Raw genomic sequence first — 144,179 nt, forward strand, 5'->3', positions numbered from 1 at the left:
TTCTCAAATCAGTGGGGTTGCACAACTGCAATGAAAACAGTATTTTGCTTAGTTATGCAACTGATCTGGCATTTGGACTTCTTTCTCTTTGTCCATCCATATGTAAAAGAGGAATAATGATTTTTTTCCTAAATAAAAAATGAAGGTATGAGGACTTCACGTTATTTTGTTATGAGAACAATTACAGAAGCCAAATAGTAAGAATTAGTAAGAAGTAAGTTGCATTAATTTGAAAGTTTGCCCATAAAGACATTTATGCATCAAATGAAGTAAGAGCAGTAGCTCAGGCATCCAAAGTGTAGCCTGAAAACAGGAGCTAATGCAGTGTTCCTTTGTTTTCTATATCACTTTATATTTCCAGTGCTCTTTTTACACAGTTGCATGTACTATTTCAGAACTTTTGAAAGTCAGTAAAGATATATCAGCAATGGAAAAAAGCAATAATCCTTGAAATCTTAAATGTGAAACAAGGCTTATGATATCTGTTGTATCTGATGTGTTCCTTCTGTTAAGGTAAGTACATTTATATTTGCTATGCATACAAAGATACTGTCCTGTATATGCCACAAATCTGCTACATGTAAAAAATGGCTAGGTAATTCTGGATATCCAATATTCTGTGAAATGCTTTTTTGCAATCCCAGGCACAATTTCTCCCAACTTTCAATCCTATTAGTGGAAACTTATAGGATATATAGGATATATAGCTTAAAGAAGACAGAGGTTCTCCATCAACCTGCACCTCAGGAAGTCCCCCATCATCCCCACATCACCATTGGCCAATCTGAGCTCAAATCAGTCCAGCAGTTTAATTACCTAGGTAGCCTCATCTCCTCGGATGGTAAGATTGACGGGGAGATAGACAACAGGTTAGCAAAGGCATACAGTGCTTTTGGAAAACTCCACAAAAGAGTATGGCATAATAAACACCTGAAGAAAAGTACCAAGATCAGTGTTTACAGAGCCATAGTGTTGTCTACTCTCTTGTATGGTTCCGAATCATGGGTCATCTACCGCCACCACCTGCGACTCCTAGAACGCTTCCATCAACGCTGCCTCCATACAATCCTAAACATCCACTGCTCAGATTTTGTGACCAATACATCTGTTCTAGAACAAGCAGCAGTCACAAGTATTGAGGCCATGTTGCTGAGAACACAGCTGTGATGGGCAGGGCACGTCTCCAGGATGAAGGACCACCGCCTCCCTAAGATCTTGCTTTATGGTGAACTTGCCACTGGCTGCTGCATGAGAGGAGCCCCGAAGAAAAGATACAAGGACTCCCTGAAACAACATCTCAGCCTTGGCCATATTGATCACCATAACTGGTCTACTCTGGCCTCAAATCGGGAGGCCTGGAGACACACCATCTATAACGCAGCTGTCTCCTTTGAGAACACACGCAGGATCACTCTCGAGGAGAAAAGGCAACGCAGAAAGAACCGTGTCTTGCAGAATACACCATCTAAGGAGTCTTTCTGCTGTGCCTTTTGCAACCGGATATGTCTGTCTCGTATTGGCCTCATGAGCCACCAGCGTGTCTGTAACAAATGTGGATAGAGCCTTCCCAAATCTTCGTTCGCGAAGCCTAGCCATGATTATCCCACACTCATAGTTAGATATGTTCAAATTGTGAAAAGTCCTCAAATGTTCTGGAAATAGATCAGGTTCTGGCAAAAAGAAGTAATCCCTAGAGACTGAATTTTCACGCGTAGTACACATAGTCCATTAAATTTCTTCATTGTCTGTGCAAAGAAGCTTGACAATGGCAGAATTGTTTTATGAAGAACATACCACATGTTAAGTACATAACCATGGAAGTGTCAGAACCAGGACAACAAGTCTAGGATTACCACAGTCCTTGCCAGTTATACGCATGTACGATGTTTTTTGTGCATGGATGGAATGAAGAATCTCAGGGTCCAGTTCTTTCCCTGGGCACTACCTGCATTTACTTGCTTCCAGATTGTTGAAGATGGACTGTGGTCTTACTTGAGTAGTTTGTATTCATATATGTGCAATTTTTCAGTCATCCCCCACCCACCCCCTGCATAATGCTAATAACTGGTGCTGTTCAATATATTAACAGACAGTGTAACCCGACTCAGCAAAAACAAACACCGTAACATGCAAAATTTATTGATAACAAAAAATCATCTCCAGACCAAAAAAAACCCCATTGGGAACATCTTTTTATTTAATCTCTAGCCATCTTTAGTACAACCAGCTTATTTGATTGAGGAGGTAAGTTTCATGGCACTCTGTTGTATTAAAACTAACCTGGTATAAACAGTCTGATATAAATGTATGTAATTCTTCAGCACTAAAGAATGTATGTAGCTTGACATAATTAATCTTGTTTGCCAGCTTAAATGCATAGGAATTAAAATTCTCTCCCCAGATGATAAGATCATACCATCTTAACACCTTGTTAAGAAGATGGTGTTCAACAGAAGAATTTCATTACTTCAACACTCTTCAAAGATGCAACCTTAATTTTCAATTTCAGGTGTCAAGAGCTAAGACAGGGTGAGCAGATTTGTTATTTGAGGGTGCACCATTATTTCATTCTGTCCTTTGTGGTTTTATTTATTCAATGCTACCTAAATATACAATATTTTAGTGCTATGGTTGGTGGCTCTTTCTGATGTGAGCTTATATATCAGCATAAAGGAGATGCTGTAGGCAATCATCATAGCCATGATGACCATAACCTCTGCTGATCCCATACACTTGTAGATGGCTTTTTCTAGAAAGGAGTCTAAAATCAAGAAAAACCATGAAGGTGAGTAGGATAGGAAAAAAGGGAAGGGAAGGTTTGGGAAGGGAAGGTGAAAATAAAGAAAAAAAGAAAAAAGAAAAGAAGAAAAAAAAAGAAAATAAAAGAAAATCATTACCTTGTTACTCTATCTCAGTGTCTTACCTTCATGCTTTTTGCATTCGGATATTTAATCTTTTTTCTTCGTCTGTCTGATAACTTCTTTCTCAGGGACCTGCAGACATTTAAAAGAGACCCACAATTTATTTCTTTTGTAATGCAGCACCAAAGCAACCTTGTTCTCCTGAATCAAGTTACACTACAGTACCTTTCCCTCCTGGGAGAGGTCCTATTACAGGCTGCTTGGACGCGGCAGCAGTACCTGATGGGTCCCAGCTGCCTACAGCAGCAGGGTCTCAGCTCATGCTCCACTCACAGTGTGGGAGGTGAAGGTAACAACATGCCACTCTGACAGCAATTGAATAAACCTGGCCTGAAGGCTGGCTGCAATGGTATGTAACTGATAAATCAAATTTTGATCTATGCAGGGCTGAATGGAAAAAGGGAGAAAAATGTTGAACTTTTTACCTCACTAAAGGTAAAGGAGCCGAGGAAGGAGCCGATCTACATCTCAGATTCATCTGCTCTACAAAATGTAAAGCAAAACAGTTACCTTGCAGGACCTCATCCCTATCTAAAATTGAGAAGTGATGCTCACATATGTGAATGTATCAGAGATGAAACTCTGTGTTTTAACAGTAAGATACTTGTTAGCCCATACCTCTATCACACACAGCCTCACTTCACAGTTTTCTCCTGCTGTGAATGTTGTCGGTGTCCACCCACGCGGGCCTAGAAACAGCTTCGCAGCTCATTATTGGGTCCCTGGGCTCATCAATGGAAAAATACAGAAACCTCCTGAGCAGTTGAATAGAGCAGGGCTCTGCAGAAGACCTTGGCACTCTACAGCCCCTTTATGGCTGTAGGGTCAGGGTCCTGGCCAGGGCCAGGGATGTGCCAGTAGGGAAAAGGCATCTTGGCACCTGTGAGCAGGGAGGAGTGACAGCAACAAGCCCCCCACAGTGCAGAGACCATTCAGACATGTTTGAGATGTGGTCACAAGCAAAGCAGGTGATCGAACCTCAGAAAGCTCAGTGTGTGGTTTTTTCCAGTCCAAAGTACAAACTTAAATCCCCAAAAGAATGTGGATTTTTGATAACCAGTTTTTGAGTCCAGAGGACAAATGAGACAGATTGTCTCCCATATCTGTAAATACGGAAATAAAAAATTAAATTGTTTACCCTTCTCCTGTTTTGAGATCTCAGAATAGCGCAGCATCCTTTCCTAATAATACAGCAACCCCCCTCCTTCCAATCAAAATATCCAGAGGTGGAAACAACTGGCAGCTTCTCCCTTCCCTTCATTATTATAGCTCATTCACTTCCTCTGGGAAACACAAAAGATAAATGTTTTGCTAGAATTGTGTAAAAGGGAGTTCCAGCTTGCTTTATGTGGGTCGGGGGGGTCATCTTGCCCCTCAGGAATAGCAGAGGTCGGGGGAAGTTGGTGTGTGGTGAAACACTGTGCTGAAGAGTTGGTTACTGGGGGCAAAGATGTAAAATTTTGCACTGATACTCTACAACAAATCTGTGCAAGTTGTTGGAATCAGAAAGAGGTAAACTAGTAGAAGCACATAATGATGGTCCAGAAGAACTGAAGGAGGTAAAAGCAGGCAGGTAAGTTAAAGGGTCAGTCTGGGAAAAAGGAGTATAATAGGGAAGTAAATGAGCTGAGCAATTTCTGGTAAGCAGGGGGGCAGAAACACAAAAAAAGAATTTCTGCTGACTAGCGGAATTTATACATTCATGTAAAGAAAAAATAAAAATTCACTAAAAAATTATGTCTGGAGGACAGGCCTTCTCAAAAAAAGGCTGCAGGTAGCTGAGACAAAACAAACAAGAGATGGAAGGTGGAATTCGAGAAGTTTTATATATGATAGTGAGTAAACTTCACTTATTTTCTTTCCCCATATCTTTTCTCTCATATATCTGCTCTTTCCAATATGCAAGCAACATTTAGGTCTTAGGGGAGTACAACCTTCAAATTCTGCTGAATCCTTTCAAGAAGTTGATGTCTAATATCCAGAGAATCCTTTGAAAATCCAGGACACCATTTGTGATACATGGTACTATCCCATTGAAGAGCAGGGTTCACTCTATAATAAGTCATAAATGCTTTTCTATCCCTCCCCTTATGATTTATGTCTTGAACAGTACATTATGCCAGAATTCACCGGTCTACAATTGTCCTGGAGTAATACACTTGGCAACAGTTTAATACTTCTTACTCTTAGGCTATCATCTTACTTTGAGGTTCTGACTTTTCAGAAAATAAAGAACATGCAGGAACAACATTTGATCTCTATCCCTCTCATCTCATAAATCACCCATTCTTCTTAGAGGCAGGCTGTTTGTATTATATTTGTATTATATTTGACCCTTAAATTTTACAGATCATGAATGTGAAGATGCTGCATTATAGAGATCCTCAGTGACTTAACAAGGTCTTAGTGACTAAGAGCTTCAGTATGAGTTTAAATTTGTCACAGAATAACAGAATCACAAAATATGCAGAGTTGGAAGGGACCTGCAAGGATCACCGAGTCCAGCTCCTGACCCTGCACAGGACAGCCCCAAGAATCACAGCCTGTACCCAAATATTCTCCAAATACTTCTTGAACTATGTTAGACTTGGCGCTGTGATCACTTCCCTGGGGAGCCTGTTCCAGTGCCCAACCAAACTCTGGGTGAAGAACCTCATCCTAATATCCAACCTAAACCTCCCCTGACACAACTTCAGGCCATTCCCTCTGGTCCTGTCTCTGGTCACCACAGAGAAGAGATCAGTGCCTGACTCTTCTTCCGCTCACAAGGAAGTTGTAACTGCAATGAGGTGTCTCCTCAGTCTCCTTTTCTCCAGGCTGAACAGACCAAGTGACCTCAGCCACTCCTCACACGGCTTCCCCTCAAGGCCCTTCGCCATCTTCATTGCCCTCCTTTGGATACTCTCTAACAGCTTAATATCTTTCTTGTATTGAAGTGACCAAAACTGCATACAATATTCAAGGTGAGGACACATCATTAACTTCATGCTTTAAATTTTTCTTAAATGTGGACAAAAATAATAAATATGGAAAATTTAATACCCTCTTTGACCATCTCACACTGTCAAAGGAGTAGCAGTTTAAAACTGATATATACTCCAAGTATGAATCATAGCATAACAGTACGTATTAGTCCCTAAATAAACTCTTCTTTGTCTCCAGGATTCTCCAGAAAGGCAAAGGCAGCCAAAGATTGTTCTGTTCTGCAAAGCAGTTGGTCGAACACAGAGATAAAGAAATAACCAGAAGAAAGAAAGGCAGCTTTCAGCTAAAGAATTATTTTTTTGCATAGAAAAAAGGGAAGAAATGTAAAAGTGAAAGATTCAAGCTCTTTTTAATAGGAGTCACATTGTGACTCCAGTAAATACCCCATGATCTTACTTAAGAAATAATAATTGATATAAATTGGTATTTTTAATCCTTCCACTTTGCCTAAGAAATATAAAGAAATATTTCTTCTAAATATAAGAATTTTGAGAATTCAAAATCTGCACAGGATATCCCAAATGGAAAAAGGAAAAAGAAAAAAATATCCGGTATCTGAATTCTTGTGGCTTATATTAGAAATTTGCTATTATACCTTTAAATTTCTCACATGAAACCAATAAAAAATGTGAAGGTAATCAGGAATCTTAATCTATACAGATAGGTTTTTGGGCCCAGTGGAATCATAGCATCAATATACATATGGATTGAACATCTGCCCAAGTATGCAAGTATCTATATATACATATATATAGATATTATAATTCGAAATGGTGTACTGGCTAAAACAAACTCTTTCCACTCAGAATTTCAGGGTTCTGCTGTTTCTAGCACTAACAAATGACTCAATCTTACAGGATGCTCTGTATTGTCAATTATTATTCAACTGGGATTAATATGTGGATAAAGAGAAGGGGTGGAGGTGGAAATTATGTATGGAACTTCTGCCAAAGAAACAAGATAACTTTTCTAAATGTTATTTTTATTGTGATTCCTGCTGACATTGTATCTATTAAAAGTAGTTAGCTTAGTGACTGAACAGAATATTTTACTCAAAAATCCTAGACCTCTCGTGAAAAACCAACTCCAGTGAAAGTATTTGTGATGCATCGTAACTTCAAGCACAGCTTCAGCAGGAAAGATTCCTTGCTGAAGTCAAATGGCCTTCTCTCAAAATGCACCTATTTGAAAAGACAAAGCAGACTACTTTTATATTTTCATAATTCTAAAAACTAATGCTGAACACATTGCATTTTATCCAGAAGTAATTCGGAAAAACCATCTTTCATGAAGTGAGGTTGTCACTTAGTGCACGTGTGCACAACCATGTGAACGGAAATAAATGAGATAGAAAGGAAAACCTAATCACAAGAAAACCATTTATTCACAAATTTTGCAAATAAATTTCATGAGAAATATGAAGTCACATTCACTTACGTACAAGTGGAATGTGTTTTAAGATTTTCCCCTGGGAAATTTTTCTGAGGTGTATGGTGGCCCCTAGTGGCCCCTGTCTTCAGACCAAAATATGATAGCTGCCATACTTTAAAAAATATTTCTTGGGATTGTCTATTTCAAATCTATTTTTTTAGTCTAAATGACATATTTACTATCTCTGTATATTTGCAACTGCATGTAAGTGCCAGATGTTGTTAATCTTCTGGAAGGAAACCTGCCAATAATAGAAATATATATGTATAGTAAGATACATATAAATCAAAGATAGGCTTGAATCCAATCACTTAATTTAAATATCCTTGTAAAAAGTAGAATATTTGGTTTGTCTCCAAAAAGTCTTAGCTCCAGAATATCTACACTGCAAATAGCCATATGATATTTCTTCATCTGAGCTTATTGCAATATAAAGAGTTGTTGCATAGGAAATATTGCTGGTGATGTTCCTCCCAGTCCGAAGTATAAGTCCTCAAAATTTTTGTTTTGGTTTCATCTCATTCTAGAGGTGCATAAAGCTTGTGGGAGCTTTACATCCTTTAATATTACACATCTTAAAGGTCTTTACGAATTCCATTCAAAGCAACCCCACAGTCACCTGTGTCCTGTGGTGCTGAGTAGTAAAAGAGTATCACATATTGAGTCAGGACATATAAATAAGATATGTTTTTGCCTTGCTTCCCTGAAGGGAAAGGAGTGTTTTTCACAAAGCACACTTTCCAAGATGGCCTTGATGCAACAGGCAGTGGGAACTAGCTCTTTACTTACAATTTCCTCCTTTTACTACTTAATGCAATTGTACAGTCTTAACAAAAGTAAACTCCTTAGTAATTCTGGGAAGTCAAAGATGCAGGTAGGGCCGCCTTCCCCCTCAGCCTGAAAGCATTCAGACTGTTCTCTCAGATCCCATGAGTCACTAAAAATCCAGACTATCTCCTGTGGGAGTGCAGAGTATTCCTTGTCTTTTCTGATGAATCTGATAGTTGCTGAAAATCACCTTGGATGACAAAAATTATGTTAGAAAACACAGTATCATTAGCATTTTTAGTATTACTGGAATAAAAATGCTCCCCTAAAATTGGGATAAAATCTTACTCTTCTAAGATGACATTTATTTTGGCCCATTTAAGATATCTACAGAAGAATCCTTAGAGTGGAGCCAGACTCTTGGGGAACCCATGGGCATAAACAGAGGGGATTGGGTTCTCCTAGGGAAGGGTTCATTTGGCCAGCTAGAGAGAACTTTTTAGGGATAAAATGAACAGTACATTAGTGAGTGCTCAATTAATTTGATTATTATTCAGTAATTTTCATCATTCACAAGCAAACAGGACTTGAACGCTACAGGAGCAGACTATTGAGGCAGTTAATCTGTGGACATATTAGTAAATGCCCACAAACCTATTATTTGCATGAAGAGGACACTCAGGTATGCTGAAAAATTGGTATATATAGCTAATGAAAACCAAGTAATTGATATGAAATGAAGTTGTTCCTGGCTGTAGATTATTCATTCTTTTTAAATTTGAGAATAATGAACTATACAACATTCTCCTTTACCTCCTCTGCCACCTTAAGTAGCATTTTATGCTGTTCTGTCTGAATAAGCACTACTGGAAATGTTTTAGCCCATTTTCTCAGATGGAGATTTTTGTCTCAAGAGCAGAGGCAACAAAAACTGTCTTTCTCGTCCCTTCTAGTTCTCAGCACTATAAATGATGAATGCTCTCTTTCAATCATGCTATCGTTTTGGCTGCACCTCTCTGTCTACAACACAGGTCTTTCACATTTTTTTGCACTCTGGACTAGAAAAAAATAAATCATAGAATAACTTTTAGAGCTACAAGGCATGACACAGGGCTGAGATGAGACTGGGGCCAAGTCATAGGGAGACAACTCTCTACTGCAATAGCAGAGTGCCTAGCAGTGCCCTCTGCAACATTATGTTGGGCAGTGAACTCTCTTGCTGGAGATAAGCATGAGGATTTAAACTGTGCTTTGATCTGGTGATAACTTTGCTCTGCAGAAATCCACCCTCATTTCCTCTCATCTCCTATAGTGTTAAATCCTTCATGTGTCTGAGATTCTCATAAGAAGACCAGATTACAGATCTGTAATAATAGATCTTGCAGATTATATTACAAGATCTCTCATTTTTTGTTTGTTTGTTTTATGATGACTGACAAGTATTTTTGGTTTAAAAGTTCTTGAGAGGTTCCCAAGAAGATAATAAACAACATAACTGAACTGTATGAACATTATAATGCTGGGCATTAAAACAGTGAAACAAATAGAGTTGGCTGAACTATGGGAACATTTTTATCCAAAGTGGATCCTTTTGTTGAACATTATTATTTTCATATAAGAAATTGAAAATGTTTCCTGGGCTTTAAAAAACATTATTGCTTCCTGCAGCCTGATGAAAACCAAGTAATGCTCTGAAAATAATGAGATATGTTCTGAACCGGCAGAGTTCCAGTATTTTCTAAGTAAGTAGGCACTTAATATATTCAGAAAAAATAATAATTTTTCTAAAATACTGGTGGTTTTGTAATTGTATCTAAAATTGGTTGGTGTATGCTGTGCTATCTCTTCAAAAAGCATTCTTACTGAATATTAGGCAGGTAAAATCATCTTTGGCTATCTTGCTAGTTCCAATAACCATTACACCAACTTCAGAGTGACAGCATGAAAATAACTAAAAATTTAATTCCATGGGTGGCCATGGCAATGTCCTGCCAGGCATCTGCTGTGTTTGCTGCTGGTCTGAGTGTTTGGCCTCACACAGAGGAGGTCTGCTGCCATATCTCTCCTGACACTCCCTGCTCTCCCTCCCACCTTCTACTTGCAGAAGTGGGTGAACAGTTCTTGAATTTTTTTTTGAGAAGTCTGTTTACATCTGCCTGTAAGTTACATTACTTATAAGATCAAATCTCTTCCTATCTGAGATTTGTTTGGCATATATAACATCAGTTATCATTGTAGGTTAATATCCTCATAGAATCAGCCCTAACATATGTCCATATTCTCTATCATTTTCTCCATAAAGTCATCTTCCCAAAGAAACTCACTGTCAAACTCCTAAGCCCTGAACACTCCACAATGATCATCAGTTCTCTGTTATAACAGAGAAATTCAACAGTTATTCTTAAATATATGCCTTTTCTGGATATAAACATCCTTCAGATTAATACATATACTCACTCACCCTTGTACCAGATGAATATATACACTGTGTCACCTTATCCCACATCAGAAGGAAAGTCAGTAAATTATGTAACACTTTCAAAAAAATAATGCACCTTGCATGAAGTTAACACCAGTTATTGCATTACAACTTCATATCTTCCAAATAAAAGATGGAAACTGACACTCAGGAAAAGTTCATATTCAGAAACTTACTGATAGAAGAGATTTCTAGTGCATGCTGAGCCATATAACTCAGAAAATCTCTTACACTATCTAGGAAATGTGAAAAACATTTCTGGCATCCTGGAATGGAAATGCAATCATTTCTAGTAAGGTTGCTCAGGAAAAATATCTTGGTCTGACATGTCTGGGTGTGCCTGCTCATACATGAAGTCTATATTTGCAAATGTCCAAATTTAAGTGTTCAATAACACAGACTTATAAATCCTGAAACACTGAAGACCTCTATGCAAATTTAGTTTCCAGTCTCGAGTTTAAAAATATAAAATTTAGAAAGTACTTATCAAAAAGCTTTGGGTTTTGACCAATTTACCCAGTTTCTGAGGCCAAACGCATGACCAGGCTTTGCTACTTCAGAACCTGCTGTCTGTAACTATTGCTTGTCCTACATCTAGAAAATACAAACTCGGTTAAAAGCAGGGGAAAAAGATAAATATAACTTAAACAAGCATATACATTGAGGTTCTGGTAGTTTATATCTATTCTAGAGGAGAAGCTTTGGGTTAGGTTTTTTCATTGAAAATACTGTTAAGTCTTCCATAACACTAGTAAATAAAAGCACAAAGCCTGTTTCTTCCCTGTTTTCCACATCATGGTACTGTGACGTAAAACGATCAAGCAGATGGTGTCAGACATCACTTAATCATGAAGGGAGCACAGTGAACTTCCTACTGAGTGGGGCAATGACTATTCCATGTGGGCATTCATATAGAATCATATAAACATCAGTTCACCACGTTTATTTGAAATATCTCTGGAGGGATTCTCTATTAGCTATTGCTTTGTCATTTTCTCCAAGTATCATTAGCACCTATGCTGTACTAGAGTACAGTTTATACATATAAATTTTTATCAGGCACATTAAGAGAGCTGGTGTCAGGCAACTTTCTGGGACAACACCATTTCCACTACTTTTAAGACGAGGGTATTGCCTCAAATAGCAGTAGCCCATGACCCACTCAGTTAGCACCAAATCACAGTTCGTGTCAAATGATTTGTAATACAAAGGGTGCTAAGAAGAAAATTTTAATTACTATTGTTCCCCACAAGTTGGAGTGTAAAGAAAATCCCATGCAGCCCATTCTCTGCTGGGCACATCACCTTCACAGTTACTGAAGTATTAAAATGGACTACTGTTACACATCATGAGCTTCATCAGTTCTGAAAACCATGTGCTGGCCAAGATCACAATGGCAGCTACCACAGATAAGCAACTTTAATGGCAAGCAATTCCTGTGCATCGCTGTACATCTCGGCTAAAGATTGCACTTCATAAACAGTCATCCCCCCAAAAACATATTTCATAGAAAATGCTTCTGCAGAATTACCAGTGTTGGCTTGGGAAGATTGTGCTGATGAAAATTCAAATTCAGCATGCTTAGAATGAAACTGGAATTTCAGAATTTTACTTCAAGAGAAACTGATTTGTCATTATTTAATTTGAATTCAGTAAAATCCAATTTGAGAAGAAGAGACTTAGGTTATATTTTTAGACAGGCATATACATATGAATGAAAATTAAAATATATATAATTTTTTATATATATAAAATTACATTAAGTCAACATCTTCCTCTGCTATAAAAAATTCACACAGTTGGGGATTCATATACGATGAAAGAAAAAAATACGTTTCACTACGTGGCTTAACTACTCAAAATTTATCTATGTTTTAACTCTGTGTTCATCATTATGCAACCAAAGCAACTGCATTTTTCATTTACATATGACATTTTGAGCAATAGTGTTGAGAACAACAGAAAAAAAAATGTTTATTTCTTCTCAAAATACTTTTTCTGGCCTTTAGGGGTCATAGGTCCTTTTCTTATTCTCTTCCCTAGCTCTTAGCAGTGTACAGTTTCTTAAAAAAACAAAACAAAACCAAATTCTCTCCTGAGATATTAGAGCCTGCAAGCTACAAATGATTTTATGAGCCTTGTGCATTGATATTCCACAACTGGTGCTGCACAACACCTCCAGAGAGTAGTAATGACTTCTTTGTGTCACTCTGTGGGAGGATGAAAAGGAGAACAATGAAGATCACTTTTGTCTTCTCAAAAACACCACAAAATATTTCTCAAAGGTAATCTCGTTATTCCTGTTTAGTCAATTTTCTTTGCACATTCTGTAAGGTGTAATATGCCAAATAGATAATATGGTCCTATAACAACACAGATGATGTTTGAATACAGAAGTCAGTTCTGAAGAAGTGACACCATCTTTCTGAGCTTTCTTCTAGGTTAAATCTCACCTAAGCACTTCCTAGGCCTAATCTAGCATAAATCCTGAGTTTGTACAATGTGCAGTTCTGGCTTTTCCTGACAGATACCTTATCTGTAGGGAACTGGAATTCCTAGGGTCTGCTTACAGGTTTTTTGTTAAATTTAACCCAGGTTCACCAAGATCACCACTTCACGAACTGACAGACTATCTTAAAAATATGCTTTGTCCTTCTTGCAGAAGCCAGTCTTCAATATATCCAGATGTATCATGAAAGAATAATAGGCAGTGCTGGAGAGAGCTTTGAGTGATACTGTGATCAGTCTGCCTCCTCAAGCTGCTCCTACTTTACTCTTACCATGTACTCATATCTTAACTCTTTAGCTCCCTCAGTTAAATATTCCAGTGCTCCAAAAGATCACTATATTATTCATGTAACCTGTGGGGGCACCGGAGTGATCTGAAATAATCATTGGCAGAAGTTAAAAGTAGAAGGGAAACTGAGATGGAGGCATGGCCAGGAGTTTGACAGTAGCACACACAAGGCTTGGAAATGGCACAACTATTCCCAGAGCCGCTCCCTTGCCTTTCCATATAGACACAGTCAAAAAAGCCAGCTGGAACAGCTTAAGGTTTTATGCAAAGGATCATCTTACAAAATACAGTTCTGTCATATTTCTGCCAACAGGGCAGACCTCTGCTGGGTCCCCCCCATTCCAAAACATCATCACGTAACAGACTTCTGAGAAAATTGAGTTTGTTAGAAGTAAATGCACTTTACTTCTTTCCGGGAAGACTCTGAATAAAAATAATGAAATAATTAATTATTATTCACTTCCAGAGTCTGAGGCAAAACTAACTTAAGGCTCCTGAAATAGAAAATAGAAACAACAACCAGAAAGTCCATAAATAAGGCAAGACTTGTGTGTGTGTTTTTCTAATGGAGTTAAGTAATCTATTTGTTCCTTTGAAACAATTAACCCTGCACTTACAGCTGCTACTGTACCTACTACAGGGAGAAGAAGGGACAAGGAGTGATCACAAATAAAAAGGAGGAATGAGAAATAAAACATAATGAACAACTACTGCTGCTGCAATATTCCTCAATCCAGACACTGAATCCAAATCTGAATCCAGACTGGAAAACAAATCAGTAAGCCAATACATCATTAAAACAGAGGGAAGAGACTTTAAATTTGTGCTTATTAGAGGTTTACTGTAATTGCCTCACATTCACACCAGATACAGTTTGAGCTGAAAAGGTAACCCTGTTGGTTACAGATGGGGATCTGAAACGATCAATGCTGCAAAGGATGTTTAATGAACAATTTCAGCAGATTTGGGCTTTGTCCTGAGACTGAAAGAGTATTGGAAAAGACAGTGTGACTGCTGGTTTCTCATATTCTCCTTTCCTTTTCTTCTATTTCATTCTTTTGCAAAATATGGAAGAATGTCTCAGTTTTTCTACCTTTCCTGTTTATGCCTATGAAGTTTCTATTCAGAAATTTAGTAAAGGGACAGCATTTGCCTGAAAAAAACCATTCTCTGCTCTAAGACTTTTTATCTTTCCCCCCCTTCTGCTTTTTGTGTTTTTTTTCAATAAAGAAATAAACTCTATAGTTTATCCCTGGGGAAAAAAAAAAATCACTCATAATTCCGTAATCTTACCTCCTTTTTTCTCCCAAAATTAAAACCTGAAACATGTTTACAGTCCTAAAATCAAATTATCCTCTATTTTTTTTCCAAGAATTCAGTTCACATCATTGCCTCGGTCATAGAAATGGGCCTGAGTTGCAAACATAAGTAAAGATCCTCAATTTCTGAAAGTGTTTTTTTTTTCTGAAATTTTGTTTTACCTCTGTTTTCATGTAGATGTCAAATTCATATGGAAATCTTTCCAGAAATTTGTCTTTAAATGCAAAGCTGTCTAATTCATTCAGCTCTTTGCTATGTTTTGGATGTTAGTGATGTCTTCACTTGCTACAGGAGAACCCAAGAATCCTACCCTCAAATCTAAGCCAAGAAAAAGACAAAAATATCACTTTAATAAAATGTCTTCCACTTTTAGTTCACATTTCACATCTGTAGATTCAGTTATGTGAATATATGTTTAAAAACCTCTTCCATTTCTATATTTTGCTTTTCAGTAAAAATATTAGAAGAAGAAGAAAGATTTTGTAGGAAAAAAAAGTGGGAAAACTAACTATAAAATTATAAAAGAAACAGGAAAATTACTAGAAAGATGTGGTGCATCTAATAAGACTTTGGCGTCAGCACTGGTGGTACGATAAGACAGTCAGTTTATGTCTTACTTCCCAGACAGTTCCCTGGAAGTGCATGGTCACAAAAAGAACTGTTGAAACAGGGCGTTCTCACTAAGAAAAGAGTTCTCTGTATTTTTATGGGAGAGTTTGGTGTGAGCACATGATTTTCCTCTATGAGCTGTGTATACAGATAGTTCCCGTAGTTTAAAGCTCAACCTACTTGGCAAAACTTGAAGTAAATATATAAGTGGGTGGTGCCATTTCTCCATATTTAGTGAACTATTTCATATGAAAATATTCATAACTATAAAAAGAAAGACTGCTTAATTTTTATAAGAATGAATAGTGATATCTTTTCCAGGCAGATAATTCACCAGTGAGCCTAAGTCTTCCAGGAAAATTTATATTGTCCAGTATAAGATCAAACCAGCTGCCTTGAGTTTGTCCAGAAGTTTCAGGATGTTTAAAAACACCTTTTCAAGAAGCAGTACATCCTCTACTTTCACTGCACTGACTGTATTTGTCAAAAAACAATGTATAGTAGTCAGGCATTTGCACAGTACAGGAAAATAGACAAAAGGCAGTCGACGTATTAGACAGGAGAAGATGATACCATATTAAAAGAGGTTAAAACTGTGATTTGGCAATGAAAGATTTATTTGTTCAAACACTAACACAAGCAAACAACCAAGTTGTGTGGAAACCAAGAAGGTTTAGAAATATACAGCTGTAGAAAGTTTGCTTCCACATTCTCAATAAAATATTTAAGTCTAAAGATCTTTTTAATAAAATAATTCCTATAAGTTTTAAACATGTCTTAAAGATTTTATCTGATGTGTCTGTAATACTGCACATAGCTCTACCCAAAATAGATGAAAACAGATAACTTTTAGACTGCTCAAATGTACAAAACAGTTCTAGGATGAGAAGAGGTGTTTTATTTTTATAGCCTCAATTTTTAGGGAAGGAAGACTGCTGAAATCCAATTATGTAGAGCTCAGTTCCTGGGATGAATGCCAACCAATGGTTCTGTCTCATATATTCTCCTTTGACTTTTAGGTCTTTGGAATTTTGCCTGTGAAGAATTAGTAAGAAACCCAATGATATCACTTGTATGCTTTAACCTAGCCTTCTATTTATTTTCTCTCCAAAATGTGGCCTTTGAATCATACCTGTTTTCTCACACTGCTATGGTGGTCCTGGGCTTGAAAAAAAATTGGTAAGCTCTGTTCTCATTTTATTTTGGTCTACTTCCCTAATCCTAGCAATAAGTTACGCAAAAACTCCAACATCCGTGTAATTTATCTTTTCTCCCATGTACTTTTTGAGATATTGATCCTTTCAAAAACAATAAAACAGAAAATAAAAACCCCAGTTAAAATCAGAAAACCATTTCTGCCTCCTTTAATAATAGTTTGAATTAAAAAAATTTATTTCTACTGAAGAAATTCAGTGCATAAACATCCTAAGAAGATTGTAAAACAAGATATTATGTTCATTGAACATCACTCTCACTAAAAATAATTTTAAACACAGGCAGTACCAAATGGCAAAGCTGTCATAAAATCTGTCTAGCTACACTTTTAACCTGGAATACAAACCTTCAGTTTCCCCCAAAGAATAAAAACATCAGTACAATTTTATTTAATCAAATATCAGTAGAGGTGCTGTTGGTCCCTAACCACACACATAGTAAGAATATCTGAAACTGCGATGCAGCTTTGCAAAGAAAAACACTAGTGTTTCTGTGTTTCTATGAACATCTACCCTGAGCCCTACCAAATGTAGTTTGAGTGAGTTTACCTGGGAGCACTTCAGTGTCTTCACTGAAGTTCAGCACATTTGCAAGAGCAGAGAACTTAGTCACCAAATGCAGATCAGCTCTTGTGCAAATGCGAAATAGTCTTCACTGATTTTTTTTTTTTTAAATATAGCAGCCTTTCCCACCCCTTATTTATGTATCTGTAACAATTCACAAAGAATAATTTTTCTAAGGCTAAGACAAGTAGAAAATAAAAAGTCCTTTTCCAGAAAGATGGTCACAAATGAAGGAGAATTATTTCAGCATGACAGTTCAGAGATCCTGGGTGGAAGCCATTACAGCAAATACCCAGGGAACCCTCTGAGAAAATCAACACTGATCCTCAGAGGCAACTGTATGAAAATTGCTGGATTTTAAAGGCTGTAAAGGTTTTCACTCCATTTGTTATTCTTTTGAAGCCCTTGTTTGGTCTCTTTCTCATCTCCAAGTTTCAATGAAGGGACATCAGAAGGTGAAGCAGTAGAGGGCATTCTATTAAAATATTGCTTTCTGGAAGGCTTCATATAAAACAGGCAAGAAGTTATTGTTAGCAACAATATCCTAACAACAGACTCTGTTATACTCTCATTTCCCCAGTTCTCCCCTTTGTGTAGCCATGTTCATTTGCCAAACAGCTACTCAAAGGGAAAAATTCATTAGAATATACTTTATAGTGCATCCCCTGTGATCACATTCATTACTATTCTTGGTAGCTATTTTGGCAATATAAAGCAGGCATCATGCTGACTTACCCTACTCCATTATGCTTGGGGGTCTATTGTATTATTAAGGCAGTGGAATGTAGTAAAACCACACCTATTTTAATGTTCATATAAAATAGTCATCTCTGTTGGATAAAGGTTTTCATTTTTAATGCATTCCATAACATTCCTAACTTTAGTGGCAGAGGTTACAATTCAGGTTGTTTGAATTTATTTATATTTTTCACATGAAAAAAGATTTTCTCTTTGGTTTCTCTAATAACAAGCAAAATTATTGAGATGTCTACAGCTTCCATGCTCAGTTAAGAGTCAAAATGTTCATTTAATAACAAATACAGTTTTCATTTCTTAACCAGTATATTAGAAGCACAGTTCTCAGTTCTCAGGTATAGGGAGGTATCTTAGGTCTATTCTGGAAAAAGATACAGCTGTGCACCATTTCCCAAGAGCCTGATTTCTGCAGGAAGGTACATCAACATCTCCAAAAGATCCCCAGAATCAGGATACCAAGCCTATGCAGCATGCTAATAGCCTCACTCAAGTATAATTCTCATAAAATGTATATCCTGGAGCTGGGAGACTTCAGTCACTCTTTCTGACACTTTTTCCTTCTCTGATTTTTGTGACATTTTTCCTTTTCACATTTGATCTTTGATTTAGATCTGGTACCTGATATAGGTTAAGGACAGATCTCTTTAAAAAAAGGTAAAGGCCGGAAAAGGGAAGGGAAATGTCATATATTTGATGAAAATAGAAATTTAGCTCTCAGTCAGGGCCAGAGCCCAGCTTTTCTGAGCATTATGCAAGCACCTAGGTAAGAAGCCTTTCCCTCTATTTGCTTGCAGTTGAGGGCACCTGTACTGCTTGCTTCTCTCACATAGCTTAAGAATGGAATGAGTTAAATAATCTCATTTGGCAACTGGACCATAGATGCATGCAATCTAGTGAAGGCAATGATACAATTCCTCACACTGTGAAGTATGTGCTCCTTGCAACTTATTCCCTAAATCCTGAACCAGATTTTGGAGCCTTTATGCGTTACAGGCTCCCTTCAGCCAATATCAGACAAACATCAGGAATCAAATTATAAAATTGTTAAAATGAATTACTGGTTTGTAACCTGTGATTGAGTCTACCAATAACAGATAATGATAAGCAAGGACTTAAAGCTAATGGTCATGGAGAATTGGCCTCCTCTGGTATTCTGTTTGTTTTCTCCACTAGATTTTCCATATTTATGTTCTCCCTTTGTGTGTTTTTCTCATCTGTGCTCCATGAGTGTAGGCTGTGGACCTTCTGAAGTGAGGCTAGCTTAACATGAAACTTAGCAGAGTAGGATCTAGCCAGGATTTGTAGCTGTACTGCCAGGAAAGTAAACATGATTAATAAAAGGATTTAATTTTATTGAAATTTACAACTTAAGAACCAAGAAAATTATTTCATAGGCTATTCTGTTTACCAAATGTACTATAACCACAAACAGATTTTTTTTTTTACCTCTGACAAGTATATTTCTGCATATGCTGGGATTCTGGAAATATTATGATAAAGGACAGGTTTCTTTTGATTTCTTCACGTTATTTAATGTGTTCAACCCAACGAGATAAAAGGAATTCTTAAATCCCGCAATATATGTCTGGTTCTTTACATAAAACTAAACATCATACAACTGCATCTAAGGAATTTACAAGGTAAGAGGGAGTTTCAGAAACTTGTTCTGAGATAAAGCTGTCATGTTAGAAGAGAAAGATAGTTCAGTGCACACACATGTGGTGGAAATGTGGCAGTGTATCTGGAATATGTCCTCATAAATACCACTTCTGTATTGACTAGGTGAAAAGCCCTAAAACATCAAAGTATGCTTTGGGAGAACATCATTATTTCTTGGAAAGAATAACTTACTGAATGTGGAGTTTAGGTCCCAGAAAAAAAAGTCAAGATGAGAAAGGAAATTCATGATACCTTGTAATGTACTCAGATCATCTTAACATTCCTTCTGTTCAAAACCAATGCCTTTGAATAGGTTGGATTTGTCAATATTAACTACCTTTATTCCTTTTCACCATATATTCATCATAGTGATCAGTTCTATCTTTTAAAAAAACTGACATGCAAGAGTCTGGTAACAATATGCTTAATTTGTATTTCATATTTTTTTACAGTGCCCTTCTTGCAGAACAGGATTTTGAAAAAGAGGTTGGTGGAGAGCAAGCCAAAAGCTGTGTGACAGGCCTGAGCCACTCTAGTGCAATGGGGTCTCCTTGGGGGTGATAGTAATATAAATAATAATAAAATGCTAACAGTTGTGCCTGCCAGGCTTCCTTCTTCAGGATATTACTGTAACCCATCTGAATGCGCTTTGACCTGCCCAATGACTTTTGATTCCCTATGCTTGGAACTATTTATTCCTTCATTCACATTTCTAACTTTCCATTAAAAGAGACATTAAATGATTGAACAGATTTAACCCTATTTTTGGTCACCAAAAGTAAATGATTGCTGAAGATTTCTTTTTAATTCTTGGTTTCATGGAAGCTTCAAATCTGTCAAGATAAAATCCTATATGAAATTTTTCCTCTGTAATCTGGGAAAGCTATACCTTTAGTCATTTAAGCAAGTACCATCCAGATGCAGCTGTAAAATTTATAACCAGAATTACTCTAATTAAAACCTTACTGCAACAACAGAGAAACAGTGGGCTTTTCCACCCAGACAAGTGGAATCTGCACATTCTGTTTTATAATTCAATTTTTGCAGTGCCCTTTCCAGAGGAGACTCTCTTCCCTTTCCTATCTGTCTTCAATTATTGCTGGGCTGGTGCCACTATCACGGTCTGTGCGCCGCAAGACCAAATCTGAGTTTACACAACACAAAAGAGCTGGTCCAGCTCTTCAGTCACTCCAGACTTGCATCTGACAGCACTCTGGAAGCACAGACCTTGCACAAACTGCCAATAAAAGCCAACCTTCCCGACTGCATTCCTTTAAAAGCCACTATTGTTCTCATTCATGACTGAACAGCTCAGCCTTCATTTCAAATGAAAAAAAAATAGAAGTCCAGGCTGCATTGAACAACTTCCAGACATTTCCTCCACCCTCAGAGCATTTCAATCCTATTGTAAGGCTTTTGTGTGTAGTGCTCCTGAAATGGGGATGGTTGTCATTATTTTCTCGGATAGGACAAAATCTCTCTGATTAATGCCAGCACAATATTTCTTTAATCTTTTAAAAGATTAATTCTGTAGGTATTAACATGCAGAATTGGAAAAGCAGAGCAGTAAATGCATGAAAGGCACAATTATACTGGCAGACAAATAGATGATGGATTAAATCTGGTGTTACTTCAACTTCTTCAGTAATGAGCCATTTTCATTGTGATCCCAAATTGTTTTTCTAAGTCACATTCTGGGCTTCAAGACAATGCAAGTGGTTATAAATTATTTTCATTTTGCTCAGTGTTATGCTAGAAAAACAATGAGCTCCAGGAAGATGTCATGAATGGAAGTGTTTTTAAGATAAAGACATCTAGATAGCCCTTTTCACCTATTTCTTGATTATGTTTCTTAATTTATCCCTTTACCAGAACTACTACCTAGAAACAAGCTACCAACTTCCAGTGTGCTAGAAACCAAAAGGAGGGCATGGTTCCTATCCAGGAGACATAATATTCTAAAATACAAAGCAACTGGTTTATAGTGAGCTATAAAACAAACATCTGTATACTTTTAATGTCTATTTATTTTTAAAAAGGTGTAATTTGCCTAAGCTTCTTTGATTTTTTGACACAGGAAAAGAAAAATAGGGATAGAGATTATTTATATCACACACAGAGAATCACAGAAGGTGTAAGGTCAGAAAGGACATTTAGTTCCTGTTCAAGCAGGGTCCTCCTACAGAACACATAACTCAGGATTGTGTGCAGATGACTTTTGAATATGTATAGTGAGGGAGACTCCACAACCTCTCTGGGTAACGTGTTCCAGTGCTCAGTCACCTACACAGCAAAGAAGTTCTTCCTCATATTCAGATGGAACTTCCTGGGCATCGGTTTCTGCCCATTGACTCCTGTCCTATTGCTTGGCACCATCGAGAAGAGCCTGGCTCAATCCTCTTGTCATCCTTCCTTCAGATACTTCTAGACATTGCTGAGGTCCCCTCTCATTGTTTCTTCTTGAGGCCCAGCTCCTTCAGCCTTTACTCGTGAGATGATCCAGTCCCTCAATTACCTTTGTTGCCCTCTGTTGGACCTGTTCCAGGTTCTCCATGTCTCTCTTGTACTGAGGAGCCCAGAACTGGACACAGCACTCCAGATGTGGCCTTACCAGGGCTAAGTAGAGGGGCAGGTTCACTTTCCTTGACCTGCTGGCAATTCGCTTCCTAATGCATCTCAGGATACCATTGGCCTTCTCGGCCCCATGCTGCTGTCTCATGGACAGCTTGTAGCCTGATATTAATTTAGATTTGGTATGTATTAAAAAACCCCAACAAACTGGTTTCTCTGTGGTGAACCAACAGAGGTAGAAATGCCCAATATCTATGTGCAGGTCAGACAGACTTCGGTGCTTTGCTTCCTAGTGAAACAGGTAGCAAAGTACTGATGCCTCCCTTCAGTGTGCAAGGGAAAAATTAGGTAGATTAAAATATAATTTTTTTAAAAAAACAACCCAGTGAGTAAGCAAGTATTTACAAGAAAACACTCAAGTAGGAGGAGTCTTCAGTCCTGCATTCTGGTGCTTAAGTGCCTTTTACTATGAGGAAAACCTCCTTAAAAAACAGATGCCTCTGCTAGAGGTCCAAGCACAGTTTTTTCATTAAGAATGGCCCATGGAAGATATTCTGTTGAGCACACTCCTGTACAGAATTATTCCCTTGGTGCTGGAGCACTGAAAGGCTCCTTCCATTTGGAGAGATACAGACCCAGAGTTCCCATGAAGCTGGGGTGGGAGCATTCCTCTAATACCCCAATGAAGTTGTGTGTGAAAGTCACTTAAAGCTCACTCTAAGAGGAAGCACATAGAGATATAGTGAAGGTGTGAATATACAGCACACTGATTAGGACACTCAACTGGGAGGCAGGAGAGTTGATTGATTGATTTACTTTTTATACCAGGTTGCAAAGTCCAATCCATACTCCCAGCAAAGAGCACTCCTAGGAAAAGCAGAAACACCTAAGCAGGAGATCCATACAGCCCTGTGTTGAGCTAATTGAGCTATCCAGAAGTAAATGCCAGCACTAAGGAGTTGTCCCATGTTATTGGCATATGATGTTGTCCCAAGCAAGTAATGTTTGTCCCAATGAATAGGGCACCTGTCCCAGCTATCTCTAGGATCCCCCTCCTTTTCTTTTTGTTTTGTTTTGTTGGTTTTTTGTTGTTTGTTGTTGTTGCTGTTGTTTTTTAACTAGCTGCTTGAAATAACTCCTTTTATACAAAATGAAACAACTAGGATCTCTTATATCTAATGGTTTAGTCATTCGGCATTTACATAAGTTATAAAGAAGGATACCCTTATGGACCAGCTTTCATCCATAAAAGTAGATAAGCTGGGTTACGTTCCCCATTTGCTTGAGTATTAAAGAATTTTATACATAGTATAAGTAGCATAAATTAGTGAGCAGGAAAGGACTTTCCTCATTGGTACATCTGCAGGAGAGGAGGTGATGTTTTTTCACATTTGACAAGAAGAGAAGAAATTGAACTAGATCCTGCAAAAATTGGATGAATTTTCTCTCTACTGAAATACTGGAAAAGCCAGGACCCATTACTTTGGGCAGTCTTATTTAGTCTAGATACTCAGAATATATCTGTAAAACCAAGTCCTTGGACAACATTAGCAAAACATACTGATTACTATGTCCTGCCAGGACAGTGGTGGACTAAATGTACCTATGCTGTTTTGGCAGTGGAAGTTACATGCCTACAAGATAAAGTGGCAGCTGAAGGAAAGTTTTGTGCATCTGATGAGCACATGATGCTGATGTAAATTCCTTCATTGTAAGGAGGTGCAAGTTGGCTGGGGAAATCTGTACATAATGGGATGAATAAGATCTGCTATCCTAATCTCTCCAGATGAATAACATAGTAAAACATTGTCTATATCTAAATTTAACATGAGGGGTCTTTATTGTTTTTATTTGGTGGATTAACAGTGACCTTATCCAAACATCCTCTTCCCTCTCAATGTTTCCTTCCCTATTGCCTGTTCCTCCTCTACAGCTGGGAGGAAGCACCCCTTGATCCCACAGGACTGTCCACCGGGTCAAATTGCATTTGACCAGGGCCCCTCACTCCAACTGAAGCTGAATACACATATCTTAGAGGTTTTAGAAGGCTAAAATATATGGCCAATGGTAAATAAAGATTAGGCACCGGGAAGCAGGCAAAGTATGTAATAAAATTTCTTTCCTCCCACCCATGCCCAGCTCTTCTCTAGGTGCTAAAAGAAAATTAAGCCCCTCTTTCTCTTTCTTGTTCTTTCTCCTTCTCTTTCTCCTTCCTTTTTTTCTTTTTCTCATTCTCTTTCTCTCTTCCTTCCTGCTTCCCTTCCTACCTGGACAGATGTTTCCTGGCCACTCTGCCAGTGGAGCACCCTTCAGCAGATCCCAGGACTGATGCTCCCAGGTCACTAGCATGTGTGAGGGAGGGACTGGCCTGTTTCAGAAAATCCTGGTGACATGGGGCCAGCTATTCTGCACATAAAACCCTGGAAGTTCCTAATGTGTTCAGCATGTGCAAGCTGATTAAGTTCTGACTACAGGGAAATATAATTGTCTGCATATAGTTGGAGGTAGTAAGAGGAGAAGTTATTAAACATGGTATGAGGGAGTTTATTAGCGGTAATAGGATGGAATTGAGAAAGCAAACACTTAAACATATGGAAAAACTGCCTGACAATGAGATCAACTCTAAGTACGAAAGGCTAGTGTAAGGAAGTAGAGGAAACCACATTTAAAATTAGACTTAACACTAGAAAATGTGCTGCGGGGAACACGCCTGCCTGGCAGAGAGATGTGCAAACCAATCAAATCTTTCTTTCTGCATCTAGCGTCCCTGGATCTGGAAACAGGTCCAATCACAGCAGCAGATCCAGAGTCTCCAGTTTGAGGCTTCATGCCATCTCTGCTATGATCAGGAGAAAAATCTTTTTAATATATATTATGGGCTACTGGAAACTGTAGCTGAGCTGGTAGTCACCGAGAAGATGGGAAAACCAAACAAGGGATATGAGGCCATCTTTGTACTGACAAAGGCCAAAGAGCATCTTACAGGACTGTAATATTTATTTTAAGCCATCATCTGTGGCTTTGTCTAAAGTTTTTGTTATGCATCTATTATTTTCTGAGTGGAGAGGGGGTACAAGGAAACTAGAGATGTGTGATATTAACAAAGAAAGTCTTTAAAATTATGTCCAGGGTGTGGAAACTGCAAGCAATATATTTTGCCTTTCTTCCTTTCAGTGTAAGGGAAAGAGATCTGTCGGGAAAGTCTGGCTTTGTTAGTTTTACAGCTACATGACTATTGCTAAACACAGCTTGTAGACACCACTGACTGGAAACACCCACCCACCAACTATGCATTTATTGTGAAACCAAGGCAATAGCAAAAGGCACCAGGGCTGCTGTTATCAAGTCAGCTGGGAACACCAGCAGTTCACATGTCCTCTCAACAGCCAGGCGATTCTGCAGCTCCAGCTTGGCAGCAGAATCCTGCTTCTCAGCTGATACGACAGTGCATATATGGAACTAAGAAGGCTTGAATTAACTGTCAGACATTGCCTCAGGATACAAAGATGCATAGATTTTTCCATTCTCCTTTTATTTGCAATCTCTCTGCCTAATCCCACACAGCAGTTTCAGTGAAACCCAATAGGTCAGTGGTGGGTTGCTTCCTACAGCTCCTGTTTTCTTCCTCTGCAGACAGTCTCAAATGGAGTAGCTAAGATGGGTTTAACTGTCTGACACACAAATACCAGAAAAGAGCAGAGGTTTATGTGGATATATTAATGGGTGTATTGCTTTCCATGACTTAACAGTGCTTTCTAGGAGATAAACATGGAAATGGCTACAGTTATTGTTGCCATTGGTATTTTTGGAGGGTATTCTGGTTTTAGAACTAGAGATCTGTATTTTTGAAAAAATATGCCTGTGGCTCTATTTTATGCTACGTTGCAGTTTTACACCCTCATATATGGACTCTAGGGGTGCCTTTGGCCTCTTGCACAATTTTAATATAGAAATCAAGAGTATTTCACTGTGTAAACACACAGCCAAAGGAGTCAACTTGAACTATTTCTGTTTCCAACCAGCTGTTCTATCTCAGAGTCCCTCCAAAGCAATTATACAGTTGAACATAATGTCTTTGATGCATTTTCATTACAAAATCTTGGCTAAGATATTCTAAGTTTATATTTATCATCATTATTGTTACAGACTTTGGCAGCACTACATTAGGAAATCAAATAAGGTCATTTTCATTATTTCATCCAAATGATAAACATTTTCATCATGTGGCTTGTAGAAAATACTTTAAATACAAAGCTATGGGGAGTTGATGGAATACTTACTAATCACTATATCCAAAAACCAATTGCAGGTGGATATTAAAAAAAATTCAGAAAATGGTCTAAAGAATTATGAAGCTATGTAACTTCACTGTTATTGAAAAAAAAGCCAATAGTATATGCATTAAACTCAAACATTTTTCTCGATAATACTTCTACTCAAATGCATAGTCTAAAGAAAGTTAAGAAATACTATAAGCTTGTATTTGTTCTTCTGTAAGTGAGAAAAAAGGTCAGTGTGTGTTCACTTCAATCTTCTGAGTTATGTTTTCAGACAGCCTGCAAGTGCAATGAATTTGTCTTTGTTTCCATACAATCTGAAATACTGTTACTGCTGCAAAGCATGTTCTTAGAAGGCTGTCTTAGAAGAGTTACTTCAGTTGTCCTGAAGTCTCTGTTAACTCCACTCCATCATATTTCTTTCTTTTCATTTTGACATGGATGGACATAAACAGAAGCTACACAGGGCCTGTTTTTTCTGCTGTGCTCCTGCCTCATACAGTATTACCAAAGGATCGGTTAGAGAAGAAACAGGCTTTGGAGGTCAGGAGTCTTGGATGGCAGGCTGAATTTCACCATTTAATTAAGTGACTCTCAGTAAGTTATTTCATTCTGCACATCAGTTTTCCCTTATGGCTGTCATTTGCAATATCCAGGACACTGAGAGTTCTGGGTGGGTGGAGGCACTGTTATTATTTGCATGACTCACATCCAAGTAAACTCATCTGCACTGAACACAGCAAGAAACTGACAAACACATATACACATTGTAAAATCCTGCATTAGGGACAGAATAACAACAATCCACAAAGCAAACAACATTAACATTAGCTGTCTTTCATGACTCTTGCAATAGGAAACCCTCAAGGAAGCAGAGCTTTAAACATGAGACAAATTGATGAAACATCCACTAAAAATTACTTAGTCACAACAAGTTCCCTGCTTACCAGCAGATTGTTTTGAGAAGCTGCTATCTGGAATATTTGAGGCAAAGCAGCTGTTTCCAGCCACCTCTCTCCATGAGCTCTGCATGGAAAGCGTACAGTGAGAATATGTGGAGGCAGTGAGTGCCTACATGATGTCACTCTGAAGCGATCAAACATCTGAGTTTTGTTTTATTTCATAAGGCTTTTTTCATTAAGAAAGCCAAATGTCATATTCTGTTATCCTAGTCCTTCTCACAAAAGGATTATAGCTGTCTAGTTTATCAGAGTTCATTTTTTCCCTAACAATGCCCACATTTCCTTCTCTTTACAGTATGATAAGACATTAATCTTCATGTTTCTACTAATCAGTCCAAGGGTTTTAACACTTAATACTTTATGCACAGAAAGTAAAAGAACTGTTAGCATGATATAATTAAATTCTCTCTCACTGACCCTTAACCTGTTTAACATCACCTCTTGCAGAGACATAATTACAGTAAATTGGAAGAAGAGCTTCCAAATTCAGTCAGATCTCCCGAACAGTAACTGCATTCTTCATTCCTGAACCCACAGCTGTTAGCATTGCTGTTGAGACGTATTTAAAGAACCTTCAAAGAGTAATAATGACATACCCATAACAATATTAGGTAGAAAATCCTACTTACAACATTGATGATTTGTTAGATATCTGCAAAATGCTTGATTTTCTATTTAGAGCACAGTATCCAGGACTTAATCAAAATAATTTAGTAGATGTCTCTCTGCTCTACTTTCTCAATAACCAAATGTATACAAACAGATATCAATTACAAACATTTCTGATTAGAGATCCTTAGGGGAGTATCAATGTCCCAGGCCCTGGGCTTCAGAAAAATGAATACCAGGTCTGGTCATTTAGAGGTAAGATTCAGGAACAGATATAGAAAAAAATTAATTATCAAAGCAAGCTTTAAGCCTGTTTGTCATTCTCACAGACAAAGTAAGCCAGAGTATCGATTGCCTTGGGTCTTGGGAGAGTCCACCCTTGAAGTTTGAGAGAGGGCCACCTCATGGGACTGTCACAGATACCCTAAATCAAGATTCTTCTTTTTGCTATTAGCTTAATGTAACTTACTCTCAGTTTTAATCCCTATATGTATAGGATTGCACAGACAATTCCGAACTTAAGAAAACAAGTGTTTTGTTTACTCAAATGTTCTCTTTCACAATGCAAAACTTCCATGCAGTGACAGCTGAAATCACTGTACACACCAAAAAAACCTCTTCCAATATCATCATCAAAAATAACTCCAAGAAGATACTGGTTTGCCATCTGCATCCTCTGCATCCACTTCCTGACTATTGATCTATCAGAATTTCCTTCCCTCTCTGAGCAGAACTGACCATGTACAGTTAATTCATTGACCAAGTGAAAGAGAAGACAAGCATTTCAAGGGACCTCACAGCTGAGCGAGTGCAGCCACCCTTCTGATTCACACCAGCACATCTCTGTTCTCCATAAAGAACTTCCTTAGACTGTTCCTGCTGATCAAAGTATTGCCCAGTGATAACATGGAGCAGAAATGGAGGTTTCTTGGTGGCTGGAGGCAGACATGATAGAGCTCACGGTTAACAGATGTTTCTGCTTTATCAGAAAATGATCTCAGTTTCCACCCCCTAAATTTCTCATGCTAGGGGAAAATCAGACAAAATCAATGTAGCAGATAGATATTAGAGGTGTGAGAGGAGAGCTGTGTTTCCTTTAACCTAAGAACCAGCAAGAGCTCCAGCCAGCTCTGGCACATCCGTTTCCCCTTACTGCGGTGAGCTTTTAGGATGGGCAAAAGCCATTTTCCTCTCTGTCTTGCTACACAGAGTGTTCAGGGCAGATTTCAAGGCTGTTATATGCTTCCCTAGCCAGACCTAGCAGCTGGGCCTGGGGCCAGGAGTCTGGCTCATTGTCCAGAAATGTGATTCTGATTTGGACTTTGTGATGGGTGAGGGAGCTGTGCTGAGTTTCCTTGGGGAAGAAAGGAGTTTGGCCAAAGCTTTGTAACACAATACAAGTACAAACCCCAGGGCTGGAGAATGCATTGTGATAGAAGGAGCTCTGGCCAGCCTCATTTATATCACTTGCAGCACTCCAGGACTTGCAGCTGTACCGAAACTGTATTGCATGTTAGTGTTAAGAGATCATCACTGTGTTCACAACCATGAAAGGGCACAGGAACTCTTCAACATGTGACCTAGAGCAAATGATTCAAGCTCTCCTTACAGCTGTTTGCTCCTACTTTGGAACAGCATTAAAAATACATGGAGAGCAAGGAAACAGGCTTTGTGCTGGTATCCTGCTTGTGAATAGTCCTTCCCCTTTGAAACTGTTAAGTGTGGAAGGGCACAGAGGCAGGCAAGATCACCTTCCCTGAGCACAAAATTGGTGGGATCTTAGGTGGACACAGCTTTAATTATTTGAGCTGTTTGCATTTTGTTTATTTTCTTCATTGTTATATGATTACATAAGTAATCTGTTTTTCATTATTTATTCCTTATCCTTTCAATTTCCTCAGGAAAGAAATGAACAAAAGAAATTTAATAAGCAAAGAAAAGGACCCACAATATTTCCAAGGTCTTCCATCCTACAGGCTCAGGACTAGAAAGAAAGTTCCCAAGTGCATAACTACAAACTATGACTACTACAAAAGTAGGTAGGGTGCTGAGAAAGCAGGGATGTGTGCTTCCCAGTTAGACTGGTTTACCTTGCTCAGCAATAATCTCTGGTGCAGGGATGGAACACAAGATTCCCTACCAGTCTGCAAAACCCTGAGCTTTGACTCTCTTTCTCCCCCATTCATATTTGATCCTTGCCCTTATAACATCACCTAACTTCAAGAAAAAACGTGGTCAGAGCTAAGAAAGTAAACGGTGGCCTCTGAACTTCTGTTTTCTTTTTTCTATTTTTTAAGTAATCACTATTTTACAAAAGATGACTCAACTGGGAGATTGTGCTTTCACAGTTACCTGTGCCAATCTGTAAGAGAGGAGTTGAGGCTTTCACTCAGACTGAGACATCTTGTTTCTGTGTCTGCTTACCTGCTCAAGAAAGGAGAGGAAGTTCATCTCCACTGCTCCATTTTAAAATTTATGCTATTTCACATGTAACTACAGTAATAGGTAAGCTTATTTAAGTTACCCACAATATAACAGGATAGTATTCACTAAAAGCAAAAAAGAGAGAGAGGACTGCAAGGATAGAACAAACAACTGCACATTTACAGCCTTCAGAGCCAAAGAAGCCAGGTGTTCCCAGCAGGGCAATCAGCTTTGCTACATGATAGCAGCAGCCCCCAGCAGCAGGAGCCCTGCCTGTTCAGTGAACAGGACTGCAGGGCTGCAAAGCTGGGTGAGGTGAGACAGGTCTGTTCTCACTCCCCAGCTCCTCTTGGGAGAAGAGAATTTTTCTGCAGACAGACCTATGCCGTAAGAACAAGCTTACTCCTAGGCTCCCCAGAATCTCTCCATTCTCTCCTTTCAGTCTCATTCTTTTTTAATTAATTTTGGCTTTGTGACAGCTTCCCTTTCCTGCCCTGTTGCTCTTTCAAGTCTCACCTCTTCCCTCCACTAGCTGTCAGTGCTCTGCTTTCACTCTCTGGCTGCTATTTAACTTCTTGGTGCAAACCCCAGACCACAGGGTCTACCCCACAAGTCTCTTTTTCCTTTCTCCCCCTTGGACTGTGCTTATAGACTCTCATCTTACTAAAATACAGTGGAAAAAGACCTCTCCTTATTTTGGCTCCCGTATTTATGCTACCATTATAGAAACAGTCTGTCGAGAAGCAGAACAGCCGTGTGGGTGTTTGGATTTGCACGTTGCACAGTAGGATGCTTTGACACTTCCACCATGCTCATCAAGATAAAGGTATCAAAGAATTTAAAGTACTAATTGTATTAATTTAAATACTAATTTGACTCCAGAAGGTCATTTACAGTGACTAAGCTGGATAACCACCCAGAAGGTACTAAGCCTTGACTCAGGCTGAAACAGGTGACTCAGGGTGCCGGGCTCCCTTCACTGATGTCTGACCACATGCAAAAATCCAACGTACTGCAGGCCTTCCAAGAATTTTTCTCACTACTCAGATATTAACTATAGGACACTGCGGAAAGATCAGACTGAAAAAGCTCTGCAGAAGCTCTTTACTGGATCATGGCACTGTTGTTGTACGTGAACATGACACATTTTTAGCCTGTCGAATCACACTTTTTTAATGACTACATATGGGACCTGGATCCAAAAATATTTTAGTGTATTAGTAAAGCTTTTTCTTTTCTTTGAAATCATGTGTTGAAGCGTTTCTATGAATCACATCACTTGATGCCCCAAGTGAGCAGAGACACAGCCCCTCAAGATATCTATGGAATCTCCTTTTGTCTACATCTTGAAGCTCCTTGGCCATTTGCTTAAATTCTTGGGGAAGAGTCTCCATCTCCTGACTCAGTTATAATATCACTCGTTTTTGAATCAGGACCATTGGGAGGAATCAGAGCACTTAGTGTGTGACAACTGATGTCCCTGTTATCTCACTGTGCTTTGCTGTGCTTTTATTGCTATGTGTTATACTTCCAACATTTGTGATCAGCGGTATTAGATGGCAATGCTTAACATATTCAAAACACAGAGAGCCAAAAGTGGAATCACTTCTGTATCCAATAGTACAAAACCATTGAAATACTTTCAATTGTGCTGTGGCTCATTTTTAAAGAAAAAAATAACGTTTTTACAACACGCACTGGATTATAAATTCACGCTTTGCATGTGAGGACATTCTGTGATCCTTCACTAAAAGGCAGTTAGTTCATTGGGGACCAACACATGCCAAATTAACTAAAGAAGAGCCTAAATTCTCATCAATTCAAACAGGAAATGAGAGAGGAAGAGCGTTTTGTTTTCCTACACATCATTTCAAGATCAATTCCTCTAACACCAAATTTAGAACTGCTTGGAACTAAGCCTGGTTGAAACAATTGAATGATTTACTATTGTTTAAAAATAAACATGACTCTGGAGTATAGTCTAAAACTATTTCTGTGGTTATTTTATTCCTTTTTATTTTTTTTTTAATTTTTTCTCTTTTTTTATGTAGAGGGAGAACAATTCTTCTTCTATCCTGCTTTCAACAAAAGGACAAATAATAACTCAGGCTCTGTTAATTAACAGTGGTAAAATGTTTCTTGACTTTGGAATGATTTTTTTAAAAATTATTATATTGTATTTCAAAAGAGGGGCATTAAAAATATATATATGGTATTATTACTGTATGTACATAAACTGATTGCTAACTAAATGAGGAATATATCACAAGAAAGGCATGACTTGGAAATGGCATCAGTCTCCCTCTGTTTTCAATTATACATATTCCAGGCCAATTCCCACAGTTTGTAGTGGAAGAAGAAAGAAGATGTACTCTCTGTATTACTAAAAGCCAAAATATTAAAGGGAATTCTTTGTTGACATGAGGCATCCTACATGAGCTTATATATTTGGGGTGCCTGAATAAAGCTACGGGGGTGCAGGCAGGTTTGTGTCTTTAGGCCTATTGCACAACTCTTGGCAGCCAGTCCCCAGGAACAGGGGAGAGCTGCTCCAGCCTTTGCCTTGAACGCCTTCCCTGACCAAGGCAACATCTTCTTTTGAGAGGTCTTGCTGTGCTTTGTTCCCATCTGTCTGTGATGAAAGCGTTGGCTGGCAAGCCCAACATGATCATGCTGGGGCTCATGGTTCCTGTACGGGCTTTTTGTTGTGATACATTCTCTTTCCACCCTCCAGTGATCCGTAGAGGAGGTCCTCAGCATTTATTAACCATCCAGACTATGTCTGGTGGAAATGCAAGCACAATGTTACAAGACTTCATTATTTGTCAGCTTGTCAAATCACCACTGAAAGAACTGGGTGTAAGTTAGTTTCTGGTGAAAATTCTTTATCTGAAGAGGTACGTTTTGTGCAGTATCCAGTGCTCCTTGGATTCAGTGCATATCCAGCAAACTGTGAGCATAGCAGTCCTTTGTCTTTCAGCTTGCAAAGATATGGGTTCTGCACTGACTTCAGCCCCCCTCCACAATCCACAGAAAGGCCTCACTAGCTTTCTAGACTTGAGAGAATCGAAGATGAATGGCAACTCTGAGGTAAAAAGATTTATGAACTACTGGAAACTGTGGTTCTATGCATGGAAGTCACTGAGGTAACATTCTTTCTACCATGAGCTGGTTGACACACAAAATCAGTTTTCTTCCAAATGAAAATCCAAAGCTGTCTATAGAGACAGCAAATCCAGCACCACCTTCAAACAAGACTTGCTTGTCATGAGCAATCAGTGTGCAGCAGCTGACATCATAGTCCATTTCATGACTTCAGACCTCTGTTAAGTCCAGAGAGGTTAAGTAGTCCAGCATTTGAGAAGACAAAGAACTGAGCAAATTCCTGAGCCTTTCATTTCAACTCTGTTGAAGTTAAAATTATGAGAACGATGAATTATATTAATAATAAGAAATTATTTATTATTATTAATGGTTGTTTGGAAAACTTTAAAATGGAAAAGGTTTAATAGAAAAATAAATGCTTTATTTTTCAGTGAAATACAAAAACAAAACGAGGAGCAGTGTACATTTTATTTTCTCAGCTTTTGAGGACAATTCTAAAAATGTCATTTGAGATGAATGCAAAATCCTGTTTTGTTGGTTTGTGTGAGCAGGAGGGCTGGGCCAGATGACTGCTAGAGATCCCTTCCAACCTCAACGACCCTGTGCTTCTGTGAAATGGTCAAGTGAAAGTCAAAACTTATTCCTAGGTATTTCCTTCCCCCACTTCAAATTAGTCTACCTAATTTGATCCATGAAGTCCTGAGTCACTCTGGTGTAACATAAGGCACTGCGTATGAGATTCTGACAGAAAACTTTCAAAACCAAGGATATAAACACTTCCTCTCTCATTCCTGAGATACTGCTGTTCTTTAGTTTCAAGTACTCTCTCCATCCCTAGAAGCTGCATCTGCGTTAAATCAACCACTTCATGGGTGGTGGTGTTTTTTTTTTAGTTAGTTTTGGTTTTATTCTTATAGAAAAGGATACAGTATCAACAGAAATAAGCATTGAAGATTTTTATTTCACACAGCCCCTTTTCCAATTTGAAAAAAATTAAAACCCCAAGCAAAGAAAGGCACACTGCCTAAATGCACTATGGTGACCCCCAGGCAACAAATGCAATGCATGTATTTTTCCCCCTTGTTGCCACAGGTAAACATTTGTTCTGCAGTGTTACATCTCTGTTAGAGCATTTTGTATAAAATAATTTTTTCACCCTACCTAGAGACCCTCTTTTTCCAGCCAGTTACATAACCCCTACTGACTTCTCACTATTCAAAACATGCAAAAGGAGATAAATTGGGTAGATGGAACAAGTGCAATTAATAGGAGAAACTGTATCTGATTCTTAAACTTTGTATCTTAAGACCCTGTTTTAAAGAGTTTAATTTAATCATATTACTGGAAACCCTTTGAAAGACTCTAGCATGATAGGATTTTTTTCTCTTTTGTTTGTCTACTTCTCATTCATAGTCTTTCATGAGTCTTACAATAATGCATTGTTTCAATCTGTAATTTATTGCTGCTATCTCCCATAACACCTTGAGAAGAAACAGGATCAGAGATTCTTTCAACAGGAGAAACAGAAGTGAACTCCACCAATGTCACCCTCGGGGCAATAGGGAAACAAGTTTGAACATTAAACAAGCACTTTCAAAACAATACAGGAAAATACAGCTATGGACGTCTTTAAAGGGAACTAGCTAAAAAAAGCCAGTAAATGCAACAACTTTTTGGGAACATGTGAAACTATACTGTAACTCAAACCTGGTTTTCAAGGTAGCTTGTATTTTTCCTTCCAATACATCATATGCTATATGGTCCTATGCAGAGAAAAAAAACTCACCCAAACAACAAAACCCCCACACTTTTGGACAACATATGTTCTTAAAGCCATTGACTGCTTCTACACTCTTATTGAAGCTTTTCTCTTTTTCATTGCTCGAAGTTATGCCAATCTCAGATCAATTAAAGAGACTTAGAGAGAAAAAGTTATGGAATGAGTTATTTCAAGTAGGATGAACTCTCCACTTAGTGTACAGAATACACTAGAAACTTAGACATTACAAGGTAAATGACTCAGTTGCATTTTTTATTGTATTAACTACTATTATTGCGGACAGTTTGAAAACAGAAAAAAAATCCAGCACAAAGGTTCATAACAAAGCTAAGTAAGTTTTAGTACTGTTCATGATTTTGGCACTGGCATGTTAAGAAAGCCGATTTGGTTTTCTTTTTTAATTACAGTGACAAAAATAATCACTTCATTGTTTGATCATTGAACGGTATTTTGTATTTGGAAATCTGAAAAATCTTTTGTAAATCTTGTCTGTCACAGGAAGCCCAATGGAAGTTTACTTCCTTGGCTGATCTGTCTTCTTAATGAAGGCTATTTCACTCCAGGAATCCCATCCTTCAGTAAGCACTACCTATGAAAAGGTTTTTTTCCTCTGCATAAAACCCAGAAGCTGAAAACTGTTTTGTATTGGCAACTTCCTTTGACATCCACGTGTCACACATATAGAACAAAACCAGTAAAAAAGCTTTCTTTTAAAGCTGGAAAGCCTCCTTTGCTTAAGAAATGTAACATGTCACACGTCAAACTTCAAACCATTTAATATTTCATATAAACACTGTGACCAAAAAGAAAACAAAAAAGATAGGGTTAACTCCTTTTCCATCCAGGTGAACACTGCTCTTAGGAGTAATAGGCCAGATTTTATACTTCTGTCAAAGACTTACACTTCAAAGTGATACCAAAGGCATTTAGAGTATAAGTTAATGGCAACAATCAACAATCTGTTTTCAGAAGATGACTCCTAACATGTCCCACCTCATCAATTTTTTAATGAAAGCATCCAAGAAAAGTCTGATACAAAATGGAGGGCAAGCTGTGAGGCATTCAACGCAACCTGGGCAGTTTTGAGAAATGCCCTGTAGATATCTCAAGCTTCACTCAGAGCTACAGCTGTAGCTACACTTTTTCTACTACATAATTATTGACATCCCAAATCTTCGTTTGCGAAGCTAAGCCATGAGAATTATTGACATGTGGGTGGAAGAGAGAAATGGAAAGAAATCTTCCTCTTTTCATTGCTCATTCAACAGCTTCCAGTGTTAATACCCAGCTGAAGAATTGAAATCAGCCTACGTTCATAATAGCTGTTTATTCAGAAAGTAATACTCTACTTCCAACCTGAAAATATTTTACATCCAAAGCTTTGCAGAGATTTCCTTTATTTGATTACTAGTTCAGTGTATTAAATAATTAAAATTTTAAACAAATTAACATATTAATTTTAAACTTGCCATATTTTGCATGTAAATAATCATCAGCTGTATAGAAAAAAATATTAAAATAGCAAATTACTGACAGAACCTAGTTTCCAAATAGACTTCAGATATTTTCACAATCCAGAAGTTACCTCAAAACCAAGGGTCAGCAAGAAAAACTGACTCTAGAGTAATGGTCACTCACGTTCTGATAGCCTGCCTAGAAAATTTATTTATAAAATAATAATAAAAAAAACAACTCCCTTTACTCAATGGCCAGACAGTGATATTAAAGAACAGATTCAGTCCAGTCCCTAGCAACACTTGCCCAAGTGATCCACCACCACACTTTCCTTCTTGCATCACCAAGATTTTGCTGGGGATTACATGAGTCACAGGAGCTTTATGTAAATATTTTAAAATGGATTCAAAATGCGCCATTTGAATGTTATTTTACAGCATATTGCGGTAGTCTTGCTCCCTGGTGGCAAATACCTGCAGAGAATAGAAGGACTTCAGCTACACTCAGCTATTGAAAATTCCTTTTCAGATAAACTAGTAGAAGTAGCACTTTCGATCCAAAGTTCAGGTCACAGCAGGGACACATTTTCTCCCTGATCAGCCAGAGTAGTGGACTCACTGCTGCTACAGTGGTGACAGCAGTGCTAGGAGGAGCAAGCGTCGTGGCAAAGGACTGCAGTGCTGCTGCAAGTCACAGGCTAGTAAGGAAAATCCTAAATCTGATTACATTCAAAACACAAATTTATTAATCCAGAACAAAATGCTGTTCTCCTTGATAATGCATTTCAATATCAACTCCCAGATCAGCTTTATTCATATGAACACAAAATAATTTACCTACTTATTAGGTAAATAATAATAATAATAATACTTACCTGTGCTTATTTTTTTTGTAAAACCTCTTATTAAAATGGGCTTGACAAAAAACTAAGAGCAGAATGTTAAGCCATTTATAGCTAGCATGCATCAAAGGAAACCGTTTATCAGTACAAATGAAAGACATGCCATCTGTGAATGTTTTATTTACTGTATTAACACAGCCCAGCAGCCCTACTTCAGTTAAATGGTTTTACAAGCACCTTGATTAGAAGAGGGTCCTAAATTCAATTACAATTTCTTTGTAAAAGAGAAATTAAAATCAGGCCAAAGAAGCTACTAGATATTATACACACAGTTTGAAACACTCCATATTTCTGGCATTTGTTCACCAAACTTCAGAAGCACCAAGCAGCTCAGAATCTTTTATTTTTGTATCCTAAATCAAAAAATGAGCTAATGTTATTAACTTCTGAAGAAATGTGGACTCAGAGAAAGCTGCCATTGTAAAGCTCAGAGTTTTCCTAAGGCTCAGTCCTAATATTTGCTAAGCTGCTCAGTCACACTCTCACAAAGTTTCTGAAAGAAGAGACTTGGGCCTTCAGGGTGAGAAGACTTAAGTTCAGGCTCTGAAGTAAGACTGACACACTGTAGGCTTGAGCAAGCTGCTGTTTTCTTCAAGTGAACTGCAACAGTACACAAAGCACAACCACCTCCTCTGCACAGCTTACACTTGGACAGGATGGAAAATTAAGAAGATGACTGTAAAGCACCCTCCTTCTCCAACCAAGAGATTTTAGTATCAAGGACTCCCTAAACTAAACCAATTACTGACTAAAGTTGAAATAAACTCTGGGTCTTACAACTGTCTTTTAGTATACAATATTGAGAACACAATTATAGCTTGACAGTCAGCATAAACCTAGAACTGGCACAATTTTTTCTGTGTTTAGTGGTAGAATAAGTACATGTGCAAGTATGTACTGGTGAGGCATATCAAGTTATTTCTTGAATTAAAGTGCAATTCAAGCTTATTTGTTTTCCCAAAATAGTTTTATCCCATTCATTTGCCTTCTTTATTATCAGAGTCCAGAATAGGGACAATATGCTGGAGGCAAGAATAAAAAAAACACAAAATAATAATCGCTAGTTAGTTAGTTGTTTACACATTACTTTTCAAGGTAGTTATGATACATACTCTGATTAAGTAAAAACCAGTGCAGTAGAGACAGCACCTGCACAGAACCTCAGAGCTTCATCTACTAGAAGGCAGGCCTGCATTTTTTGGTGTTTTGGGTTACATATCAGTTTTGGGATGTCTCTCAGAGACTTCAGTGGCCTGAATTACAGACACAGTAAGACGTGTTCAACTCTCAGCTGCCCTCATTCTTATTGGCATTGAAACAAATGCAGAAAATCAGATAAAACCACCTTAAGTCAAAGCTCATATATTAGCCCTACGTACTGCTGCAATTTTCACAAAATAATAGTTTGGAATATTACTGCACAAAACCAGAAAAATATTTGGATACATAGAAATAAATTCCTACAAATCAGCTTGCTATAAGTTTACAATATTCCTGGTTTCAAGGATAAATACGATTCTTGACATATATTCATGTGTGGTAGATTTTGAAGGGTAGATGGAAAGCGTGTGTGGAAGACAGAATGGAAAGCTAGTCTGCTACTGAGGACAGCAGTACTGTCTCTGTGAAAAGCTGTCTTAATTCTGAAGCTGAGACTGTAGCAGCTAGCAGGAATTTGCACAAGAAGAGCTTGATATGTGCATTATGTAGGAATTCACGAAGTGCAGGGCAGGATCCCATTGTAACAGTGCCAGTGGCTTTCAACCATTAGCAAGACTTATTGGCCCTGCACGAGTGAAAAAGCTTATTTTAAATGGCCTTTACTGGGTAAGACGGAGTTACACATGCAGGCAAAAAAGATACACTACTCAGAACAAATGAACAAAAACTCTACCACATGGCTGGGTTAAGAACAAGATGCTAAACCAAATTTTTTACAAACATCCTGGATTCTTGTTACTATTCAAGAATTTTGTATGTTTTAACTGAGCAGTTCTTTTGATTCATGTCAAAGATATGACCAAAAGCTTTCCAGGGCTCATTGCAGTGTTCCTTCACTTTCCATTAGCAGTTTGTTGAAGCACATAACATAGTGGTTTATTACAAGAGGAAAAACATCAATGCACAAAATTTAGAATGAAGCAAGGCAGAAAGAAAAACTGTGTTACAAAAATGAACATTTAACTAGTACAAACTGTATCCAGTTGACTCTATGACTATGTAATTATCTCTGCGAGATTAAGATATCTAGCGGGCAAGAAATAAAACACATTTTAGCCAGGAAAAGTAATTTAACATCAACAGCTAAACAAATTTTGCTGAAAATGGACTTTTCAAGTTCTTAATGGAAGATGAAATAAAGGTTTAGTTAGGTGTGCTTGACATTGTAAAAATATTTTGATGCTTAAAGAAACAAATTGAAATGAGTGTTCTGGACAGTGTTCAGGTCATTAAGCTATGAAAATGTCAAAGCAATTAGGGTCATATAATCAAAGTTAAATGAGAAGTCTGAGTTAACACTTTTCATTATTGATGTGCTACTTGAAATGATTTTGAAAATATACTTTTTGGTGCTTCTTCCACACCATCTGAAGTATGTTCCAGCACTCCTATCTTGTTCTGGAAAGACTTAACTCCTAGAAACAAGGAACAGTTGTTTTTCTGCTCCGTCTCCTCTCCCCTTCATAATTTTCTTGGATGAAGAACCTCAACCTCCTCCCAACACAAATGGAAGCAAACTAGATTAAAACATTTAAAAAGATATAAAGGTTTATTAAATGAATCCAGATTTGACAGATATTACATAAATTAACAGCAATAAAGTTTTACTAGGGTTTATGTACAGATCACAGTGATTTTCATTGTGCAATGAGGGCTGACTTTGTAACTTTGAACAGTACTTATACATGTGAGCTACAACAAGCAACCAGCAACATACAACGTTAGTTCAAGTTAACCTCGCAAGTCTAGCAGTTCAAACTGATTATGCAGCACACAAATGCCTGCTTACCACTATCACTACTTACTACACAACAGAGTATTTATAGAGCAGTCAAAGTTTGCCATAGAAAAGTGCAAAACATAGAAAGTCTGTACACAGTACAGTACAAAAAGGAATCATGCTACAGTCATTGAAAGCTGAAAAACAATTCTATAGCATAGGAAGCACTGCATCACAACTCTTCTGAATGGCAAGCAGATGGGCTGAGGAACAGCCATAGCTTAATTGCTTTCAAAACTGCAAAATCCCTGTTCATCCATTTAAACATAGTTTAGTACCTATATTTGACCCATTGACAATGACTTTCTACAGTGGAAGATCACACTAGTTAAAGCTCAGTAGCACACATATTCATTGATCAAGCTAATTTACAGAAAAATTTACAGCATGTTCTTCATTGAAATCATGAAGCATTTATATAATTTGGTTACAAGGCAATTGAGTTTACAATGCAAGTTAATCACTTAAAACCTCAAACTGGGCAATTAAAAATATATATATATATGTATATATATATATATATATAAAACTCAAAAATAAAAAGGTTGTTTTTTTAATGTTTAACATTCTTGTTCACTGAAGTGGAATACCAAAGGCCTAAGGGCTCTTTTGCAAGACAACAGTCCTTACGCAACAGTCTGTATGCAAAAACACCTGTTAACAGAAGCAATCAAAGTAAAATGAACTTCAGAGAATACCCTACTTGAATAGAAAATAAAAAAGTGTTCCAGTCTTCTTAAAAAAAAAAAAATAAATCCATAAATCCAGAGCTCTTAGTGCAGTGTATATCTGCATGAACTCTCAGACAGAACTACATCAGTGGGCCATGAAGTCCCAGCAAAGACTTAAAATAGGCTCACTTGTGCAAATAAATTAAATGGGCTGGTAAGAGTTCATTAAGTCCAAGACTGTAGAAAAAAATAACTGATCACTTCAAATAATGCTTAAAAACAGTTTGGTTGTAGTTTTTAATTCAGAATTTGAATTAAAAAAAATCTGAAAGCAGTTTTGTCCTAGAAAGCATTTGACGAGGTCAGTAGTTACAGGAGTATGTACACATGGCTCTGGAAACAATGTAAAGTCAATGTAATAATTTTTTGCAATTGAAGCACTTCAAAATCAATTCCTCTATATTAACACAAGCTTCACAATATGTAACCTCAAAAAAAAAAAGTTAAAAAAAATTCTAACTTGTATACAATCTACCTTCACATTCATGTGCATTCATATACACAGATCCATATGCACATGATGATATTTGCTGCTACTTAAAATGAAGCAATATTGCAAATACTTCCAAAATACAGTGTACTCAAGCTGCTAGAAAGATGTTAGAGCAGGATGAAAAAAAGACTCCTTACATCTAGGGTTTGAACCCTATACATATGAAATTCCTGGCAGCAGAGACTTCGGGACATTTTTTAAAAAGCAGGAGCAGAAAAATGAGGCTTTACTATATATTCAGTCTTCCCTCTGATATTCTGAAGCACCCAGCATTCAACAACAACTATTTCACTAATGAAAAAGGTCTGTTATGGCTCATGCTTGGAGAAGACAGCAAGCTTGAGACAGAACAACTCCTGTAAGAGCTAGCTAGAGACCTTTTTCAGTATGCACTGAACTGCATGTTTACAGTGAGTCTTCATGTGAGGAATCTCATTTCAGACAGCGTAAAATCATTCAAAATCCCGGTTTGCAAAGAGACATAATTGTAACAGAACTTCTTGAATTAGCCATTAAGATGCACCTTAAACAACAATAAAACATGCCCTTGTCTTTCTGCTTTCAAGTACTATGGTTGCAAGTGTGAGGCATTGGAAATTTTAGGTACAAATCTTTTTTGAAACGTAATTATTTTTATTTTTTACAAAGAATTATAAAATGTATATAAGATGATGAAAAACTCATTTATCCTTTTTAAGATTTTTATTCCTAAAGAACTTCTTGAAAAACATTATTTGAAAAATAAAAATCATAGACTCTGCAAAGTACAAAAATTTACATCTTTGCACAATTCCTGTGCTTTAGTTGTTTTGTATTCATTATATACATATATACTAATTTGTGCTTTTAATTACACAAGTTTAGTATAAACTTATAAAATTAAGTCTATGAGTTAACTATGCAAAAAAGATCTGAGAATAGCAGGAAACGTAACCATAAGTTAAAAAAAATAAATCCTAAAAATACTATTTTAGTGAGTCTACTTCAGAGTAGACTATCATTATTACAATTAACTAAACTAATGTTAAATGTTTACAGCAAAAAATCATTCTTGCCTGCCTCCACCTCTTTAGGTATTTACTATATACTAATACACACATGTGAATTCAGTATCATTCTTAGCTACAACGAAAATTTTCATTTACATATGAACTCCATCATTCTTCAGACTTGCTCTTAGGACTTCAATTTTCTTCCAGCTTCTAAGACAAAAAAAGGAACACAAAACACAAGGTGGAGTATGTGAACTGAATAACAAGTATCAAACTATCACAGTTAAAAGACAGAATCCAGGGTACAGAATTAATCTGAAAATCTTATTCTTCTAACTAAAGCCTGCATTCTTAATAGAAAAACCTTGCAATTAAGAACAATTGCATTACCTTATCTGTCAAATCAATCTAGATATTTCTTTTTAACACATTATTTTAAAAGATTTAAGGACAGGACTTAAATATCTCTATGCAAATAATTCTTCATCACTGTAGAAAACCAAAGCCTGTGAGATAAACGATCTTTATCATTCCATAAGCCATTATGAATGAAAAGATGCAATTTCTGAATATGGTTCTCAGTCTGCAATGTTTTCATTTCATTTCATTTCAATGGCTCCTGACATTTGGACATACCTCATCCATTGTAGATGTTGCTTTCAGAAGTTCTTGAAAATTTCTAGATCTTTTGGAGGTACTGGAGGTGTCTTATTCCAGTCATCTTCAGGATAAGCTTCAAAATTGGAAGTATCTCCATCATTGGACACTTTGGGCACTATAGGAGGCTAGTCAGAAAAAGCACAACAAAAATGTTAGTACAGTTTCCTCAGTGATCTTCCCCCATCATATTAAAGCAAAAATTCTGTAAAAGACCAATTAAACAAGCGGGGTACAGATTTGCAGTTCACAGATTTACAGTTCACCTAATAATGAACGGCATGAGAGAAGCCTGCAGAAACACATACACATTCCCACACCTTGTCTATTTTGCAGTTAAATAATGTGGTTAAAACACACTTATAATATAGAGACTTATGTTATTAACACCGCCTCTAGCTGCTTTGCAGACTGAAGATAACTACTGCAAAACATTACTACAACTAGGCTTCCAGGCACATGCCATCATAGCATAATCTGCCACTCTTCTTCCTCACTCTTCCCATCATCTGTGGCCTATGCACAGAAAGGAATGTAATAATATTAGGTTCCTTTCAACTAAGAAAAAGTCATCATAGCAGTCAGTGTGGGAGATGGCTTTCTAATTGAAGGAGAAAAGCCTCCTCTTCTCCTTGGTTTTGAATAGATTGATCAGTTTTAAGGTAGCTGAAATGACTAACTTCTCTATATCTCATACTACCTAGTAGGTAGTGCTTTTTCCTAACCTAGCAATAAATTCAAACAGGTAAAGAAATTGCTGCACCGTAAGTCATTTCACAAGGATGGCTGTAAAAGCAACTTAATTCAAATGGATCTTCTTTATGAAACCTGAAGGTGCTATGAGAATTATCTGTTTTCTCTTTCTCTCCTCAGAGGACCCTTTCAATTTCAAGTACTGCCCACCAGCTTCACAGTACCTGTAGTTTTTCCTTGTTTTATATTTAGCATTCATATGACTTTACCCTTCTGCCCACAGGCTATGAGATAAACCTCCTTTCTGAAATATTTCATTAATTGCAGAGGTTAATGTAAGACAACCCCCTTTTCTGTTTCTCAAGGGACATTCATCTCTCTTAACCCCTTCTCAGCAACTGAGAGCTGAACTATCATGTGAGTCCAACAGAACACTTTAGAATGAGAAAATCTTACAGATGATCAATGAACTGGCTAATACAAGTTATACCACAGACAGAACTATAAAGTATAGCAAAATGTTACTCTGCATCTCCTCAAAAAGATGAAGGTTTGCCTTCCACTGCTTATGAGACCTTATCTGATTTTCTGGGCTTTTCAAATCGATGTCATCATCAGTAGGTTTTAAATGGGAAACCAAGGGCCCCCGAGAGGTGATACTTCTAACCTTCAGCCAAAAGCAGAGTCCTACTTTTGCACCCAGCAGTCTCAGTACACTGCCCAGATGCTTAAAAAATGTGTAGAATCTGTTCTGTTCCAGAGAACAGTCTGCTCCACTGTGGGCAATGCCCATACCCCCACCTCCCTGTAGGTATTTTGGCAGGAAAAAATAGTTTTGTGAAGTGACACACAAAAAGAGACAACAAAAGAAAAGAAAGAGAGAAAGGATGATTAATGAAATTATTTTCTCTCTTTCAGCCATTAGTATTATTTATATAATACTGATACTTAAGACCTTATTAGGATGATGAATCAACGAGTCATTTGTACACTAGAGAAATTCACACTTTTTACAGGAAAAAGGGAGCATTGTGTGCATTATTTCATATTTTCAATCTCTTCATCAGTATGAAATACAGTGAGATTGTAAAAACAAATTCTGAAGAATAAAGTTGCCTCTAGAAATCACCAAGCAAAATTCTGACCCAATTCACATCCCTGCTCTGAAGTTTAGTTAAGCAGTGTCTTGTCTTCTAAAAACTTAATGTAATCATCACAAAGATTAAGAAACAAGTTTTAGATTCACAAGTGTGACAATGACTCTTCTTAAATTTTTTAATTAAAAAAAAAATAATTTTTTTTTAAATAAAAATGCCACACAAAGGAGGTTTGGACCTGAGACGTTTGACTGTACATCTAACAATCAGGTTTTAATTTGTTTAATTTATTTGTTATTGATTTGGCAATAGAGAAGGTTTTCAAAAACTTCAGAATTTAAATACTTATAAAACAGGTTATCATCCAGATTGTGGTTTTTTGCAGATTTCCATGAACAGAATTTACAATAAATAACTTGCAAAATGTGATTTCATTACAACACATTACATAAAAACGTGTGTAGTAATGATTAAAAATAAAACAAATCCACAAACTTAAAAATGTATGAACTTATTTCTGTTAAAGAAAAAAGTCATCTACAGCTTTGTATTAGGATGTTGTTTACAAGAATGCATCAAGAACATTTTAGTCTCTTCTAGTTTTTTGCAAGAACTCAATTTAAGATAACTAGGCAGAAATTAGGTGTAAGAAACTAATGCAAAAAAAAGAAAAACAAACATTTAATTGGTACTTGATTGACTGCATATGGCAACCTCTGTTACAGAAAATCACTGCTGTAAGAAATCATATGAGTTAGAACTCTGGGGAAGGAAAGAAAGAAGGTAGTTTTAGTTCCAAAGGACTTGAAAAAGCATTTTGTAATGTTGATAGCTTTAGCAAACATCTGCCCTCATACAATACTAGAATTCAGTGCTGTTAAAAAGTGTGTTAGAATCACATTCATAAATCCTTCTCTTTCACCTTCCCTATTCCTCCTACTCCCATATGCTTTACATTTTGTTAAAGCATTTACCTGAATTGAACTTGGCACAAAAATTTAAAGCCCAGAGTAAAATACTTCCATAAATGTAAGGGCAAGGAAAAAAAGAAAAAGAATAATCAAACCAACAGACTACCAATCCCCTCCACCCCCCTAAATAAAAAACCACATACAAGTAATTATTTATAAACCCCTAAAACTGAAAACTAAATGTTGTATTAATTAATCAACATAAGGAAAGCAGGCTTTTTTTTAGACATTTTGTAAGTAGACAAAAATGCAAACAGTCATACAATTAATTCTGCATTGTAAAAGGGCAAATATGCATTTAATTACTGAAGTGTGCATATAGACATTTAGTCATACACACACAAACACACAGATGCAACAGCCAACAAACCTTCAACAGATCAGCTTAAATGAACAATGAGTTCTCCTTGTGATGTCCTACACAGTATTTCGTGGAATATACCTTTAGTCTCCTTTGAGGTACAGCGTCCCAATCTATAGACCTGAACCATCGATGTCTCTTCACATCATCGGCTCCATTCTTTAAAGAAAAAAAAAAATCAAAATAACTATTTTGTTAGTTATAGGTATTCCAAACCATGTATTTCAGCATAAGACCTGTGGTATCAAAGCAGACTAACAGTCCATCCTTTTTTCTTTTTTCGGGTGATAATCATTAAAAAATCTACAGTATAAATTCATAGTGTTAATTCCCTAGCAGATCCTGAGTTCCAGCAATAAGACCCAAATGTTTGGTTTTTTGTTTGTTCGTTGTTGCTGTTGTTTGTTTGGCTTGGTTTTTTTTGGTTTTGTTATTTGTTGGTTTTCTTTTTGTTGTTCATTTAGGTTTTTTTTGTTTTATTATGTTTTGGGGGTTTTTTACATTCTTCTGACACAATGCAGATCAAGAACAGGCTTTAAAGTACCCTCAAAACCATTCACTACAGTTCTATTCACTTTTGTATTCTCCGACATTTTTATTCAGATATACTTTCTAATTCTTACACTAATAAAAAAATAACTGAGAGTTGTTGGTGTCTTAAATAAAATAACGTCTGGGAAGCACAAAGTTTTCTCAAATATTACAGAAGTTTAGTGCTGACAGTAAGAGATTCTCAGTACTGTTACAGAAGTAAATATATTAGAACATTTGTCTTTATTTTAGATATACAGTTAAAGGTGCCTGTTTTGATTATGTACATAAGGAACAAAAATGTCTTTTTCCTCTTTCATGATGAAACTTGTTTCAAGCACAGGCTCATTCTCAAGGGATTAAGCACTGGGGAAAAAGAGCTGGTTCTCTGTTTCAGGCCTGATCACAGCATAGCACTCAAGATCATACCACATACAACTCCACAAAATGAAGCATATCACATATTTTCAGATTTATGTGGAGTGAGACTATCCATTGCCTCATATCGTATGAGGCATCAAGAAGAACAGTATATCACCTAGTTCCCTCAAAAGCAGATCTGTCTCAATGCTTCACTAGAAACCGTCCAGCGGAATTTACCTCTTTTTAAACCAATTACAATCATGGAAAAGGAACAGACACAAATCTGACCTACTGCTCCCACCCCAAAGCCTGCTTTTCATTAGAACTGGTTTTGATTTTGACATTTTAGTCAATTGCAGGGAAAAAGCCCAAAACAAACCTAAGCAACCACAGACTAAAACTGACCAAAACCAACACAAAAGCCAGCTAAACACATTTTCTAAAATCTATGTTTGAATAAATCAAGGTTTGCTTTTGTTTTTGTTTTCCTTCAAAACTGTCAAAAGATATAAATATTTTCACTGATCAATCAGTTTTAAATTTTCAGCTTATGAAATCCTCCTGCTTCCACCCCTGAAAAACACTGCAAACCATTCTGAAGGATAAGAAAAACATTATTTCCTGGCTTTTCTTGCCAGTCTGACTTTGTGCCATAAAAGACTCCAAAAGAAAACCTTGGACAGCTGGTTACAGCATTTACACTTATACCAAAAATATTTTAAAGACACCTGTATGACTGTGCATCTTCTAGTTTCTTCACCTATGTGCACTATTCAATGTGCTTTGGGCAAAAAAGTAAACCACTAACCTCCCTTGCCCAGAGAAATAAAGATGTTAGCTGCCCCTAAAGAAATAAAAGACTACCCAAGCTAATTTCGGTATCTGCCACACTGTAAGAACAAGAGCAAGTCAACAAATAAAGGATTAATTTACTTTGCCAGAAGGGTAAATTAACCCATACTGAGTTTGTGTGGTGTTCTGGCTAGCCTGTTAAAGTACTTGAGCTAATTCACATGCAGCTGACTGCTCACTGAACTACCAATCACAGCTGTAGAATCAAATAAGTTTGTCATACAGCTCTCATCGTCTTGACATCACACTGTACTACATAAGGACAGCTCAAGAGAATTCAGAGGACTGCTTTGTGTTTCTCCTTAACATACCACAAATACAGGTGTGTTTCTGAAATGCTACCCAGGACATGTGAGCACAGTCTCTAGTAAATTATTACTTTCAGAAGTCTCTTCAGATTAGGATGCCTAATTCTTCCTGGGGGAAGACTATTTGGCTGTGCTTAATCAGCCCCACCAAGACAATGACCAAACATCATGGTATTACAACAACCCTTATACTCTTGAAAATAATTTTTAAGCTTCAAGTATGATTAGTGCTCCTTCCAGGATTAACAACTCTAAAGAAAGAACCAAATGAGCTGGCCCTGTGTACTACAGGACTTAATCCCAAGCTCCTGGTCTAATCTAAGTTTTCAAAATAATGAAGGGGGGTGGTAGTGGTGAGAAGGGAGGGGAACTATTATGAAGGATAGCATTAACCCATATAGGAGTATGATTTTCAGAAAAACAGGAATACACAGACTAAACTTTGCATTTGGGATTGCATAACCAAAGTAACATATGGGAAACTGTAACTTTCATGCTTATAATAACAAAAGCTATAGAAGAGCTGTTCTACATCTTTCCTACAGAATTCTTTCGACCTGGTGCTGTGTTCCGTGTTACACCTAACATTTTACACTGACCTTCATATTTCCTAGTCGTCTTGTTCTGTCAACCACAAGCAGCTTCTTAATAAGGTCTCTGAAGTAAAGAAAATACGTACTCTGTTAAACAAAAGTTATTTATATTTGACTGTCACACAAATACAGACCTATTTCCCTTTGACCCATTCATTTCCTCATATTTGAGAACATTTTAGAGGAAATGATAAAAGAAGAATAACCTGTTTCAAAAGGAACTTGCAGAATTCTTGCTCTTTCAAGAAACAGAGGAAAGAAACTTTCTCCCTCCTTTGTCCCTTGCCAAGTAGCACTATTTCTTTCTTTGTATTTTTCTATTTTGCTAGGCATTCCAAATCTCAAAATGGATCTCAAACCTCTTAGTCAGAACACAGCCCTAATATATATAAAGCAGATAACGCTGCACCCTTAACTTTATGCCAAATATCCAGAGAAACCATGAAAGAGCTAGTCATCTGCTTAAAGCTAGCAACATCTGTAAGCTTCATTTCACTGAAAATGAAAATTATCCCCTGAGATTCATTGAACAGTTTTTCAGAAAGTTAAATCAACATTTTAGTAGTATAGAGACATAAAACTCTTCCATTTTAATAGCAAAATACTTTGAATATTAAGCACCAAACAACTACAACATAAATCAAAAGTATCATAATCTATTGAATTACCTTTATTACTTATGAGTTGAGGAAAAAATATAGCTTTGTATTTCTGCAAGCAGTTACTTTTTATCTCAAAGATTTTGCTGTTTTTTGCATAAAGTACAATGGCAATAAAGAACAAAAGTTTAACCATCCTTATTTCTACAATCTCAAATAGACCTGAGAGATGACATACTGTATGAAATGCTGGGGATCTACAGAGCGTGGCTATTTCTAATTTTTAACTTTACAAAAAATTTAAAAAAGTGTCAATAGCCTTATTTACAGAAAAGAACGCAAACATAATAATGATACGCCTGCCTCTCTCCAGCCCTATCTGTAACACCTACTACCCAAAAATCAAAAGAGTTTTGCGTCACCTATCCTTGAAATCACAAAAGCCTATGCATAAAGAATATACGAACTGAGAGGGAATGTGCTGGATTGTTTGAAAAGCTGTTGTATTTGGCAGGAATACAATTCTAAAATTCAACTGGAAAAATATTCAATTGCCAGATAAAAGAATAAAAAAGGCCATGCTGAAAGCAATTTTTAAAACTCTCATGATCATTCCAGACAATCAATGTTTGGACTAGATTAAATCATGTGACCAACTCCTTTTACAGTCACCTTCACAGTTCTTCACAGACAAGACCTCTCCTTACGGAGGAGTCAGTTATAGAATTTTTAATTAGGAAAACCCATTACACCTGCAATATACCTTTAATGACTGCAAAATACTATAAAACCCACACATGCATATATAATACTGCATATTGAACTAGGCCTCTGCTATCACAAATTTAAGTTGATTTTACACTAGAACTTCTGAAGTACCAGAGTTCATTCAAGTAGTTATATTGAGAGAGATTTAAGTGGTACGTATGTATACAAAACAACAATTCAGTGTTTGCTTCCTGCTCTCCTAATTTTCACTCGTATTAAATTATCTCATTCTCTTTCTCCTCTTTACTTTTTACAGGGACCTGCTACCAATGAGCCTTGTACAAGGTGGAAAAGCATTTAATATCCTAGAATATGCAGAAAAGTAAGAGAGTCAGATACTATCTTACAACCATATCATCAGCTTGATGTCTACCAGATATATAGTTTATTTGGACTGCAAGTGTAAATGCAAAGGAAAATATTTTCCAACATGGTGTTTCAGAAAATCAGAATCTTGTATCTTGTCTTCTAAGAAGATCCTTCAGAAACAGTGCTTGGGAGATGTTTAGAAAGTAAAATATAGTGTTGGAGTCATGGACTTACTTTACATATAAATCCAAATGCCTCGGGAAATCTATTTTGCCAGCAAGAATCTTCTGATATATACCAAATGGATTGTCATCAAAAAATGGAGGAAACCTATTTTAATACAGAAAATTTTTAGAGGTTAGAAAAAGAAGTTCTAAAAATCTTATAAGCAGTATTAGGTTATAGCAATTCCCCTCGGAAATAGCTGACTACGTAGCTCTTTTTGGTAGGGCACCATGAACCAAATCCCAACTTGAAGAATAACTTAAGGCTCTCATTGAAAAACTGCAAACATTTCTGTACACAACACGCTGAATGTAGAATTAAAATTTAAGTATTACAACAGAATAGAAAAATATAAAAGTGTTACATTAATACAGTAAAAATATAATTTATCAAACAAATTTTCAGTATTAGAAGTAAAAAAATACTTTGCCTTTATCTGTAAAATTCATGGGTACAGTTTCCAAAAGAGAATTACCATTTTTGACCTTGTCCTGTAACTGTCTCAAAATGTAGCTGTCTTTCTGTGTGGGACAGATTAAGTACTTATTTCATAACCTTCCCACGATGATCAGTAAATCAAGATGCAGTTAAAATTCTACACTTGTATTTTCTACAAAGTTCTTCATGAGTTTATGAGCTAACAGAGACTGCTTCTTGTTGTACAGCTACAGTAAGAACTTAAGAGTTTTCTCTTGTGCTTCCTTTACCAGCACAATATATTACCCTGATTACTGCGAGAGCCTCAGAGTACATCAGGGTGCATCAGTACAGCCAGTACAGGCAGCTTAGCCCAAGTGCCAAGAAATTTCCAAGTGTCAGTCATGTTTTTAAAAGTTACCACAGGAAACCTTCTAAGGGAATGGAATAAAGAACTACTCCATTCACTAATCTCAGTCCTGCTTTGCCTTCTGTAAATGACTGAAGCATCTCTCTTACTATGCTTCTGTCTCAAAATGCCTACAGAATAAAAATAAAAAAAAAATGATTTTGAGTGTCAACCATGTTCACAACATCCAAATACTATTACAGTTCAATGTTTAAAACATTTTCACATGACCCTAACATTTTATAATTACTTTCTAAGACAACTTAACTGTGTGTATACACACACAAATACAGTGCTGGTGACTTTAGAAATCACTGATAGCACAAACAAGGGTGAAACCAAAGCTTCTTCATTTCATGTTCTTTCTTTAATTTTAAGGTACTTGAACTAGCTTATTCCTCAACAAGTACTATACATCATTTCTATTCTGTTTTCAGCAGTACTAATTTCTTCATTTTTCAGCTGATGGTCAAGTGGATTAGCACTTCCTTTGAAATACTGTAAAATTTGGCCATGAGTAAAATCAAATTCCATCAGAATAGTTAAGTAAAGGTGTCTGTAGGCACATAGTAAAAAAACAAGTAATAGTTCAAAGCACTGAAATGCACAAAAAACTATATGGTTAAGGAAAGACTAAAGAACATTTCTTGGTGGTGTTTAGAAAGCCAGAGTAGTTTCATTACGAAAATCTACTTTCCAGGTAACTGGAAAATAGAAGAATCTCAGGAAGAATACTTTGGTTATCAAAAATTTCTGCTTTGACACTAAAGAACAAGGAAAACACTATAAGTATTTAACATGCACAAAATTTTCCTGCACAAAGGTTTTTTTTAATCAGGTAATATTAATGTTCTTCACATTCTCCACAGCAAGTTGACAAACAGTACACTCAATTTTCTATTTGTTATTACATATTAGCATCTATAAATGCATAAAGCTATCACAATGAAACTTTGTGAATATGTATTACAAAAGTGCCAGCTGCAGTAAACACATTACTGTACACTGAGGTGTGAAATCAAGAAGAATAAAAAGTATGATTTTTTACATATTTACATGTTTAAATTGCTCTTGGCTTTCCCACTTTGAAAATTCAACATTAGAATGTCTAGAGCTCTTAAGAGAAATTTAAATCACCCTTGGCTATAATAAGTTTATGGCAATGCTGCTTAAAATGTATTTGAACTATATACAAAATGAGAACTGCTTTCAAAGATTACATAGTTTTCTTATGGACAAACCAAATAACTTGATTTTGATGGCTCTTGGAAATGTCTGTCTTCAACACAGCACAGTTTTTAGACAAAACAACAAAAGTATTGTGCTGGAAGCTACCTAATAAATCATCAAAAAAACCCTTGAGCTTCAGACTGTCTTCACACCATAACACAAAAACGAACAGCTGCCTTTTTTCCATCAACTGAAAACAAGCTATATTATAAATAGTAATATCTCTGTAAATGGGACAACAGCTTCAAACCATTCCTTTTGCTAACTTATGCACAACAATGGCACTGACATTAGTCTCAAAGATAACAGATAGTCTGAAGAACAGAAGTTGTAAAACCTCAGGTGAAAACACCCAAGTCTGAGAATATGAATCTGCAGACAAGAACCATTACCAGCTAAAATGACAGAACAGCACATCACGTATGATCACCAATGCAAAAAAACCCACAAAGCCCTCATTAATAGGCAAAACTCAGTTAGCTACATATCTGATGACAGTACAATTATGATTTAACATATTTAATGTTAAATAACAAATATATTTTCCTCTATGGTAAATTGTAACAGAACTCTTTTACTCAAACAGATCTTCCAGCTTTTTGTATTGACAGTTTGTTTAGATTAACTCTGCTCTGTGTTCTGTAAAGATTTCTTCTCAACTTTGGTTCTCCCTGTTTTTTCCCTTTCCTATATCTTACTGTCTTAAACCTAAACGGGACCTTGCCTTAAATCTAGTATGTGCAGAACTAGAATTCCATGGGCCTCTAGAGATTAAGACAGGGAAATAAGACACCATAGAACAGGAAAGTGTGGGTTTGTTTGTTTGTTTTTAGAAAGATGATTTCCTTACATACACATCTACCAATTCTTTTCAATTGCTTTTGGGCTTCAGAGAGACTAACTTCAGGAAATAACTACCAAATGTCTTAAGTTAATTTACTTGCAGACAATAATTTAGTCTTGAAGTCAGGTTTTGTTCACCTTAAAAAAATTTTTGTATTTCTTAAAACTTCTTTGGGTTTCAAAGGATAAAGTTACCTAGGACTGTTTATGCTTTAAAAGCCTCGATAGCATAAATATCAAGCCACATCTTCAGTTGGTGAGGAAAAGCATTTAAAAAAACTACTGTCAACAACAGTTAAAAGCTGATAAAACACTAAAAGCATCCGCCCTATGTGACAACCTACCCACCTAAAGGGAACACATACAAGCCATAATCTCTGCCTCCCTCTATCCCTCTTAAAAAAAAAAAAACAAACAAAACAGACCTTAGTAGTATAAAGTTACATTCCCCACCTCAAAAAAACAAAAACCCAAACAACAACCGCCCCCCAAAAAACCAAACCAAACCAAAAAAGAACCCAAAACAAACAAAAACCAAAACAAACAATCAAAAAACCCCCCCAAAAACTTCAAACCAAACCTTATCCCAGTTTTGATAATGACTGAAAGCTGCTTTTTATTTTTTAGTTTTGGATGGAGTCCCTATTCAAAACAGCATTCAATTATGAAGAGCACGTCTACACAAATACTGTAGCAAAGGCCATGACAAACTCGCATGCAGCTGACAGCTGCTCTGTCAATCAGCCTATATAAGGCCTCAACTGCTTTTTAGAAAAGTGTAATTTATGTCTATTGGTTAAAGGTCTCTAAAGCCAAAGTGTTCAAATTAAGCCACCCCTCCCCACCCCCTCAGAATCCAGATTTCATCCCTTGAGCCAGATGGTGTCATGACACAGAAGGCCCTACACAGAAATGACTGCAGCTGCTCCCTTTTTTCATGAAGAAGATATGCCAGTCATATTTCAGTAGAATATATAGCAGTCATACTTCAGCACCCTCCAGTCCAGAAATGAGATCTTGCTCGATTATCACCTGTAGGCAGCATGTTAACTTAGTAAAATAGAAACTTTGCTTCTCTTATTGCTCTAGTAGAAAGAATCCCATCAACATCTCTGTAAGGCACACAAAGAAAAAAGGCCTGATATCCACTTACATTGAGACCACATAAACCAGAGAGTGGTCCCAGTGAAGCCCGTGGCAGGAAGGTAAATCACTCAGACTACAGCTGGGTGACTGCAGTACCTGTGCTCATGTTACAGTACCAGACGCTTTCACCTACAGTTTCCTGCTGTCTAGGACTAAGATTAGCAATTCCCAACAAGACTGCTGGGAATTGCTTTCATCCCTCTGAGAAGGATTCCTCTTGGCCAACTTGGGCTGCTCACCTTACAGGGAGTGACAGAAGAAAGGTGAAGCCTGGTCTCTGCACAGATCAGCCTACATAAATGACGACTTTGTATCAGACCAGTCAGCAAAAGCTGCCTGGGTCAGTAAGAACTATTACATATTTTTATGCTTTTCTGTGTACAAATTGCCTTGAGATTCAAAGTCAATGCATATGCAAGCCTCCAGGATATTAAGAAAGCAAGCAGCGGGCAGCAATACTGTCCTGGGATAAAGTTTTGATGCTATTGGGTGGACTTCTTCACAGTAATACACAATGAATTAGAGCTCTGAAGTAATTATCCATCCACCAGGGAATCTGCTTGATCAGGCAATCTGATGAGCTTGTCCAAACACTGGAAGAGTCACCAAAGTTACTCTGAGTGAGAGCGACAGTGCTAACTAGAGAAAAGGATGAATAAATCCAAGCAAGGACATTTTGTTCCGATCACTCTACAGGGCTGCAGATCTACAATGAAAGGCCACAGAGGCACCCTGACACACATGTGGGGACTGAGAAGGCATAGAGCACACTCAGTCAGGTACCAAAAAGAAGTTCTAAGAAACCAAACTGATGAAATATACTATGTTTCTTCAGAAACTATGAAGGCCTTGCTTTCGCCTGGATTTGTTCTACACCATGGCAAAGCCAATTGCTTTCAAAATCTCTCTCTTTTCTGCAAGTACCTTCACGCAATGCAGCCACGACAAAAAAAAGCCAAGGAAAAACATGCAGATGGCCTTGTTTAGTACATAAGCAGAATTTCACATTCTCCCTAAATCAGTTATTTATTGTACTAAAACCAGTATTTCTTTTTTGAAATCAGAGTTATATAAAAGTAATTGCCTTAGTTTGCTAATACTAGAAAGTCATAAACGGTTAATTATATTAATGCCAGTTAATTTAGTTTAAATTTGTATCTTTAGGAAACATTGCTTATCAAACAAATTCCAAAACATCAAATGTAGCATTTGAACAAACAAATTTTAAATACACCTTTAAAGCTTTTCCCTGTTCTTCTTCCTTTGGTTTAAAAAAAAAATAAAATTAAAACATCAGTGCTCAGTAGTAATACAAAGTGTATTAATACTTCCTACTTGCCATTATGCATTTTTACAGACTAAAGCTCCCACTGCAAGTACTATATCGCTATGCTAGAAATTAATTACAGAAGTAATCCTCTTCTTTAGCCTTTAAAAGATTTTATGAAAAAAAATCTAAACTTTGACAAAGCCTGAATTTCCAAAACAGATGGGGAAAAGAGCAGCTGTTATAAAAGTCTTAAGTAAAACAAACAAAAAAACCCCAAACCAAAACAACAAACAAACCCAACAAATTCAAAAACCTAAAACATTCCCATAAGAACAGTGATATCTGTTCTTTTGTACAGCTTCCCAATTCCTTGCTTCAGAGGCAAAAATTAAACTAGTATATCAATAATAAATTTAGCCCAAATTTGCTAATCCAAATATTGTAAACAGAACTTGTAAAGAATCCTGTATTACTGTATTACATAATATTGCTGTGATATAATAAGTGTCACTTACCCTGACAACATCTCAAATATAAGAATTCCTAAGGCCCACCAATCCACAGCTCTTCCATGGCCTTTACTTTGTATAACTTCTGGTGCAAGGTACTCAGGAGTGCCACAGAGAGTCCACGTTCTGGAAGTAAAAGAAGGAAAAAAACCCACAAAACAAACAACTAAACCAGATTGAAGTTAAACTGAAACACAGGAACAGGAAAAAACAAACACACACATATACCTATGTATTTACTGTATATAGAAACAGAAATAAGAAAGGCCTCTACAAGATCTAAACAGACTGCTTTGATGATGCTCTCCACTTCTGTAACAGAGATACATGGAAATGAATAAACTTCTTGGCTGCAGAAAATGTCTGTGGACTGACTTTGCTGACTGGTGGTATGGTACTCTATCTATTAGCCTGCATATTTCTTTGAAAGTACTAACAGTGGTTTTCACCCTGTGAGCTGCAGACCCTGGGAGTTCATGGACTACTACTGACAGGCACAGCAGAAGACCAGCTTATTAGCCTTTTCCAGAAGAAGGAAGAAGTTTTGTTTATAAAAACAAAGGGAAGAAGGGAGTTAAAAAAGTAGTAGTTTAAATCAGTAAATAGTCACACATACAAGATAGATTCATTTTACAATCTAAGTAAAGTTTTTCAAATAGTATTGAAATGAAACCTGTTATCACTTCCACAATATCCATTAAAACACTTTGTATTTTTAGTTACTTAAAATATTTACAAGGTGTAGTTATGCAAATGTGAGATATGTAAGCAGCACTATTTTAGATATATTTTAATGTCATTTTTAGTCACAGCTTTCTATGATAAGGTAAGGATAAAACAGTGTTATACTGCTAACTAATTGAAATGTATATTTTGAGTTCTGTAAAGACATGAAATAAATTGAAATTAAGCAGGTATGTTTACAAATATTAAATTACAATTTGAAAAGAATATTCTGAAACCAATTCTTCCAGAAATATATTGCTCTTCTTTGTAAAAATGCCCAAGTAGAATTTGCCTGGCTTCACTCCTCTGATTTAAGTATACATTTGAGAAAAAATGTGCTTTCTTTCTGAATAAATTGCACTTACTCAATACCAAGTCAAAAGATGAAAAAGTGCTCACCAATTCAGAGAAAATGAAATAACAGCACAGAATAAGAAAGAAAAAAGTGTATCACATTTTAAAAACAGTTCTAGCTAGATATGATAAAGAATAAAGTCACAAATGGTCACTGCACATGATTTCTAACTTGCACCAAAAAAACCTCTCATTGAATATTTGTGAGAGCAGGAAGAATCTTTTCCAAGCAAACTGGTAACATGCTCCTGAACAAATGCATTAAGATGAGCAGCAATCACTTTTAGAAGTAATACTAATTCAACAACTTTTCTGAGACTGCAGGGAGGTGATTGTCCCATCCTACTCTGCACTGGTACAGCCTCCCTTGAATACTGTGTGCAGATCTGGGCACCTCAATACAGAAAAGACATTAAGCTATTAGAGAGCATCCAAAGGAGGGCAACTAAGACGGTGAAGGGTCTGGAGGAGAAGCTTTATGAGGAACAGATGAGGTCACTTAGTTTATTCAGCCTGGAGAAGAGGAGACTGAAGGGAGACCTCATTGTGGTCCTCATGAGGGAAAGCAAAGGGGTAAGTTCCAGTCTCTTCACTTTGGGGATCAGTGACAGGACTTGAGGAAACCACATGAAACTGAGTCAGGGGAGGTTTAGGTTAGATATCAGGGAAAGGTTTTATACCCTGAGAGTGGCTGAGCACTGCAACAGGCTCCTCAGGAAAGTGGTTACAGCACGAAGCCTCAGAGTTCAAGAAGCATTTGGACAACCCTGTAAGGTGCATGGTGTGACTCTTGGGGCGTCCTGCACAGGGCCAGGAGTTGGACTCAATGATTCTGATGGGTTCCTCCCAGCTCGGCACATTCTATGACTCTATGAATTATTTTAAAGAGAGCTTTTGCGAGGTGTTTTTTCCCTTGTTTTCCTTTTGTTTGTTGGTTTTTTTTAAGCCTTAGCTTATATTCATAAAAATATTTAAGATAAAGGAAGAGGAGCTGTACAGTCAGCCAAGGCTTTAAATGAAAAATTATGACTTGAATTTCTTCAAGCTTGATTTTCCTATGGTGAAAGCTAAATTACTCCAGCTAAACTGTCAGACTGCATAAGACACGCTGTGCATCCAACATGCTTCATGGCTCTTGAAACTACCTTCATTAGTGTAAACAATGCATTTTTAATTTTTATCATAAATTTATCTAAAAAAGTTTAAACTCTCATTTTCCAGATCAAGCATACTGAAGAAATCTCTTACTTTCAGCACTGCTTGACACTACTGCCATCTAGCAGTTGCATGGATCAGCACTACGGAATTCAGAAAAAACAGCAAAGTTCTGTTGTCTTTTAAAATAAAAATTTCTCCCTCTACCAAATTTAAAAAGCTATATGCAAAACAGCATTGTATGCATTGTTAATTACACTGATTTAGCCAGCTCTGCAAGTGAAGCAGCTGACAGTTTTACTGTACTTGGGAAGAAGAAGGTTTTCATCCCTTATCAAGGTCATTTACATACAAGAAAAAAATAAATCATTTGACCATGACTTCCAGGACCTACACAATTTGCTGGGGACAATGTAATTAAAATGACTCAGTTACCATACAGGTTATTAACAAGATCTTTTTATGGAAGCAAGAGGAAAACTGCGAATTAAGCAAAGGCTAACATAACTTGAAATCTCCTAGCTGCACTAGGAAATAAAATTTATTACCACCAAGAAATTTATTCTCATTGACTACACAAAAACAGAGAAGAAGCTCGTGTTCTTTTCCAAGCTACGTATTTTGCTGTAAGATGTGTAAGACTTGTGTTTCCCCTTTTGTTGGTCAAGAAACAAACTACTTAATATTTTGGAAAACACATCAAGTAAGAGCTATAAATAGATAACATGCCTAAATTATTTTTTTATTATTACTATTTTATGACTATTTCATACTCATCTGAAAGTCCAGATCATCCTTTTGAAGATAAATTACAATGCAGAAAAATAAGAAAAGACTGTTCCCTTGAAACTGCTAGAAAACATCCACTGCTCTGCATTTTCAGGAAAAAAGTTGAAATGCAGGTAAGCAATAGTTGATAAGGTTGAACATTGAATTTTAAAATGTGGAAATAAAACAAAGAATCTACTGTGGTTACAAAGGTAAGTTATAAAATAATATTTGTGGGACTTATTAAGAGTACTATTTGAAGAAGTTAAGTCTCGATGGTTAATGTATTTTAGCATTCTACACCATTCAGCATCCATCTCTGTGACAGGTTTCTAGCATATGAGCCAGAGATTACCAAAAATGTTCTTTTTGGTATTCTGGCTATTTGTTTGTAATACTATTAATAAAGATTGCTTTGTTTCCAGCCCACAAAAATTTGTTCTGCAAGACGTTCTTGCTTGTTTCTACAGTGACAAACAATACACTTTGTAAACCAGACTTACTGTGTGTCTTACTTAGTTTTTTTCTCTGCAATATCCACTCTGTAGAAAAAACATGAGGCACATTCAGCTTAAGGAACAGTGCAGAACTATCCTGAATAAATTTAGGATTAATCACTTCAAGTTTCTAAAAGACTTTCACAGGTACTTTTTTTTTAGGAATATAAACTGAAGAAACTAAAATTAACATTCAAAAAAAAAAAAAAAAAGAAAGTTTTAACTTTACCTAAAACTTTTATAACTTTCTGAGTGAAATCTGAGCATAAAAAAATATCAAATTCCATGTAGATTAGTTTTAAGCTTCTCTGAAAGAACACAGGAATTAAAAAAACCAACCAAAAGTATATACAAAAAAAAGACCAGATTAGAAAAAATTTTTAATGAAAATACTATACACAAAACGTGGTATATACTTTTCAGAAGAAGAAAGGTCTACAAATGTAATGGCTGTAAAGTTCAAAGCAAATCCTTTCTAGAACCTTCACGTAACAATAATTTATAAAAATCCCCTCCCCATCGTCTTCTTGACATTGCCCCTTTTTTAAAGTATAAATGTACTTACAAGAAACTGAAAAGGTTATTAAGTCTTCAGTTAAGCAACATCAAAGTGGAAAAGAGAAGAAATAAACAGCAGCTGAGGCAAAGACACACTGTTTTGGAGAAAAATTTAGAATTTTTAAACGTACACTACGACTGCAAAAGGAGGAACAAGGATAAACAGGACATACCAACAAGGAACAGAAGGAGAAAAGAAAACCTCCTCTCCTTCCTCTGTCTATATAAAGAAAATATTAAGAATCTAGCCCTTCAGAAATTGTACTAATAAGAAGGTAAACATGTAGGCTGCTTCCCAGAGTGGGAACATGAGCTATGAGCCAGACACTTCTTCTAAAGAGCAGCTTAATTGGAGATGGACATGGTGAACACTTCGTGTTTTCACACAGCGTAATGGGAAGGAAGGAAAATGTGTACAGCAAAACCTCAATTAGGCAGCTACAGAATCTGTCATGTGAAGTATTATGTATCAAGAATGTGTAATTGTATCAAAGGTCTCCTGGAGATGATGCTTTAATTTCCATATCGTGTCTTCTTCTCTCTAGGAATATATCTGCTGATCTTGAGTGGCAGGTTACCTCATAATGTTTGAAAACCATAAATGCTTCGTATTATTTTTGCAATTCACATACACTGTATATATACACACATCTGCACACGTGTACATGTACATGTAAGATTCATATGCACAGATGTTTGCCAACATAAAAATGATAAAACGTATCCCATAATTTTAATTAAATAGTCTATGCCATAAACAAAAGAACTTACTGGAGTGCATTTGTGGATAAATGGTGACAATTGTGTATTTTTACAGTGACAAAACCAGCTTCGCAAAAATGACTTCAGCTAATATACTAGCGAGTGTGCTATTGGAACTATCATGTAGTTCCAAGAAAACCAATAACACAAAAAACTAAACCAGACTTGCACAGGTGCAAGTCTTTGCTCTAACTGATAATGTTCTTGCTCCTTCCAATGTTACGTTCTGTATTTATATTACCTGTCGTTCATTTACAGGTAAATCAGCTAGGAATATAAAACTACTATAGTCTTCTATGATTCAATTTAACACAAGCTAATCGATTTCACTTCCCCTCCAGGAAACATGGGAAACAAAAAAAAACAATTAAAACCAGTAGTGATAACTTGTTTTGATGTCCTAAAATGCATTCGAACCAATCCACTCATAGAGATTTATCTTCCAGGTTGAAAAATATACTCTGATGTGAACTATCACCTTTTTTAACTAAGGGTTACTTCTGTTGTGCCTTAAAGCCACAGAAATCCAAATCAAGAATAACCACTAAGTGGCAGTATCTACATGTCAAGAGAAAGTCATAAGAATTTGCACGAAAATGTCTTATAAAGAGATTGTCCCACTTTCTTACATGGAAGTAGCATTACCTCTTTCTGCAAGAAGTTATTTTGATCTAAAAACAAAGTATTGAAAGAAAAGGTCAGCATTTGGATGCCTATTTGCTTGCCCAATGGAAATTGAATTCAATCAAATGTGTTGATATTAAAATTCTACGGTTTTCAAACATACTTGTAGACCTTAAAGGTGAATAGAACCAGCTTATTAGTTATTAGTTGTCTACCATTTTTCTGTGCCAAGGCAACCCAGCACTGTGTGCATGTAACCCGTGGGGAAGCAGATATTATGACCTTCATAACATGATTTGATTTCTTATCTGACTTTTACTTTGTAAGGGATCCATTAAGTAGCTCCCTGAGATCCACTCTCCTTTCAAATTGATGTTGTAGAATTATCCTCACCCACCGAACCATCTGTTGCAAAAGCAGCATCAAACAGGTACACAGATGAGTGAAGAGAATAAGCACCTATATAACACCTAACTAGCTGCCTCAACTAGAACAATATAAAACTGTTCCCCTCAAGAGATGGCTCAAGGGCATAATATCAAACTTTGTCACATTGCTTTTCTGATACGACAGGCTAGATTTCCCTCCGTTTTCTTGAATCTCAATGCTCTTGCTTCCTTTTAAGAACATGCATGTCATCTTGGAAGAGTAGTTCAAACAGAGAGAAAAAACCCTCTGCATTATCAAAAAGTTTATATATACTATTAAAGCTTACAGTAATGTAAAAGTTAACAGTTAAATAAACCAATCCTGCTGAAACTGGTTTCATTGTTTTTGTCTAGATTTTTGCAGTTTCATTTTAGCAACAGGCTAACACAGTATGCAGTTTTAAAATGTTATTCTCACACTTCAAAAACCTCTAAAAGGAAAGCAGAAGGAAACATGAGTTACAAAACATTTAGCCATTCAATATGTATGGAGGATTAATGTACAGATTTTAATATTTGCCCATATTACTTTAATGAACTCCCTTTATATAAGATGACTGCTGAAAACTTCAATATATAAAATCACTCATCTAAAAATATTTTTCTACTGTTGCTTATGTGTGATATTGCTCCTAATTATACTTAAGGGGTAATACAGGTTTCCATGCAGCCATTTCAAGATGATCACTTCCTTCATATTAAATGACTTGACATGTATGAATCACATGGGGTGTCAGATGAAGTGCTGAAATCAAACCTTCTTGTTCATAACTGTTTAGCAAGCAAAATGTAATTACCATAAGAAAACCCCACTTACCTATCCACCAGCTTTTTAGCAAATCCAAAGTCAGTAAGCTTGATATGTCCTTCTTTGTCCAGTAATATATTTTCAGGTTTTAAGTCTCTATAAACTATTTCTTTGGAGTGCAGGTATTCTATTGCACAAATAATTTCCGCAGAGTAAAACAGTCCTGTGCTGTTGTTGAAACGCCCCATGTTGCGCAGGTAACTAAAAAGTTCTCCTCCTGGTACATATTCCATTAACATATATAAAAAACGTTCATCATGGTTGGTCCAAAATCTGTAATAAAAGTATTATTTTACTGAATAAAGAAATTATGTCTCCAATTTGCTTTAGAAGAAAATTTCTGTAAAATGTATGTAACTAATTTCTGATGTCTAGTCTGCAACTATTAAATCCCCAAGAATCCAGCAAGATTATGTAACAGACATTCAAGGTAGCTGATTTAACCTGCAACATAAAACAGATAGTTAAGGATGAGTACAGCACAAGCCAAGGAAGTAAATTAACTGACAGACTCTGTTGCATTGTACAAAATAGGTCTCTGCTAAGCACCAAATAACTGACTTGATATAAAGATCAGGCATTTCTTACACACCTTAAATTTTATGTAATGAAACACTGTCAAAGTGATGGGGGTGAGCAGAATCTGCTTTTGTAAAGACTTTCATGACAATACATTCAAAATAAGACATCACAGAGTTGTCCTTCTATCTCTTCTTCCCTCAAATACACAACCCCAGCTAAAGCATCAGATCACAATGCTTGCTCTTCTATGGTATCTTTTAACAAAAAGCAATAGGAAAGCAAAAATGAAAGCAAAACAGGATTCATTTCTGTACCTCAGAATTAACCCAGTGATAAGTACCTTCCATTCCTCAGACTGCCACCTTCAATTTAAGAACTATTATTGTGGTACAGTCATTATTAGTGTGCAGTAAAGAACAGTAAGGAACAGGTAAGGAAGAAAGAAAATAATTCCATGTGGCTTTAAAATACTTCATTACAGAATACAGTAATCTTCCCTCCCACATTCCCCTAAACTAAGCTGTTTTTCTTTCTATCCACACTAAACAACTCACATACCACACACCCAAATGTAACTCAACTGTTAAGAAGAAACTAACCATCTGGTAACAACACCTTGAAGAACACTATCATTTAAAAAAAAGATAGCCCCAATATTTTAATAAAAGATAGAGAACATTGTATCCCTACCTACTTTATTGATACAAGATGAGAGGTTACTTTAGCTTCTTGTAACTGCCTCTGCAGTATCACAAGTACTTCTGCAGTATTATCTGGCACTTAATCAAGGCAGGGAGCCTCAGCAAAGACAGGCAGAGTAAGCTGAGGTCCCAAACACCTGAATGACTTTTACTCAGTAAGGTTTTATTTTTTAATACCAGCACTGAGGCAACCAAGAAAATGAGATGGACTACCAGACATCACTAACAGCTCCTCCATTCCTTCAAAGTGATGAAGAAAGCAGAGTCCAGGCTCGCCTTTGCTTTTATGGAACTTCTTCCCTACGACAGCCATCAACATAATGAATTGACTATTGATGATGTCCACAGTACCTTTATTGACTGTTGGTAAAAACACTCTGGAGATGTACTTTAGGTAGTTAATAAATAATAAAACAATGAAAGAAGAACAGGAGTGGGCAAAACAAAGCAAACCACATATTTAAAAGAACATGTACGTGGAGAGAAAGAGCAAAATCTGACAAAGAACACAGAGGGGGAAAAGTGGAAGATCTAGACCATTAAAACAAAGTAGTTTTACGGTAGTTTTCACAGAAAAAATGGATACGTTATTTGATATACATGAAAAAGAGCAAAATTAAGAACTTCAATACTTGCAATGCAGATTGCTTTAATGGTAATTCCAATACAAAAAAGAAGAAAAAAATCTCAGAAGCTGTGATCAGAATAATATGCATGGTGATGTTAACTCTACAATTCAGCTTTACTACATGAACTTTTGATGCCACTGTGAACTCTCAGAGACAACCTTAGCTTACAAACAACCTTAGTTTTAGCTTATAGGTCTACAAGACATAGTGGACTTTTATTAAATCTTGTTCTCTTGAAAAAAAATCAAAAGATACATGTCAACATTACAGCTCACTATGAAGTGTTGCACACAGAGGTATGATATATCACTCAAACATGCAGTAAAGATTGCAAGAGCACCAAACAAGCATTTACAAAAAATTGTTTAAAAAAATATGTAGATAAATAACTTAAGTGTCTGCAGAAAAACCAGACCTCCCTAAATGCAGACAAGACATTTCTCACAAGCAACAGGAAAATGAAAAAAAGTTATATAAACTCTTTATATAAAGGAAGACATAGGAAGGACGAACACTGGAAATCAATTATGTGCAGCATTACTTATTATTTTCCATCATAAAATGCTGAAGTATTGTGTTTCACTGACACAGATTCCTTGAGGAAAATACCATCCATGTTTAAGATGGTGAAGCTAACTGAAGATATAAAACCCAGGAAATAGATAACACAGTTTAAAGGCACTGAAGCAGAACTATATCAATTTTTTTCCCTTTTTGTTAAACACTTAGTAAAACACTTTAAAGAATTCATAGAAAAATCCACATCTATTGGGCAGCTGAAAAAAGCTGTTACCCACATAAAAAGCTATAGAAAGTGTTATTTGTCATACAGTCAGTGATAATCACCCATGAAAACTTGTTTAACCCAAAGCACACAAATATTATTGTGACTTAAATTTTAACTACCTCATTTCAGCTAGGTTGCTTTGAGTCTCCTTTGCCAAGGGACAAAGGCATCACATGGAAAATTACATGAGTACAGCTGATGCAATGTCTCATTGGACATTTCAACAGAAAAGGCAGAGCTCTAGAAGACGTGAAAAATGTTTGCCTTGCACACAAGTAAACTTCCATTTGAATTGTGTCCTTTGGCAACTTTAAAAATCTGGTATTTTGGAAATAAGGTATGAATGAAATTCAAGAAAACTTATCAGTTTGGATTTTTGATCACTTCTGTATGGACATGATCCCTGCATCCCTATCTCTGACATGTCACACAGGTTTCTCTATTCTCACTCTTCCTGACACTCAGACCTATTTAGCTGGGGTTTTTTGCTGGGTTTGGTAGGGTTTTCTTTAAAGAATTTACTTATGTACATAGACATACACATAAAATCCTGTTCCCCCTGTTCCGTCCGTATTCCAACCAGTCTAACCAGATGCACTCAGCCTCTTCATCTTGCTTTCCTCCAAGCATCTCAAACTCCACACACACCATAGAACTCATCTTACTGATACTGTGCCATACACAGGATTTCTGAACACTAGCTGGAAACTAATTGCATCATGATGCTGGAAAAAGCAACAACACACCAGAGAAAAATCCTCCTCCTGCAGGGCTCATTCCATCTTCTGGATGACTACCATGCTGTTCCTTCTTCTTTCTCTCTGATACTTTCTGAGCCCTGGGAGGAGACTGCACTCCTGGCAGCTAGAGGCTAACTAAGGCTAATTTTGTCTACTTTTATGTAAAACTGATTAAGGCAGGTAAAAGCAAAACAAATCTTGGTCAATAGCCCTATATCCATGCATGAGAAAATATAAATGGAAATTAACTCTGCAATTACCCAGAGTTTTAGTTGTCCAATTAATAGATCTGGACTCAGATACACAAGAAATGCTGTGGTGCTGTGAACAGAAAAGTATGATAACTTCTATCTTTAACAATGGGATTATTGGGATCATTAGAATTACCATAATTCCATGAAAAAAAAAAGTGTTCTTTATGAATTGTGTTTAAAACATGTTTCTCAATAGGTTCCATCACTTAACAACCTTAAATATGGGAATATCAAAGTCCAAGAAGTGATGCAGTTATTTAAACTCCTTAAAGTTTCCAAAAGTTCCCATAAGTTTTTAAAAAGCAGATATTTAAATTTAATGCTATCTTTAGCTAGATACCTACAAGACATACATGTAAAAATACTTCTATCACATTTCTAACATCAAGGATCATTCTAGAAGTCATTTTGATAAGCAAATCCTAACAATTCTTCATTAGTATTTTCCCCTCACTTAAGACGATTTCTCTTCTGCAGTATGAAAATAAGAGACAGAAAAATTCTTATCATAAATTATTGCTTGAATGTTTAAATTATGCATCTTGATTTTAAATTCTTCATTCTTCTATAATAAATATTTTAGTCCAAAGTCTATTTTAGTCTGGATTATGTAATAGAAATTAAATGCTCAGCATTGGTTGATTTACGTAAGAAGTTCCAATGAGACCCTGGAATATTTTAACTGCACTTAATGCATGAGTTAAATGAATTAAAAAAACACAAGAACTTACAATCTGATCAAAAAGGGGTGGTTGACTTCTTTTAAGACAGACTTTTCGTTGTGCACGTGTTGCTCTTGCTTCAGTCGAATGACATCAGGAATGCTCATCACTTTCAGTGCAAAGTAACGTTTGCCCATTTTTTCCCTCACCAGATGAACACGTCCAAAGGTACCCGTGCCTGAAAAGTTGAAGTAGAAACATCAATTTATTGTAAAAGGAGAAAAAAAAAAACAATGATAACTTGCTAAATCAAAACCTACAGGAACTCAATTCCAGGTTAGTTGGTTTTGGTTTTCCTCATATTTTCACATATTCTACCTGTTTTCACAGAATTCTTTTTCTTGGGATTTCTCGATTTTGTCAATAGTGATTTGATAAAAAATAATGGTATTGTGATACTGCAACTCTTTGGATAGATACTGGAAGCATTTCTCGCAAAGAAGAGAAATGGTCCTGAGAAAGGGTAATGGAGATGCACACAAAAAATAAGTATGTAATATGTAAGTTTCAAATGTAACCAATTTAAATAGAAGAAGCAAAACTGTTGCCAAATGCAGAAGAAAAGCTGGGAAACACTCTCTTCAGAATTTCATTATTTCCATTTATTAATTATTAAAACTAGGTAGTTCAAAATCAATCAAGGCTTAAAACGTAAGAACTCATAATGCAAAGAATACAAAATACAGAATCATGATGACAACAAAAAAAATTTAAAGTATTCATCTCCCAAGGTTTGGTGACTGAGAACAGCTCCAGTCTCCAATTATTCAGGGTAGGGAATTATTCCCTTAAACATGCACAGAGAGGTGAAGTGATTCAGTAGGATAAGGAAGTAATGGGAAAAAAATACCTAAAAAGGTGCTGACCTTTCTAAAAAGAAATTTAAAAAAAAAATCTGCTTATAGTGCTGCAGCATTTTATCACTTGGAAACAGTAGCTCTCTGGCACCCTTTTTTGGAGTTAACGTATTCCTTTTTCAATTCACTCTTAAAAATATAAAAGGAAAATAAAAAACATATTGACTTTTAAATAACGTATTAGCATTTGTCTATTCAATCATCATCATCATACAGTAGTCATTAAAGTTCCTTTTCAGTGCATTGAGCTAGTGACAATCATACATAACTGAACTTTTAGTTTCTTTTAGTTTGAAATGAAAGTTAAAACTAGCACATTTAGCCACATTACTATTTGTAGTGCAGCACAGTGTTACACATTTGAACAGACATTTCGGCTCGTTGGATGGTTGCTTATTGTTTTTCAGCTCATTAAACAATGCCATGTAGATTCCATTACAGAACTTCACCAAATACTTTTAATCCCATTCTGACAGAAATATGTGCTGCTATAAAGGACACTTGGCATTCAAACCAAGTGCCTAACTTGTAAAAGGTCACTCTCTCCAAAAAAGTCAAAATCCTGTACTTGAGCTCACAATCTTCCCTTTCCCTGCACATACCCTAGAAAGGCAGCCCACAGACGCATTACAGGATTATTAATTGGTATGTCAATTGATTTCGGATTGTGTTAATCAGTTACCATCAATCTATACTACCAGACAATTTTAATTTTCTAAGATGTGTAACATGTGCAAGGAGATGAGTACGTATGTGAAAGGAAACAGATTTTTGAGAGATAGGTAGGGGAAAGAGACCAATAAATGAACTTCTAAAACAGCACTATTTGGGGAGAAAAGACAAAGGAATTTTTGCCTCTGGTAAATTCAAGAAACTTGAGAATTTATTTTTAAAATGTTTGTTTTCTGTATGTCTATTCTCACCTAAAACATTTACATTTTATTTAACAGTTTTTCTTTCCAGTCATCTGTAATATTGTTTAAGACCATTGCATTTACTTAAAAACAAAACAAAGTACTCATTTTACAAACTAGAAACTACCAACTCCAGCAATCCAGTTTTATGGAACTTGCAGCTCCCCTAACAATACAGTTTTCAAAGCCAGCTTTTGAGATAAAACTTCTCACTACACAAACACATCAATGATTACCATTGTCCAAGCACAAAAGATTCTATCAAAGAAGTTTTACGTTCCCACCTGTCCCAAGTTACAGTTCTTTAACCATGAAAACTGTACAGAGGTCTCAGAAAAAGCCTGCTATTATAAAAAAGTAAGCCATCAGGTTACCCTGGAAAATTTATCATGCAATTAAATCCTTTAACAATGTAGTCACATTACATGACTATACCTGTAAACAACTTTATTTGCTCAGGGATGAGCTTTTGCAGTAAAAAACTCCCATACAAAAAAATTAAGGACCAAAAGCTTCCAAGCAGAGACATCTGTTCAAGCTGTTTTAAATACTGATTATTTACATCTACGTTGAATAAACAGAATAAAAAAAAGTAACTTACATTATTTCAAAATTAGGAGTTGAAATTTTAATTCTAAGTAAAAACACTGTGAGGGATAACTAGTCATATTGCACACTGAAACTAAAAATCACCCTTCATTTTTGCAACTTCCAAATGTGAACTCAGGGAAATTAACAGTACTAACCCCATCAGCAAATGTGGGTTTTACATGCATTTTGACACCTGTATGAACAAAGTGCTTCCACAGACATAAGCAACAGGAAAGTCAGAAGTGAATACATACCTAATTGCTCCTAGGTCTCTAGTGATTGCATGTTTCATGACTTGTTCTACTTGTCCTAGAAACTTTTATTTTAGAATGTTTTACTTTTCCTTACGCTATTGGTCTAACTGTACAAACTGCTGCGCAGAAATAACAAAATCACAAGTTCCATCTATTTTCAAAGAACCTGTCAGGGACTTATTTAGCAATACTCCTAAGTTTGAAAACACAGCCTCCTTAAAAACGCCTTTGCCAGGAACAGCAAAGCTTGGCAAGCTATTCCAGAACAATGGCAAGCACCTAATCTAGAGTGCCTCCGGGAAAACCAGAAGACCACACAGACAGGCGAGAACACAGAACTTCCCTAACCAGTTTTATTTTTGAACTGATCGCAGGCAGTCTTTTTTCAAACATCTTTAACCCAATTTCAAGCAACAATGGAAATCAACAAGACTGTATAGACTAAGAAGCCATCTAATATTTGTTTTCAGACACCTCTCATAATATGAATTTTCTAGCCATCACCTGCATTTATAGCTAATGCAGCCACTAGGCCTGCATTAGCTGGCAGTACCCAGACACACACCCACCACCTTTCTATGGGACTAATTGTTAACCTTTTCTTTTTCATGCTCAGTCAGTCTTCAAATAACCAGATAAAGTTTGCATACAAAACCGATTATAATTTAAATATCTCACTTCAAACTTTTGGTCTGGGTCCCCTGCTCATACTTCTAGCCATTTCTGCAAACATTTTTTAAATTTTCTTCCTTGCAACTAGGGGGGTTGGGGGAAGGAACAGGATGACAGTCAAAGTGGAAGGCTGAGACAAGATGATGTAATGGTTGTTTAGCATAGTCAAGAAAACCTAACTCTTTTATATAAACAGGTCTTCTTGTGACTAGGTGTAAATTCTGCTCCTCAGATTCACAGTAAGAAAACTAAAAAACTGAAGCAGTGAAGTGGCAGTGTGTAAGACAAAGGCCCAACTCCATAAATTTGAGGGAAAGTTTTTGGAAGCAAAGAAAGGCAGGGTTACCAGTCTTCCATCAAAGCACCACTGCCTTTTGCCCTCCACGAAACAGACACTAAACTCACAGAAGTTTCTGTTAATCTGGAAAGGATTGTTCAACCTTTTTCCCTGATTACCTCAGAGCTTAGCTGAATGAGCTAAATGAATTCAACCTTTTGTGACAGATAAGTAAACAAACATTCCTTAGGATTACCTTAAAATAGAAATATTTTATACTTGCACGCTATGAACGAAAGGAAATTCAGTACATACAAATCTGTACTTTATTCTACTGACATTTATTTCATACTTGGTTCAAACCAAGGGAACTTCAGGGACCTTGTACCATTCTGGATGAGTTCTGAGAATTACCAAGTACTATCCTGCTGAAGGAAGAGCAACGGCTACATACGCACATGCATATCCCTACCTGTCTTTACAGTACATATTATTAGAGTTTTAGAGCAAAAAAAGCACCTCAGAAAATTATACTTCAGCTATTACTAGAAGGTCGAAGGCAGATTTGTGCAGTTTAGTTTATTTGTGCAGGCCCCTTCTCCCTGATAAGGCATATGGCAGGTGAAGGTTTCTGGCCACAAAAGAAAGCGAAGAGTGCCTGTGCTATTTACAACAAAATTCAGGATTTTCAGGACTAAATGGGCAAACAGAATAAAAATATGCAAAATGCTAACCACTAATCCAGTACAATCTGTTTACAACAGAAACAATAAATTTTTTTGATCCCATTGCATATTTTATATGGTAGTAGAGCTTGAAGGAATGCCAGCAATCTTCTCCATTAGGTAACCTTCTCATGTTAAACACACACAAAGGGCCAAAACCTGCTGAGGACCAGCTTGGCCTAAATATCAAATGCAAGAAAGGCATTTTCAGTCTTACAAAAGCTGGATTCCCTAATGCCATGCCAAAATACCACAGCCAGTTTCCAGGATTTTACTCTCTTTGAAGCCTGGTAGAAAAGAATAAAGAATGTGGGAACATTTCTGATGCAATTTTAGATACTTTTGATGCTAGGAAAACCAATCCTGCAACTTTTGTTTAGCTAAAACAAGTGGTGAGTAGTCATGTAGTGACTATTTTGCTATTGATGTAGGTGACTAATTTAATGCTCAGTTTGCCTCTTTATTTGCTCCCATTAATTAGGCCCGGCTGTTCCAGCTTCCCATCCTTTTAATCCCCAGCTCTTTCTTAAAACCAAGTTTGCCTTGCTTAGATAGATACCATCTGTTTTAATGAAGAATAAACTAGGTCATGTGAGATCTACCACCCCGAGGGCTGCTTTCTGAGTCCCAAAGGGTTTGGTCCCGACTTCGACAGATGCCTACAAAAACCATCAGATGCATTCACTTTTATTTACAGTTAGAAGAAACATTTCCTACTGTGACCCATATTAGTCTTTATTGATGGCCACAAGCACAACAGACTTAATTCTGTTGACTATCAGAGATGAACTAAGCAAATTGTATCACATTACAAATTCACTACTGAGTGTCAAATTCATCTTCCATTTAAACTTTGTCTCATTTTGGGATGGAACTTGAACAGCCTAGCCTGGGAAATGGAGGTTGTTACTAATTCCTGACAAGGAAGTGGCACAGCAAAGGAAATGAGCCTGCCCTAACAGACCGGTAATAAGAAGATTAACACTTGGGAGAAAGATATGGGGAAACCACAAGGCACAAGTAACTGTGGGCTTCTACAACAAATGATGCAGATGGCACATCAAAGGACAACTCAAAATGAGGATGATGATTTTGGAAATCATAGTAGCCAAGTTCACATTTTTATTAATGTTTCAACCCATAAACCAGTGTCAACTGAAAATGCCAAATTCAGTGTCTTTGCTGTTCTGCAAGTCAGCTGTAGATTGCTCACTGTAACTCTTAGACCACTGCTTTTATAGCTCTGCATCACTCTAGAGGGTTCATATCTACAACTGAAAAACATGTCAGAGAAATAATGAAATTTAAAAGAGGTTCTATAGGAGGCCTTTTTTTCTGTCTAGAACTGCTCATCTCATACTCCTGAATATAAGAAGGAAATGTCAACCCACAATTTTTGTAAAGCTTTTGCATATACTTCAATGATATGCAGTGAAATAAGAGACAGTCTGATTAAAAGCACTTAAAAGCACAGAAAATAGAGATGCATGTGTAGAGTTCACCCTGTGCAGCTCTGCCAGAGCAGCTTGCTTCTATGATGCTTTTCATTCATGCATTGTGCTATGATTCAGTTTACACTAAGTACCCCTTGGATAGAGAAAATGTCTTTCTACTTAGCAAGCATGTGAGATAACAAGAACACAGCAAGAACTATGACCACCACATTCCAGGCAAGATCATCACTGTTCAGACTACCTGTCCCAAATATGGTTTTGCCAGTGGCATATCAGTGGTTTTCCCTTACTTCTGTTTCAGATTATAGACTCACCCCTTGTCAAACCATTTTTAAATTGGAAGTTCAGTATCATTAATTCTTTATACCAGCTCAGCTGAAGTCAAAAAGAAACTAGCAATGCATGTTCAAATACAGCCTAGCTTCTGACTCAAAGGGGCTGCTGTAAGAAATTTCCAAAGATTCCAAAGACTTAGCATATTTTCATGTTCCTTCTTACTTGGTGTACAAGGAGTCTATAACAACACACCATTAAAACTGCATTTAACAACCTGTAATTCGTTATAGTCTCTTTTCAACTTTGCACAAGATTTAATATGCCAGAGAATACCAAGGAATTGCGTCAACAACTCTCATTGTTGACCCACCCATTTAAATCTTTCTGAACTACAATCCTAATGAACTAAGGACACAGGAAACACTAGGCTAATTAATAGCCATCAGTCAAGTTTCCTGTTTTTCACATAGTTCAGAGACAGGTTTCTGATTTCCAAAATGTGCCAATCAACTGAACATTGATGATGCAAGTTCCTTTATAATCCCGGATTTATCTATTTTTTTTGGCTCACAAATTATTGTCTCTCTGTAAAAATACTTTAAATATCAAGATGTCTTTAAACAAAACAAGCAGAATCCTTGGAAATTTCTCCTCTCTCTATTCTTTATTTACTTATTTTGAAATACCAGGGACCAATAAATAAATGCTGCTGGCGATGGTAACCTTAAATCCATTCAATTTCTAAACAGCTCTTAGAACACTGAATTTACATGCATGTCCCTTCACAAAACTTTAACATCTACAATCTTCAGAACAATTCTCATAAAACTTGTATTTCCCTACTTGAATGGTACCTTTGCAACTCTTCCCATGCCTTCCTCTACCTATGACTCGTGAGACACTGATAGAAAGAAGATGAATAAATGAGCAGATGAAAAGCTTTTCCGAATAGGACATTGCAAAGTCATTATTACTTCTACTTTTACCTATTTAAATATTGCACTTGACGTATAGATAGGCCACAACTGCAAAACTGGTTTTTTATTAAAACAGCTCAAACAGAAATCTTTAAAGATGAACTTCCTTTTCATCTAGAAACTAAGCTTTACACTATTTGCTGAACTAAATTAAAGCCTATTGAAATCGCATATTTTAAATGATACCAAACACCTGCTAGAAATTAAGTGTATCAGTGTATCTTGACCTGATTTTAAAAAACCTTAGTCTATCATGTTTTAAAAGACAAACGTAGTTAAGCTAAGAATCAGGTACCTGTCTGGCTAGCAACACATGGCAAGCTAGAACACCAGAAAGTATTAAATTCTCTTTCAACTGATGAGAATTTCAGGTAATCAAAGCATTATCAAAAAGTGTCAGGTTTTAATAGTTGGAAAAGAATCTGTAAATTGGAAATTATACTAGCAAGATAGACCATCTCTGGACTTTAAAAGGTTATTTCATTCAAATCCTATTCAGAAAATTGCTTCTTTCAGGTAGGGAGAGGTTAAAATAAACACATTAACTGAGAGGAATGCAAATATTAAAGAGAAGGATTTTTAACCTGTTGGTTTCTTTCTAAATAATTCCTCAAACAACAAAAGCCAGACATGCAAACCCCACATCTAGCCAACTTCTGTCCATTAACTGGTGCCCAAAATTCCCATCAAGTTTAGAGTAATTCAGTATTCTTTCTAAATCAATTTGTGCTCTAAGTTAATCTTTTATAATTGCTTTAATTATTTTTAAGTGTTTAAAACCACTATGAAACAGCTTCCTTAAAATGAAAATTCAGACAAATTGATGGACATTTAGGCTAAAAGTAACTATTTTTATTCAGGGGTGTTACACTTCTACTTACCACAAACAAAATGTGTCACAAAGTAAACCAGACTCAGGCAAAGAGAAGGAAAAACAACAAGATGAATAAAGTAGTATTCTAGGTATCATAAAAATCCCAAATAAAAATCATTAAAAAATCATAAAAATCCAAGACTCCTTTTGATTGTTTAAAAAAATGTAATAAAAATGCTATGACAGAAACATTTTTCAATACAACCCAAAGTGATGAATCCTGATATCTCTTCAGATACTGTTTGATTTTGTGTCTGTGAATGGGTGTGAGTTGCAAATATATAGCTCCTGCTTCTTGAGCTGGGATTAGTACTACTCTCAGTATTTTGAATTGGATGTCCCAGAAGCAGTCTAAGCCAAAAGGGACTGACTAATTTTCTCTGAGGACGAATACCTTGCAGTTTACCTCTGGTAGTATATAAATAATCAATTCCAGTAAATCATTAATACATAATTTTTCACTTATTCTATTCAGTTAATGTGATAGAAGTGTTTCACAGTGATTTTTTTTCCCCCTCTCAATGAAAGTAAGAAGAAAAAGCAGAACATATGCAGGGACATCTTACATGGGAATAAAACCAACCAAACAAAAAACAGATCAGTTGCTAAGTTTCATTCCCACAATCAAGTTTTTACCCAAGAGAACAAACAGTAAGGCTTTCTCTCTCCATTTATCAGCACTTCTATCTTCACCTTCAGTTTCCCTCTTTACTGGAAGCATTTACAGAACTGTTTTGGCTTGTTGCTTTACTCAAATTCAGCATGGAGATATTTAGTTGATTTTTCACCAAAAAACCCCTCCAAAACAAAATAAACCCCTCAAAACTAAATAAATTGCCATGTCAAAGTCAAGAGCAGACTGAAACCCTTTTTAGGTAACTTCAACTAAAAGAAACAGTCATTTTGGTCTTAAAAATTTAAAACAGCACCTCTATAGAAAACACACTACTGTTCAGGTACTTGAAATATTGTTCCAGCAGCTTTTGCTGTCAGTTGCTACAGCTGAACATATGTTGCCATGAAACTATTATATGCACAAAACTCACAATTATACACACAGAAAACAGAAAACCTTAAAATAAAACTGGCCAGCCAAACAACTACAAAACATGTCTGTGCCCAAAACTCATGTTTTCATCTGAGAAAAATAAATAGAAATAAAATTTTGATGATTAAGAAAAAAAACACAAATGCAATGATCTGTGAAGGATTATGGAACTTAGTTCCATAGAAGTTAATGCTACATGGAGTCTGATAAAAATCAGATCCGTGCAGCAGCATGGATCAAAACTTTAACAGCAGCCTCCTCTGAACTAGGTAAGTCTAAATGGGGGTACTTAGTAGGTATCCAAGACCTGATTAGCAACCTTTCTTTTCAACCCAGAAATGTCTCTACACACTTGTTGGATTTTTCCATAATCAGCATCTTTTTGCTTGTCCTAAAACTCAGCTTTTCAGAAAGAACTACTTGCTGCAAATCAGTCCCATATTAACGCAAAGAAAGCATGAGGCTTAATATCCCTGTGTCCTTTTAAAAAGCAAACAAAAAAAATCTTGTTGAAGTACAAAGGTTTATTATTGCTGACTAAATGTAATAAAAGCCACATTGTTGGTACTTGACCAATTTCCTCCTTCACCAGTGCTGGACAGAAGCCTTTGAGGGACTAGTACCTCTTATAATACATCCCTTTCAATTACATTTCACTTCCATCTTCATCTAAAGCAGTGTTAAAGGAGAAAAAATTGAGAGAGACACTTCACACAGTGCATAAAAACGGTCTTTTTAAATACTTTTCGAACAGATTAAAAGCATTGTAGAAATACCATATTAAGTGGTGAACAGATAAAGTATAAGACTGAAGAGTAGATTATGTTGAAGAGCTCCTGGATGAAGACAGATCTAAGACTTAGACTTAATTTAAATGCACTCAGCACATTTTAGTTCTCTCATGCATTTCAGGAAGTAGCTAAATAGGCAACTAATAGAAAGATATTCCAAGATTACCTATTCCCTGCTATTTTGTGTGTTACCACATAATTCAACACAGAAGGCCCTGGTCCAGAAACATACTTGCATATTTACATACATGTGTACCACCAAAATTGAGACTCAGCTTGAAAGGCCGGGTTCAAAACCAGATACACTAATATTCAGAAAGCAAAATGAAACTAAAGCTCAGTAGTACTCAATACCTACTTTTCCATTCTTTTTTCCAATCATACTTTTGACCTCCATTTTTAAATTTTAAACTGACCTAGAGCTAATTCAGGCTATAGAAAAAAAAAAAAAAAAACAATCACCAAACAACAAACCTCTGGACATTCCAATGAAGACAAAGCCTGACCACTGAGTAGTAGTTAAAGACCTCAAAGCATCAGAAAGTTCACTGTTCACAATATATCTTAAAATCTTAGGACTGGTATTTTTGTAAAATGTCATACTGGAGTTCTTTCTACTTTCAAAGATAAAAGACTACCACAAAGCACCACGTAGGTCCATATCATCTCTTTATGGCTGGACATTAAAAGATACAATCCATGTATGTTCTGAAAAGCTGCCACTGTTCTTGGCCTGTTTCAACTTATGATGGAAACTTAAAGAAAGTCTTTCACAATACAAAAAAGTCAAAGTAGTAATGTTGCAGGTGAAGGCAGTACCCCAAACACAAGGTGAGTGACAGAATTTCTCCCATCTTTTAGGCAAACGACCAACAGTCTCCCTAGACACTTTGAATTGGAACACCCTCACTTATTTTGGACCAGATAGGTGGAATCCCCTGCAAGTCAAGAAAGGAGAAAAAAGGCACTTCTATATTCAGAGTGGTTTTACAAATCCAATTTATGAACCCAGAAGTACCTATTTACCTCTGTTGATTCTACACATGTAGTCATTTTGATAGTCATTTACACTGCATAGGTCTATATTAAGACAGAAGAAACCAACGTCAAAGTTATACAGTCTGATAAGTGCATGCAGGATTTCATGACATGGAAACTATTGACACAGAATGTGCTAATTTGTTAAGGAAGTACACATTTGTGAGGTTCAAAAAAGAATTGTTAGCAACTCACTGAATTCTTCCTACATCATGAAAACTATGACCAATGATACCTATATGACTTTACAATCTTCAGCACTGTTATCTAAATATAGCTTACTGGCACAGTGTCACAAATATGCTATTAAAATGCCAGCTCATTCATCTAGCATTTTCTATTTAAATCCTGATAATAGTTAAACATTACACACAAGAAAGGATACAGTTTGTACAAATAATCACAGCTCAAACCATATCCAATTTGGAAGCCTGAATTTATACATAGTCTGTAATTTTACATGTTGTTCAAGTTTATACAGCACAATAGTCTTAGAAGGTACTTAAAACTATTGTTATGTTACTCACACTTCAGTTGTTATGCTGGCAAAAAGAGAAAAATATTTCTGATATAATTAAGACCTTTTCTAAAATTTCTATTTAGTTTGATCTTCATTTTGAATGGGTTGTACTGAGTACTAGAGATTTTATTATAATATGTACAAAGGACTTAGTGTTGTAACTACAGCAAAATGAATACCTTCACGAAAGACTCAAATAATAACTTTGCATCTCTAAGCTACAAGCAGTGCGCTGTGCCACTACAACTCTGTATTCTATCTTCTGTAAACAAAGTTTTACAAAACAAAATCAAGCTACGAGCCAGTAAGAATCTCCCAAAATTCTATCTCAACCTGGAAAATGCACTGCAAATTATTTATTTTTAGTTACAGGTCAATACACTGAGAATTCATGATTGGAACAAAGTATTCCTCAAAGGGAAGGCTTTGTTTATATTTATAATGCAGCATCAACTGATATTCCTGAGAGACTACAGAATAACGATGCATTAGGTATACAGAATTTACTTCATGTGTTCATTACCTTTCCAAATTCTCACACAGTATACCTTACAAAAATTAGTATAACTCTGTACCAGACAAGGTGATGAAATCACAATTGTTTGGCACTAGTATGGACATCATAATATTCTCCATATAAAGAACTATTATGCAAGAAAGCGCAAGTAAGTCTACAATATTCAAATAAAGTTATATCTGATATGGAACTGGAACAAACACAGTAAGTTTCAAAATCCCAGTCTCCACTAAATTCCATTCTCAAACATTAAACATTTTAGAAAAAAATCTCTATAGTGCCCAAGAATTATATTAGTAATAGAAGACTAGAAATATTATTTGTATTAATACCTGATTTTACTGAAGACATGCCAATGGTAATTTGACAGTTCTGCCTTGTGTAAACACTTAAATTGTCTATCAGAAAAGGACCATGGTCTGAATTTTTCATGCTACTCAGGATTGTATGGACCACTCGTTGCTTTTTCTCTACAATGCAGAAAAGTAAGTCTAAACTTAAATTCTGTTCTAACTTCAGTTCAGCCTAATATGCAACTGAAACACAGAATGGACACATTAGGTTTTTTCTACTGTTACTATAGAGTTTCTTAATAGGAAAGAAAAGCCACTCTAACAATTTTCCAACAGTTTCAACTGCCCTTCTCAGTTTTTATGCACACACTTTCCCTCCCATCTCAAAACTGGGATCCAATCTCTTTCTCCACTATTATACTTCTGAATATCATGGCCAAGAAACTCATCCAAGTCAACAAATAAGACTTTAAATAGAATGTTGTACATAATTGACATTATTTAAATGAACAAAAATGAACCAAGACAAGATCATTTGAGAATTTATGAAAAACTACACCCAAACTTTCATGAAACAACTCTGATTTTCAAAGTGACTCTCAGGAAACTAAATGTACAGGAAAACAGAAATCAAGAGGTGAACAGGTCACTACAGTCAATACTAAAGTAAGTTTCAGAGGCTGCAGTATCTATCATAACAACGTCAATAATTTTGCAACAGTAAGGATAGACTTTTTGACAGATACTTGATGGCATTTCTGTGGTAGACATTTCAATACAATCTTTTTGTTTTTCCTTAAGCATAAAGTCATCTGACGTTCAATTTTTTTAACAAAATTTGTATTAAACATAGTTTGCAAATTTCATACATCTGAAAACACAGAAGGAAAGATGCAATATGTCACAAACAGGCAAGAATGTAGGTGAACTCCCTACACAATACTTTTTTCTCCATGCAAAAGCAAGATTGACATACAAGATTATAGAAATAAATCTCATTTAAAATGACTAGTAGCTGCTCCTGAACAAATATATTTAAAGAATAAATATATACGTATAATAAAGAATTTATCAGACCTGAAATTATTCATGAGTCACATTATGAAACCGACAATCCTCCATGTAGTCTCATGAAGAGCAAAGAGAAGGATAAGGTTCAAAATTCAATACCAATGCCACAGGAAGTAAAATATTGTGCACTACTTATGTCCAATCACACACAGACCAAAGAAAGCTTAGCAAGCTGCAGAGTTCACTCTAAATTTCCAAGCTAAAGACTGTAGAAAAGCTAAGCTTGTTACTTCTTGGACTATTCATGACAAAACGCAGGTAGCTGATTTCACACTCATTTTACACTATTTGATAGCTAGTTATTTTGGAATGGCCAACTTACCCAATATTAAACAATATGTGTACTGTGAGAAGGCCTAAATCTAAGAAAATCAAAACCTGCACTGCAGAACACTAAGTCCCTTCCATTAAAGGTACAGTATATGTGACTTTAAATGGCATACAATCTTTCAAAATACAGATCTCAGTGCCATTTCTGATGGCATTTGTGTTCAAATTTATTATTTCTCTATTGTTTATGAGTAGTTCTTTCTTAAATATTATCTGTCAATTCAAGGACTGGTTTCAGTAAACTAAAACATCACCTCATCCTCATGCTGTAGGATTTGAACAATATCATATCAATCAAGAAGGAGGAAAACAGTAGGTACATACATGAGCATGTACCCTACACAAATCTTTCCATAAGACCTGACAACTTGCCATAACATCTGACAATCTTTCTTTCATATGTCAAAAAAATTTTGTTCAGTTTTTAAATCCACTGAGAGAGGACCATGTAACTCTTCACATGTATGGAGTTTGGGCTGACAAAATCTCATCCCTACTAATGACCCAGTGTTCAAGACTCCCCTCAGATTGCAGAATCTCATACTAACAATTAACTGGATTCACACATCAACCCGATGGTGGCTAAGCACAGGGTAGCACAGTGGCAAATCACTGAAGATGTGTACATAAGAGAAGTCAATTGAGATGTTAAAAAGTGCATTTCAGCACAACTGTTTGGACAATACACTGACTCAATGCACATGGACAGCTCTCCAATCTCAGTGGACTGGCTAATTTAAGGAAGGTCTCAAATGGAAAACAAAGCTTTAAACATAAAACAACACAAAATTCCCCAAAAATCCCATCAGTTACCTGTGACAGTTGAAACCATCAGGAGATAAGAATCTACAGATCTAAATTTGATCAGTCCATAATTAGTGTTATCCTTATTACACCCTTTCTCACAAACTTCTACTCTAGACACAGTAGTTTAACTTTTACATATAACACATTTAAAATACTGACAGAAATGCATTAAGCATTTACTGATTGCTCTGTTCCACAGGCAATTTCTCAGTTCTTAACTCATAATGCTCTGTATGGTCATAAAGAGTATCAAGTATGTTATACAGTAGTAATAATAGTGAAGACTAGCAGACAAACCTTACTAATAGAAACAAAATCTTCAACTCATCATATCACAATTACAATTACAATCTAGTCAGCCACACAGAGCCTTTTTTATGCCCACAGTATCCTCACTTTCCAGTCACTGAAAGCAGTTAGCTAGTCACCAGTTCTTGGGGATTTTCATGGATGAAAAAGCTGGACACGATCCATAAATGCATGCTTGCAGCCCAGAAGGTCAGTCGCATCCTGAGCTGCACCAAAAGCCAGCAGGTCAAGGCAGGTGAGACCCTGCCTGGATTGCTGCACCTGTGCTCTGGTGAGACCCCACCTGGAGTGCTGCATCCAGCAATGGGGTCTTCAACATAAAAAAGATGTGGAACTGTTAAAATGGGTCCAAAGGAGGGACAAAAAGTTCATCAGAGGCCTAGAACACCTTTCATATGAAGACAGGCTGAGAGAGCAGGGGTTGCTCAACCTGGAGAAGGCAAGGCTCCACGCAGACTTCATTGTGGCTTTCCAGTACTTAAGGGTGGCTTACAGAAAAAAACCTACTTCATATGTGGGCAGATCGCAACAGACAAGGGGGAACAGCCTCAAACTGAAAGAGGTTTAGGTCAGATGCTAGGTTAGATTACTCAGAGAAGTTGTGGATGCCTGGTTCCTGGAAGTATTCAACGCCAGGCTGGTTGGGGCTTTGAGCAACCTGGTCTAGTGTCCCTGCCCACGGCAGAGAGGTGGAACGAGATGGTCTTTAAGGTGACTTTTAACCAAAAGCATTCCATGATTCTATACATACTCAAAACTTGAAAATAAAACCAAGTTCTCCTTTTTCATCAGAATCAACATTGTCTTCTAGATTTTGTTATTTCACTCTATCCTATGTATGTCTTCATCATACATCAACCTTCTTAGCAACATATACGTATCTATATGTAGATAACATATCCATATAAGTAGATAGATGAGTATACATCTATCCATTTACCCAAACTCATCTTTATTTATTTTGTTGTTTGCTGCCATAGCTGCTTCTCACTTCTACTCCCTTCAATTCTCTCATGCCATACAATCTCTGAATTATCTGAACTTAGACTGATATATTTAAAAACAGGATCACAGTCTGCGGTAAAGGGAGCAATGAATAGCAAATCCACCACTACTTTGATAGGATAGATTAAACTACAGCTAATTGAATTCATGAGCTATAGTTCACATGCCGAGAGTACTTGACACGCCTTTTGCAGACTTTCTTTCTCCAAAACTGAAACATCATTGCTGAGGGTCACTTGCTATTACAGCTGACACAGCACACAGATCAACAGAAATATAATTTTAAATTGTATTCAATTTAAAGAACAAACATTTCAAAATGTTTTACGCTTAAAGAAACAGTAAACAAGGTCAAAGATGCTAAAATTAGAATGCAGGGACAGATGTAAGGATCAGAAATAAACACAAAACGAATCTATCCGGGCTGGCTCATTGGTTCATATCTAACTCAAGTCAGTTGTAACTGAAAGCTACTGGTATCTGCTGGTTAATAGTTTATCATCCATTAACACTTTTACAGGAGCTGAAGCATGTGAAGTTTTCAGTAGCAAAAACAAAAGGCATACTTCTGCCCTGAAGACAGATGAAATACCGTTTAGAGAATATAGTTTATTTTAATAAATTCTAAAACTGGATAGCTGTCATAGGCTTTACAGCATCAGGAACAGATGTGCCCCAATTTGTATCTACTTTTCAAATGATGAAGGATGAAATGTACAAAACTGAAATTAAAAAAAAAATTAAAAACCCACCATTTTTTTTACCCCAGAAGAAATATATTTTCCTGTCTTTGAAAATATTTTGCATTAACTTTGATGTTACTTCTTTTTTTCGGATTCTTTCCAATTCTCTTCTCAGTTACTTTTGTTTTCTTTCTAATGCTTCTGTCTTGTAGGACACACTGCCTTTCTCACACGTTCTTCCCAGCTGTCATTTGCAGCAGAAAAAAAAAAAGTATCAAAATCAATTTTAATCATGAACAATTTTCCATTAACAGATCCAAGGAACCACTGCTACTCTCTGTAAAAATACTAGAAGAGATGTAGAAAGCTTTCAAACAGAATATTTTGAATTAAGGTGCAATACTGGGAAAATTTTAGAAAGGTTCTTAAATTTATTATAACCCAAATTACATTATTTCCAAATATATTAATGAATGAGCAATTTCTACACATATTGTTGCTAATATAAATTTATTTTAAATTAATTGAACTATGCCGTCACTAAAAAGGAAGAATAATGTTGCTGATTCAGCATAAATTCCAAATTCACCACTTTTGAGTGTGACAACTGGGTGGCTTAAATAAAGACATACTATCAAAGTTTTTATAGGCCTCTGAAAGTCACAAAAGTCAGGGAGAGGTTAGTGGCCTCAGAACACAAATTCAACATACAAACAGGCAATGTGAAACATTTTAATGAAAGAGGGAACAGGAATCCCAATTTAGAAACAGACTGACCAGCAGCTGTCCTCATTGTTTGTTCTCCAGAGACAGACAACGAGTTACCCACTAATCTTCCTGAAAACAAACTGAAATTTACAATGCATACTCTGAAGTTATTTTTGACAGGCCATGCAAATTAAAACTGTACAAGCTATCATCTCCTGCACCCAAGAGCTGTAGGAAGCCAGTGTCAAGCTGGAGGGGGGGAAGAGGTCTGAGGCTGGAAGTCTGTCATCAGTTTGGGAGCAGGTGCTTAGAGGAGTCTGCTATTATAGCACTCAGAAGTTTACTATAAACAGTCAACCACCAGCTTCTTAATTTTTATACTTGCCATCCATACAGCTATTACAGTGCACCCTTATGAGTAGAGCAGCAAAGTAAAAATCTTACACCTAGTTTAGCCTGTTTTTGAAGAGTCTGTGGAGGGATAGCTCTCTGAACATCTACCAAAATCACTTCAGAGCATTTAATTTACTGACTGGAGCAATACCTGAGAGGCATAAAAAGCAGTAATAACTAGACATTTCCATCTCTGCACCTTCAACAATAATGGCAGTGCCATTACCATAAGTATTTCAGATTGCTCAGTCTTCCCATATTCCCCAACACAAACAGAACAACACTTACGCAAATGCCTGGGACACTGTGTAAGAAACTGCATTTTAGCAAAGAACCATACCAAAACTCATAAAAAATACTGCATAGTGGACACCTTAAACGGTCATTTTATGTGATTTTGGTAACAAATCATTACCTCCTTTGTAAGAATTATGTAAAGAAGAATCTAACAAGAAAACCAACCAAACAAAAACAAAACAAAACAAAAAAATCCCAAACCTTGGAACCTTCATATGCTTTCCTCTTGTAGTAGACAATACCAGTGGTTCTAAAATCCCACTTTCCAGGCAAAATAACATACTGCTTTCATAGCTTTCGTGCTTTTAACAAACATGCATAAGACAATGTCAAGTGTACACATAAAAAATAATGCATGTCCAAGGGTACAACTTCTAATAACAGTTTATACTATATAGCTCTTCTGAGTTCCTTTTCTCAAGTACTCCAATAAATACAAAATATAAATCATTACACCTGAATATGCAAATTGCATATTACAATTAAAGTAACAAGTATCAGGTACATGATCTTTCCTGAAAAATTAGCTCAGAACCAATACTTTAAGGAAGTAAAAAAATCCTGGCTTAAAAATTTAAAAAAAAAAAATTGCTGCATGCTGTAGGTACTACATGAACAAAGGTCTGATAAGTGTGATAGCCATAAAGAAGACTTACATATTCTCACTCTTCCTACATCAAGCTGCAGAACAGTAAAACTTAGGGTTTATGAGTTTGTATAAATTTAAATATATATGCATATTTACATATAAAATGTAAAATCCAATAGGGAAATCTGAAGGTGATATTCAAACTGAATATCCAGAAAAGAAACAGAATAAAAGATTTCACATAAAAATTAGTCTATTTTAGACACTGCAGGTTTTTGGTATAAGGGCTATGAAACACACTGCAAACCAGAACTATATAACCAATCTACTTTTACTTTGGTAGTAAATAAACACTCGCCAACAAATGAGAGGCACAAGACTAGAAAATCAGATACTGCAGGAATGGTTCCACTACCAGATCAACTCAGACAAGTCTAACATTCCCCTACCACTGGTGGCACACCATACAGTTTAGTCACATAGAAAGGATACTTCCCTCATTGTATTTAATGTGCTTCAGTTATACATAAATAAATAACACACACAAACACACACACACTAGCTATTTGTCTGATATGAAATGTATCGAAGCAGACCAATTGATTCCCTGGAGAAAAATGACAACACATTTACAAAAAGTTACTGCAAACCAATTAACAGACCAGCTAGCAACTGGTCCAAACTGGGATGGGAGCAAACAAAGTGGGCAGAAGAAAAAGGGCTGCCAAGTGGAAAGTTTGCACCACCAAATCCTACAGATCACCATCACTGATCCATCTTCAGTATTTAAAACAAGGATAAAAAAAAATGTATTTCATATAAAAAACTGAACCACTGCTCTAATGTGAAGTTCAAACTGTGCACCTAACAAGGTAAACAAGCTTCACAAAGAATGTTGTATCTTATATGTCTCCCTTCTTCATTTAAAGAAACCCAAACAAACACACTTGTTCATTCATTTGAAAGATAATCTTCTTATGGGAAAACAGAAATAGCCTAACTTTGAGAACTGCTCTTCCCTAACACCTGAATTTCCCAGGTGCACACCAACGCACTGTACTCACCAGAATTTTACTGACCAACTTCTTTGAAGCTGCTAAAAAACCCTCCAAAACATTGCAGAGATGGAAGGGTGCCTTCCCAAGTAAAGATAACATATTAAACTACTCGAGTAGTACAAGCTAATGTTGAAAATGTTTTACATTGCTAAGTATCAACAGTAAGGGAATTATATTGTTTAACCTAAATTTGGTTAAGAACAGCTTATACTCAGACAAGACCTTGAAAGGTAAACACAAGTTCCCATCTTTTACTTCACAAAAATTCACTTTTCATCACTGTATACACATCTCTGCCGCTCATAACAAATTCCACCACATTTGTCTTTTTTCTAATTATACTGCATATCATCCTTAAAAGTGGACCAAACTAGGATTAAACACACTTTAGGTAGGAATTTGCCTCCTTAAGTTTTCGTGATATAAAAGCCAAAATATCAAGGTATTCATCTCCAAAAGGTTGTTCTCCCTGTCCACTACAAACAGTCCAGACATGCAAACTGAGGAACTTAAATACAGAAAAAGGTGAGTCAAGCCCTAAGAGCCTCCATGCTCTCAACCACCAGTACTTTAAGTTCCTGCTTCTTCCCTTTGAAAGAAAAAAAAATTAGTTCAAATTGGTATTTCTCTTCAGGTTTCATATCTTCTTCAGTTTGGGCTGACACACAACACTTGACAGAGAAATTTCTCAAAAGTATTTTCACCTGGAACATTACTTTTATTTAAGCATAAACTTGGCAGAGGAAAGAAAGGCCTGGTGTTAGTTGCTTTTCATTTTGTGGGAGAGTTTTGCACGATTCTTATTCCTGAAAGCACTAGTTGGGTTCCAGCCTATTTGATTATTTGCATTGCAAAAGGCACTTCTGGGCATCTCTGGGCTATTTATAGGACTTAACAAATTACTTATCTCCAGAAGTATATGTGAGCGTCAAAGCCTACTCTATAACATCTGTAATACCTAACTCTATAATTCTGTGTTAAATTCACGACATCAGACAAAGAATAATGAATTTCTGTCTGCAATCAGTTAAATATCTAAATTAGACTCAGACAAAAGAAACAAGTGACAGGCAAACACTGACCATTTACCTCAAGACTGATTTTAAACACTGAAGATAGAAAAGCAGAAATGTGAACTTTCAATTTTCACGTGTTCAGACTTCTTCAATACACTCTCACTTTCCTGACCTCTCTGAAAGATAAAAGAAAATACTTGTTTCAATCCATTTTTTCTAGCCTAGTGAGAAAAAGAACCTTATGGGAAAGAACCTGTTGCTGCTTAATCCACAATAAACATTATGCTACTGAAATTCACCTCAGCAGTGGATAACAGGAAAAGCAAGAGAAGAAAGCTGAGTCACACCTGGTCATTTTCTCTCTAGAACACCAGCTATAACAATAATAAGGATTTATTTTGGGACAAGTATCATTTTGTGGGAGTGAAAAATGAAGTAAGAAATATAGAGACTGAAAACAAAGTCCAAGTCATTTAGCTTTATGACTAAAGCCTCAAAGATGTACAAACGTAATGGTGAATTCAGGTCACCATTACAGTCACAACATTCAGGCCATGTTTTCTTTCAAAACTTGTGGTATTTAAAAACACTGCCAAGTAAAATCATGGATTATTATTTATCATTTTAGTATCAAGAAAAGGTGACAAAAGAGGAAAAAAATGCTCATACATCCCTTAGAATATTTTAAAATAGGGGAAGACCTCGATAGTGAAACAAAAAATAACACTTGGTAAGAAACTGGAGTAACATGAGAACTGCCATCTAAAATTCCCCTGGCCCGACCCCCAGGGGGGTGGGGAAAAAGCCACCAGCATTCTTTGGTGTAAAGAACTGGCTACTCTGTAGCAGAATTTCTTACCTAAACAATACACTGGGAAAATAGTACTGCAGTGTCCTATACAGGAGTCAATTCCTATGGCATTAGACTACAGTTCTGTACCTACTGTCCTGCTGACACAATGTCATTTGAAATTTATTTGACTAGCAACTTTTGTGTGTGAACATAGAGAAATTAAGTATTTGAAAATACGCTGCACCTCATCTTTCCCATGAACTTTTTTAAATTTTCCCATGCTCATAGAAATGAAAATACTGGTTTGCCCAACTTTTTATTCTGCATTTGTTTAGTGTAAAGCACGTCATGGGAACACTAGTTTAAAGGGATCTTTTTGCATGAAAGTACTGTTATTAAAATATTTCAATCAATTGAGTAGATTTACAAAACCAAATTTACATTTATAAATACTACTATGGAATTCACTGCACTTTGAAAAATGGGCAAGAAACAGATCTCACAGAACAGAGGGCAAGAATAAGTTTGTCATCTTTCTCCTCCTGGTGTTCTCTTCTTTCTCCCTTTCCTATTACCATACATTTCAATTGGGAACATAACATTCCCTCTGCCAACTTCACCTACACAAAAGTGAAGAAGTACCTTCTGGTTTTCCTGTACTACTTATTCTAGTTTACCTGAATTACTTTTTCATTGTGGCATAATTAAAAATTTAATATCTCCATTTCAGGATACGTGTCAGGTGTTCTGGCTACTGGAATAGGAAGGTTGCTCATGCTAAATGCTCACTAAAACCAAGCGTGATTCAGAAATTATGCCACTACTGTTCACAGTCTCCCTCTACCACTGACCGGACCTACAAGAAGTTTGAAATTAGTTCAGATAAGCAGAAGTGGTCCACAAACTTTCAGCAGTTAAATTTCAATGAACATGGTGGTCATGGTATATTAATTTTTGTTTCTGTGCAGCACAGAACTAAATCAATCTTGGCACAGCTGAGTATGTAAATTCACTAAGATGCATACAGTATTTCAGTCTGGCCTGAGCAACAGTTTCTGCGTGTGCTGAGCAAACATCTGTATTTCAATCTCCTTTGAAAGGAAAATTAATTCAAAACAAGATGGGCATAACCAGGCACCTTCAGTAGCTCCAGAGCAGGAGTGTTCATCTTTCATATAAGACTAGTTAAAAACTCCATACAATTCAAAGGTTCAAAAACACATCTTCAACCCCTCAGATAATATCCTTAAAGAAATATTTTTCTTGTGCAACTTCCACTAGTGCCAGAAACAACTATCCACCCCAGTCCTACACCCTCCCCAAACACATAACTTCCCTTTATCAACTAAATATTAGGGCACTTTCCCCAAAAGCATACCTGTACTCTGGACTCTGCCTTTTAACAAAGGGCCCATAAACACCAAACCAAAGGTTGAGCTCTGGGATGTCTGGGGGAGATAAATGTCCTCTGAATCATTATGCTAAACTGTACTTCCCTTTTGCTCTTCCTTCCTTCATAGAAAGTTCTTTGCTAAACCAGGCAGAGTGTCCCAGCAGAAATCACAGAGAACACATGCAATTCAGCCTGCATTATGGTGGTCGGGTTAACAGAGAGAATTTAATCCTCTTAGACTATGAAGGATACTTAAAACAGTAGTTACTATATTCAAAGCAGATATTGCATTCAACTTTTTTTTTTACATGGCCTTTATTCTGTCCTCCAAGAGAAGTTCCCTAAAGTCATGGATGATCATAATCTCACAGACACCAACATAATTTTTTTACCTTAAATACTACTCATAAACAGCTGTAAGAGCATGGAGCTCACTGCCCTATTTTGACTCTTTCTGAAGTTGACTGTTCCAAGGCCCTAACTATTTCTAAGCTTGGGTATATCTATAAGCAATAATGATTCTAGCAAAGAAGATATCAGAACTTCCTGTTATGTAATTTCTGAGCACTCCTCCTCCCCTCCACAAATATCTCAGAGCACACAGCTTTCAAGAACATCAGCAGAAAGAAAATGATTTTTCTTATCAGAGCAGTCAAACTGCAGACAACTCTAAATTGCTTTAGTGAAACTGATGACATTAATCTCATCTATTTGTGCAGGGAGATCAAAATGGAAGATAGGATAATACTGACTTAAACTACTGCTAAAAAGAATTGTAGATATACTCTTTCAGTACCTGTGATATAAACCTACAGTGTACTTAACTAAATTCAAAAAGGTATAAACCAAGCAAAAAAGAGTTTTTCAAGGTAAACTACACATCTACATATTACCCTGCACTATTCTGCACTGGTTTAACTTGCAGCCCATTTAACTCAGGAATGCAATGTAGCATGTTAGTAGGTGCACACGGAGCAGCCCAACCTCAGATCTCAGATGCACTACAGAGACATTAGTCTCTGTAGTGCATCTCATAAACTCAGCCACTCAGAGGCAAGTACAAATGTGTTCAGTTTCAGTATCACTTTGAGGCTGCAATATTGCTTCCTGGTCAGGAGTGAGATCCTGTCCCTGTCACAGCCTTCTACTGAGATGCACAGGCATGTCATAAATTCATTTTTAAACCAACTTACAGTAAGACAGATCAGTTTCTTTGACAAGGTGAGGCCTTATGTATTTATTTGTGCACATTTTTACACCCTTCCAGTTTTGCATTTTGTCTTCCTTCTCCCTGCAAAACCACCAATGTCACAGTTCAAAAGAGATGCAAAGAATGGTCATCTTCTCAGACAGAGCTATTTGAGAAAAGAAGAAAAGAAAAAACAATCAAGCTGGAGAAGACAGAAAAGGGAGACTGAGTATTCTGTCAGTGTCCTGACAGGCAGCTATCGCTCCTTTCACATTTTATTCTCTTCTCTCTTTCTTCATATCAAGCAGTCTCACTTAAAGTTTCTCTTTATACCTTGTGGAATCACAACTTTCTGCTTCCTTCCTTAACCTTGAAGAAACACCTTAAAGAACACTCTAAAAAAGGTGCACTGTTTCCACATTTCTTCACTGGCCTCAGGAATATTTCCATGACTACTATGCTTTCTTTAAAAATTACTATTTTTCTGCAATCCGTGTTTCACTTGAAGTCCTAATCATCTGTGATGACAGTTGTATCAACAGCAACTGGTCATGATGCAACGAACGAGATCAACCACTTCTGGAGAAAAACACATATCACAAAGCTTTCAAGAAGTCTCTTAATAATCTCAAATAACTTCTCAAGAAAATGCCCATCCATGTTTCAAAGGGGAAAAATATATCAAAAAACAACACACTTGAAGAGAAAATAACATGTTCTTCATCGATAACTACGCTCTTGGGCCTTTCCAACTCCATTATTCAAGACCTATTAAAACCATCAACTTCACTAAGAAAGGGTTTATATCGCACGTTTTTGGCTAAAGAGAGCTTACGGAAAGTTCAGCTTTACAGCACTTACTGAAATAAATCTACCCAAAATAATTTCACAGTCCTATAAAGAAAAAAGTGAACAAAACTTCCATGTGGTTGAGCATGCAAGCTTTCAAACCAGAAGCAAAAACGCCTGTAACTACACGAATGTACATTCAAATGCAATGCACAGATATCTGAACACAATGAACATCATCACTGATGTCTGAAATGCCAATTTATTACACACACGCATTTACTCCACAATGCCACTGACTACATGTAGTTTTCAATAAGTGTGGTACATGTCAGATGCGACCTTACCTTCTACCAAAATTCTACACACGCAAAGCATCTTTGCATCAATATTCCAGGCAACAGCGTGTTGGGTGTTTGACATACACTCAGTCCTATTCAGTTAACCTGTTTGATCTCTTCACTGGCCCGACAACTACATTTAAATGATGAATTTTTTATCATGATGCAGGTAAATGAAGTTAAACCAGATAAACCAGGTTTTACACCAAAAGGTCTTTCCGCTTCAGCAGTGGCTGCCCCCGCCTTAGACAGGCCAAACCCGGCAACAGGCTCGCTGTGCTGCAGATCAAAGCCGCGATCCCGGAGTGGATGGTACCGGCACAGCACCTGGAGCAGACAATGCCAAGAGCCTCCCGCAGACCCGCAGCGCGGCTCCCGATCTGCGCGGAGCCTGCGGCGCGTCCCCCTCGGCCGCCCACAGCCACCGCAGCACCCGAGCTGCCCGACCCCGGCCGGCGGGGGGCGGGCGGCAGAGAAGGGCGCGGACCGGGGAGTGGGGCACACAGGGGAAAAACAAAAAAGCCTAAAAAGAGGCGCTGGGAAAGGAGGCAGCCGGCTGCTGGGGCACCTCCTCCCGCCGGGCACGGCCGCAAGCAGGCACCTCAGCAGCTCCTTTGTTCCACCCCTTCCCCTACTCACCCACGGTGGCCAGGGTCTCCAGGTCCTCCAGCTTGTAAGCGGCGGGCTCCAGCGCGGCGGGCGAGCCGGGACCGGCGGGGCTGGGGGCCGGCGCGGCGGGCGGAGGCGCGGCCACCCCCGCCGCCGCCGCCTCGCCGCCGCTCTTCGCCCCCATTTTGGCCTTAGCGGCGCTGAAGGCGTCCATGGGGCCGGGCGGGCGCCCTGCGGCCGCTCAGCGCATGGAGGAGGGCGAAAGGAAGGGGGAGGAGAGGGAGCGGCGGACACGCAAAGTTTCTGTCTTCAGCAGAAGGGGTGGCTGCTCCCGGGGGCTGGAGCCCGCTGCCGCCTCTGAGGGGGCACGGAGCCCTTCAGCATCGCGGTCGCAGCCGCCGCGCCGCCCGCCGGTGCCCGCAGCAGGGACCGCCGCGCAGACAATGGCGAGGGTGCGCCCAGCTGTGCCGCGCCGCGCTGTGCCGAGCCGAGCCCAGCCGAGCCGCGCCACACGCGGGGCGGGGGGGCGGGGTTTGCCGCTGCCGCTCCGTCCCGCTGAGGGCTGGCGGAGCGGGGAGGGGCCGGGGCGAAGCGCGGCCACGGCGCACAGCGGGAGAGCGGTGATCGCCCCTCGCCGCGGGCGCGGCCCGGGGATAGGTGGCAGCGCCGGTGCTCTCCGCTCGTCCTTCCACACCCCTGCGTCCCGCCCGAGGGGCGGCGCGGCAGTGCTGCGAGGGAAGGGGGTAGAGGGGACCGTGCCTCGGCGCTCCCTCACTGCTCCCAGGCGAGGGGGAGGATCCCGTCCGCTTCCCGCAGAAAGTTAAAAATGAACGATGGGGCCCCTACGAAGCGGCCTCTGGGCCCACCCGGCTGCACAGTAACACCTCTGGGAAGGGCCGGTCGTTCCCCACGCGTGGGAGCTGAGTAACGCGGCTGTTCGGGCGTCAGCGAGCGTCCCTCACCCGCACGTCTTCTAATAGGGCTTCTCACGCCTTGTTTAACTCCCCGTTTTCTCGCAGGTGTGGATACTGCACCGAGCGCAGCCCATACCCGCTCCCTGCCCCATCCTGCGGGATGTCTGTGTGGCTGGGGGTGGCTGGCGGGTGTGCTGAGCTGCTCGGCTGAGCCGAGGAGGCGCCCACCGCATGTAGCAGCAGCAGCGAGTACCGAATGTAGCTCCTTCCTCAGCGGCCAAGAAGCTGTTGACGATTACGCTGGAAGACAGGGAAAATTGGTGTGTGAGCCAAGTCACTGCGAAGCGTAGGTGTCAAAATTGGGAAGGAAATCCTAATTTTTTCCACGCCTTATTCTGGCTCAGTTTTACCCCGTTCACAACTCCCACCCTATGCTCCAGTAAGCAGGATATCTGCATAGCTGATGTGTAAATCAAGTCACACAGCTGGCTTTTGGCATCTCCTTTTTATTAAATGTGACAACATGGGAATATAAGGCCTATTAGTTTCTATGTGGAGTAGGTTCAATAATATGGGGAAATAATTGTGTGTATGCAAAAAATGAATACAAATATATGTTATTTTTAAGAATTACAAATTTATATATATCTATCTTGAATTTTAAGACATTCTTACAGTGTCATTTGTAGTCATGATACTTAGAGTATATAACATGCATTTTTATCTTTTAGCTTGTTTACACGAAGGGTTATGAGTAATTTGGAAAAACGTTAGGTCATCTCTGTTTCCTGTCAGCCTGTGAAGAGTCACCAGTCAAGGAGGATGACATCACTTTTGCTACAGAATTTCAAGTTTCATTTATGAACTCTCTGGAATGCAAGTTTTGCACTTTTATTTTGCTTTACTACTTCACTTAATTTCTTTTTGTGCTTCTTTCTGTGCTGTGAGGGTGACTAAGCACTGGAACAGATTACTCAGGGAGGTTGTGGAGCCTCCCTCACTGGAGATATTCAAGAACCACCTGAATGCAATTCTGTGCGATGTGCATTAGGATGACCCTGCTAAAGCAAGGAGGCTGGACCGGATGACCTACTGTGGTCCTTTCCAACCTGTGATTCCATTCTGTGACTGTGTTTTGTACATTGTATGCGAGAACTACCATGATTCAGGCCTTGAATGGAGTATTTTAAAGATTCCTTAAATGGAAACTGTAAATGTTCTGTTAAGCTATAAATTTAATTCCTGTTTGGTCAAAAGATGAGCAAGCCAACAAAGCTCTCTTAACGATAACAGAAAATTTGTTTAAGATAACAATTTGAAAAATAAACATTTATACATTGAAGAAATCTCACTGTATATAAAAATGTAACTTTGGTTTTTTTAGCCAAATAGTTGCAAATTGAGAAAAAAGGTATAAGCTGATTGCGATCATTATTTCCAAGAGAAAGTACCTTAACTTCGGTCTATCCAAGAAAATTGATATTTGATCTTCCTGAAAATTTTTTTTTAATTAAAAACTAAGAAATCATTCACTGCTCAGATGTTAAAAAGGACATAAAGTACTTTACAGAAGGTAAATTTCTTTTAACTGATATTTCCATTTATGCTACAAACTTTACTTGATGATTAAATTACTTCCATTCAGGAACTTAAAACTTTCTTCTGAAGAGCCTCCTACTGCCATGCTTCAACAGTTGGTGGCCTGTACAACACCACATATTCAAAAATACTATGATTCAGCAAGGTTGCTAAGCACAGGATTAGTTCCATTTGATGCAGTGTTTTAAGATTAAAATTAGCTTACTTCCTTGGCATCCAAAGCATTCGCTAGTTGTAGTTGTAGCAATATAATTGCAATGTTTATATTTAGAATGTCAACATACTATTAGTGTGCTTTGCCACCTCTGTCTAACCTACTTAGAATTTATCTTGCAGATACTGATTATAATTCACAGTACTTCAGGGAAAGAAAATACCATTCTTTCTACATACAGCAAGATTGAGAATCAAAACTCCTAACTTCAGAAATTGCAAGTAGAGATGACCACTGGGTTGCAATAGTGGATATGAAACATAGTTTCTTGCCCAATTTGGACATAATTCATAAGCAAGTCTGCAGCCCTGTGCTCCTTTTTTCTTTCCATTTTTCCACTATTCTAACTTAAAATGTGAACTTTTGGTCACAGGTACTTTTTGAATAATCTTAGCCTTTCCCTTGCTCTTGATAATTCATAGTTCTCAATTTTTTCACTTTTTCCGCACATGCATTAGGTACCTACAGCTAGGTTCCTGTATCTTAGAGGTTACTGCCTTATGTTTCCATTCCTTTCCCTTACAGGTGCTTACACCAAAGGTTGGCTCTATTTTCATTTTCCCTCAAAAGTATCAGATGTTACAGATGATCCTTTCCAAAGACAGTAAATGCCTTTCTAAATAAAAAACAAAAATCCAGAGAACAGTAGTTTAAATCGTTTTCTCAGTAGTCAGGACTTTAGATGAGGGTTTATTCTTCCATTTCATCTGCAAAAAATATTCAGTGTACTTATATTCCTTTATAAGCTCAGAATTTTGAGGATCCAAAAGGGTCCCAGGTGTCAATTTGGTTACTTCCTGCTGCCTTTTATGTATGTAGGTTTGCCAAACTTCAGCATGTGTAGCCACACCAATAGTTCAATGATTATTTGGGTCCTAAATTGCTAGCCTTCCTCCCATTCCTTCCTTTTTGTTTGTTTGTTGTTTTTTTATTTCCTCTCAAGAAACCTTTAGTAAACTAATGGAAAGGATTACCAACATTTTACCTTTCAATGAATTGGTATAACAGATCATTTCTCTGTAATTTTGAGGGGACACTGTGGTACACATACCGTGCAAATGGAATGTGATTAAAGCACCCAACTCTCTGGGAAAGGAATCAGTCATTTAAATGTCTCCATGACTGCAGACAAAAGAGTCTTTCCTGTGGTCTGAGCAGGTTTGCGTTTGTCTACCTGAAAGCCTACTTCTTTCTGCCCTGCAAATATATGATTTTCCTTACAAATCTTGTTAAAACCTATCTTTACCATCACTGTAATAGTAAAACTACTGCAACAAGTTTGCTACAGAACCTGTTAAGACCTGTAGGGAGGAAATGGAGAAGTCCTTCAATGGTGGTTGTTACTAATGAATAGGTCTGTATCGTCTCCTTTAGTCACATTACTTACAGTGCCTAAAAACGTGGGACTGCACTGAGAAGGAAGAATAACTAGTACAGATAATTAGTACTGGTATATGTTTTTCATCTTCTGTTTTGTTTTGCTAAAGAAGCTCATGATCAGGCAAGCCCTATGAAGTAAACCAGCACCCTTTCGTGCAAGAAATCCTGGCCTGTGACAAAGGAAGGGGGAAATTGTTCCACCCATCTGAAGCAGTTCCTTCATATTATGGAAATAAAACCATTTGTTTAATGAACAATCACACATCATGTGAATATATCTACACATTTATATAGCAACTATCACACTTTTATTTGAATATGAGTATGTTTAACATTTCTTTTAAAAGCATTTAAATTTTGATGAGTATAGTGGCTGAATCCAAATAAGAATTTAAACACCAAGAGTATAACGTAGTTGCCTACATCCAAAACTGTGATTCTGTTGAGTCTTACTGAGTTGACGCCTCGCTTCGGAAATGCATCGACGTAGCCAGTTCAAACATTGAAATGCTGTTACTAGGGTGTCTAGACTTCTGCTCAGTCTGAGCAAGTTTGTGTCTAGCTTCTGCCAAAACTAGATTGTGATCTGGAAATAAGATGTTACTTTGCCTACTTTTGCTGAGGAACTTGTTCTGTTAAGCATTCTGAAAGTATATCTCACATATATGCAAAACTTCTCCCCTCACAAAAGTAAGTCATGGACAACTTTTCAGAAACAAATATGTTAGAGGAATGCTGTGTTATCCAATAGGAGACCCTGAAACAACACTGTGCTGGATAAGCTTTTTGAAGACAGATAGTGATATTTTCTTCAGTTCAAAGATAGAATAAAGTGGCAATGCACTAGGACATATTTTTGTTCATTCTTTTCTCCAAACTACTAGTTATGTATATTGACACCAACACATCTCATTTTGAATATCAAGATAGCATGCAGGTTAGAGCAGTCACCCAGCTAATGGGATATCCAGAATTTTTGATCTTGATTGTATGGAAGGAATTCTCATTCTAGCCTCCCTTCTTTAAATTACTGAAGGCAGTTGCAGGACATATTCTCCCATGCTGTGCATTCTTACTTCACAAATGCTCCATTTTTACTGTGCCCAGAAAATGAAGTGTTTGCTACATTGCTCTCTAGAATGCTGCAAAAGTTGTATAAATTAAATAATAGTATGAGTCATACTACATAAAATTTATGGTGTGCAACTATAGTGTGTTTTTACAACTTTTACAAATTTTACCATGCTTCTGCAAAGAGTAGTGTAAAATAATGAATTCCACAAATTATTAAATTAATTTGAGTTTTATCAATATTTTTGGTAGCAAGACACACCTTATTTGAAATTTATACAATTCAGTGTAGTCAAACAGAATAATAAACCCCATCTGTTGGTACCAACTTATAGAACTAAGCTATCTCAACAAGGAGTTCTCAGTCAGAAAAATGTAAAATTTCTGTGACAAAATTTCTCCCCCTGTATTTAGAATATTTAAGACTTTTAAAGTGAAATTGTCTATGTCTCCTTTAAGACACACTCATCCAATGCATTAACAAAATAAATCTGTTAATTCAAGATTTTTAAATTCTATTTGGTTTCATGTTGATGTCTTCATGTTCAAGACTAAGGATTTGCCAAGAAAAAAGAAACAGCTAAAATCTTCCTTTAGTCAAAGGCATCAGTGAGAATGATACCAGGCTTAAGAGTCCATTGTAACTTCATTGATTTAGTGTCAAGTTTTCCACATGTCCTAGTTTATGTGGGCTTCAATCTTAGAAAGGTGTGGTTCATTTTAACCTGATCCAAATTCAGGCTGCTACAGTTCTGTTGTCCTCCTCCCTCTCTCCCATCAGCAGTCCCACCCACGCCCTTGCTTTTGCATTTGACATTCAGGTAGCTTCCTGGTGAGCCAGTTCAGGAATTAGATCAGGGATTTATTTATTAGATAAAGTTACTAGAGTTTCTAGCCAAATCACTTCCCCAAACCCTTACCATGTACAAGGTTTTAGGGCATTTAATGCCCTAATCACTTAGCCGTGAGGAATTCTGAGCCAGACTGCATTTCCATCAAGCTGGTTCAGCTTCATCCACCACTTGCTTTTGCTTATGCCTTTGGTGTCTATCCCATTGTCTCTTGAAAATAAAAAATCAGCACTTTGAATACTTCATGGATGTACATGGTTGCAGCCGAGGTTGGTGTTTCCCATTAACGGTTTTTAATGAGACCTTCATTCAGAAGTCTTTTCCAGCCGAAATGATTCTATGTTCTGGATGAATAAATCGCTTCACAGTGGCCTTGAGGCTGGCCATAAAACCAGAGGAATGAGGTGGGCACCTTGTTTAGATTGTAAGGATTTGTAGTATTCTGGATTCCTTTCTTTCCCTAGCTCTATCAGAAAATATGCAGTTAAATTTAACTCAGGTTGGCTCCAGGCAAGAGGCTGGCACTCTTTCTTACCTCTGAAGCACTTAAAATCAGCTAAGCAAAATCCGACCCTTTTTTACTCCAAGTTTAAGCAAATCTCTACAAATCTTTGCAGTTTATCTCTAAAACAAAGATGACATCACATCCCCTAAAGTTTTACAGATAGTAAAGATGTTTTATAAATATTTATATGCATGGCTAAATGTAAGCAAATCTTGTAGGTTTTTTTTTTTTTATTGAAAGCAAAATGCTTGCATGCATGATAGCTACATCTTTAAAATTGGGATGGAACTGTGAAAAGAAAGGACATTATCAGTTGAATCCAGCAACATTAATTATGCCTTTATTACCCATAACTGATATCTTCTACTGTGAAGTAATATATTCTTAATCTTCTCTTAGTGTAATTAAAATATTATAAATTCTTTAAATTAATTCTGCAATGTCACAATTACAACTTTAACACTTCAAGCTGGCCTAATTTATACTTTTATCTCATATTATAAAATAAAATTCTTATAGAAACATGAGCTAAAGCAGATAGAAAAGTCTTCAAAATACTTCTACTGATACTCTTACAATCTGATTACTACTGAAGGTGAAGAAATAGATTTTAAATTTCTTAGAATTTTTGTACTTTTACATATGAAATGATATTTATGTATGATATTCAAAGTCTTTTTCTGCTAAACAAATATGTATTTTCCTGAACAAATATAAAGTGATTCATTGTTCTGTTTACAGTTCAGTTCATGAACTGTTCAGTACACGAGAGTCGTTGCAGACTCATTAAGCAAAAGTATTGAAGCACCTACTTTATTTCTGTTAGTTTTAAGCAAGTGCCTACATTCTGTTAAAACCAATGGAGTTAGTCACAAGGTGCAATATTTCAATGGCTTCAGTTACATGAGTTTGCATGAATACCTGAAGTCATGCATTCACTTATGTGCTTTTACGAACGAGAGCATAAACTGAAAGCATGACAGCAATGAAACTGAGAAGGAATCAAATTTCAAATATAAAATGAAAATACATTTTTCTTAAGCATCTTGCTCATTTAATTATGAACTTCGGAAAAAAAAAAGTTGCATTGTGGCTTTTAGGAAGAGCCAAGTTAATATATGATCATTATAGGTTATACCCAAGCATATATACTTGGGTATATATACTAAATAGCTGGTCAAAATAGCTCCTGAAGGAGAAGAAGGATAGTTTATTATCAAGGGCTTTTACATGTGAATTCATTTATTGCTATCACTTTTTTTTCTACTTTACAGTACCTTTTATTTTTTTTTCATCGTATATTGCTTAGATGTAGTATAAAATCTGTGAAGTAGTCAACATAAATATAGAATGAAGTGAATGTTGGGCAATACAGAATATGAATGTGGCTGAGTTCAGCAATCTATGAGCAGTCCAATAGTTCATTGATCTTGCAAAATAACTAATTACGTAACTCCCCTACTATACTTAGCAGCCAATCTCTGGCCTTTGAGTCAACTTTGTATGTATTGAAAGGCGATGGATCATTTCTCTGGCTGGAGAGGATCACTCATTCATAGTTCTGTTAAGGATGAAAACTTTTAGAAAGCCAAGTTTGGTACACAGTCTTCTATCCAGGTTTTAGACACTGATGTAATTTTACAAATTCTGGACAGATGAAATTAGGATTACTTAACTAAATTTAAAATCCAACAGTTCAAATGCAAGCTAATAGCATTTCAAGGGATAGGTTACTGCATTCAACTGGTGCACTGTCAAAGCAGTTCCCTGCAAGTCAGAGGAGAACGAAGACAGTGGCTTGAATCAGAGGAAAAATTCATTTAGGAAGAAGAGATGCTTTAAGTCATCTCAAAATAATTGCAAGCATTCTTTTCCACCTTTGAGCCTAGTATATGTAGGGATCAGATCTTATCCGTCATGAGATAGAGAGGTTATTCTCATCATTAACAAATTCACTGTATCAAAGTTTATACCCAGTGTTTTGTAAAATTTCTCGACATGTTTATCTATTTTTGCCATGATTATTTTTCATCATTCACTCATCTACTTCTCATAGGCATAGAGATATTTCTGTGATGACAGAGACTTTGTATTAGGTATAATCTGCATACACTACAGATTGGTTGGTTTGTTTGCTGGGATTAGTTAGTAATGGCATACTCCAAGTATTGAAAAAATGGTTGCTTAGACACTGATTCAAACCTAGTGAAAATTAACATGAATCTTGCACTTTCTGATGTCCAAGAGTAGTAGATAATATATAAAAAAAATTATGTATTTATTTTGTAAAATAATAAATAATTTTGTGGAATCTTGGATTAGAGGAGAAGGATCTTTGTTGATCTTTGTTTCCCTCCATTTTAGTAAATTTCTCAAGAAGTATTTTGTGTTTATTTGCATTTCCTATGACGTTTATATGTATATATGAAAGAATATGACAATTTTCATTTTTATTAACAACCACTGTGATTATTGTAATTTGGAATTCAATTTTAAACATTAGCATTTCAACATGTGAAGTATTTTCCTTGCCATTAATATAGGCAATTCTTGTAATACTTTAAGTTTGTCTGAAATGTTGTGAATGTCTTTTTGCATGCATGTGGACATTCCTCTTGTGCAGAAGGCTCTCACTGGTTGTGTAGCTTTTTTCCCTGTTTTGTAATATTTGCAGGGAAAGGAAACTGCAGGTAGAAAAGATGGTTAGGAGATTTTGCTGGAACTGCAGGTAACCTTTTGTAGCTGCCGCTCTCCTTTATAAATGTCAGAGGCAATCCTGCTCATGTTGAAAACAAGAGAAGTTTTGCTGTTGGTTTCACTGGGCTCACCACTGGGGATTGGAGTGAACTGATAATCAAGCACAACACAGAGCAAGAGAGTCGTTAGTTGTCTCATTCTCTCTCAAAAGTTTTCTGTTGGAATGAATTGTGAGGTTTTGTTTTCAGTCATGGCTTGTCTCTTTACAGTCCTCAGCTGCTCCAAATGGGCTTCACAAGGCAAACACTTGGGTCCACTGCCTCTGTTGAATATCCTGCTTCTGTCTCTCTAGCCTTGCTTGAGAAGGGAACACAGCAATTCCCTAGAACCCCTGTTCCTTCTGATCTGATACTGAAATACTGCAGTACTGCTCTCAGATGTGCCTGTACATGTCTGCAACTTATTAACTAGAAATAGAAGGGGAAAAGGGTGGGAGAGGACGAGAACCATAATAATGCTCTTTCTGCACTTATTTCAGAATGATTTTTTTATTATTTAATCAAATTATTTTCATTTTGAGCTGTTCTATTTTCATTCTGTCTCTTTCCTGTATATGTGTCATGAAAGCCACACAGACACATGCAATTTATTTTACTAAAAGAACTCTGACTATATATTTTTTATTTAAAAAAATTAACTCTGTTTTTAACTTGTGCTGTGTTTAACTACTTGATAGGTTCTGTGACATGAGGATAAGGGTTTGTTCTGCGTTTGATTACTCCTTCTTTGTGCCTGTTATTCTTCAGATACTTTACTGCCTTAACTGCTTTATCAGTGGTGCTGCTTTCATGTTATAAGAAGCTGTCCTCCTCATGTTTATGTACTGTGGTTTCTTATCTGCTTCTGTTTTTACACACTCTTTGATCAGACAGCCAAACAGTCTCCTTGCTTAGAACAAGGATGACGCTTGTACAGCTGCAAAGGTTACTACTCAAAAACTAATAGAAAACTCTGCCAGATGGCTTCACTTTTTTCACATTCTCCATTAAAAAGCATACCCAAATCCATTATAGGAAAGTATGTGAAAAGTGAAAAATGTAAATAATAAGTAATAGTAAACATATAGGCCAAGGAGAAAGAGTGTTTTGTGTTGGAAAAACCAGTGCCATGTAGGGTGGGCAGGGTAGTGGGAGTCAGGGCAGCACTTCCAGGTGGCCCAGCTAAGGAGGAAGTCTGCTGAAGATTTCTGAGCCCTGGAAAAAGCCTTTTGAAGGAGAGTGTTGGTAGGGTTTCCTTTTTCAGCTTCCGTCTGAATGTCTAGTGAGGGTAACAGCAGATTTACATTTCACTGGGGCCTGAGAAGCCCAGTCTATAGAAACTACTGAGGAGAGAAATTGAATTTGAACATACCATGGTTCATTACATGACTTTCCTGGCCAGCTCTGTCCATTTCAAAGCCCATAGGTGAAATGGGCAATAAATGCACGTGATAGCACATATGCATCACATATGCATCTGATTCTAAAATTAATGGGAGAAAGATGAAGTTCCTTAGCAATGATTTAGCTGGGTTCATTGGTTGTTTTTACTATCTGCATTCGAGCAGCTGGAACTTGGGGAATACTGAAAAGAAGAAAATTACTGTAATTCGGAAAAAAAGTAGGTAAGGGGATACAGAGATTTCACAAAGAAATAGTGGTGAAGAGACAGAAGTGCTTTCCTAAAAATGCAGAGGTACAAGTTTTAAGGTACAGGTGACTAGGGGAGCACTTGGTGAGGTGTTTCTTAATGAGAATATGCCCTTTAGGCTGGACAGCTGACCACCTTTTGGGGTGTAATTTTCATCCATAATTGTTCTGTCAGTGGCGATATCTGTGTTAACCTATTCCCCCAGTGGATTTCACATAGGAAGAGTGAGGATCTTAATGAAGGGACGTGCATGAGGCTTTCAGAAGTTAAGAATTTAAAAGCTGAAAATGTAAAAATCATATTGTTATGATGCTACAGATAGAAGAGTATCAAGTCTAAATTGGAAGATGGAGACATCAAACATTTCTACAGATTTATTCAGTACTCTTCTACTCTGTTATTTGGGATGGAGTAACTTTTACATAACCATTGGTAGATTTTCCATTCACTATACATATTCACGATCTTTAAAAGTGTAGTGTGGTGTTCTTCTAAAAGTCATTTTTGCTATTTGATGGAAAAAGATAAGCCCAAAGATGACTTGTGCATTTGAGAAGAAATGTGAGAATACTTGGTGATATTATTTCTGAGATTCAATGAGAAGTGGTTTCCACTAGCTGATTTCAAAAGCACTAATAGCATTTATTTGGCGTATTGTAATATTTGGCATTTGTAATATTTGGCAATATTACAAGTAGTACATATCTTAATCTCATTACGTCATAGATTATTTTAAATTCTCAAAAGTCAGTAGTTACTTGCTGAACATAACATGACAACTTTGATATTTGTTCAAAGTTTTTTTGACAGAAAGGTTTTAACTTTAGATAAGGTATCAAAGTTTGACAATTTATTCTCCCCAGCCACATTCAGGGATTTTGAGAAAAATAAAATCTTTAATGAATTTTAATGGAATCAGATGGCAGCTTGAAGCTTTTATTGGATAAGTCCGTCGAAAATGTATGTCTTAGTTTGGTCTTGTTTTATGAAAGCAATTATATGTGTGTTTCAGTTTAAGCTTGTTTATGATTTGAAATCAGTAGGAGCAAAAGAAACGTTTAAGTGCTTTGTTGACTAACAAAAAATTAAGCACACACTTAGCAGAAACTGCTTTACTAGATTGAAACTCTTCTAATTTATACGTTTTCTCCTGTTTGATGAGAGTAGAATGAAGTAAGAAAACAAAAAATACCCTTTGCTCTAACTGAACCATATAAAATACAGGCATGGCTCTGTAGGAACCTATTGTACCAAATCAGGCCAATTCAGCAGAATGAAGCTTCAAACTGCATATTCTTATTACATGTAACACTAATTTCACCGGGTGTGAAATTGTTTTTTGCTAATGCAAAAAGCATGAAATAAGCACTGAGCAAGGAATACCTCATAGAAATAAAGTACCACACTGATGATTTCTGACAGTGGGTAATGATTTAAGAGAGGGAAAAGGTGTTCTTTTGACACAGGCTTGCTGCAAACTAAAAAAGAAATAACTTTCCGGTATTTCTTTAGCACTCTAATTTATTCTTTTCTGAAGAGGTACTAAATTTTTATTTCACAAAGCAGTAAAAGTGTTGAAAGTGAAATTATGAATGCAAAGGAAACATGATATTAGAAATGTAAATTTTTGTGGTTTTATACATTTGCTGAAAATATGAATTAATTTCTTGCCAAATGAACCTTAAAGTGCAGTGCAGAAATAAAAGACTAGCAAATGATACATTATTGACACATGTAAACATGCACATGTCTGTGCTAAGGCCTTCCAAGTAATTAAAATTATTTCTTTTAGTTCACACATGTTAATATAATGTAAGGGCCTAGGTTCCCCCTTATTACAGAAATATTGTAAGTTTTTAGTGGAAGTGGTTATTCATCAGGTATTTCAAACTAAAACAGAAATGATAAAAACATCCTTAAAAGATTATTCTTTGCATGAAATGAAGATCTGCCTCAGTTCTGAGAAGTGTTTCTGCTGAAGCTGTGACAATCAGTCAAGGCCATGAGAATACCTACTCTCTGCTGCAGCCTGGTAAGGTCTAAGGAGGGGATTATTTCAAGATGGGGAAAACTATATGACCTCTAAAGCCCTTCAAGGCCTCTTGCTATATACCACAGAAAGATTTCTGGTGATTTCTGTTTGCTTTATATGTGGCTCCGAAAAACAAATTATTAGCTTACAATTTTATTCTTTGGATTTTGCTTTTGTAAAATGCAAACATGAACATAAAGTAGTATACCACTTATTTCAGTCTAATTCAGTATTCCTGTTCTTATCTAAGTGTATGCTAGTGAAAATCAAACATTTTCTAAGTGGTTCATTTACTGAACTCAAGGAACTTTAAAACTAGATTAGAATCATGATTTATATTGCCATGTTTTAATTTGAAACAAAATCTTTCAAATTTAAACAAAACATTGCTTAAGGGTCTAATATTTTTCTTCTGAAGACACATTTGTTAATTACTTCAGTGTCTCTTTGAGTTATGCTTTGCACTTTCTCAAAAGCATATAATGACAATGTAAAATGCCATGCTGTATTTTTGCTTCTCTTTTAGAAATCTCATAGCAAATTGAATTTATTCACTGTTTGAATTTTGAAAACAGGCACATTTATTCAATATAGCAAACAGTTTTCTGAAAAAAATTCCTTTTCCATGAGTGCAGGGGAATTACCTGGTTTTGATTTTCCCTCTGCAAAATTCTCTTTGTTTCTCTCTGAAGGACTTGACCATTTCTGAGGCATAAAAAGAAGAAAGAATGAGTGCTGCTAACTACACTAAGGTAATATTGAAACCAGAGTTGCAAAGCCCAGTGCACTGAGTGAGGAACTAATAATCATCCATGAGTGAGCGTAGGTGAGAGAAGGCAAAGGCAAGAGTGGTGTGGGCAAAGGTGAGAATTTACCTTTGATATTCAAAATAGTAGTATACAAAATCAAGATTGAAATGCAGTTTCCTTATCACCTCAGGCATTGGGGTAAAATGAGATTCTGGCCAAGTCAGCAGTCCTCATCTGATTGTTTCTTTTTCCCTCAGTCCCTTGCACTTGTCCCCTCTGTTGTGCAACCACCCAGTGAACAGTCCTGGCAAAGATGATGTCACAGAATGAGAGGGCTTTCTCCAGCCTCACCAGTTCCTTGATTTGGGTCACTACACAGTTACAAAAATAGCTTTCCCAGCAAAATGAAAGAAGTGATCAGGAAAAGAGGAGGTACGGGAGCCCACATAAAATAATGACCTCACAGAAGTATTTTTATCAAACTATGTCTTGCCATTGACTTGCTACAGAATGTAGTAGAGTCAGAACACTTCTGTTTCCTCCTGAATCTAGATATAATGTAAAACTGCTTTATAAGACCACTATTCTTAAAAACAGAACATTTGCTTATCTTCAGTTAATTATGAAATTGTTTTTTGTACCTAAGAAATAATCTGCTTCATCAAAATTAATAAGAATAGTCAGAAAAGACACAAAGATAGTGAAACCTGTCTTTAGTGGTTTCTAGCATTCTTAAGACTGCATTCACAGTTGAATTGTAAACTGTAGTCCTTGACAATAAACTCCATGGGTTTAATCCAAGTGATTTCTTTTGTATTCCTATTTCTTTTGCGTTCCTATAGCACATTAACTACCTTTTATAACATTAACATGTCTTTTGCTGTTGTCTTTTTTTTCTTCTTCTTTTAGCCTTATTGTCACAAGTATTTGGGAAGAACTAAATCTTCACGCAGTTGAAAAAGAAATCTGACATTTTAACGTCTATTTATTTTGTTGTAGTATCTCATTAGAGCCATATTCAACCCAAGATCTTGCCAATCTTGACTTCTTTTTATTATTCATAGTTGTTTCTTAACTTCCTTTGAAATACATTTTACAAATATTGGACAGATCCCCATATGAATTTCTCAACAGTTATTATCAAGGTGCTATTATATTTTCTGATTTTTTGACATTTTTCATTCCTTTTTCCATTATTTCACATCTCTGTCTTTAGCAATCTTTTTTCTTATGTAATTGCATCTCACCATTTATAACAGAATATAATATAATATATGTGAAATCTGCCATGGCTGTTGGATTGAGGACTAAACCCTGTGCTACCATACAGTACATCTGAACTTAACTGTGTTATGTTTTGTTCTTCCTCATGACATATTTAACATTTCTATTTCTCCATATTTGTCCATATCTTTCATCTCTTTTCTTATTCTGGAACGGAAACCGTTTGTTCTGGAGCTCTCACTACTTTTTGTTGTTTAGTAGCCTGCAAACTTGCTTATCCTGCATTCTATCTGATTTTCAGTTCTGTAAAGCTTAAATATTTCTGTCATATTTCACTCATTCTCATTCACAACTGTCTTTCCTTCTGCTGTTTTAGATTTATTTCACCTTCTGTAGCAGCATTTGTGTCTGTTTATGTCATACATGTCTATTTAAAATTTATTGATGTAACCCTAATGATTCAATATTTTACTTATTTTTCTGGAATATAAATATTTAACAGATTTTCTATGCCATGGCCCTTCCCTGTCCTTCTCATTCATTTCACATATATTTACTTTATCAACTGAATCCTTATGTTTTTCAAAATATGTTTGGCAAAAATTCTCTTTGAGTGATTAATAGGTTGATTAAATCTTTCTATGATTGATGATAAATGAGCATAAACTAAATACAGCAGCTGGATTTCCATAAAAAGCATAACAAATAAGGAAAAAGTTAGAATTCGTTTTCACTGTGAAGGGTGAAATAGAGTCCATAGTTATCTTTAATTGGAGTTTTGGAAGCAGTGAAGACATCCAAGTACTCAGATGTCAGGGCTTTTTAACTGTGGTGCAATGATTGCTCGTGCAGCAATGCTGCTTCTGTGTTGTACCTGGTAAATGTATTAATGCTATTGAGCCCTGTAGTTGTGACCTTAGTGTGGGAACATTTTTAATAAAACATCAGTGAGGACTGTATGGAAATAAAAATTCAGCTGAAGAGTAGAAATATGCTGACAGAGTATGATATAAGCTATGTAAGGTATTATAAAGTCTGCTGCTTTAACTGGATCTTGCAGCCCAAGGTATCCATTTCCACCTCTGGCCTCACTGTGCTCTTCACAGCAACACTGGAGTCACCTCACTGCTAAGCTTTGTCTGGCAAAAGACCCTGGAGAAAAGCCCTGCAGAGAAGGTGTAAAAAATGAAGATAAATAGTTTCAGGACTCCTAATCTTATTTTCATGTTGAGAACAGCCCTGAGTTTTGGTCCCTGCGTCACTAGCTCTAGAAAATGGGCTACTCAGTAATTATTTCTTCTTCTCTGTGTGATTCTTCCGACCATGATATTTCTGTACCAACTTAAGGAGGCTGGATGATGCCAGCGGGGCAACCAAACCAGTCTTCTGCACTGCAGGGAAAAGAAATGTTCATGCCAGGTCTCCTCCCAGGTTTACGCTTGAAATCAGGCAGTTTTAGAGTTTCAGAAATAATACTTGCCTTGAGTAATGGAAGATTCACAGATCAAATGATGTATGTCCTAATTCAGTAAGTGTTCTTCACAGTTTGTGAGAACTGCTAATTGACAAGCAGAATTCACCTCTTGTGCAAGATTTTCTGACACATCTTCCATAGGGCTATAAGCAGCACTGGGCAGTTTAATGCTGTCTAGCAGATTCCTAGGTCCTTATTAATGAGAGAATGAAGCATGCTACATCAAACTGCTCACTTGAGAACAAGTCTTTTGATCTTTCTTAGCATTTATAACTAGAACTTAAAAGTGAAATGGCTTAGGCAGCTGCAAGAGTATGTTCCACACTCTTTCTGTATTATTTCTAATTAGATATTCTTTTCCCTAAACTTTATTCTTTTAACTAGCATTTAGCTTTTACATTCTTCTAATTATGTTCTGCTGACTCTATGTTCTGTTCCATTACCTTGTTTGCTCTCTTTTCATGCTTATTACAGAATCTTGATCCTTTTTTAAGGCCATTGTTACTGTTTTGGATTGCAGTAGAAAGCAGATGTGGATAAATGGAGTGGGCATGACAGTGGCTGTACAAATGTTCTCCTCTTTTGCCCAGAACTTGTCTACTCTTCTGGTTTTTCCAGGAAATAATTTATAATTGTTTTAACATAATTATAGTAAAATGGTACTTTATGTTGATTTTTTCTGAGGATTGTTTTTAATGCTTTCTATACTTAAGACTGAAAGTTCGTTTTCGGCTCCTAAATTAGCGTCTGAGTTTTGTTAATCCTCAGTGTCTGTTAATTTCATCCAAGACAGCTGCTGTATACTCTACCAAATCAGAAAATCAAACTACTGCTCTCCCTATGTGGACATAGGAAGCCAGATTTATATTTGGTTGAATTAGAAAATCTCATACATTTTATTTTTGCAGTTTCAGGAAGGGTTCACTTTGGTTTTAAGTTTTTAAGGATGTGACCTCATTTGAAAGGACAGAGATTATCCTATACATTACTCACTGGAATTAATTAAGAGTGATAGTCACAAAAATACCGTGTGTCTATCATACTGCTTAGGCTTTCGAATTTTATCTGAATTGTCCTTTTTTTCAAATTAGAGAAAATAATACAGATATTTTTATCATCCTGGTCATTCAATAAATCATGAATAGAAATTTCTACTAAATCTTGCACTGATAAGCTACTCATGTTTTTTAAAAAATATTACTTACATACCTTTTTTTCCATTATTTTAGAGAGATGGATAAATAATGAAAAATATTTTGTTATATTTATATCCATGTTTGAGCATGTATACAATTCTAGGACATGTTAGACCTTTAATTTATGTATTTTTTACCAGATGATTCCATGGTCCTTAGCATGTTGCTACTATAATTAGTCACCATGTAATCTAGAGTCTAATAATCATATATAAATTCCCTACTAATTACACTATAATCTACTATTTGTTGATTAGAAGAGCATGAGATGAGTATTTCTACTATTATTAATCTCAATTTACATTATAATTATAGGGCTGTTACAGATTTTTCTTGTTTACTCTCTTTGCTATGCAGTGTGGCCTTTTGTTGTGTTAATAAAATTCTGCCTTTTTTTAATGTTCATCTATTTTAATCCATACTCAGCCAACTTCTCCTCACATGCACTTCTAGCCTGCATTGTTCTTGGGCTGGCACACATGCAGGTCACTACAATAGGTCATTCTTTGTTTTCCCTGAAAAGTACCCAGGCAAGTTTTGAGGCTTCAGGATATAAGTCAACGTTTATGTGAAATAGTTACAATGCTCATGTAACTCAATATTCAGTTTAAATATAGGGTGAAACTCTGCCCATGCTGAAGGAAAAATACAGGGAACTGTTGTTTGGCAGAGCAGGAATGTACACATACCTGCTCTTAAGTTGAGGAGGAGTCAGTGTGGTTGGATACTTGGGTGAAGATGAAAGGGAAAAAGAATAAGGTTACTTTAATGGTAAGGATTTACTATAAACTGCCAAACAGAAGGAGTAGGTGTGGAACAGGCTATTTTTGTGTAGCTATGTAATGCATCAAAATAGCAGGGTTGTGGGAGATGGCTTTTATTAAGTTTGTATCTTTGAAAGAATAATTTTGCTTTTCACATAAGGAATAACAGGTAGTCAGATGGACACAATATATTTATTTGAATAAATGGTTGGTAGTAGCAGTTTTAGGTGTGATTCTAACTAGCCAGATAGTACTACTTGAAAATCCAAAGACAGGAGACATGTTGATTATTATGATACACAAAAATTATTATTATGTATTTGGGATTCTAGGGAGAGGATGCATATATGGAAGAAGATGATAAAGACAGACAGAAGTATATTTCAGCAAGGGAGACTTTGCAAATTCAGAGTGTTGTTAGGTAGGGTCCATGGGAAGATAGAATGAACAAAGGATGATTATCAGGGTAGAAATCTATAACTTTTAATTAAAGAATTAATTAAATTTTGAAGCAGCAAAATATCTCAATACAAAGAAAAAGTGAGAAGTTAGTGAATATGATAAATTAGAGAAATTATCTGAATGCAGTAAGGTGAAATCCAGTGAAGAAAAATGCATATTAAGGCACTAGGGGAACAACAACAACAACAACAAAAAAAACAACAAAAAACCAAACCAAGCCAAAACAAACAAAAAAACCCCACAAAACAAAACAAAACCAAGCAAAAAAATGACAAATACAAAATGAGGAATTACTCCTTAGGCAGAAGAATTGCAGAAAAGGATTTTGGAGAGATTGCATACAGCAACATAATAAATATAAATCAACAGTTTGATGTGGTTAAAAAAAATCAAATTTCATTCCAGGAGGTATTAGCAGCTGTGTTGTACATAAAACAGATAGTAATTGTTCTGCCTTTTTTTCCAGATCTAGTGAGGCCTCAGCAAAAATGATGTGTCTAATTTTAGGAATTGCTCTCTATGAATGATGTGGGCAAGTTAGAATGAGTTCAGATTAGTGCTAGAAATGCCAAAGGATTTAAACAGTGTGATCTCTGAGGACAATTTAAAAGCACTAAGTCTACTTAGTTTAGAAAAATAAGACTGTTAAAAGATAAATCCTCCAGTATATACAGGCTGTTACGTAATGGTTTTCACCTCTCTTCCATGTCCACCAGAGGATGAGGACAACAAGGTTGGCTGAATTTGCAACATGAGAAGCTTAAGTTAAATGGGAAAAGATAATTAAAATTTTTTGATAACTAATAGCAAGAACAAGCTGCCTAGTGTAAAAATAATATTTCTATTTTTGGAGGCTTTTCAAGAGACAGTAGGAAAGCATCTATTAAGAATGGTCTAGGCTGCTTCAGTAAAGAGAGATGGACTTGGTAACTTTTTGTTCTTATGTCTCATTCTAAGATTTCCAGGTTGTTTTTTTTTTAAATTAATACATCCAAATGAAACTATACCTTTGATAAGCAAATAATGTTCTACATGAAAACCTCACACACATTAAATATTGAAAAGAGACTGATTTCATGAAAATGCTTGGAAAATCTGATCATTAGAGACTTCTTTGTCTTAAATATTTTTAGTCTAAAAGGAAAATTTTACCTACATCTCCTTATCAGATCAATGTCAATCATGAATTACAGAAAAGCCATCACTCAAGCATTAGCCATGTACAATGGAAGCCACCAGCACATAACTAGTGTTATAATTAACACAATGGTTTAATTGTTGCTTTGCTCTGAATAAATAGAGAAATGATAGTTCCAAACAGTGGCGGTCTTTATGGAATTAGTGATATATTGATGTACTCTAATTGTACAAGATGTTGTGAAAGATTGCATTAAGATACATATTTAGGATAGGTTTCCTATTAACTTCTGTTATGTAGAAGAAAACTTTATGGATATTTATTTTTATGATAAATAACTGAGACCCTTTAAAAGCAACACATTCACTAGTACTAGGGTGTGAAAGGAATAAGAAATGTATCCTTAAGTTGCTGTAAAATCTGTTTCTTACAGGCAACTCAATCTATGTGTATGGTTGACTGTTTAGGTACAATAACAATATTCAGAAGATTCCTTCTTTTTGAACATTTGATCATGAAAATGGAGGTGGTCCATGTGCTAAGTTTCCCTCATCTTTTGCTGTCCCTTTTGAAATCCAGCCTTTTTAAGTTTTGAAGAGCTGCCATATACAACCACTGGGTAGATTTCTTAGATTTCATCAGTAAAAAAAATTAAGATTATATCACAGGATAAATAAGGGGACTCCCATCACTGCTGTCACTGCCCAGCCACTAATGGATGATGTATTTACCACCTAAAATTAGGCTTAAAAGATACAAAACCATTTAGTCTTAAAATTCTGTAGAGTTCATGAAGAGAGAGAGTTTCTGAATTAGGCCTCTTCTCTGAAACCTAGGATCATTTTACAAAAGTCTTTCTGACTACCTGCCTCAAATACAGAGGTGGAAAATCCTGTCAAGTGGAAGCAAAGGAGGAGGCTGTGATACAGAGCTCAGCAGAACTGAGGCAGGGCAGGGAGGAACCTAAGCATGGCAACCAGGATCATCAGGGACAAATCAGGTTATTAGTAAAGTATTGAGACAAGATGGACAAACTGTGAGGGAGATGCTGAAAGAGGGAAATCATCATTATGTAGTCAAGAAGAATGGAAAAGAGAAAAAACAGGTAACTCATGGGGAAAATCCTGGTATGGAAAAAATCAGAGAAGATGGAAAGTAGTTGGAAAAGACTGAAAAAGGCTCTGTGACCACAGTCATGTTCTCCTCTTCAGAAATTTTATTTGAAGTAGACAGACACCAAGTGACATCAGCCTTCTACTGATAACCTATACAGATCATCACCATGATACAACAGTTTCTGTTTTATTTTACCTTACCTCAGTTAACAGTTTAGAAAATACGTACAGAGAGGAACACATTAAGGAAATATAAAGTTTCCAAGTACTCAAAATTAAGAAATGCCAAGCAGAGGCTTGCCCCTTGTGTGACAGTATTACCTTTATTTGCATGATCACAGGACCTGGTCCCATGGGCCTGCTCTTGTTATGGAGGCAATTGTCAATCACAGTGCCTTAAGTTTCATTCGCAGCTGGAGGCTTTGAAAAATTACTGTCTTGCTTTCTATTAAATAAACACTATCAACACTGTGTACTGCAATTATTCACTGAATGTAACAAAAAGAAAAATAAACATGTAATAACATCCGTGTTATTGCAGATTATATAGTGGGAGCCTGAATCAAGGTGGCATAGGTGACCTCAATTTAATTGCTGAGTCTTTTCTGACAGCTTGATTTTGTCCTTTGAGTTCTTCTAGACTGGGCTGTTCTTTGCCTTAACCTTTCAGCAATCTAAAATCGTCTCTGAAAAGTATAAACTACCATGGGTAAATATCTCTCTTCAATCGAACTGTTTGTGGGGTGTTTTTTTAATGTCAAAGAGGAAAATTTGCTTTTAAAAGCTTCTTTCTCATTCCAGCTTCACTGGAGCACTTTGTCTGGCAGAGTAATTTTGCCTTGCTTCCTGATTTGTATTGTTCTTGCAGCTTTATTGCTGTAGTCACAGAATTTTTACTAGTTGCACTTGAGATATGCATCTTGATTGTAACTAGAAAATCAGTGGCAAGATTTTATTCTTATAAGCAGTTCATGAATGCAAAGCAGATTTTTTGTTTATTCAGTTGTGTTCTTTATCCTTTATTTTCCCTCAACCTGTCCTTCTAGCATCATGGGAGTGAGAAGCAATCTATTAGTACATTTAGGGAAAAAATTCTCTCATCATACCCCCCTCAGTAAAAAAAAAAAAGGAAAAAAAATTTGAAAAAAATATAGTTGATTGAAGGAAGAGGTAACAGAAATTCATGAAAATTTCCTTTAAAATTTAAGAACAAGTAGAAAGTAAGAGTATAGATGAAGAAAGTAAAATGAAAGAAACCCAGTGAAAAGATGAAGACGTCTCATAAAGAAGGGAGAAAAGGGAAATAGAATAGTTTGTCTAATATCTGGAGGCCTCAACATTTGCAGCATGCAACATCACCTTTTCCTGAACATTTCTTGTGTACACAGGTTGGGGAAAGTCTATGATGACATGTGTTCTTGGAGTAGTTGTGGCAGTACAAGTAAATCAGAAACATAGTCTAGCAAAAAAAGAACTGTTCTCTGGAAGCTGTATAAAGCCATCCTGTCCAAGACTTATTGCCTTCCTCTTTCATCTGAAAATCTCTCTGCCCTCTGGGATTGCTGCTGCCCTGGCACTGTAAATGTAATCCCAGAAGTCTGCTCTCATCATGATCTAGTCCTTCATTTAGTGGTGACTATATTTAGCTTGTAAACTACTTTGTTCAACTTATCCAACACAACTATTAGAGTTGCAAAGGATGTGACAGGGCAAATGAACAAAAATACTCTGTGTAATGCAATTTCACTCATGTTTCAAAAATAGCTACATGTAAACCCTGTGGACAATAAAAAAAAGTAAAAATATTGAATAGTGCCAGAATAATTCATCTACTGGTAGATTTGCTGTGTGGTAAGAAAGAAAGTGACTGGAAGTACTGTGTTAGCAAAACACAACTGAATAGGAAACAAATAAACAGACAGAAGCTGACTTGCTAATTTTCGCTACTAAGAAACCGTTAGTGCTTAGTCTGTGTGCCAAATGCTGCTTTTAGAGGGTAGGGTACAGTTTATTCTACATCGCTTGCTCTCTCCCCCCTCTTTTCCTTTTGTTAACCAAATGAAACCAAATGATTTTCAAGAAGATGGCAGCGTATGTTTTTAGTGAGTAAAACTCTTTCTGGCTTTTCTCCCACTGGCATGGAGTAACTTATTCAACTGTTTCTGAGGAAAGCATGGTCATAAATTTGACAGAAAATAGAAAGGTGACTGTGGCACATTCATTGTATGCTGCAGTGTTCACTGTGTATTTTCTAGGGAGATGAGGTAGATTTACATGTTATCTCTCTGGACCCAGCAATAACCTCTTCTTCAGGCAGTATCTATCCAAGGATATAACTGACAATTTATATAAAGAGTGCCTTCTGACACATTACATTTGAATTGTATGGTAGGTACCATGAAATTAAACACCTGAGTGATTGAGTGTGCTTTGTTTCATGTTTTCCACTCCTTGTTGAATAGGTATCTGTTCCTTTCGTATTACATTTATATTAAATATAATTTTATTAAATTCAGCAACAAAAGACATTTAAAAAGCTGTGAGAAACCTGAAAGTTGTTAGAAAAAGGATAATTGAGTCCTCAGGAAACTAAACCAGCATTAAAATGTTTGTTTTTCAGTATCAAAGGACCAGTTAGATTTGGAGGAGACATATTTCTTCATTCCCTGACTTTGCAGGCCGTACTTTAAACATGCAGTGAAAATACATGAATGTCTTCAACCTTACACAGGAAACATTTGCGAAAAGCTATAGGTACATCCAGTGTGGGTCATTACCTAGTAGTGACCTGGTAGAATCATTGAATTGTCACCAGACTTCAGCAATAAGTCTGCCAGAAAATACGAGGCAATTTATGTTATTTCAAGCCTTTGTTCCAGACTGTAAACTCAGAGAGACATTGCTGCATTGATTACAAAGTCATTTTATGTTTTACAGCGCTAGGACTAGTGGCATTTCAAATATAAATCATGAATTGGGAAGATGGCAGTTTAAAAAAAGCATCTGACATAGTGCTGCAATGTGCTCAAGTCTGTAATCATATTATACACTTTCCCTGGCAGTGAGAACTAGGCAAAGTGGATAGGATATATCTGGCAGTCATCACCCTTGGCTTTATATGAACAATAGAAAAATGAATATCATTATGACTGGTCTCTCCAGTACTAATGAAATTGTGAATCTTGTGGCTAATTATTGTCAGGACCACTGATGACTTTTTGAATAAACTAAGGAATGTTTTGAAAAACTTCTTTACATTTGGACAGTGCTCTGACACCTAGAACCCAAATTTGCAAAATCAGATGCTTGGCTCAGTGGAGGTTCTGTGACCTTGGTAACTGGTGGTCAGGTTTGTTACACGCCTGTGCATGGCTCTAATTAACTGGTGTTAGGTGTACAAGCTTGACATTTTAGAGCTGCTTTTTTTTATTTATTCCTGACTTTGCATTCCACTATGATAGAGTTTTGCTCTGGTGGATCAGAACAGTAGTGGCCAAATATCAACTGACTTTTTGATTCTGTTCATTTTCTGCAATCAGGAGAGAGTAGGCCAGTATACCAAAGCTTATTATCACCTCTGGTTAGTCCTAAAATTATCCACCCTGTAGAAAGTCTTACACTATTAAACAACAATTTAATAGTTATATATAAATCATGCTAAATCTTTTATTGAGATCTGTTCCTTACAAGTACAGTAGGGACAGCATGTACCAAGCTGGAAGGAATTTTGGATTAGGAACTCCTGAAGTGTTTTGTGCACCTGCAGGCCTGGAGCAAAATAAAATCAAGTCTGATAGCTTATGCCAAAGAACAGGAGGCATTGTGTTTTGTTGCATGTGACATGTCAGTGTCACCCATTCTGTCCCTTTGTGCTTTGAAAGAGCACAAAGAGATCTGTTACCACGTCTTTGCTAGACTGGTTCTTCTGGCTGGGGCAGAGGCAGAGAGAGCCAGGTTCCTGACCTTTATTTTTATATCCGTTTCTTTGTGACAAGACTCTGGCTGTTTTCACTATTAGCTTTAAACAAGCTTCATCAGAGGGAAAAACACCTTGTATTCTGACCTCTGTGTCTTTTATTGGACTGCTGTAACTTAGGTTATGGTGTTAAGTTTATGGCTTAAAAGAGGAAAGACTGGCAATATCAGAAGCATGTGTCAGAATTCAGAATGACGGTATGTTATTATTAGACATTTTTGTATTCTTTTAACTACAAGTATGTTGTCTTTTGGGGACTATGTTTACATTAAAAGTCTTATCGGTGCCAACAGAAGCAAGGCTTGCCTCCCTAACAATAGGAACCCTGTTATTACATCTTGATGAGGCTAGGAGAAGAATGTCTCCCTGCTGCCATTGCTCAACTGGACTGGAACAAGCAGTGTGAAAGGAAAACATGGAACTCATCACAGCTTGTCTATGAATATGACTGTATCAAGAAAGTGAGAATTTTTTTTGCAGCCTGTGACACAGAAATACTTCAGCATCTCTGGCTATTGTTAAGGAGCTGTCATCACCGTGAAAGCCTGGCTCCGCTAGACTGCTAGCCCCAAGGGGTTAATGCAAAATAAAGGAGATGGAAAATAGAAAACAAGATGAAAGAAATGAAAGTAATTAGTCAGCAAAAAGGGTGCTGAGCCTCTTCCCAAAAATAGCAGATTTAACATTTCTTACTAGCAAGAACAGAAGTATCTTAGTGACATTGGCTTTGTGGTAGGAGAAATATAAATAGAAGCAAGCAGTTATGAAAGCAGTTGAAAGGAGAACTAGAAAAGACATGAAAGACCTTGGAATCACTTAATCTGATTCCAAAGAAGTAGGAACCTCAACATTAAAGCTAAAGTTAATATTCTCAAAATTAATTAATAAAATGAAAATAATTAAATGAACTAGGAAACAGGCATCCTCACTAGTCTATTAACGTAATTTGGTTTGTTGATTTTTTTTCTTTTTTTAAATCAACAAATTATAAAAGCCAGAAGGATAGATAGACTTATTTTCTTTCTTCCTTTTTCTGATGCAGACTGTAAACTTGTTGTTTGCTTACCCTTTCTCATCTGGATCACCTCTTTATTCATTGGGAAAAGGTTTGAAAACCTCCTTCATTTTCATAGAATCACAGAATCACAAGGACCTTCGAGTGCAGCTCCTGGATGATCCTGCACAGGATCATCCCCAAGAGTCACATTATGTGCCTGAGCGTATCATCCAAACACTTGAACTCTGTCAGGCTTGGTGTTGTGACCACTTCCCTGGGGAGCCTGTTCCAGTGCCCAACCACCCTCTGGGCAAAGAACCTTTTTCTAATATCCAACCTAAACCTCCCCTGACACAACTTCAGGCCATTCCCTCTGGTCCTGTGACTGATCACCAAAGAGAAGAGAGCAGTCTGCCTCTCCTCTTCCCGAGGAAGTTGTAGACTGTGATGAAATCTCCCCTCAGTCTCCTCCAGGCTGAACAGACCAAGTGATCTCAACTGCTTCTCATACAGCTTCCCCTCAAGGCCCTTCACCATCTTCCTTGTCCTACTTTGGACACTCTCTAATAACTTGGTGTCTCTCTTATATTGCAGTGCCCAAAACTGCCACAGTATTCAAAGTGAGGCCTCCCCAGTGCAGAGCAGAGTGGGACAATCCCCTCCCTCGAGTGGCTGTGATGCTTTGCCTGATGCCCCCTCTGGACACGGTTGGCCCTCCTGGCTGCCAGGGCACTGCTGACTCATATTCAACTTGCCAGCGACCAGGACCCCCAGGTCCCTTTCAGTGGCACTCCTTTCCAGCATCACATTTCCCAGTCTGCACATACAGCTGGGGTTGCCCCACCCCAGGTGCAGAATCCAGCACTTTCCCTTGTTAAACTTCATGTGGTTGGTGATTGCCCAGTCCTCTGGATTGTATCATTGCAATTTTATTTGGAAAAAAGATAGAACAAGGAGGATGATGGTAGACACAAGGCAGAGTCTTATTTTTAGATCCCTTGTTTGTTTTGGCACAGTTCAAAACTGAGAGGCAAATAGTTGGATGTGAACCAACCCTTTGAAATTTTTGATGAGATTTAAGTCTGATGAATCCCACTCTTAAAAGAGGTAATGTATTTTTATCGATTGTTTTTGAATGTAGTCTGAGGTTTGATGCAAATAAAAAAACCCACTTGCTTTGGCTGAATCTTTGGTCATAGATTACTTTGGCACAAAAGCAGATGGCTCAGATATACTAATTAGGTTGTAAGGAGAGTGTTGAGCTCATCAACATTTATGGATGTAGGTGTGGTAGGTTCACAGAAGGTATGGTTTCGGGTTTTTCTAAGGTACTCTTGAGCTTTGCATTAATAAATTATTCAAAATAAAGAATGATGAGTACATCAGTTTTTATTGCAATAAATCCATTCTCTTTGCCAACAATAAACTCAATTGAAATATTTAAAAGGAATATATTAAAAAAATCAAAATAAAAACTTTATAAGTAGTATTAAAAACCCTACATAAAAATGTAAGAAAAAAGATAACTTCCACAAAACTCATTATAGAAAGAAGTGTTAATATAAGCAGAAGAGCAAGGAATGCAGATGTCCAATGGATGGAAAGTCACCATAGAAAAACAGCCGTAGACAGGAATGGAACCTAATATGAGGGATTTCCTCTATATGTCATGTTGCAGAGAAGCCACAATATTTTACCATGGCCTAGATTTACTGCGAGTCAATCATGGGTCAGCCTAAGGGCATGTAAGGACTCCTGCATTCACTGAAGCTGCTCAGACTAGAAGCAGCCAGCTAACTCCTGAAGCCAGTTTCTCATGGACAGAAATGTGATGGAAATGCAAGTGCTTACAATTGCAGAGAGATTAAAAAAATTAAATATTGATTAACTAAAATTATCAAGTACTTGCTAACAGGTAAATTGTAGTAAGATGACACAGGAAAAGTTCCAAGATTTTCCATTAAAAGTGCTGTTTGTGATAGACAAAGGGAAACAGTCAAATGTAGGCTCTATTTGCTTCTGCTTGGGTCATTCTTATACTGCATGTTATTTTGGATTTGCAGTGCTTTCCAAATGTTCTGATTAGAGTCTACACTTTGTGCTAGGTGAATGAGGCAGTTAAAATTTGTTGCTGGGGTAGGCCTATATTTTCAGAAGGCAAAACTTTCAGGTTTTGTTCTCTGCTTCCTGTCTTTCCACAGTAAACTCAGAAAAAAACATAGGTAACAGGGAAATCAGTGCAACAAGTATGTTTAGTAAGTTGCTGTTCATTTGGATGAAATGGAACAATTAGCCTCAGTAGTGTGCTTCATTCAGCCTGTAGTCTAAAGTAATGAATTTTGGCTATTGAGATAAAATTGGTTCTGCTAAAATGAAATAGAACAGTACTGCTAGGATATAATACTTTGCATTTGCCTATATAGTTAGTAAGCAATTTTCAGTACAGTCCTCACTATACCATAATTGCACTTTCAAAAGGAGGTAAATAGTGCTCATGGACATCTTTGACTGTTACCTTCTATAAGAGCTGCAATGTAGATTGCAAAGAACACAGCCCATTTACAGGAAATATCTTGCTGATCAGACTATCTCCACTGTATCCAAATGAGTCTTCCTTTCTACTCAGAGAAATGCTTGAGCTATGAGTTCTAAAACAAGTGACAAGCACTTCAACAGGCTGAAGCCTTAAAAAACAAAGCAAAGCAAAGCAAACCAACACCACCCTACCCCCAGCCAAACCCCAACAAATTTCTTTTGGATTTTTTGTCTCCTATTTCCATTGCTAGAAATAGTCATTCTGCATCAGTACATGAAAAGCCACCTTTCACTCAAAGGATTATCGGTTCAAATCCACTTGCAAATTTCTAAACCATTTTCCTGTTAAAAACTATCCTGGCCATGTAATCGCATTAGTTGTTGACTGGCTTCTGTCTGGGCAAGGCAGAATGTCATGACTGATGCAGAAACTTGGCACATGCTAGCTCTGGCCAAAGAGCATTTCTAAACGGATTATCTGCAGAACAGCTCTTGATACAGGATCACAGAGGAATCCACAGCTGTGTTTGCCCATCTCTACACTTAATGCTTTTTTATGGCTATTCAGTGGAGAATTACTGAAAAGCATTTTTTAGAGCTATTCTCCATCTCTTGTGTATGTATTTTAGCTTTAGGTTTTCTTTGTACATTTACAGTGGATGTGCTGTACCTCCAGATATTCTTTTTTAGGTCTAACTGTTATTGCATAATTAAGGGAGGAAGACCTAAGAAACTGTATATTTAAAATATGTAAATATTTATGCAAAATATACGTACGTATTTAAAAAATAGAGGAAAAGTTGAATTCATAATGTTGTGTAGATTGCCATCTAGAAAACAGCTGCTTGATATAGGCTAACCCACATCAAATGTACAAGATAGATCAGTTTGTGGTCATCCCATTGAGATATGAGGGTGACTGTCTTATTATATACACATTCCATTCTTTCCAATTTAGTACCAGAATAAACTCTATTAGCATATACTTACATATTCTGATACTCCTCTTCCAGCCTAAATCTAACATTCATTTGTAACATCAACACTTCCAGGGGGACAGAATAATGATGGCATCATCACATTTACTAATTTTTATGGTAGTGGCTTGCATTTGAGAACATCTCCAAGCTTCCTTCCTCTTTTGGGGTTCTGCATTAGTATAGTTTTACCTGGGGTCTTCATGTGGGTTAATCTAAACTGCATATCTTGATACCGGCAGTGTAGATACATTCACTTCACAGGCCACACCTGTAGACCTGGAAATATAGTGAGAGCACTCCACCAGATCAAAATTATCTGCAAATTACTTGCACTTCAGAAGTGGAGTATGAGGAGACTCCTTGTTATTCAAAGGAACTCTAGCAGGAGTTGAGATGAAGCCTGACAGAACGGATGACCCTCTTCTCCAAGGCATGACATGAAGAAGGGAAAAATTACACTGGAGACACAAACAAACAGAAGAAAAACAGGCCAGGAGAACTTATGGAGCAGAGTAGCACTCATCCAGAACACAGCAGACACAAGGGCAGTGTGCTGCCAGGGTCTTGGCATTGGATCTATGTTTTGAGAGAAGTGTGTAAGAAGAAGGGAATTTTTAGTTTCTTTAGAAGTTTACCCATTGAAAGAGCCTTTATTATGCTAACTCTGTGATCACCGCCCTCTGAAAAATTACCTAAAGGATGTATTTAGAATTAACCAGTGAACTTTGTTCTGTGTTGCCAGCATATTTTGTTTGAACTTCATGCACGAACATGCCCATTTTTCAATATAACGCTCTCAGTTTTCTTTCCCTTCTCATGTAATTCTCCAGCTGCTTGAGAGAAAAAGCAAAAAGAGACATTTGGTCTTTACACTTCTGAATGCCTTCTTCATCAGAGGGAGAAAAAAATCAGTGATAGTCAGACTGTGTTTACGTCATCCAAGTCTTTAACTAGATCTTGCACTAAAAATAGCATCAAAACTAGGGTGTGTTTATGTGAATAATCTACTTTACTCTGTGTGTATATAAAGGAAAACACTTAAACAATTGATTTTATAAGAATAAAAAATGAATTTCCCATCCAAAATTGCACTGATTCTACGTATTTCTAAATTTATAATTGGCATAAAAATCAGAGAACAAAATTAGGTGAAAGGATGACAGAAACTTGACTCATGCAGTAATGTGGTTTTTCAAGGTTCAGCATGTGGATGCTCTGGCAGACAGAATTGGATTAAGTTTGTTTTATGAAATGCTTTCCAAAGTATTTTGTAAACGTTTGTGCTACAATATAGTACAAATCCAGCTAATTCTGAAATAGACGATAAACATGATTAACTTTGTAGTGGAAGCTATTCAGAAAGCTTCAGGCGAAAACTGTTGCCATCCTGTTGAATTAAGAAAGGGATAATATCACTGTAATGGATATTTTTGTATTAGGGCATGTCATAAGAGTTGTAATTAAACAGTCCATGATGAAATTCCATATGCCTGTTTTGACAACATGTTGTTTTAAAAATAAATTCCCTTTCATCATTGTCTTCAGACACCTACACATTGATGATCTCTAGATAAATTTCCCCTCTGCCCCTTCAGAAAGACCATGCAAACCCCAATTTTTCTCTATTACCTGGATGAAGACCAGATTTTACCCCCCAAATTACCTTTTATATGACTGTTCTTTTTTTTTTTAATTATTCTGCATCATTTCAGTTCTCTTGTACGATGCACAGAAACAGACAGATGGGCAATTCCAACAAAAATAGCAGCCATTTAAATCATGAATGTGAATCTGAGTTAGACTGTCCCTTTTTCCTATATATATATATGAACTATTGTTACAGACTACAGCTAGTATAGTGCAGTGATCTCTTTGGCTCAGAGGAACATGGATTTCAAGGTGCCCTTGTGATATTGGAGACCAGTTTTGAAGCAAGTGTGATATTGTATAGTGCTAGATAAAAAGAGCTGATTATGAACTTTCAGTCTTGTCAGTACCTGGGAAAATAACAGTATCCTTCTACTCTTAAGTATAGAAAGAAAGATTTTCCTTTACAGTATCTATTAGTTTCTGCAATTTTTATCACAGTGAGTTAAGTACTCTCCATATAAATAGACAAAGCAGAATAAAGCAAATACCAATGTGACTTTCTTTGCCACGGGAGTGTTATGCTTCAATAACAGATAAATAATAAATAAATGATTCAGAGCGGTTAAGAACATGAGGGCAGACCTGCTGCCTAGAGAGACTCTGGAGTCTCCACCCGTGAAACTGTTCCTGGGCTGGATGAAGCCAAAGCAACCTCACCCACTTTGGAACTTCACTGATTTGGGACCTCCAGAATTCCCTTTCATTCTACATACATTTATGCTTGTATCTATATTTGTATATGTATTTCTTAAAAATTCATCTGGGCAAAATCAGCCAACTTCTTTAATAAAACAAAAGGTGACAATGGATTCTCCCTGACAGGTGAGAAAAAACAGTTGTTTGGCTTGCTGTCATTCATTGGCAGTCTGAACCTCCATGGACAGGTGTTGGCTGATGGTACATAAGTAATGTTGCATTATTTTGGATGTTGCATAAAAAAAGGATGGCCTCAGTCTAATATTTAGGAATGAATGTCCATGCTGTTTGAAATTTAAGCTAAAATTATACATATTGTTGCATTCATTAGAGGACTGTTACATCCCAAGGGGATATTTCAGTTACAGTGACAAAGTGATACTGTTTATTTGATGCCATCACTTCTGCGTTTTGCTTTATCTTTCTCTGAAAGTATTTAAGAAAAATATTTCACACTGTTACTCTTATTTTGAAATACAGCAAAATCTGATACCAGACAGTTTTAAATTCTACTATCCTTATGGCTGAATTGAGATATTCTGACCTCTAAAGGTATAAACAATTAAAAAAAAAAAAAAAAGGAGAAGAAGAAAAAAGTGAAGGTTATATTTGGAGCTGTTCATGTTTCATGATCAGGAGGGAATCACCTACTCACAAGCAGTGAAAATGAATCCTGGCAGTCTGACTACTTATCACTAACCTTGTGGTAACCTTCTGGCAGCAGTATCAGTTTAATGAGTTTGAATTGCACAAATAAGGACAGAATTTGCAAACTTGACCCTTTTCAAGAGACCAAGAAGCAATCATCTGTGATTGTTATGTTAAATGAGGTTGCCAGTGGCAAAGCCATCTTAGTCCAAAGAAATTTTTCAGAAGAAAAGGTGTAATAAAATTTCAACACCTTTCCTGCTGCTGTGGATGGACGTATTCGTGTTTTAGTAATTTTATAGGAAATGAATATTGAATATTCTTACTTGTGTGTCGACCTCTACTTGACTCCTATTTCTTTCTTTCAGTGCTCCAGAAATTTTACTTCAGTGAAATGTGTATGAAGTAAGAGCAAATATCCACTTGACCCATCCAAGTATATAATGTGATGCATAGTGCATGCCAGTGCCTGCTCTATTTTTCAGTCTTCTGTGCTTTGAAATGTTTTTGTTTTTCATTTGGCACACTGGCAACCCAACTCGTCACAGCTGTTGCAACATTTTCATGGCAATGCATATTATTATGGACTCATAGCCTGTGTCTTACATGCATGACAGATTTTTTTTTTAAATCCTCAATCAGTAGGATTTTATCTTCCTTACACAACAGAACACCTTTAATCCATGTACAGTAGGTATAAACATTCCTAACATTTTAATGAAAAATGGACTCTGCATAGTAATCCTATTGTTTCTTTTAAATACCAAAAATTTTGCTCTTGGATTTTTATTTATGTTCTCAAAAATCTTACATTCTATTCTGCTGACTTTCTGTTCCTTATGCTCATTTTCCACATAATTTAATATGGAATTGCATTACTTAGTATAGGATTCTTAAACCATCCCTCAAAAATTTCTGTCTGAGACAGTTATCTATGAAATCTTAATTGATTTAATAACTGTTTAGTATTAATAGAAACATATGTACTTAATTTCTAATATATTTTATCATTATTTTTTTGTAAGGCATAGTACACTAGAGAATAAATAAACAATGAAATCCAAAACAACCACCTAAATGAAACAGCAATTAATTATTCCCTTCTACATATTCTAAGAAGCTCTCATAGGAATACATGAAGCTGGGAGGCATTTCTAAACAGAGACATGTAAATGATTGTTTGGATTTTCTAATGTTTATTTGTTTGCATTGTAGTCAAAATGCTCGTTTCAGCCTCTGTGCTGCTCCAGTGGAACATTCTGTGTTTCTTTGTTTTTAATGGAAGGAGAATGGTGGCCTTCATATTTCAAAATACTTTTCAACTAACCTGCTCCTACAAACTAACGTTTCTAAATCTGTTCAGCTGTTCTGTGATAATATGTAAATTCATTTTCTTAGGAGATACTTTAAAAAAATTGATATGGTCTGTTTATGGCTGGAGCTGTATTTCAGGAACTATAAAATCCCACAAACAGACCTCTAAGAGGAAACAACTATCATGATTAGTACCTTTATTTTGGTTTACTGGGTATTAATTCAAGTCCTTTGTCTTGTGCATGCTCTAAAAATTGGGCACATTAAAAAAAATAAAGATTTCAGCAGCAGAAATATATATCTACATTGCTGTCTGAGACAAATATGTGCAGCAGTGATTATTTTTGTTTGCTCATCCATGAAGCTTCACAGATTTGAAATATGCAAATATGTTGCACTTCTGGAGACACAATGCAGCTTACATCTCCTCAACACACTGGTGTGTAAGGAAAATGAATCTACAGTGGTACAGTAGTAGTGAAGGTATAATTCATTTTCCTTAAATAAGAAAGCCCTAAACACTGTGTACATTATGCAATTATATATTTAGTATACCAAATAAATATTAATACAATTAAAACAGGGAGAGGTAAAATGTGTTCTACCTGAATAAGCAACAAGTTGCAACAGTTTCATAGATGAGGAAATACTTTAATGAAGATTCAATCGATATTTTGTTTTGTTTGTCCCTTTCTTCTTATCTAAATAATTTAAGCATTTGTCACCATAAGAGCTTGAAAAAAATAATGACACAGCCTCCTAAACTGTAAAATAGCAGAAACTCTTATATTTAGATGTTTACCCATCAGTAATCCTCGAGGAGATTAAAAGATGAGTTATTTACACATTTGGAGTGCCACATGTAGACTTCTGTGGATTATGTTTCACTGTGTGACTCTATGTTCACGAAAGTAAAATTACTTTTTACTTTGGCCTAGTTAACTAGCTTAAAACTACTTTCATACAGAGGGGATGCAAGTACAACATTTTGTGTTCCTGAATCACCATACCCATTTTTTGCTAATAGCAGCGGTCATCTCTGCTGTAGTCCAGCAGAAAATTTGTAGAAATAAATCCAAAAGGTATAGATTGTTACATTATCGTTTTCCCTTCTCTATTTATGACTCTGTAGAACTAAAATATGAAGCACAACCACAGAACACTTCACAGGGAAGCTGTAAAACACTGCCTTAAAAGCTAGAACAGCCTAAACCACATTTCTTTTTAAAGGGAGTTTGGAGATAATAGTACATTTTGAGATCAACTGGAAATGTATTCACATTGAAGTAACAAGGAAAACTGCCTGTAAAAATGTTTGTATTTCGTATCTTCTGTAGAAAATTCTCTGTTATATCAAAAAACCCACAGGTGCTGGACGTATTTTCTTCCACAAATTTTTCAGAGATATCCTAGAAACTCGAAAGAAATTTTAAGTTATAAGTTCATTTAATAGATGCCAGTGTTACTGTACTGCAGAATGGTTTGTTGGTATATGGCAGAAAACTTCTCTTATTTGTGTGTGTGAGTATCTGTGTAGTCAGTTGTGGTTGCCATAAATGGTAAAACTGTTTGCAGTGATGTTCAAGGTGTCTTTTTTTATACCCGAAGGTATTAGAATTCAATCAAATAGGGGCTATGAACTCTTCCATTCACAATGCATAAATGTGAATGGCTAAAAGAAGTAAAGAAGATTGAACAGTGACTAGTTCCACAGAAGTTTTCATAGTCAGCTCCATGAGTCAGGAAGATCTGACCCCCACTTCTTAGCTCCCATCAACTGGCATGATAGAGAGTAATAAAACATTTGGAAAAAGAAAAAACTATTTTGAGAAAGTGGTATGTATTTCATAAGCAGTATAATTTTTGGAGAAATAGTTTATTAAGAGCTAGTCTCCCAGTTGTGTTGCTAATATATTTTATATCAATGCCATGTGTGAATTTTCAGAGTACAGGTCTTGACTAACCACTGGGACATTAGTTTTGCTCAGTAAAAGTCTAGTTAGAATGCTAAATTCTCTCTTTATATAAACATATAAATCTTATAAATTATTTATGTTCCCATTGTGGTTTATTTTGGTAGTGGTCAGAAAGGAACAGATTATTTTTCTTTATACAGATTAGTATTTATTTTATTCTTTCCTCTGATTAATGATAACTGATGTTGTGATTCTCAAGGCTGTATAAAAATGACAGGACTTAATTGCATTGACACTGCAAAATAAGCACATTTATTTCAGTATTTATGTGTGTGTTTGATACTTCTCATAAATTATATCTTCTATAGGACTCATTTTTTGACATATGAGAAGCAATTTTTCTCAGGCTGCACAGAAACATTTAAGAGTGCATTTGATGGATAAAGAACAAAGAATAGAGGTAGATTGACAAGTAGATTCAGTAAATTATATGTGATTAATATAATTAAAACAATATAATTTTTAATATGAATAATCATAGAGTGATCTGGAAGAAATGTTTGTGAAAAAATATTTGTGAAGAAAAGTAACTACTCTTATCTCTTGGCTGTATAGTTGTCCAGCTATAAAACAGAGGTCAGATGTGTTCTCTCTTAGTCAATTCTATATTTGGGTTACTGGACACTTCCCTAGAAGAAGACATCACTGATAAGAGACAAGAATGTCACACCTCATCTGAATATGCTAACCACCAGGATATTGGAAAAGCTGGATGGTGACATGCATGCCTAAATGACATCTTCCTTCTGTTTACAAAGCATGACCCCTTGTTATTTTTGGAGCAAAGGCCAAGGGATGATTCTATTTGAATTCCCCAAATGGGATGGGCTTAACGTGTCCTACTAGGCAGCTTCAGGCAGTTTCCTTGTCAGTGTTTCCTTGTTAGTGTGCATAAATGCTGAAGTGCCCCACCAGAGATATTTTGCTTTTTCTATGTATTGTGACCTAGCTATGTATGAAGTCTTGACTATATGAGTGAGTACAGAGACATTCAGGCTACTTTGCCCCTTCTCTGGGGTGTATGGACACATGCAGGAACTGGCCCATGTCTAAACCAGTACTGAGCTTTTCTACAGACTAACTCGGAAAGCAAGGAGAGGGGCTGTTAGAATGATTTGAAATGTTAAAAAACCACCAAAAATTAAAAAATCCTGCATGTTTAACAGCATTAACAGCAAGGACTTACCTTGCTAAGGACAGATGTCTATGGTTTAGGCATTACAATAGTTGTCTGCAACCTAGTGCAGCCATTTAAATGTTGACCCAATGCTGAAACAGGTTTGAACTTGTCTTTGTGATACACAAAGTTGAATTGGGACTTTTCAGGGGTCTTGTTCATATGTATACGTATCTGAAGGGAGGTTACAAAGAAGGCAGAACCAGGCTTTCTTCAGCGGTGCCTAGTGACAGGGAAAGAGACAATGGGCGCAACTTGAAACACAGGAGGTTCCCTCTGAACATCAGGAAACACTTCTCACCGTGATGGTGACTGAGTACTGGCACAGACTGCCAGGCTGCGGAATCTCCATCCTTGCAGATATTTAAAAATTGTCTGGACACGGTCCTGGGTGTAGCCCAACTCTGGGTGGCCCTGCCTGAGCAGAGGGGTTGAACCAGACAACCACAAGATGTCCCTTTTAATCTCAATAATTCTGTGACGGTGACCGCGTAATGTGTGTTTTCTCAACAGGATTTTTGAGTTATGGCTTCTTTCACTGATTCATTGTTATAGATTGATATCTAGCTCTCATTACCATGGGGTAGGGAGAAGTGCTACCCAAAAATATTCACGTGGCACTATTTTTATCTTATAATTTAAATAAAGATTTAATCTCAACACTTGGCTGAGTTTCTGGGGCAGGAATGTATCTGCTAAGTAGTGTAATCATTGGAACTAAACATGTTATGCAAGTTGGAACAGGAATTAGGACAGGAAATGGGATGGAGTTTTCCCATTCTTAAGGTGTGGCAAAGAAATGTTTTTTCCAACCAGTAAATTCCAAATTAATGAGATTTTCTAGTCTACATTTATTTTTATTCAATATTAAAAAAAAAATCACACTAAATTCTTAGGCATATTTTTGTTAATTGCCTTGAGCTTTAATAAATGTACATCGTTGGCAGAAATCTTTTAATGCTAATCCAAGGGAGTGCCATTAGAAGAGACACACTCTAAAACTAGTATTTGATTATTGTTGAGTTTCAAACAAAGAACATTGCAAATGTCTGTGGGTTTTGCATGTAAATTTATGTCAGTAAAATCGTATTGCATATTTACATCAATTAGCTTTTTAATTTTTTAAAGTATTTTTCAGTGCTGAAAGCTCTGATCTCAAATACACTCTGCAATTTCCTTGAAATGTCTTTGCTCTTAAATTGCTTGCATATTTTCTTAGTCCTAGTACTGTTTTGCCATTAAAGTAAATTAATTATGACAGTTTTTTTCAACAAGGATCAGTTGCACAGTCCCTTCTTAGAAATACCGGTAAACAGCACAGATCTACCCCAGTGAAGGCACAGACAGACCTTGCTAAGCAGAGGACATGGCTCAGGTAAAAAATGTAATTCCACACAAACCTTACTCTTTGTTATTTGTAAATATATCAATTTTAGTAATGTGGATCACAGTTTCTTCCCAGCCATTACTGCGTCTTGTAATTTTATGTTTCTTGAAGACTACAGTACTCTGATTTTAAGAGAGCATATACCTGTCTAAACAGTGCTTGCTGGCTTTGGTGAAGTTATTTACAACCCTGCAACATGACCACAAAATGAGAGTGATTCATGATAGTTCTGCTTGCGTGGCATTTTAACATCCTACCCTACCTGCTTCAAAGAGGCATAAATGATCACACAGGAGCAGAATTACAGACAATAAGTGATTAAAAAAATCACAGAATATTCATTATTTTTACTTAAATAAGATGTAACAAATATGTGGAGAGGAAAAATAAAGCCACACTTAACATTTTAAAAAAGTTCCATTATACTTACACTATATGTATACATACATATATACATATATATACGTACACTATATTTACGTATACATATAACTAATAATCAAAATAGTGGTTTCAATAGTATTAGGGCAGATTATAATTCTATGCACTTCCTGCATACATATACTCAAAAGTACACCTGTCTGCAAAATTACATATTTCAACAATGGGAGCATTTCAAAACTTTTGGCTGTGGTTTGGCATACCTGTTAATGAGATCTGAAGAGAAAACTTTGTGTTTCTGGGGTTTTTTTGTTTGTTTTTTTTTTTTTTTTTTTTTTTTTTGAACCCTTATGCTGGTCTTAACAATTGCAAAACTGACATTAGACATGCAATATTTTTGTTCTTTGTGAAAATGTTTAATGATGTAAAAGAAAATTAATAGCTCTTTTCCCCCAAGAATAACATAGTTTTAATCAGTTGGCTTTTGCCTGTATTCACTGCAAGGGAAGGAAGTGTAATGATGTAGTGACAAAATTATTTCTGCGTAGGGTGTGCTGGGGAGACATAATGGGTAATGCAGAGTGAGGTGAGAACAGAGCTGCTGCAGGTGTGCAGCTTGGCAAGGTGCTAATTAAAAAGCAGGTGAACATAAGTAAGGAGCAGAATTGGTACTTATGGAGGTGGTGGGAAGGGGAGTTACAGTGTAAACTGCATGTTTGGTAACTTGCAACTATAAAAGGGTCCTGGTTCTTCTATTTTACCTGAGTTAGCCACAGATGAACAAATTAAGCCCGGAGTACATATTCAGTTATAGATCTTAGAAACCAGAAATCCCTACTGTATTATGAAATCCTGACAAGAAACAGGGAAAAACTCTTGTTTAAGTCACACACATTAGATTTTAAAAAACTGTTGTGGGAGAGGAAACACTGACTAAGGTAAAGAGATTGCTTTTCCAAAATTTGTGCAATAGGCTGTTTAAGTTTAAACTGTCATTTGAGTGCCAGCTGCCAAAGAAATCCAACCTGGTATTTCATGGTGAAAGAAACGCATTAACTTAACTCTTATTAGGAAGGCAAAATAGGAAGAAATGTTCTCCTGTACTTCAAGTCTAAAATAAATGTTTCCACCGAGACAAAAAATCAAAGTTCCAAGTATTTTCATGATCCAGTAATCAAACAGAAAATTCTAATTAACCAAACAAATATTTCATTTTTATGGTCTGAAAATCCTGAATTCCAATTCTGTTAGCTATTTATATTTTTTTATAGAAATAAAATTGACATTTAAAAATCATATTCTGAATCAGAAAAGTGACCTTTTTGTTGAAGATATGCATTGTGAACTATAAAGCTTAAAAAAATGTGGAAACGTGATGTTAGGTCTTCTTTTGAAACTTCATGTTTGTCAGCATCTGTTATGCTTTTCCAGAGATCAGTTTTGAAAAGAATGTTATCACTGTGCTTTGATGAGTAGGCAGAGTGTATTTCCTTTGGGATGTATTCTTTACATACAGTATTTTCACATTCAACCTCTATAACAGTAGCTAGTGAAGACAATCAAACAAAGGTAAATGAAATAATTTTTTTCCTCATGAAAATTCTATGGAGTAATATAATTTTTATATTTTGGAAAAAAAAAGTATATGTTGCTGTCAACAGAATTTGATTTATTCAAAAACCTGCACTTGGTTACGTTTGAATGTTTCAGATAATTACTTTGTGTGGACTGTTTGTTAATTTCCCAAATTTCAGTGCATAGTTTTGATTAGCTACTTACATAAGCTGTTCAGAGGTAGAGTATGTTGATTTCAATGCCTGAACTTGATTAATATAACTTTTTCAGAAGAAAGTCTCTTTATTCTTGCAACAATTTGGTTAAATAGTAAAAGTCACCCCATTTTCTAAGTAAATAAGCAATCATGGAAGATTTCAGTTCTGATACAGAGAGATCAATTTAAGGATAAGTGGTAGAACAGCTTTTCAAGAGAAATCAAGGAATTTCTTTAATGAACTATGTATTAAAGCTGGCTAAGCAGGTGGAAATACCAAGGAAACAGCTGAAAGTAGTGCTGTAGATATAGATGGTGTTTTAAGTGGAGAAGGGAATATTCTGAGATATCACACATCCCTACTTATTTTCATAGGGTTATTTTTAGTTCTGTGACTCAGGCAGCTGAGATTAAATGAGATTTTAAGGGCAGATAATGAAATACCTTTCATAATCTGGGTATACATGATTCATACAAAGTCACAGAGGAGGTACCTGGAAAAGCAAGGAATTGAGCAGCAGTCTCCTGAGGCACAGATTAATGCTCATTCCATTGAACAGCCTTTCCTCCTGTAGGTAAATTAACAGAACTGGTCATGTTTCTAATTAGCGAGCCATTAAATCTTTGTCTTGTGATTGCATAACCGTACATTTCACCTTCAAGGTCTTGTGTACATAAACTTGAAATAAAACCCTGTGAAAATTGTATCTATTAAATCTATATATAGTTAGAGTCTGATTCAGATGTATGTTGCAAGTGATCTCAAAAGATCCTGGTTGAGGTAAACTCATATTTAAGGGACAATTATCTTCCAATTGATTGTACTAAATAATAGCATTAACAGTGCATTATGCTAGCATGGAGTTTTGCACCACAGCACCTCACAGATTTAATGCTAATTAATTACTTTAATGATAACTCTGAGAAAACCAAGGCAGAGTTTGGTGCTCAATGTTAAAATCAGCAGAATCATATAGTAAGTAGGAACACAACGTGACCCAGAGAGCAGAAAATTCTACTTGAAGAGCTATTGTAATCAATGGAAAGACCACTGTTAAATTGCGAATCTTTCCACTAACTCCCAGGGAAATTAGCACAGGATCATGTGAAACTGAATTTTCCTTCCACTATTGGCTGAATGATAAGAGCAATAGTTTGGGTTTTTTTAATGCTATGTAAAAGATGTTTCCTCATAGCAATTAGCATGATCCCATATATAAGCAAGGCAGAGCTGCCCTGAACCCAAAGAATGTCCTTGAAGTCAGGGTCAGTTTTATGTGTTCCATAAGATAGGGGCTTGATTCAAAACTCTCCTAAGCCAATGGAAAGAGCATTAAATATAAGATCTTGAAGCAAGACCCATTTCCTAAAATCAGAAACATTCTTTATCTCTTTAGAGTACAGATATTTTCTTCTTACTTTAGGGATTTAAACCACAATGATTTTGGTATAAAGGCATTTATATCCATAAAAGCTGTGGAAATTGGTCATTAAAATATGGAATTTCATTCTGTGATCATTTAAAGGGAATGAAAATGCAATTAATTGGGAAAAAATGCAAAGGTAGGACACACAAACCACCAGAATTAGTTCTTTTTATGCTTTATACTTTCAGTATTTTTAAGACGCAATAATTTTATGAAGAAAAATCAAGCTAGTCCCACTGATATATGATTTCTATAAAACATGATAAATGAATCAACCATACAAATGCAGTGGTTTTCCTGCTAGGGCAAATTTCTCATGCTGAAACTCACTAGAGATTTTCCCTCTGTGGAGCCACAGTTCTGCTTTCTCCAATGACACAGTAGGGATTAATAAGTTGTATTCCACTGCCATTATTTAAATGTATGACAGTTACCATTTATTTGTACAGCTGGTGACCCTTTGAAAAAGTGACAAGTTTTTAATTCCTATCCATGCAACCAGTACCATCTGTCATTTTATAATCTGTGAAGGCTAAGGATTCTCTTGTATTTTACTCTGCTTTCAGCTTCTTGGGATGGTATATGTGTTTGCATGTGTCTTTAAGAAGGTCAGAATGGAAGACTATAGAGTGTTTCATTTTTAATGGATTAGCAGTTGAAGAGAAGTAAAAGACCATGGAGCAGAGATCCATCCAGGTGGTCAAGCAGCTGAATGTGAATTGTATATGTAGTAAAGTATGGATGAATTTACACACTGTTCTTAGAGGAGGGTCAATATTGTGTAGCAGTCCTCCTGGTTGGGATGAGAATACATACCTCTGATCTAAATTAATGTTCAGTTCTTAAAAGTAATGTACCATGCAGTAGTGGAGCCCTTGGTTAGTGTGGTAATAAAAAGCAGCTTAATTGGAAATTCTTTTGAGAACTTGCATGTACTGTACATTGTTAGCCTGGGGTAGGTCATTCTCACCTCCATTAGTTTTCTGACTGATACAACACATTTACATTCTGCAATCTCTCTAAGTAGATGATATGTGGGTTTTTTCTCCTCTGCTATTTTCCTCAATAGCCCTCCCTCCACTTTTTTCTGGCTCCAGTAAAACAGGCTGATGTAACAATTTGGTATGTATTGCTTAAAACTACTTTGATTGTATTTAGATAGGTTGGCTGCTAGTTCAAATGGCTTTGTTGAAACAGCATGCTTTTACCAGGCTACACTCACTTCTTCTCTTAGCAACAAGAGGTTCTGACGTTAGCAAGCTTATTTTGGAAAGCTCTGCTCTGTTCAGTGTGGGATCAGAGCACCCCAAGGGCTTGAAGTCAAACTTTGTAACTTGTAAATTAACTGATAAGCTACAGAATCCTCCTAGAGACAAAGCAAAGACTTTTGCTTTAAAATATATATAAATCTGTAAATATGGTAAATAAATGCTTAGGGTAATAATGAAGATGCAATAATGGCTCAAATATCCAGTTTGCTATTGATTTACACTGGCAAATTAAAATCGAAATAGTATTAAACAGGTTAATGACATTGAGAAGCCTGTAGCTGATATTAAGCAGTGTATGTTAAAAAAAACAGTAGGAGATTCTGGTAAAAATAGAATAGAAGTTGTAGAAGAATAATTGATGTTAAAAAATAAGGGGAAAAAAAAAGAAAAAAGTGGAAAACTTTATCTTGTCACTTTACAGACCTCTTTTCCCCTGGAGAATAAAGTAAGGTTTTATTTGTGCAAATGTTTACAGGAGTGACAAAGCTAGAAATGTAGATAAATATTCCTGAGAATTCTCAACCTGGAAAACCTCACAAGGGCTTTCAAAGCTTGTTCTCTGGGTCTCAGGGGAAGGGAAGGAGAATTTACCCATGAAAGGATAGAGGAGAGAATAAATCTTAATAATAAGGGACAGTGATAGCATCCATTTCAGTGTGATTTGAGTGTGAATATTCACATACCTAAATTTAAGCTCTTGCCTTAACTGTTTTGCTGAGCTAGGGCCTGAGGACAGTAGCTGAGAACTGGCAGACTGTACATGAAAAAAAGCACTCATATTGTGTGTCTGAAACTGTGCTTTGAGTGCATCTCTAGATTTCATAGATATTATTCCTATCTCAGTCTTAATAACGACTCTGACCATCAGTATGGGTGTCCCTTGGGCCCGGCTTTGACCACTCTTAGAAGAACAGTACATTTCAATTCCCACTGACTTCAGCAGGGCTTGAGAGCACTGAGTGTCTTACAGGTATGCACAGTACCACGAAACCCAGGTAGTGCTTATGCAAGAGGTGATTCTTCAGAATTGGAAAGAAGTCATCATTCTTTGGGAAGAGGAGTTTGACATAATTAAACGTTGCCTCCAATGTGCCATCAGATGTGTTTCCCTTTTATCTCCAGAGTATGAGTACGTCAGCATCAGCACTAGAGGAAGAGCAGATTTGATAAACCCTTGAGGACTCTCTACTCATGGGACAAATATTGCTGTGGAGGTGACTTACAGTCATTGTCTGCAAACAAAACAAATTCAAGGGGAAAATCCCTCTGAGCTAATCTTTTTAAAGTTATCCATTTAAAATTTAGTACTACTTCTGTTTTACTCAATTTCTTTTTTCAAATATGTAAGACTGTATTTGAATGAAAGTTATTTTAGAATAAAATACACAGGTATTTCTAGGGCTTTTAATGTGTGAGCTACTGCACAAAACTCCAGCTGCTGGCAGATTTTCCTGGATTTTCTCATACAGTCATAAGAGTAGGAAAAAGAACCCTAAGAAAATCATCCTTTTCCACACAGAAAAATCCCCCCATAAATAATAGTAATAAACATTCTTAATTTTTCCTATGCTCCTATATGTTTAGAGACCATCCAGTCCCCTTTTCAAGGCCAGCCTTGCATTGCATAACCAATGGATCAACAGGATGCATTGCTAACATGGCACAAATCACAGGCAAGGTGGGCACTCTGAGTCACAATGCTGATGTGCACAAGGTATTTGTATGACTTATCTAGATATTGTGAAAGTCTCCTGATTTGTTTGTGCCTGACTGCCAAGAGGAATGAGTGGATGGCAGGTTTCAAACTAAAAGATAAAGCAAATCTTCTAATTTAGATAGAACTCATTGCTTTTATTGTCTCTTGACAAAATAAAAATGCAAATAGATTCTAGCATATGGGAAGACTGGACTAATGCCACGTGTACAAATGATAAACGAAACCCACAATTATATCACAGAAGTTGTTAAATATAACAAGAGCAGTGTCAAGGAATAAAATGCCTTCCTTGAAGAATAAATTAGCATATAATGTAGTGAGATCTTGCAACTCTCTTATTTTGAGGCCAGATTCTGGAGTACACAACTCTGTACACAGTGGATCTGCCTAGTGGATCTGACAGTATGAAAGATATGGATTTTTCTTTTAAGAGTCTGCAGGCATTTATAGTATAATTGTTCATGAAACTACTATAAATATAAGCAAAGTAGTAGGAGAAATTTTAGCAGCTGCTCAAAATGTATATGGCCAACAGGGGTCAATGTGCAAGTGTAGAGTTGAGGGTCATATTTGGGAGACTGAGTAAATCAATGCCTTTCCCTTCGAACTGACCATATATGAGCCTCTGTCATAAAAAAGCCCATGAAACCTACTGATAAAACAACGTCTCTGGAACTAATGCCTATCCACAAAAAAAGAGAAAACAAAACAAAAAAACCCCCACAAAACAAAATCCAAACCCTCAAATAATGCTACTACTTCAGTTTGTTGTTTCACAGTGCCTAACTGTTGTGAGTGCTCATTGATCCAGAAAAGAAACTGCAGTTGTTTTCCTCTCATATTGCCTTTTAGCTAGCAGCAGATGGGTCTAGACCTCTGCAGAAGCACAGCCTGTGGCAGCCCAGGTATTGTACGACTCTCCTGTGAGGCTGCAGGGCTCACACCCTGCTGATGACTCACATGAAAATTAGGATAATGAGATCTAATGAAATTTCCTTTTTTCTGGTTTTGCAGGGGGTTAATCCTACAATTTTCGAATATTAGCTGGATTAAAATACATAATCGAGGGCCATAAATTAAGCTTGAAATATTAGGAAATATCAGAATTACAGCTGCTTCAGTAACATTCTTTTGACCTTATCAGGCACCTGTGGTATGACTTAGTTTTTAATTACATGATCACATACTATTTTTCAGCAGTAACCCTACCTCATTTACTTAATAGGTCATCCTTGTTACAAGAATGGCCCCAACTTGTATAGTTAAAGATGCTGATAGCTTACACGTGGAACCATGGTTCCTCATACCTTAGTTCTCTATATGTAAATTTGGTATAATAATAGCATGCTGTCTCACTGGTGTGTTGTGAAAATAACTTAATTGGTGTTTGTGCATCTCTTGGTGACTACAGCAGGCTACAGGAAAGCCCAGGAGGAAAATAGTAATTTTGTATCTAGGGAAAACCTTGAGTCACGTGCATTGTACAGGGTGTGGGACACAGTTTAGACAATGAATAAGTAACAAGATGTGGAAAGACAACAGATCAGCAGTGGCATCAGGTATCACATGTTGGCTGCACCTGATTTTGGCAGGTAAGTGCATCCTGGCAGAGGAGGGGAAGGAACTGGAGCACAAGCAGTAACAGTTCAGCCTGTGCACTGGAAAAGACAGACATTTACTGGAGGGAGAAAAAAGGGTATACGGTCAGGGAAGGAAAAGCTGCAGTGTAGTCCAAGATTTGCACAGGATACATTACTTTGCCATTCTCTAGCTTTTAAGTGCTAGAGCTTATAACCTAACCACACTCCTCTAAACATACATATATACCTTTTGACCTACATACTTAGATTTCATCTATTTAAAGAAATATCCTTACTGCTCTAGATTCTTGTTTGGCAATCCTTAGATAAACAGCCGTGAAATAGAAACCTCGTTCCACAGAAGCCACTGACAAGATCTATATCATAATCCATCCCTGCTAACGGAAACGTAGCTGGTCTTGCAGCAGTCCTTGCAGTTTCTCAGCTAAGTCTTTAGTCAATCATGTTGATGAGAGGGCTGATGAAAGAAAGCCTCTGCAAAAGATGAAAAGCCCTACAAAAGATTAGGCTGCCAAACTGAAACATCTTCATGATCATAACTGGCAGGATGGTGTCAGATGAGTCTCATTTTTAGGAAGTTCAGGATTGTAGCAGGCAAAACAGATTCCTAAATATTCACTTGTTTTTTTCAGAAAGCCACAGGAAAAGTGAAGTGCCATATCAAAAATAATAGCCTAAAATTCTCAAAATAAATTATGACAAGGCAAGCGGTTTAATTTTGCACCACTTTTAGGTACCAGCTGGAGAGAAAACCTAGTCTAACAGTCCAAATGTAGTTCCATAGAATGAATTATACTTCTCAATCTAGAAATGTAAACTAAATGAATTACAGCTGTAAGTTCTCTATTGTAAAGAAACTAACCAAAAGTCATTGATATTTTGGTCAAGAAAGCATACTTCCGCAGCTGTTACATGATTTGATAATCATCGGAAACTAGAATAAAGAAAAATCAAATAAAAATAAATAAGAAAAAATACCTAGTAAAAAAAGATAGGATCATTGGCCCATAATAAGCTGAAAGAGAGAAAAAAGACTTAATATGTTTGAAAGCATTATCAATTTCATCTTCGTTCTGTCTGTGTTTTATGTAACACTTATTTAACTTTATTAAATCCTATGTATTTCTTAATTGTGAAAAATACCTAAGATGAGTATCTAGAAGGTAAGAACTTTATTTCATCCTTTCAATGTATTTCTGTCCAGATCTGTAGGAAATTCTATACTTTCCATCACGTTTTTGCATTTGTCTTACAGAGAATCACAGCTAAAATGGCTACTTAGAAAGAAAGTTTAAGATGACCTATTAAAGGTGATTTTGTAATTATTTGTAGCAACTATGTTATGCCATGAACATCAGTTGCGGTGCCGTGAGTGGCTGAAGGTGACAGTATTTTCTTGTAATCTGTACCAGAGCCTACATCAACTTCATCATGTTCCTTTGCTGTCAAAGGAGTAAATTCCATATTTCGTAGGTGTGTGTCATGTACAAGTACAGATCCTAGGATATTGTTTTTAGACAAAAAAGCCATCAGAATTAAACCAAAAAGGAAACATTCAGTAATTTTCCTCCCTCTGTTTTGTAGCAAAAAAGAAAAAGTCATCGTGAAGCTGCTGAAGCTTTGCCTCTGTGTCTAGCAAGCATTTCTCTGTACAAACAAATTATGGTTTCTCTTGTGCTCACTGTGCCTCTGGCCCATCTCCCACTCTCCAGCAAAAGGGAACACCAAAGGTGAGGAGGAATTTTTTACTGTGAGAAGTGTGTGACCACAGATGTGAGAACCGTGTCATCCGAGATGTGAGTGGGGTGAGGATGACTGCAGTAGCGGGAGAGAAACAAACTGGATGGAAATCTCTGGGGAACCAGGCTGGTGGATTCCAGCTATGGCAAAGGGAGAAGCAGTGCCAACAAATGGTGCTTCTTCAGGGGCAGTTCTCCCAGCAGGAGTCACTGACAGATCCTCGTAGCAATGCAGTGGCCAACATTAATTTTCCAGCACAAGCAAAGCCAGACAAAGAGACACCTCTGTTTTGTGTGTCTGCTTAAAGATGGAGCTGCACACAGCCTGATCCTGCCTTTAGTTACAGACAGGATTTTTTCCTCTCTGCTTAAGGCAATAGATTTTAAGCAAAGTAAGTTTAGTTTTGTTTTACAACATCTCACATCTGAGTTCTGCTTCTAATTTTTAAACATTTATCAATAAAGAGGCAGAAGGCAGGGAAAAATAAGAGGAGCAACCCAAGGTTTAATAAAGTCATTCACTTCCTAAAAAAAAACAAACTCTTTTGAATTATCTATATTAACTCTTCTCTTCTGCTACGTATTTTGCTTACTATTGTGCTTCAGAAAGAAAATAATTTTTTCTGGGTGTTGCATAGTGGGACTAAATTCACATTACTGCACTTTCAAAGGAGATGAGAGTTTACTAGCTGAGGTGGAGGGGATTTCAACTTTCAGTTATTAGATCTCAGGAGCCCAAATGAGCAAAATATGTTCCCCATTTCCTCCCCAACTAGATTAAGCTATAGCTCAACATGTAATAAGCCACAATATGCTTGGAAAAACACCTGTTCATTCACACATCCAAGCTGTCTTTGAAGTTTGGAACCTGTATCATGGGTCTTAGAGGTTGCATGTGGAAATTTAGATCAGAGTGCCTGAGAGGCACAATTGCATGGCAAAAAATGAACTTTAAGCTTACATATCTTACACAAATACCCTCAGCTTTATTTTTCACTACATTTTTTCAGCTGTTTGTTTGCATTTTTCTTCAACTACAAGGAACTGGAAAGTCATGCCAAGATTTTCTTACTCAAATAAAGCACAGTGGTATAAATTTAGCTTCCCTGTTACCCACCATTAAATGGGAATGGGAAGAATAATCCTTGTGATGACTGAAATATAAACATTGTCCCAAACACTCATCCATCCTTTAATCCTTTGCAGATTTATGCAGTTTCCTCTCCTCTCTCTCTTCCAAGTTTAATCATTCTACTTTCTTTGTATTTTTTTTAATAAAAACCCTCATATCCAACTTTAATTTTCTATTTGATGTTTCTTTCCATTATTTATTATGGATAATCCCTTGTGGTCTACAACTCTCCCAATTCTTTTCTTTAATGAAACATGTCTATAGGGACTGCCCTATGACAATGTATGGGCTAAAAGATAATGATGCCTGGGATGGTGTGTGTAAGAGCACTGGGATCTGTTTGTTGTGAGCACAAAGAAGTGTCCTTCTTACCAAGGGTGCAGAGAGGAAAAGTGGCTTTGTTTGCATGTCCAAACGCAAAATGGGGTGTCCTCTTAAAGATATACGTGAATCTGTGTAAGTATTAATATGGGCTACTTCTGTTCCACATCAAGCTCTCCAACCCTAGAGCTGTTCTCACACTCCTCTCTACCATTCCAACCAGAGACCTCTTACCTATGCCACATCCCCCTGCCTACAGGTAGACACTTTCTCCAAATTGCTGTTAGTGACCTTTCCTTCCTGTCCCTTACCTGAGCCAAGTCTCTGGTCCTTTCTCTGGAGCTCGTGTCCTCTCTCCAGCCTTTGTAACCCACAAGCTGCGTCAATTTTCACTTACCTTGTAACAGCCACCACCACTCTCCTTTACGCTTTCATGCTCTCCTTGGCTGCAAGTTACTGTATTTGCCTCTCTGCTCTTGGAAACAAACCATCAAACCTTACCTTGGTAAACCCTCAAAAATGTAGACCTAGACCTTGCTGAACACAAATTACTTGGTTCTGAAAAAGGAAGGAGAAAGAGATATTCTGTTTTCTGTTTGTTTTCTATTCCATAGCAGTTTCACTTTTCCCTTTTACTTTCTTCCTTTTTTCCTTTTTTCTTTACCCTTTCCCCTTTTCTCCTTTCCTTTTACCATTTTTCCTTTTCCTTCCTCTTTTTCCCTTCCCCCTTTCTTTTGAATTTTTTTTAATGTTCTCATATAGCCATTCTCAGCTCAGAGCTCATTAGGCATTACAGCTTTGTCTTTTGATTCCCAGGAGAATTGCTAGAAACTCGATTGGGCCAACATATGTGAAAGTAAATACTTACCAATAATTTGAATGAAATGCTCTCACAAGCTTACCCAAAGCAGGGAGATTGGATTGGCTTTCCACATGTTTTTATGGCTGGTTATGAAGCAGC

The 144,179-nt window shown here is 36.7% G+C and overlaps 1 protein-coding gene across 4 annotated transcripts; it reads right to left on the reverse strand.

The window, feature by feature from the left end:
- Window positions 1-34,392: 34,392 nt before the first annotated feature.
- On the reverse strand, window positions 34,393-93,667 carry PRKX (protein kinase cAMP-dependent X-linked catalytic subunit). Of its 4 annotated transcripts, none has more exons than XM_064646542.1 (9): window positions 93,479-93,667; window positions 68,000-68,168; window positions 63,645-63,908; window positions 56,962-57,081; window positions 51,141-51,236; window positions 49,237-49,294; window positions 46,665-46,742; window positions 43,441-43,589; window positions 34,393-40,325 (listed from the first exon to the last, which is right to left on the reverse strand). In XM_064646542.1, exons 1-8 carry the CDS (start codon window positions 93,660-93,662, stop codon window positions 43,464-43,466), a joined length of 1,095 nt encoding a protein of 364 aa, XP_064502612.1. In that variant the 5' UTR covers window positions 93,663-93,667; the 3' UTR covers window positions 34,393-40,325; window positions 43,441-43,463. The 4 variants fall into 4 exon arrangements, with proteins under 4 accessions (XP_064502612.1, XP_064502611.1, XP_064502614.1 ...); XM_064646541.1 differs by lacking the exon at window positions 34,393-40,325 and adding an exon at window positions 40,335-43,014; XM_064646544.1 differs by lacking the exons at window positions 34,393-40,325; window positions 93,479-93,667 and adding exons at window positions 40,335-43,014; window positions 92,846-93,169.
- Window positions 93,668-144,179: the final 50,512 nt, after the last annotated feature.

The sequence above is a fragment of the Pseudopipra pipra genome, chromosome 2, assembly GCF_036250125.1.
Source record: "Pseudopipra pipra isolate bDixPip1 chromosome 2, bDixPip1.hap1, whole genome shotgun sequence".
NCBI lineage: Eukaryota > Metazoa > Chordata > Aves > Passeriformes > Pipridae > Pseudopipra > Pseudopipra pipra.

Excerpts from the sequence above, each read along its gene's own strand:
- PRKX (XM_064646542.1), bottom strand. The coding sequence starts at position 93,662 with ATGGACGCCTTCAGCGCCGCTAAGGCCAAAATGGGGGCGAAGAGCGGC. Across the intron at positions 57,082-63,644 it reads GCTAAAAAGCTGGTGGATAG|AACGTGGACTCTCTGTGGCA; the intron begins GTAAGTGGGGTT and ends TTTTACTTCCAG. Across the intron at positions 51,237-56,961 it reads ATATTTGAGATGTTGTCAGG|GTTTCCTCCATTTTTTGATG; the intron begins GTAAGTGACACT and ends GTATTAAAATAG.